Source organism: Rhinopithecus roxellana, chromosome 4 (genome assembly GCF_007565055.1).
Source record: "Rhinopithecus roxellana isolate Shanxi Qingling chromosome 4, ASM756505v1, whole genome shotgun sequence".
NCBI classification, from domain to species: domain Eukaryota; kingdom Metazoa; phylum Chordata; class Mammalia; order Primates; family Cercopithecidae; genus Rhinopithecus; species Rhinopithecus roxellana.
This window is the reverse complement of record NC_044552.1, coordinates 71,891,387-72,035,565: the sequence shown is the minus strand read 5'-3', so window position 1 is coordinate 72,035,565 and position 144,179 is coordinate 71,891,387. Positions and strand designations below refer to the sequence as shown.

Sequence of the window (144,179 nt, the reverse complement as noted above, 5' to 3'; positions counted from 1 at the left end):
GATGCTTACTGTGCCTAATAAGCTCCTGTTTTGAGTCTGAAAGATGTTTCAAACTTTAAGCTTATTTTCACAGGGTACAAGCTCTAGATCATGTCTTCCTTCCTTCCAAGGGAATGGTTTTCCAGTATGCGTGCCACATTCTAATACTAAAATTACTGGTTGGCTGCGGGGGCTCACGCCTGTAATCCCAGCACTTTGGGAGGCTGAGGAAGGTGGATCACTTGAGGTCAGGAGTTCAAGACCAGCCTGGCCAATATGGTGAAACCCTGTCTCTAATAAAAACACAAAAATTAGCTGGGCATAGTGGCAGGTGCCTGTAGTCCCAGCTACTTGGGAGGCTGAGGCAAAAGAATTGCTTGAACCCAGGAGGCAGAGGTTGCAGGAGCCGAGATGGTGCCACTGCACTCCAGCCTGAGTGACAGAATGAGACTGTCTCATTCTGTCAAAAAAATAAAAATAAATAAAAATTATTTCACAGATTTTATATACACGTGTTTTTGTAAACACACAGAATATCTTGGAAAGGATATAAAAGAAACTAGTACAAATGGTTGGGGGACAGGGGTAGAAGGCTCACTTTCTGGCCGAGTGAGGTGGCTCATGCCTGTAATCCCAGCACTTTGGGAGGCCGAGGCAGGTGGATCACTTGAGGTCAGGAGTTCGAGGCCAGCCTGGCCAACATGGTGAAACCCTGTCTCTACTAAAAATACAAAAATTAGCCGGGTGTGGCATCGCACACCTGTAATCCCAGCTACTAGGATGGCTCAGGCACAAGAATTGCTTGAACCCAGGGGACAGAAGTTGCAGTGAGCCAGGATCCTGCCACTGTACTCCAGCCTAGGTGACAGAGCCAGACTCCATCTCAAAAAAACAAAAACCAAAACAAAAAGGCTCACTTTCAACTGTGTATTCTTTTGTAAATCATTAAAAGTAAAAAAAAATAATTACTTCATAAATACCAAACAATAATAACCTTTGCTAGAAGTAAGAGGCTTGTTTATTTTAAAGGGACATCTTGAATTATAACACACTAACCTTCCAAAACGCACATATTTTCATTCCTCAAGCCTTTGCTTCTGCTGTTCCCTCAGCTTGGATTGTACACTCCTCCTTATCCTCCCCACATCTCCCTTCAAATCTGACAATTTATGTAAATTTTCAATTTACTAAGCATTTTTAGATATACGATTGAATTTTTGCTTTCCAAGAAAAAAAGACACAGTAAGTATAATTATAATAATAATAATAATTATTATTTTTTGAGACAGAGTCTTGCTCTGTCGCCCAGGCTGGAGTGCAGTGGTGCGATCTTGGCTCACTGTAAGCTCCACCTCCCAGGTTCACGCCATTCTCCTGCCTCAGCCTCCCGAGTAGCTGGGATTACAGGCGCCCACCACCACGCCCAGCTAATTCGTTTGTATTTTTAGTAAAGACGGGTTTTCACCGTGTTAGCTAGGATGGTCTCGATCTCCTTACCTCGTGATCCATCCGCCTCAGCCTCCCAAAGTGCTGAGATTACAGGCTTGAGCCACCGCGCCTGGTGTAAGCACAATTATTTTCATCCTCATATAATAAATACGAAAACTGATGGCCCGGCGCGGTGGCTCACTCCTGCAATCCCAGCACTTTGGGAGGCGGAGACGGGCGGATCACGAGGTCAGGAGATCGAGACCATCCTGGCTAACACGGTGAACCCCCGTCTCTACTAAAAATACAAAAAAACTAGCCGGGCACAGTGGCGGGCGCCTGCAGTCCCAGCTACTCGGGAGGCTGAGGCAGGAGAATGGCTTGAACCCGGGAGGCGGAGCTTGCAGTGAGCCGAGATCGCACCACCGCACTCCAGTCTGGGCGACTGAGCAAGACTCCATCTCAAAAAAAGAAAGAAGAAAGAAAACTGAGGTTGGAAAAGTTCACAATTATTAAGCTTCAGAGCTAGAATTCAAATGTACTTCTAACAGGTTCAGTGTTCCTTCTACTTTTTTAAGCTATGAAATCCTATACATTTAATTAGGCAACTGGACAAAAATATACACACAAGAGTGTTTACTACAATGTTATTTACAATATCCACAAATTGTAAATAACCTATGTGTTAAAAAATAGAGGATCAAGTTATGGCACACTCATACAACCATTTTGTAAAGACAGGCGCTGTGGCGTGCACCTGTAGTCCCAGTTAGGAAGCAGAGGTAGGAGGCTCCCTTTGAGCCCGGGAGTTTGAGGGTACACGGAGCTACGATGGCGCCACTGCACTCCAGGCTGGGCGACAGAGCCAGACCCTGTCACAAAAAAGAAAGGAAAGAAAGAGAGAAAGAGAAAGAAACAAAGAATAAAAGAAAGAAAAAGAGAGCAGCATACTAAAAAATTTATATATTACTACTAATAATAGATTAAATGCACTTTAAATGCTTACTATGTGCTGAATACTGGGCTAAATTTATTTTATATGTATTGTCTCATTTAATCCTCACAATAACCAATCTGCCCAAAGCCTTGCTGTTAATGCAGTAGAACGTGACAGGTATTAAAATCCAAAGCTCAGGTTGGGTGCGGTGGCTCATGCCTGTAATCCCAGCATTTTGGGAGGTCGGGAGTTCGAGACCAGCCTGACCAACATGGAGAAACCCCGTCTCTAATAAAAATAACAGAATTAGCCGGGCGTGGTGGCTCATGCCTATAATCGCAGCTACTCAGGAGGCTGAGGCAGGAGAATCGCTTGAACCTGGGAAGTGGAGGTTGCAGTGAGTCGAGATCACACTATTGCACTCCAGCCTGGGCAACAAGAGCAAAAGTCCATCTCTAAATAAATAAATAAACATCCAAAGCTCATGATCTTAACCGCTAGATCATGCTATTGCAAGTTCAAAGACCATTTCTTTTTCTTTTTCTTTTTTTTTTTTTTTTGAGACGGAGTCTCGCTCTGTCGCCCAGGCTGGAGTGCAGTGGCCGGATCTCAGCTCACTGCAAGCTCCACCTCCGGGGTTTACGCCATTCTCCTGCCTCAGCCTCCCGAGTAGCTGGGACTACAGGCGCCCGCCACCTTGCCCGGCAAGTTTTTTTTTGTATTTTTTTTTTAGTAGAGACGGGGTTTCACCGTGTTAGCCAGGATGGTCTCGACCTCCTGACCTCGTGATCCTCCCCTCTCGGCCTCCCAAAGTGCTGGGATTACAGGTTTGAGCCACCGCGCCCGGCCTCAAAGACCATTTCTTTCGAAGACCATTTCTTTCATAATCAGAAACATCTATGGGATACTTTAAGAAAATTCTGTTCAAACTTCTCTTGCCCAGGTCTCTGTATTCCTATAACAATGTGTATCTCTACAGCACTTGCTTGGGTCCATTTATATACCTCTCACAGATCCTATACTCCTGCAGGCCTGAAACTTAAGCCCACTTTCTATTTTTCATAGCTCCTGGTGCAGTGCTTTTTACCGTGTAGGCGCTCATTAGTGTTAAACTGAATGTGCCTTTAACTTGGCTTGGGGGACGCTGAATTGAGGATGAGCGCTCACACAATATTAATAATTTCTTTCCAAGAAATGTGCTCGGGTCAACACAAGGCCTTTCTGTCCATAATCCGCCTGAAACCATGGTTTTCTTGCTTTCACCTTTATCCCCTGTGCCTTGCCAGTCCTCCCCGCCAGCGGGGCCGGGAGCCCGGCGACTCCCTAGATCGCAGGGCCTGTCTTGCGTGACCGAGAAGGCTCCGCTGCCTACGGCCGCCTAGCCCCCGCCCCTGCTTTCAGTCACTGAGCAAAGAGTGGGCCGTGGCGAGTCTCCACGCGAGCACCAGCGCTCTCGACGCCCGTAGCCACCCGCCCACCGGAAGCCGACATCTTGAGTTCTGGCAGGAGCGGTTTGCGCGGCGATGAGCGGAGTGGCAGGAACCCAGTGAGCTGCTCCGCGTAGGAGCTGCTGCCCGCACTCAAGATGGCGGCTCCGGGCGGGCGTGGCCACTGACTAGGAGGCGAGGCGCCAAGGGACCATGGCGGCGGTCGACGAGCGGGGTCTGGAGGACGGAGAAGAGGAGGAAGAGGAGGTAGTAAGCGCTACGCCGAAAGCCTGCACCGCAGTGGCGGTGATACCTGTGCTGGCCGTGTGTGGGGAAGGGAGTCGGGGAGCTGCGGGCGGGAGGGAGGCCCCGACGCTCCTCACCGGCTTCTTGCTGCTGGGCACGCGGAGCCGGGCAGCTTGGGACCTCAGCCCTAATCGTCACCCCGGACTTAGGATGGGAAGTACCGGGAAGTTACCTTAGGTAGCGTCGTTTCCTCTTGCTGAAAACGGGGTCCGGTTTTCACAAATGGATTTTTGGCTTCTTTTGCTAATTGCTCCCTCTTGCCCGCTCGCGTGCTAGCATGTTAACCCCTCTTTCTTTCACCAGGAGCAGTTGGTTCTGGTGGAATTATCAGGAATTATTGATTCAGACTTTCTCTCAAAATGTGAAAATAAATGCAAGGTTTTGGTGAGTTTTCTAGACTTGGGGGATTGTTCTAGAGTTTCTTAAATGTAAAACAAGAATGGTGAAATACCTGTCCACAAGTATTGATATATTTATTTCGCCTTACAAAGCAGTGAACTCTAAGGATAAGAAGTACACTAAGTATAATTAATTAGTGTATAATTAAGTATAATGTAGAAGTACAGGGGAACTATGGGAGCAGATAGGAGAAAATGGCTAACTTTGCTTGTTTGTTTGAATGTGTGGCTGAAGAGAAAGTTACAGATTTGGAGGAAGTAATATTGTGATACGGAACAGTACATATATTCCTATAATCTCAGCAGAGGTGGGAGGATCACTTGAGCCCAGGAATTGGAGACCATCCTGGGCAACATAGTGAGACCCCCTCTCTACAATAATAATAATAATAATAAATGGCTGGGTGCAGTGGCTCACGCCTGTAATCCCAACAGTTTGGGAGGCCGAGGTGGGTTGATCACGAGGTCAGGAGTTGGAGACCAGCCTGGCCAACATGGTGAAACTCCATCTCTACTAAAATACAAAAATTAGCCGGGGATGGTGGTGGACGCCTGTAATTCCAGCTACTCGGGAGGTTGAGAGAGGAGAATCGCGTGATCCCCGGAGGCGGAGGTTGCAGTGACCGAAATCGTGCCACTGCACTCCAGCCTGGGCAACAAAGGGCAAAACTCCATCTCAAAAAATAAAAATAAAAAAAATAATAAATTAGCTGGGCATGGTGGCATGCTCCTGTGGTCCCTGCTGCTCAGGAGGCTAGGGTGGGAGGATTGCCTGAACCCTCGTGGTCAAGGCTGCAGTGAGCCATGATCATGCCACTGCATTCCAGCCTGAGTGACAGAGCTAGACACTGTCTCAAAAAATAGATAGATGACAGATAGATAGATAGACTCTTTGCACTCCTGTTGACAAAACTTCCTCTGTTCTTAGCTTACTCTTGAAGAAGATGCTGATTGAAATAGACCTTGTTACTTGAGTATGAATTAAGTAGTCTTCAAGTTGTAGCTGCTGTGATCAGAGCAGTTGTAGTTTATCCTGTACTTGGTAGGACAAGATGCTCTAGAGTTTCCCCAGTTTTGGAGATTAGTTTCCTTGGTAGCAAGGTTACAATGTTGAAGCCTTTTTCTAATCATGTTTTTTTTTATGATCCTTTATTCTGTTGTAGGGCATTGACACTGAGAGGCCCATTCTGCAAGTGGACAGCTGTGTCTTTGCTGGGGAGTATGAAGGTAGGAGGATGTCAGATAGATGGAACTCTTTCTGATATGGACCTTTCAGAGATGGTAGCTCTTCTCAACAATTTGTATTTTTCTGCAGACACTCTTGGGACTTGTGTTATATTTGAAGAAAATGTTGAACATGGTAAGTGATTGCTGGCCCAGCCCTTTTTAATATGAACTATTTCAATCATACTTAAGCATAATAAACATTAAATATCTCATGTATCCATTGTCTAGCTGTATCATATCCTACCATTTTCCCAAATGTGACTCAGATTATAGTTTTAAAAAAACATGCCAGGCTGGGCCAGCTGTCTTAATCCTGTAATCCCAGCACTTTGGGAGGCCAAGGGAGGCAGATCACTTGAGGCCAGGAGTTCAAGACCAGCCTGGCCAACATGGCAAAACCCCATTTCTACTAAAAATACAAAAATTAGCTGTGTATGGTGGCATGTGCCTTCCAGCTACTTGGGAGACTGAGGCATGAGAATTGCGTGAACTGGGGAGATGGAGGTTGCAGTGAACTGATATCGTACCACTGCACTCCAGCCTGGGCAACAGAGCTAGACTGTGTCTCAAAAACAAACAAACCCATTCCAGATACATTTAAAGTCCTTCTATCCCCGTTTCCAAACTTATTTCTTTCCCTCTGTCTTCAGAGATCATCACTCTCCTGAATTTTTTTTTTTTTTTTTTTTTTGGAGACATAGTCTCACTGTCACCCAGGCTAGAGTGCAGTGGCATGATCTCGGCTCACTGCAACCTCCACCTCCCAGGTTCAAGCAATTCTCCTGCCTCAGCCTCCTGAGTAGCTGGGATTACAGGCACCTGTCACCACGCCCAGGTAATTTTTGTATTTTTGGTAGAGATGGGGTTTCACCATGTTGGCCAGGCTGGTCTCAAACTCCTGACCTCAAGTGACCTGCCTGCCTCGGCCTCTCAAAGGGATCCTCTCAAAAGGATTACAGGTGTGAGCCACCGCTCCTGGCCAAGGAATAAAAGAAGGGCTACTTCACAGGCAGAGCAGCCTACTTTCTAAAGTGTGGTATCAATTTACACTCACAGTAGCAATGTATGGAAGTGTCTGTGCTTCGTATCCTTGGCTGAAGGGCCTCATCTTCCCTTCTGCCTAGGCACAGAGTTTTCTGAAAGTTTCAACTCCAGGCAGCAGGTTGGCAGCAGTTTTTTTTCTCGGCCTGTCATGATTGAGAATGTCCCTACTCCAAACTTTGGCTTCAGGTAGTAAGTCTGACTTTGGTCCTTCATTTGAGTGGTAGAATTTTGGATCCCAATACGCTATAGGGTAAAATTCCTGGCCCCAGTTTCTACTTCCAGGATGAAGCCTGTTAGACCTATGGGTTTAATCTCACTCATAACTTTGTGTTTCTGACCTCTGAAGATGTTTGTTACTTTTGAATCCAGTTGTACTTTCAATTGTTAATGTAATTTTTTTTTTTTGAGACAGTTTTGCTCTTGTTGCCTAGGCTGGAGTGCAGTGGTGCAATCTCTGCTCACTGCAACCTCCACCTCCCGGGTTCAAGCAATTCTCCTGTTTCAGCCGCCCAAGTACCTGGGATTACAGGCATGTGCCACCATGCCCAGCTAATTTTTTGAACTTTTAGTAGAAACGGGGTTTCATCATGTTGGCCAGGCTGGTCTCGGAACTTCTGACCTCAGGTGAACCACCTGCCTTGGCCTCCCAAAGTGCAGGGATTACAGGCATGAGCCACTGTGCCTGGCCTGTTAATGTATTTTATCTGTTATTTTTCTATGCTTGGAGCAGGAGGGATGAGTTATACCTTGAATTTATTACACTGTCTTGACAGGAAGTAGTTTAATCTGACTCCCTATACTGGAATGATTAAGGCTTTATCTTTGTTTTATTTGATAGCACAAGCAGTATAATAATGGAGTTCATTTCTGTTCTAGCTGATACAGAAGGCAGTAATAAAACAGTGCTAAAATATAAATGTCATACAATGAAGAAGCTCAGCATGACAAGAACTCTTCTGACAGAGAAGAAGGAAGGAGAAGAAAACATAGGTTAGTTCCCTTATTCTCTGAAAACAGGTGATCCAGTACTGGCTTTGACAGTGGCCACTTTGATGCCAGGACACTCCTTGTACTTTTTAGTAATAACTATACGTGATTTTTTGTTTGTTTTTTTCAGACAGAGTCTTGCTCTGTCACTCAGGCTGGAGTGCACTGGCACAATCTCAGCTCACTGCAACCTCTGCCTCCCGGGCTCAAGCAATTCTCTTGCCCCAGCCTCCTGAGCAACAGGGATGACAGGCACCCACTACCACGCCTGGCTAATTTTTTTAGTAGAGACCAGATTTTACCATGTTGGCCAGGCTGGTCTCAAACTCCTGACCTCAAGTGATCCACCTACCCTGGCCTACAAAGTGCTTGAATTACAGGTGTGAGCCACTGTGCCTGGCCTCATAATATGTTTAATATATTAAAATGGAGGGTGCTCCATGTACAGTACCAAGCATAGAGTTAAAATGCAGTTGAACGCTCGTATAGTTGAGGGCACTGGGGACGTAGACATCTTTTATCTGCTTGGCATTGGAAATGACTGAGGAGTTTTTAAAGAAACTTGATATCTAAGCCCTAGAGAATTCAGTAGTGCTTCTCTCTCTCTCTTCTCCTTCCCCCTCTCCCCTCTTTAATTAAAAACTTCCTTGTACCTTTTTGTAGTTCATAAGCATGATGATTATGTTTTTACATTCATGTATAAGATGTGCCTCCCTCAAACCTTGTTATGATGTCAGCATATTACCTGTCTGATGTGTGGGGGGAAAAAACTTCCTTGTAAGCAAAGTGGATACGATCACAATAGTTCTCAATTCCCAAGGTGAAATCCCTTGGAAACTTTTGGCAGTTGCAGCAGCTTTCAACAGGCTCACAGCTGGAAAAAGCTGGCTTTTTTTTTTTTTTTTAAAGACAGTCTCTTTCTGTCACTCAGGCTAGAGTACAGTGGAGCCATCTTGGCTCACTGCAACCTCCGCCTCCTGGATGCAAGCGATTCTCCTGCCTCAGCCTCCCGAGTAGCTGGGATTACAGGTAGCTAGGATTACAGGCATGCACCATTACACCTGTATGATTTTTGTATTTTTATTAGAGACAGGGTTTCACCATGTTGGCCAGGCTGGTCTTGAACTCCTGACTTCAGATGATCAACCTGCCTCGGCCTCCCAAAGTGCTGGGGATTACAGGCATGAGCCACCGCCCCTGGCCAAAAGCTGGCTTTAAAAGTGGGGGAGACTCTAGGACCACAATTGTTAGTCATCAGTCTAGTTTTTATTATTATTATTATTTAATTACTTTATTTTATTTTATTTGAGACAGGGTCTCACTCTGTCACCTAGGCTGGAGTGCGGTGGTGCGATGTCGGCTGACTGTGACCTCTGCCCCCATCCCCCTACCTCAGCCTCCCCAGTAGTTGGGGCCACAGGCATTTCCACCATGCCTGGCTGTTTTGTTTTTGTTTTTCTTTTTTCTTTTTTTTGAGATGGAGTTTCACTCCATCGCCCAGGCTGGAGTGCAATGGCGTGATCTCTGCTCACTGCAGCCTCTACCTTCCAGGTTCAAGCAATTCTCCTGCCTCAGCCTTGTGAGTAGCTGAGACTACAGGCACATGCCACCATGCCCAGCTAATTTTTGTATTTTTAGTAGAGACAGGGTTTCACCATGTTGGTCAGGCTGGTCTAGAACTGACTTTGTTATTTGCCTGCCTCAGCCTCCCAAAGTGCTGGGATTATAGGAGTGAGCTACCGCACCCGGCCTTCTTTGTATTTTTAGTAGCGATGGAGTCTCGCCATGTTGCCCAGGCTGGTCTCGAACTCCTGAAGAGACCACTGTGCCCAGCCTTTCTTTTTCTTTTGGCGTTTTTCTTTTTTTCTTTTCTGGAGACAGAGTCTTACTCTATCCCCCAGGCTGGAGTGCAGTGGTGTGATCTCAGCTCACTGCAACCTCTGCCTCCCAGGTTCAAGTGATTCTCCTGCCTCAGCCTCCTGAGTAGCTGGGATTACAGGTACCCACCACCACGCCTGGCTAATTTTCAGTAGAGACAGGGTTTCTTTATCTTATTTTATTTTTTGGAGACGAGTTTCGCTGTTGTTGCCCAGGCTGGAGTGGGGTGGTGCGATCTCAGCTCACTGCAACTTCCACCTCCTAGGTTCAAGTGATTCTCCTGCCTCAGCCTCCTGAGTAGCTGGGATTACAGGCATGCACCACCACGCCCAGCTAATTTTGCATTTTTAGTAGAGAGATGGAGTTTCTCCATATTGGTCAGGCTGGTCTCCAACTTCTGACCTCAGGTGATCTGCCCACCTCAGCTTCCCAAAGTGCTGGGATTACAGGTGTGAGCCACTGCGCCCAACCTTTTTTTTTTTTTTTTTTAAATAGAGACAGGGTCTTACTATGTTATCCAGCTGGTCTCAACCTCCTGGACTCAAGTGATCCTCCTGCCTCAGCCTCCCAAAGTGTTGGGATTACAGGCATGAGTTCTTAATTTGCATCCACTTATTCTTCTTCACTTGCTGGTCACCACATACTAGAGACTTTTAGACTAGTGGTTCTTTCACCTGAAGTAGATATATGTTTGTGGAGTTGAAAAAACAATAATTTGATGGTTTAAAAGTTCACTGCTCAATAACATATATGAAACTCTAATAAGATTCTCATGATGAGTATTTATAGCTTAACAAGGGATAAACATTTGAAGGTACGTTGATCTTATAAAATTAATTACATCACCTCTATACAACTATATAATAAACCCTTGTTCTTATATCCCTTATGTATATCCCTGAACTATCCCCCTTTTTAGGCACCTTGTAATAATTATAGGAAGAAAGAGGTACTAGGTTCTAGAATAAACTTAAAAGGCTAACATGTATCATAAGCTTAGCTATCATTGGGATATTCTTATTAAAGGAAGTTACGAGTTTCCTCTTCGTAGTCTTTAATAATCTGACAGATCTTTGGGAATATTTGGGTGTTTTGTTTAGTCAAATAAATGAGCAACCAACAATTCGAGTCTGCATTAGTTATCTACTGCTGCATAACAAATTACCCCTAAACTTAACAGCTTAAAACAACAACAGAAAACCAGTATCTTACAGTTTCTGTGAATCAGGAATTTGGGAGCAGTTTAGGTAGGTGGTTCTGGCTCCAGGTCTCTGATAACGTTGCAGGCAAAATGTTATCTGGGCTGCGGTCATCTGAAGGCTTGACTAATGCTGGAAATCTGATTGTAAAATGGCTTATTCATATGGCTTGTAAATTTATTTTGGTTGTTGGCAGGAGGCCTTAGTTCCTTGCCATGTTGTTCTCACAGGACTGTTTGAATGTCCTCCTGATACGGCAGCTGGCTTCTCTCAGATAAAGTATTCCATGAAAACAAGGTAGAAGCCACAGTATCTTTTATGAACTAGACTTAGAAGTCACAGTCTTGGCTGGGCACAGTGGCTCACGCCTGTAATCCCAGCACTTTGGGAGGCCAAGGCAGGCAGATCACTTGAGGTCAGGAGTTCAAGACCTGCCTGGCCAACATGGTGAGACCCCCATCTCTACTAAAAATACAAAAAATTAGCCAGGTGTGGTGGCACGCGCCTGTAATCCCAGCTACTCGGGAGGCTGAGGTGGGAGAATTGCTTGAACGCAGTAGGCAGAGGTTGCAGTGAGCCGAGATCATGCTATTGCACTCCAGCCTGGGCGACAAAGCGAGACTCTGTCTAAAAAAAAAAAGAAGTGACAGTCTTGTCATTTCCACATTCCACTATTCAGTGTGGGACAGGACTACACAGGGGCATGAATACCCGGAAGGTGAAGATCATTGGGGACCATCTTGTAGGCTGGCTACCAAACACGGCTACATGCTGGAGGCAAAACAGAACAGAGAGGAAGTGTGACTCTTACCTTCTAGGAACTTGCATTCTAAAGTAAATTACATTGAAACAGACACGAATGAATATGAGTGAACATCAAATTCATTCTATTTTAAGTATTATGCTAAATAACAGAATAAAGGATAGCTTTAAGATTTTGAGCCTGGCCGACTAGGAGAATGATGTTATTGCAGGAAAAAAATATGAACATCTGTAGTTGAAACTGAATTGGAAGAAAAAGGACTAATAACCAGGTGCAGTGGGTCATGCCTGTGATCCCAGCACTTTGGGAGGTGAGGCGGGTGGATGGCTTGAGGTTAGGAGTTCAAGACCAGCCTAGCCAACATGGTGAAATTCCGTCTCTATTGAAAAAAAATTAGCCGGGCATGGTGGCACACACCTGTAATCCCAGCTACTTGGGGGGCTGAGGCACGAGAATTGCTTGAACTGGGGAGGCAGAGGTTGCAGTGAGCCAAGATTGTGGCTGCACTCCAGCTTGGGTGACAGAGCGAGACTTTGTCTTTTTTTTTTTTTTTTTTTGAGAAGGAGTCTTGCTCTGTCGCCCAGGCTGGAGTGCAGTGGCGTGATCTCGGCTCACTGCAAGCTCCGCCTCCCAGGTTCACACCATTCTCCTGGCTCAGCCTCCGGAGTAGCTGGGACTACAGGCGCCCGCCACCTCGCCCGGCTAATTTTTTGTATTTTTTTAGTAGAGACGGGGTTTCACCGTGTTAGCCAGGATGGTCTCGATCTCCTGACCTCGTGATCCGCCCGTCTCGGCCTCCCAAAGTGCTGGGATTATAGGCTTGAGCCACCAAGCCCGGCCGAGACTTTGTCTTAAAAAAAAAAAAAAAAAAAAATTGTAGGGTAGTGGTAAGTTTTCTTGAAGGCATAAGATGGCAGAGAGTGCTCAAATTATATTTCACAATGATCTGAGAACTGAACTCTGGAAAAAGGCATGGAATAGTAATTGAGGTTGATAACTTGTAGTGATTTTGATGGTACCTACCTAATAGGCATTCCAAGGTCTCTAGAGAAGATGGAAAGTATATTTTATCAGTAGTTACAGACAGCATATTCCTTGATTTATGTTGGGCTTTCAGTTTGACATGTATTCATATGATAGAGATTTAAAATAAATAAACATATACTTCCCTAAAATTCATTTTTTGTTTCTTTTTGGTTTATTCCTCATCCCTTCCAAATTAGGTGGGGTGGAATGGCTGCAAATAAAGGATAATGATTTCTCCTATCGACCCAACATGATTTGTAGCTTTCTACATGAAAATGAAGACGAAGAAGTGGTAGCTTCAGCCCCAGATAAATCTTTGGAATTGGAAGAGGAAGAGATTCAAATGAACGACAGTTCAAACCTGAGTTGTGAACAGGAGAAACCAATGCACTTGGATATAGAAGATTCTGGTCCTCTTATTGATATACCTTCTGAGACAGAAGGTTCTGTTTTTATGGAAACTCAAATGCTGCCTTAGAAATCACTCCTAGATGAAAAGTTTCTCATAATAACTTGTCAAGAACTTTTTAGAGTTCTTACATAAAAATAATTGCTGTGTAGCTTTCAGTCTTTTAACATTTTTTGGTATTTTATCAGCTATACACACATATCCAGTCATAACACAACTTATTTTACCAGAATCATTTGGGACCAGACATGAATTGGATTTTTAAAATACAGTTTAGGCTGGGTGCAGTGGTTCATACCTGTAATCTCAGCACTTTGGGAAGCCGAGGTGGGAGGATCACTTGAGTAGCCTAGGAGTTTGAGACAATCTGGGTAACACAGGGAGGTCCCATCTCTATAAAAATTTTTTTAGAATTAGCTGGACATAGTGTCGTGCGCCTATGGTACCAGCTACTGGGCAGCTGACCTGGGAGGATGGCCTGGGATTGGGAAGTCGAGGCTGCAGTGAGCTGTGTTTGCGCCTCTGTACTCTCGCCTGAGTGACACCCTGTCTTAAAAAATAAGTGAAATGAAATATTTTTAAATGACTTTAGGGACCCTACTGAGTCCTTTAAATTCAAAGTTGTATTAAGTATATGAAGTTTTCCTTGGAGGCTGTTAAAAATTACTACAAAGTCAGTGACTTAACACAAATGTACTATCTTACAGTTTTGTAGGTGAGAAGTGTGGCACAGGTCTTACCTGGGCTAAATTCAAGGTGCTGGCAGGAACGCATTCCTTTATGGAGGTTTTGGGCTGGGGGCAAATCCATTTCCTTGTTTATTTAGTTGTTGGCAGAGTTCAGTGCTTTTCAGTTAAAGGATCAAAGTCTCCTTTCCTTGTTGTCCGTTAGCTGAGGGTCATTTCTAGCTTCTGAAGGCTGCCTTTGTTCCTTGGCTCATGATCCCCTTTTCTTCAGAGCCTGCAATAGTGGGTGAAGTCCCTCTCCCATTTTGAATCATTCCTGTTACTTCTTCCATCATCCCTCTCTCTGACCTACCTTTCTGTCTTCCATTTCCACTGTTAAATGTCTACTTGATTACTTTGGGCCCACTTAGATAATCTCCCTATTTTAAGGTCAATAACTTTTTTTTTTTCTTTGAGACAGGGTCTCGCTCCGTCACCCAGGCTGGAGTGCAGTGGCGTGACCACAGCTTACTGCAGCCTGGGACTCACAGGCTCAAGCCATCCTCCACCTCAGCCTCCTGAGTAGGTGAGACTACAGGCACACACCACCATGCCAGGCTATTGTTTTTTTTTAAAATTTTTTTTTAAGAGATGGGATCTCATTATGTTGCCCAGGCTGGTCTTGAACTCCTGGGCTTTAGTGATCCTCCTGTCTTGGCCTCTCGATGTGCTGGGATTACAGGCATGAACCACTGCATCCAGCCAAAGGTGTATAGTATTAATTCTGGCCAGGTGCAGTGGCTTACACCTGTAATCTCAGCACATTGGGAGGCCGAGGCGGGTGGATCACAAGGTCAGGAGTTTGAGACCAGCCTGGCCAACATGGTGAAACCCCGTCTCTACTAAAAATACAAAAATTAGCCAGGTGTGGTGGTGCACACCTGTAATCCCAGCTATTCAGGAGGCCGAGGCAGGAGAATTGCTTGAACACGAGAGGCAGAGGTTGCAGTGAGCTGAGATCGCGCCATTGCACTCCAGCCTGGGTGACAGAGTGAGACTCCATCTCAAAAAAAAAAAAAAAAAACACCAAAAAACAAAAAAACATTAATTCCATCTGCAAAGTCTCTTTTGCTAGGTCATTTAACATACACAGGCATTAATACTAGAGATTAGGGCATGGAAATCTTTGGGGCTATTTTTAATCTACTACAATAAGTATTTTATCAAGAAAAAGAATTTTGAAGTGCTTAAGGATAAAGGAACAATTCCAAATATTCCAGATGCAATTTTGCTCCTTTCCCACTTGAGAAAGATTATTGGAATTCAGCTGTATTCGTTATTATGGCAGTAAACTAAATCTGTGCTAGTTTATATTTTTTAAGTCAATTATTCACATCCTTTGATACTTTGTTACAGGTTGAGCTGTGTAAAACTGCCAATATTTGATTGTTTCCAACTACAAAAAACAGCAATTTCCTGTAGTTTAACCTAGTCCCAGTAAGTTACATACCTCATGTTAATTACATCTCACAATTGGTGGAGATATAACTATTTTAACAGATTAGAGAGCTAATGTTCTAGGATGAATAATTTTTTTTTTTTTTTAAATTAAGTTCTGGCTCTATCACCCAGGCTTTAGTGTAATGGCACAATCTGGGCTCACTGCAACCTCTGCCTCCTGGGCTTAAGCCATCCTCCCACCTCAGCCTCCCTAGTAGCTGGGACTACAGGGGTGTGCGACCACACCCAGCTTATTTTTGTATTTTTTGTAGAGATGGGGTTTTGCCATGTTGCCCAGGCTGGTCTCAAACTCGTGAATTCAAGTGATCCTCCTGCCTTGACAAAGTACTATAATTACAGGTGTGAGCCATCATGCCTGGCCCAAAGAATGTTTTTCTTCAAAAAGTTTTATATTTAATTGGAAAATGACTTACCTTGATAAAAAGCATTTTCAAATCATAAGCAGATGATTATAAGCATAATCTTCCCAATGTCTATATGACTTTTTAATTTTTTTACTTTTTTTGAGATAATCTGTCACTCTTGTTGCCCAGGCTGGAGTGCAGTGGCACGATCTTGGCTCACCACAACCTCCATCTCCCAGGTTCAAGCGATTCTCACGCCTCAGCCTCCCAAGTAGCTGGGATTACAGGCATGTGCCACCATGCCCAGCTAAGAATTTATGACTTTTTTTAGTCTCAGTTTTTATTGACAGCTTATTGTTCCCCCTATATGTATGTATAGGAGAGAATGCTCATTGCCTGACCCAATTATCTGTTCTCCTTTTTTTGCTTTGTATCAGAATCCCAGAATTTATTCAGGTTAGCAGTGTGCCTAGCTTTCCTTGCAGATACATGTGGTCATATGACTAAGTTCTGGCATTGACATGGAATAAGAAGTGCTGAGTGATGGAGAAAAGAAGACGACGAAGAAAAAACAGGTGCTGAGTGGTGCTTCTGGGACATTTCCTTAAAGGCTTAAGAGGAAGCAGGTGGGCTTATCTTCTGTTCCTGCTGGAACATGGATGTGGTAGCTAGAGCTCCATCCAGCAGGATTCTTGGACTTCAAAGTAACTTTGGAAATAGAAGCCATGAATGGCAGAGCAGCAATATAGAAGACTGGGTCTTGATACTGTGAGATTACCCTGGACTGCTATAAGTAAAGGGTTAATAAAACCCTTTCTTTCTGCCTGGTGAAATGACCTTGAATTTGGCTTTCAGCACTGTTTCTCTGGAAACCTACTAGGCTGGAGTATCAGCTGTAATATTAGGCAATATTGTTTATGATTAAAAATGAGCCCTTAGCTGGGCACGGTGGTTCACAGTTGTAATCCCAGCACTTTGGGAGGCCAAGATGGATGGATCACTTGAATCCAGGAGTTTGAGACCAGCCTGAGTGGTATGGCAAAATCCTGTCTCTATAAAAAACAAAAAAAGTAGCTGGGCATGGTGGTGTGTGCCTGTAGTCCCAGTTACTTAGGAGGCTGAGGCAAGAGGATTGCTTGAGCCTAGGAGGTGGAGGTTGCAGTGACCCGAGATCACACCATGCCACTGTACTACAGCTGTGGCAGAACCTTGTCTCAAAAAAAAAAAAAAGACACCTTATTGGTAAACTGTTTGGACCAGGAAGACTAACACGTACTACAAATGCCCACTGGAAAACATGGGCTTTGGAATTCCTTAAGTGTGGTGTTCCTTATTGCAAATATTTCTGGAAGCAACACTCATGTACTGTTTCAACAGGGATTGGTTTTTCTGGAGCATAAAGCTTCTAAGCCTCGTGGCTTCTGCACCCATCCAAAATGATCTAGTTTCTTTACCCCTCAGCTGACACTTGGGAGGCTGGAATAAAGACTCCTGCAGAAATAAGTCTCATGCTGCTGTGTTGCTGTGCTGTTCCTTGTTCTGTATCCTGGAATACTAAGTGAGCTGGGTGCCAGGTTGGGTTCCACAAGGCTTACTGGGGTCCTGTGATTGTGAATGTCATTCCAAACCTGTAGCTATTGCTGATGTTTAGGCAGAGAAGGCATTGAGGCATTGCCATTTTCTACCTCTGGACTTCTACATAAAGAGGGAAATTAGCTGCTCTCTTTGTTAGGTCACTCTGTAATAGCCAAACATAATACTAATTGATACACATGTATTTTATTTTTTTATTTTTTGAGTCTTCACTCTGTCGCCCAGGCTGGAGTGCAGTGGCACGATCTCAGCTCAGTGCAACCTCTGCCTCCTGGGTTCAAGCAATTCTCCTGCCTCAGCCTCCCGTGTAGCTGGAATTACAGGCGTGAACCACCACGCCTTGCTAATTTTTTATATTTTTAGTAAAGACAGGGTTTTGCCATGTTGGCCAGGCTGGTCTCCAACTCCTGACCTCAAGTGATCCACCTGCCTTGGCCTCCCAAAGTGCTGGGATTACAGGCATAAGCCACCGCACCCGGCCTGATACATATGTATTTTAAAAAACATGACAAATACTAAAAAGTAGGCCAGGTGCGGTGGCTCATGCCTGTAATCCCAGCACTTCGGGAGGCCAAAGCAGGACGATTGCTTAAACTAGGAGTTCAAGACCAGCCTGGGCAAGAGAGCAAGACCTCATCTCTATTAAAAAAAAGTATAGGGCCGGGCGCGGTGGCTCAAGCCTGTAATCCCAGCACTTTGGGAGGCCGAGACGGGTGGATCATGAGGTCAGGAGATCGAGACCATCCTGGCTAACATGGTGAAACCCCGTTTCTACTAAAAAATACAAAAAAACTAGCCAGGTGAGGTGGCGGGCGCCTGTAGTCCCAGTTACTCGGGAGGCTGAGGTAGGAGAATGGCATGAACCCGGGAGGCGGAGCTTGCAATGAACTGAGATCCGGCCACTGCACTCCAGCCTGGGTGACAGAGCGAGACTCCGTCTCAAAAAAAAAAAAAAAAAAAAAAAAAAAAAGTATAAAGAAACGAAATATTCCTGAGATTTGTAATCTTGCAAAAGAAACTGATCTACACTATAGTGTAGTTCTACCTTAAGTTGAAGAGGAAAATAAAATCTTAAATTCTGATGAAAACATACATGTTAAGCTCCTTACCTATTTATAAGTGTTTCAAATTTAGTAAAGTAGTCTTATTTTTTAACTATATAATATTTTGTGAGACTAGAATTTCATTTATGAATTTCTTTGCCATTAATTGCCTTAGTAACTCACTAGGATTACCTAAAAGCTAATGTTAGAACCAGAGTCCTTGTATAGTTATCACACTAAGTACTACTTTTTAAAAAAATTAATAATATTATTTTTAAAAAATAGAGAAGGGGTTTTGCCAGTTGCCTGGGCTGGTCTTGAGCTCCCGCGCTCAAGCCATCTGCCTGCCTCGGCCTCCCACTAAGTACTACTTTTGACATTGAATGCAGTGGATTGCTTTTGTTGACAAATAATACTTTTCAATTTAGAAGGATCATATCGTTGCCTGGGCGCGGTGGCTCACGCCTGTAATCCCAGCACTTTGGGAGGCCGAGGTCGAGGTAAGCAGATTCCTTGAGGCCAGGAGTTCAAGACCAGCCTGGACAACATGGCAAAACCCCATCTCTACAAAAAATATAAAAATTAGCTGGGCGTGGTGTTGCACACCTGTAGCTGCAGCTACTCAGGAGGCTGAGGTAGGAGGACCACCTGAGCCCAGGGAAGTCAAGGCTACAATGAGCTGTGACCATACCACTACATTCCAGCCTGGGCAATAGAGCAAAACCCTGTCTCAGAAAAGAAAAGAAAAAAAAAGACTGTATTGTTAAGGTGCATCATGGAGAATTATTCCTTAAGCCCATTACAAAATATGTTTGCGGCTGGGCACGGTGGCTCACAACTGTAATCCCAGCACTTTGGGAGGTCAAGGCAGGCGATCATGAGGTCAGGAGATAGAGACCATCCTGGCTAACAAGGTGAAACCCTGTCTATACTACAAATACAAAAACATTAGCCAGGTGTGGTGGCACACGCCTGTAGTCCCAGCTACTTGGGAGGCTGAGGCAGGAGAATCGCTTGAACCCAGGAGGCGGAGGTTGCAGTGAGCCAGGATCGTGCCACTGCACTCTAACCTGGGCAACAGAGCGAGACTCTGTCTCAAAATGTTTGCAAGTTCACCTATTTATTCATTATGTACTGCATGGCTGATCATAAATTTATGGACAGCCAGCTCAGTGAAACTATTGACGATATATACTTTTCTATTCGTATAGCAGCAGTTTTTAATTTTTTAGAATCTGTTTTTATTTCCTCTTGTTCCAATAGCTTAAGTGAAAATATTCAACTTTCCTAATATGTCTAAGGTTTACATGGAATTATCTTCCAGAAATGTTTGTATTGATTTTGGAGATGAATTTGCTATATTTTATGACTTTGACCATTATTTCCTTGTGGAATGAGAAAATGCTGTTTATAAAACTGTCTACAAGTACATTTTACTTTATGAATACAGTACAAAGTAAATATACACCTTTGTTAATGTCAATTTGTAGCTGGTAGTTACTGCTAGTACATGGGTTCAAGGCAGCCATACACATGCTTTTTTTTTTTTTTTTTTTTGAGACAGAGTCTCACACTGTCACCAAGGTTGGAGTGCAATGGCACGATCTCTGCTTACTGCAACCTCCGCCTCCCAGGCTAAAGTGATCCTCCTACCATAGCCTCCCAAGTAGCTGGAACCACAGGCACATGCCACGACACCCAGCTAATGTTTTATATTTTTTGGTAGAGACAGGGTTGCACTGTGTTGCTCAGGCTGGTTTTGAATTCCTGAGCTTAGGAGATCCACCTGCCTCGGCCTTCCAGTGCTGGGATTACAGGGGTGATCCACGGAGCCCGGCCATACTTGTGTATCATTAATAAGAAGGTCAAAATAGTAGAGGTTCTACTTTTCTCAGATCCAAAATAAGATCTCTTTTACTATCATGTCTTGAAAATTTCATTTTGTACTCATATTTCATGCTCCCATTTGGGCACTGTATTATTTTCCACTATTGCTGTTAACAAATCACCACAAACTTAGTGGCTTAAACCAACATCAGTTTATTATCTTACAGTTCTGGAGGTCAAATTCTTAGTTCAAGGCTGGGCGTGGTGGCTAACGCCTGTAATCCCAGCACTTTGGGAGGCCAAGGCAGGCAGATCACTTGAGGTCAGGAGTTTGAGACCAGCCTGGCCAACATGGTGAAACCCTGTCTCTACTAAAAATACAAAAAAATTTAGCCGGGCATAGTTGTCCATGCCTGTAATCCTAGCTGCTCGGGAGGCTGAGGTGAGAGGATTGCTTGAACCCAGGAGGCAGAGGTTGCAGTGAGCTGAGATCATGCCATTGCACACTCCAGCCTAGGCAACAGAGCAAGACTCCATCTCAAAAAAAAAAAGTTCGAGTCTTATGGGGCTAAAATCAAGATGTTAGTAGGACTCCAGGCAGCTCCAGGAGAGAATCTTTCCTTGCTTTTTCCAGGTTCTAGAGGCTGCCTGAATTCCTTAGTTTGTAGCTCCTTTCTCCATATTCAAAGCCAGCTGCATTACCTCTTACCTCTCTCACTCCGACCTCTGCTTCCATTATCACATTTCCTTCTCTGACTCTTAAACTTCTACCTCCCTCTTATAAAGTCCATTGTCATTAGATTGGTGCTCATCTGGAAAATCCAGGATAATCTCCCTATTTTAAAGATTCTTAGCCGGTCCTGCTGCAGCCTTCTGGGTGGCTGGGGTTACAGGCTTCTGCTAGCATGCTCGGCTAATTTTTGTGTTTTTGGTGGAGGCGGGGTTTCACCATGTTGACCAGGCTGGTCTTGGACTCCTGATCTCAGGAGATCTGCCTGCCTCGGCCTCCCAAAGTGCTAGGGACCATGTACTTTCTTATAGGGGGTGCTGCTCTAGTATTTGTTTGCATTAGCTTCTTTCCACAGAATTTGTCAAGAATAACTTGACCTATATTTAGATTTATAAAATATAATATTTTCTATACTTTTACTCAGCTGTATCATACATTTTTTAAAATGGTGATTAGTAATTGTGTACTGTTAAATACTAATTTTTTCATGAGAGGCCAGTCCAAATTACATGTATATATCAAAACAACTACAATTTAAGGATAAATGAAATACAATTGTATTAACTTATCTTACAACATGTTACTGAAAAGTTATTAAGGGTAGAACGATAGGGACCATGCCATTTACAAATTATTTTCACGAAAACAATTACTTGAATTAATCAATTTAAGTGTGTCACATTTCTGAATATTTTGTTCATGTCATTCATTTGCTATGCAAATTCTTCACTGTGCAGTGTACTCCTATTTGTATTCTGATAATAATGAGTGGGTTAATAAAGTTTTACTGAAAAAAAAAGATTCTTACCCAGGTGCAGTGCAGGCTCATGCCTGTAATGCCGGCTACAGGCTCATGCCTGTAATCCCAGCACTTTGGGGGGCCGAGGCAGGTGGATCACAAGGTCAGGAATTTGAGACCAGCCTGACCAATATGATGAAACCCGTCTCTACTAAAAATACAAAAATTAGCCAGGCATTGTGGTGGGCACCTGCAGTCTCAGCTATTAGGGAGGCTGAGGCAGGAGAATCACTTGAATCTGGGAGGCAGAGGTTGCAGTGAGCTGAGATCGCACCACTGCACTCCAGCCTGGGCGACAGAGTGAGACTCCATCTCAAAAAAAAAAAAAAAAAAATCCTCAATAACATCTAGAAAATCTCACTAACATCACTACCATTCTTGCCACTTAATAGCAGACATCACAAACTTTTCCAAAAAACTGAAGAGGAGGGAACACATCCCATATCAATCTATTAGGCCAGTACTAATCCAATACCGAAGCCAAACGAAGATTCCCACTAGAAAACTACAGGCCAATATGATGAATATAGACACAAAAATCCTCAGCAAAATATCAACAGACTGAACGCAGCAACATATAAAAAGGATCATATACCATGACCAAATAGGATTGATTCCAGGAATGTAAGGTTGGTTGGACATATGAAAATCAGTGTAAAATAAAATGTTAATAGAATAAAGGACAAAACCACATGATCATCTCAATAGATGCAGAAAAAGCACACACAAAATCCAACACACTTGCATGATAAAAAGCATAAAAAGCATTCAACAAACTAGGCAAATAAGTCAGGCCGGGTGCTGTGGCTTACGTATATAATCCCAACACTTTGGGAGGCTGAGGCAAGGGGATTGCTTGAGCCCAGCAGTTTGAGATTAGCCTGGGCAACATGAGACCCCATGGTGGTGCATGCCTGTGGTCTCAGCTACTCAGAAGGCTGAGGTGAGAGGACTGCTTGAGCCCAGGTCAAGGCTGCAGTGAGCTGTGTTCACACCACTGCACTCCAGTCTGGGTGACAAAGGGAAACCCTATCTCAAAAAAAAAAAAAAGAAAAAAGAAAAAAAAGAAAAGAAAAGAAAAATCCAAGCTGCCTTTGTTGCAGAAATTGAGAAATTGACCCTAAAATTCATATGGAAATTCAATCTTGCAAAAGAGCAAAATCATAGAAGTCACACTTCTTAGTTTCAAAACTTACTACGATGCTATATGGTAATCAAAGTTGTGGAACTAGCATAATGAAAACCAGACAGATCAATTAAATAGAATTGTGGGTCCAGAAATAAACCCTTACAATTATGGTCGATTGATATTGCAAAAGGATGCTAAGACAATTCAATGGAGAAAGAATAATCTTTTCAACAAATGATGCTGGGACAACTGGATATCCACATACAAAAGAATAAAGTTGAACCCCTATCTCACACCATATATCAAAATTAAAATGGACAAAAGGCTTAAATGTAAGAGCTACAATTAAAAATGTTTGAAAGAAGACATGGGGCAAATCTTTGTGATGTTGGAATAGGGAATGGCTTCTTAGATACAATACCATAAGCACAGGCAACAAAAGGAAAAAATGGATAAGCTGCACAAGCAACAAAAGGAAAAAAATAGGTAAACTGGGCTTGAACAAAGTTCAAAAGATCTGTGTTCAAAAGGACATTAACAAGAGAACGAAAAAACTTACTGAACGGGAGAAAATATTTGTAAATTATATATCAGGTAAGGGACTTATATCTAGAATACATGAGAAAATATTAGAACTCAACAATAAAAGGACAACCCAATTTAAAAACTGGGCAAAGGATTTGGATAGGCATTTTCCCAAAGAAGATATAAAAATGGGTAATCAATCAGCACATGAAAACATGCTCACCATTATTTGCCATCAGGGAAATGAAAATCACAATGAGATAGCACTCATATCCGTTAGGATGGCTTAATAAAACAGATGGACAATGCTAAGTTTTGGTGAGGAGTGGGGAAATTGGAACTTTTGGTAGATAGAATAATGCTTCCTTCAACTCCCAGCCCAAAGATGTTGAGAACCCCAAGTATTTGTGAATATGTTACTTTACATGCCCAGAAGGAATTTGCTATATGATTAAGGATCTTCAGATTATCATGGATTATCCAGGTGATGCCCAGGTAATCACAAGCGTTTTATTAAGAGGGAGTGTCAGAGCATCACAGAAAAAGATGTGACAATGGAAGCAGAAGTTCAACTGATGACCTTTGAAGATGGAGAAATGCCAAAGTATGCAGACAGTCTCTAGAAGCTGGAAAAAGCCAAGAAACCTATTCTCCCCGAAGCCACCAGGTGGAATGTAGTCCTACTGACTTCTTCGATTTATTTATTTATGTATTTATTTATTTACTTACTTACTTATTTAAGAGACAGAGTCTCACTCTGTTGTCCAGGCTGGAGTACAGTGGTGCGATCTCGGTTTACCACAATCTCCACCTCCCGGGTTCAAGTGATTCTCCTGCCCAGCCTCCTGAGTAGCTGGGACTACAGGTGTGCCACCACACCCGGCTAATTTTTTGTATTTTTAGTAGAGATGGAGTTTCACCATGTTAGCCAGGATGGTCTTGATCTCCTGACCTCGTGATCTGCCCACCTCAGCTTCCGAAAGTGCTGGGATTATAGGCATGAGTCACGGCTTCCGGCCTTCGTTTTAGACCTGCAAAACTGATTTCAGACTTCTGACTTCCTGAAGTATAAAATAATAAATGTGTGGTAATTTGTTACAACAGAAATAGGAAACTAGTACCAAATCCTCTTACATTGGTCATGGGAAATGTAAGTGGTGCAGATGCTTTGGAAAACAGTTTACCAGTGCCTCAAAATGTTACACTTAAGAGTTAGCATATGACCCAGCAATTTTACTCTTAGAGAACTGAAAACATATGTCCACACAAAATTTGGATACTAATATTCAAAGCAGCTGGGCGGGGTGGCACACGCTTGTGGTCCCAGCTACTCGGGAGGCTGAGGCACTAGAATAGCTTGAACCCGGGAGACCAAGGTTGCAGTAAGCTGAGATTGCACCACCACACTCCAGCTTGTGTGACAGAGCGAGACTCTGCCTCAGAAACAAAACAAAAAAACACAAAGCAGCATAATCCATAGTAGCCAAAAAATGGGAACCACTCAAATGTACATAAGCTGGCCGGGCACAGTAGCTCACGCCTGTATTCCTAGCACTTTGAGAGGCTGAGGCGGGTGGATTACCTGAGCTCAGGAGTTCAGGTAAGACCAGCCTGGCCAACATGGTGAAACCTTGTCTCTACGAAAAAATACAAAAATTAGCAAGGTGTGGTGGTGCGTGCATGTAATCCCAGCTACTTGGGAGACTGAGGCAGGAGAACTGCTTGAACCTGGGAGGTGGTGGGTGCAGTCAGCCAAGATCGCACCACTGCACTTCAGCCTGGGCGACAGAGCAAGACTACGTCTAAAAAAAAAAAAAAGTACCTAGGTTAATGAACAGATAAACAAAATGTGGTATATCCATACAAAGGAATATTATTCCGTGCTAACAAAATGGAAGTACTGATCCATGCTACAACATGTATGAACCTCAAAAACAGATAGTGAAAGAAGTCAGACACATAAGTTGCACGAATTCATTTATGTATGTTCAGAATACGCATATCCACTGAACATAAAGTAGATTATTGGTTGCCAAGGGCTGGCAGGAGGGGGAAGTGGGGCTTGGACCGTTACTGGGTTTGTGTGTCGAGGGGGTTCTTTTTGAGGTGATTAAATATTCTGGAATTAGTGGTGATGTTTGCACACTTTTGTGAATACACCAAAAACCAATGAATTGTACACTTTAAAGGGGTAAATTTTATGGTATGTGAATTATGTGGTAACTTAAAAACTGGGGAAAAATCACAATCAGCAGTACCTTTTCTGCGCATCTTTTATGTACTGGGCAACTGTGATAGTCATCAACTCTGTCACGCTGATCGCACAGTTGGCAATAGTGCCCATTTCACATTAATGTTTTTAGTGATTATGTGAGTACCTGCCGTGCAATCAACCTTTCTAGCATCCTGGGATTCCCTGAAGAATAAAATCTGGTTTCTGAATACCTGACTCCAAGTATACACACTAGCGTGTACATCAAACTGCGAGAGTCTATGTTACTTTTTTTTTTTTTGAGAAGGAGTCTCGCTCTGTCGCCCAGGCTGGATTTTGCAGTGGCGCGATCTCGGCTCACTGCAACCTCCCCCTCTCGGGTTCAAGCAATTCTCCCCGCCTCAGCCTCCCGAGTAGCTGGGGTTACAGGCGCCCGCCACGACGACCGGCTAATTTTTGTATTTTTAGCAGAGACGGGGTTTCGCCATGTTGGCCAGGCTGGTCTCGAACCCCTGGTATCAGGTGATCCGCCCGTCTCGGCCTCCCAAAATCCTGGGATTACAGGCGTGAGCCACCACGCCCGGCCAATGTTACTTAAAAGTATTACCTCGCACCTGTAATTCCGGGAAAGAGCCTGGGCAAAAATCCGTAACCAAGGGAACAGGGCGCCATTCCAATCAAAATGGCCGCCAGCGCCTCTAGGCACCCTCGGCGAGGCCGTCCCCGGAAGTGGCGTTGCGCTCAGCTTCCGGTTCTGCCTGTTCCGGCGCACGTAATCGCCGGGTGCACGTGCATCCACTTAGTTAAGAGTTGCAGGGAGCAGTAGCGATGGACGCTCTGGATCGAGTTGTGTAAGTTTGCTGGTTCTCCGCCCCGGGGAACGTTGGGGTGAAAGGGTTCCGTGAGTAGGGTGGTATTGTCTCGGCCTCTCACTCCTCCTGGTTACCCCTCTTCTTGCCTGGGTGGGAGCCGATCGATCACCAGCCGGGGTCTTCCTCAGCGCGAGCTACTTGCCAGGAGACAGTGGGGAAGCTCTCAAGTGGGAGTCGCGGGATGGGATGTGGCATTGAAGCGTTGGTCGCTTTTATCCTAGTCAGTTGAAAAACGTCTGACTTCCGAAGTATGAGACAGATTAGTTAGAGTGGGGTTAAGAGCACAGCCCTCGGAATCCGACAGATCTGGGTGACAGTCTGGCGCGTTCACTTAAAGCTTTGTGACTTTGGGTCATTAAATGTCTCTAAATCTCAGTTTACTCTGTAAAATAGCACTCATAGTCATACTTCGTAGAGCTGTGAGGGTTAGTTTTGCGAACGTATGTAGAGCCTTTGCTGCAGCAGGTAGAAATGTGCATTAGTTTTGTTTTGTTTTTTCTTTCCAACTTTGTACACTCCTCTGAGTTATCCTTGAATGATACCTGTTTTAAATTTGTTCAAGAATATTTATTGTGCTAAACAGCCCTGCTGTTATTTGCTGTGGTTTTCTTGCTATTTACGTAGGTTAGTATGTATCCAAAACGACAGTTGTAGTCATTCAGAGATTTTGCACACCTGCTATGCCTCTAGCTGTTTGGACTACAAAGAAGAGTCGTTTACTAGGTATTGGGACTAGTTTACACCTTAATTGGGAGCCAGGCAGCTAATAAAACATGTTAATCGCTATTTGCATTTGTTGCTGTTTAATGAGTTACAAAAGATAGAATAATTTGTATCTTTATCAACCAGTAAATGATTAGAAGCTTTATATGTGACATTCTCTGGAGGAGGATTTTAAAAATCTACATGGGAAACTAAAGTGCATGTATAGTCTCTTTCTTCCCAAAGTGTCCATGGGACTGAACGAGGGAGGGTCATAATTATTTGGGAGGAGAATTCTTTCAGTAGATGGCAGAGAACTGTCTGAAAAATCAGGGCGCTCATTGTAGAGGAAGCAGAGGTGAAGCCCCTTTTTTGAACAGAAATGTATAAAAATATGCCACTCCTACTGTCACATCATAAAGTCAGAATAATGAATTTATTTTCCCTTAATAGTTTACAGGGCAATTGGTCTAGATTAATTTTTAAATCTAGCTTAAAAAAAATTTTTTTTTGAGACAGGGTATCGTTCTGACACCCAGGCTGGAGTGCAGTAGCCTGATCACAGCTCATTGCAGCCTCGACCTCCCCAGAATCAAGCAGCTCTCCTACCTCAGCCTGCCCTGTAGCTGGGACTACAGGCACGCACCACCACAGCTAATTTTTGTATTTTTTTTTTTTTGTAGTGACAGGGTTTTCCGATGTTGCCCAGGCTGGTCTTGAACTTCTGGGCTCAGTGATCCATCCACCTTGGCCTCCTAGAGTGTTTTTATTACAGGCTGTGGCCGCCCAGCCCTAGCTCATTTTAAAAATTGGCCTGTTTACTTGCTGTGTGATCTTGGGCACATTACCTGTCTGTTCAGTTGCCTCATCTGTAAAGTGAAGATAAGAATTGTAACTTGCCGGGTGTGGAGGCTCACACCTGTAATCCCAGCACTTTTGGAGGCCGAGGCGGGCGGATCACGAGGTCAAGAGATCCAGACCATCCTGGGCTAACACGGTGAAATCCTGCCTCTACTAAAAATGCAAAAAATTAGCCGGGCCTGGTGGCGGGCGCCTGCAGTAGAATAGCGTGAACCGGGGAGGCGGAGCTTGCAGTGAGCCAGGGTCGGGCCAGTGCACTCCAACCGGGGAGACAGAGAGACTCCGTCTCAAAAAATAAATAAATAAATAAAAAAGAATTGTAACTCTCAGGATTGTGGTGAAGATTAAGCCTTAATAGAGTGACTCCAGATAAACATCAACCTTTTTATTCCCCATTGTTGGCAATAATGTTGACATTCTCAGCAATGATGTTGGAGTGCAACAGTGTATACTTCCTGGCAGGCATTGTGGTCTTAAACCTAAAAGAAAGGTAAGCAGTCGTTAGTCTCATGTTTAGTAAATGCCCACAGGTTGATCAGCAGCTGATGCTCAATTCTTTATATTAGGGTACAGGATACAGTTTGACTACTTAAGGCTTGAAGAAAAAAGAAGAGTAAAAATAGCGACAGTATTTACTTGAGGCTTTTATTTTTTACTTAAAAGATTTGAAAAAGCAGTAATAAAAGAATGGTGAGAATATAAAAATGAAAGCTTTTTTTAAAAAAGCTAACAAAACACTTATTTAACAATCATAAGGAAATATCTTTTACTGATATCTCCCAAAAAGTGAGATTTTGGCCAGGCTTTGTGACTCACACCTGTAATCCTAGCACTTTGGGAGGCCGAGGCAGGCGGATCACCTGAGGTCAGTAGTTCGAGAATAGCCTGACCAACATGGTGAAACCCTGTCTCTGCTAAAAATACAAAAATCACCCGGGTGTGGTGATATGTGCCTGTAATCCTAGCTACTTAGGAGGCTGAGGCAGGAGAATTGCTTGAACCCAGGAGGTGGAGGTTGCAGTGAGCCAAGATTGTGTCCAGCCTGGGCGACAGAGTGAGATTCCATCTCAAAAAAAAAAAAAGAGTGAGATTTTGTTTAAGGATGGACTCCTAAATGACAAATGTGTTTTTAAGAATTTGCATATTAGTTAAGTCATGGCTTTGCAATGTGAGGAAAATGTTTAAATAGTTATGAATTGTGCTTTTCTGAACAGAAAGCCCAGAACGAAAAGAGCCAAGAGATTCCTTGAGAAGAGAGAACCGAAACTCAATGAAAATATTAAAAATGCCATGCTGATTAAAGGGGGAAATGCAAATGCAACAGTGACACAAATACTTAAAGATGTGGTGAGTATATATACTTAATCTTTAAAAGGTATTGAAGTCATTTTGGAATTTTCAGCATGCTAGGTTGGGCTGCCGGAGAAATACATAGATAAGCTTGCCTTACCATAAGAACTACTGGTCTTAGAGAAGAGCTAAAGTTGGGGGGTTCTTTACCCTGCGAGGCACCAACTACTAATTTTTCTTAAAGCAACTAGTTCTGTTAGTAAATTTTATTATTGTCTTTTAGGAGCACAGATGGGTCTGGTAGGGTGAAGGTCTCCCTTAGTAAATTTAAGCTGTTTTCAATTACTAGAATTTGGCTTACTCACATTTTAGGAAAAAATCTAATTTGTAAAGACAAATAACTGCATATTGCTGTATATTTAGTCATTCAACAACACCAGTTACTGTGCCTCTGCTGGGAATTAATAGGTGAGACACAGTTCTTTCAGTGAGCTTAGAGAGATAGACATGTAAAAAGTTCTCACATTGTGCTGTGTTGGAGGCATGGACAGGGTAGGATGGGAAACAGTTAAAATCACATAAGGGAGGCCGGGCACAGTGGTTCACGCCTGTAATCCTAGCACTTTGGGAGGCCGAGGCAGGAGGATCACAAAGTCAGAAGTTCGAGACCAGCCTGGCCAACATGGTGAAACATGGTGAAAACTAAAAATAAAAAGATTAGCTGGGTGTGGTGGCACATGTCTGTAGTCCCAGCTACTCAGAGGCTGTGGTAGGAGAATGGTCTGAACCGGGGAGGTGGAGGTCGCAGTCAGCCGAGATCGCACCATTGCACTCCAACCTGGGTGACAGAGACTCCATCTCAAAAAAAAAAAAAAAAAAAAAAGAAAATCACATAGGGGGACCCCCACACAGGGTAGGTTCCCCCAGAGATCACAGTTCAGCTTCATTTTGAGGGAGAAGTTGGTGCAAGAAGTGGGAGAGAAAGAGAAGACCCTCTGAGACTGAGAAAGAAGTTTGTGCAAAAGGGAGTATGAAGGAGCGTTGATGCATTTGGAGAACTGTAAATAATTGGGCATGGCCAAAGGAGAGTGGGCTAGATGAGGCTAGAAGAAGAGGCATGGGTCATATAGTAAAATGGAGTTTGAATTTTAATCTGAAAGCTCCATTAGTCATTGAAAGATAATAAGCAAGAGAATTAAAAGGACCGCCAGTCCTTTTAATTGGCTTGACTAGAGAGGGTTGAGAGCAAATGTAGGAAACTAAACCATTGCTGCCAGCTAGGTGAAGAGCATCTGGAGTCCAGTGGTGGCAATGAAAATGAGAAATGACCAGGAAGAAGAGATGTTGGGGGTAGAAGAGTTAGGAACTAGTGAAAAGTATGACTTCCCAGGTTTTTGGCTTGAGTGCCTGATGGGCAATAATGCCAATTAGAAAATGTGTCAAGTGGAGCAGGTTTGGAGGGAAAGGTAGAAAGATTCAGTTTGGGACATGTGATTTAAGTAATGAAAATAAAAACTTTATTTTTTCTACCTCTGTAGCCTAGTGTCCAGCCCAGTGTCTGTATATAGTAGGTACTCAATATATAGGTAATCAATGAAAGAAAGGCATAGTATAGGCCAGGCGCAGTGGCTCACACCTGTAATTCCAGCACTTTGGGAGGCCGAGGCGGGCAGATCACGGGGTCAGGAGTTCGAGACAGCCTGGCTAGCATGGTGAAATTCCATCTCTACTAAAAATACAAAAATTAGCCGGGCTTAGTGGTGGATGCCTGTAATCCCAGCTACTGGGGAGACTGAGGCAGGAGAATCTGCTTGGACCTGGGAGGCGGAGATTGCAGTGAGCTGAGACCACGCCATTGCACTTACTCCAGCCTGGGCAATAGAGCAAGACTCCATCTCAAAAAAAAGGCATAGTATGTGGAGATATCTAGTAGGTTATTTGACTAATTAGGCCTTCAATACAGCCAATAGGTCTTTGAATTAAATCAATTAAGTAATTGAATACATTTTTGTTGTTATTGAGATGGAGTCTCACTTTGTCGCCCAGGCTGAAGTGCAGTGGTGTCATCTTGGCTCACTGTAACCTCTGCCTCCCAGATTCAGGCGATTCTCCTGCCTCTGCCTCCTGAAAAGCTGGAACTACAGGCTCATGTTACCACACCCGGCTAATTTCTGTGTTCTTTTAGTACAGACAGGGTTTCACCATGTTGGCCAGGCTGGTCACAAACTCCTGACCTGAAGTGATCTGTCTGCCTCAGCCTCCCAAAGTGCTGAGATTACAGAAGTGAGCCACCACACCTGGCGTTGAATACATTTTTAAACTTGTCAAACTCTATGCCTGATAAGCGTAGTCAATTCAGATGTCTGAATGCCTTATATAGGCCCATCCTTTTTTTGAAATGTTTGTCTGAGTGTCATTGTGCTGACGGGACACTGCCCCTCTCCTAGTATATCCATCAGCATAGTGATCCTACATATTTAAGTAAGCTTTAAAAGCAGCACAATATTACAGATTACTACAATAATTAAAATTCATCATGATTACCAAAATTCATCTGAGTTATCAAGAAGAGGTGGCAATGTTTATTACATGGAAACAGGGAAATAGTTGGCCAAGAATCATCAAAAGTTTTATACTTAAAAAGGCAGATTTTACTGTTGCATTTTCTTTGTTCACCAACTCTGATAGTTGATGAATGATTATTATACCTTATTTTTCATTGTTTCCCTCATTTACCCATTTCTCTAATGCAAGGTAGTACCTGATGACATCTTTGTTATTCTCTATGGTAGAGCAGTACTGGCCATACAAGTAATAAATGACTATAGGCCAGGTGTGGTGGCTGACACCTGTAATCCCAGCACTTTGGGAGGCTGAACTGGGAGGATCGCTTAAGTCCAGTACAACAGCCTGGACAACAAAGTGAGACCCCATCTCTGTAAATTAAAGTTTTAAAAATAGTAAAATACGGCCTGGACAACATGATGAAACCCCATCTCCACTCAAAATACAAAAATTAGCTGGGCGTGGTGCATGTGTCTGTACTTGGGAGGCTGAGATGGGAGGATCACCTGAGCCCAGGAGTTTGAGGCTGCAGTCAGCTTTAATCGCACCATTACACTCCAGCCTGGGCAACAGAGTGAGACCCTGTCTCAAAATAGATAAATAAAATAAAATGAATGATTATTAGTGGATGGGTAGAAGTAGGGGAAAAAAATGAAGAACATTGAATAATAGGCATTTTTTAAAGAGCTGTGTTTAACCCCTAGCTCGTATTCTAGTTGTCATCATTGTGACTGTTTCTGAGTTTTCTTATCTCCACACAACATCAGGCTTTCCTGATAGAATTTATTTTTTCTGTTTTTGTCTACTACTTTTTTTTTTTTTTCCGAGACAGGGTCTCACACTGTCACCAGAGCTGGAGTGCAGTGGTGCAATCAAGGCTTACCACAACCTCAAATTCCTGGGCTCAGGTGATCCTCCCACGTCAGCCTCCCAAGTAGCTGAGACTGCGGACATGCACCACCATGTCTGGCTAATTTTTGCAGTTTTTTGTAGAGACAGGGTTTTGCCATGTTGCCCAGGCTGGTCTCGAACTCCTGGGCTCGAGTGATCTGCCTTGTTCTCCCAAAGTGTTGGGATTACAGGCGTGAGCCAGTGTACCTGGCATTGTTTCCCCAGCGAGAGACTGGACTAAGTCGAGTTTAAAGAAATGAAGGAAATTGTTTAAGTTTGATAAACTATTGAAAGGGCATAGAAACTTTTAAATAGGAAAGTCTAGTCCAAGAATATTAAGTTTATGTTTCAAGTTACTCTAAGTGATGAAAAGGGAGCCAGGAAGAAGGCTTCAGGACAAGATTGAGGCCCCAGAGCAGTCTTGGAGAGTGACTGTTATGATGTTTTATTTTTATTTCTGCTTTTCAGGATGTGTTTTGTTTTGAAAGCTATAAATTTTGTTTTACAGTATGCACTGAAAAAACCATATGGTGTACTGTATAAAAAGTAAGTCATGATTTCTTTTACTGTATTTTAAATGATTTTGTTTCGTTATAAAAGTAACCACTTTATGGAAGATTTGGAAAACAAAAAAATTTTTTAAAGATCCTAAAATTCCTTACAGTTATTAATATTATAATTTCTTTCTTTTGTTCTGTTTTTTCATTTGTATTGAATGTCCTTGCATAGTTGTGACCTTAGCATATATATTTTATTTTGAAATACTTATAGATTTACAGAAAAGTGCAAAAATAATGCGGAATTTCCATATACCCTTCACCTGGCTTCCCCTAATGTTACATCTTGCATAACCATAATGCAGTGATCAAAACTAATAAATTAACACTGATTTACTAATGTTAATCAAATGACAGACACATTTGATTAGCATCAGTTTTTCTTTTTTCCTTTTTTTGAGACGGAGTCCTGTTGTCGCCCAGCTGGAGTGCAGTGGCGTGATCTCTGCTCACTACAACCTCCACCTCTGGGTTCAATCAATTCTTCTGCCTTGGCCTCCCATGTAGCTGGCATTATAGGCACATGCCACCATGCCTGGCTCATTTTTTTGTGTTTTTTTGTTTTGTTTTGTTTGAGATGGAGTCTAGCTCTGTTGCCAGGCTGGAGTACAGTAGCACGGTCTCAGCTCACTGCAACCTCCGATTCCCTGGTTCTAGTGATTCTCCTCCCTCAGCCTCCCGAATTGGGATTACAGGCACATGCCTCCACGCCCAGCTCAGTTTTGTATTTTTGGTTGAGATGGGGTTTCGCCATGTTGGTCAGGCTGGTCTCAAACTTCTGACCTTAGGTGATCTCTGCACCTCGGCCTCCCGAAGTGCTGGGATTACAGGCGTGAGCCACCATGCCTGACCCAGTTTTTTTTTCTTTCTTTTCTTTTCTTTTTTTTTTTTTTTGAGACAGAGTTTCGCTCTTCTTGACCAGGCTGGAGTGCAGTGGCGCGATCTCGTCTCACCGCAACTTCCGCCTCCTGGGTTCAAGCAATTCTCTTGCCTCAGCCTCCCAAGTAGCTGGGATTATGGGCATGCACCACCATGCCCGGCTAATTTTGTATTTTTAGTAGAGACGGAATTCTCCATGTTGGTCAGGCTGGTCTCGAACTCCTGACCTCAGGTAATCCGCCCACCTCAGCCTCCCAAAGTGCTGGGATTACAGGCGTGAGCCACTGTGCCCAGCTCTAGTTTTCCTTTTAATACTCTTTCTCTTCTAGCATCCCATGTTGCATTTAGTTTTCATGCCTCCTTAGTCTTCTCCAATTTGTGACAGTTCCTTAGTCTTTCCTTGTCTTTGATGACCTTGACATTTTTGACAAGTACTTGTCAGTTATTTTGTAAATTATCCCTCAATTTGGGTTTAGATTTTCTCATGAATTGATTGAAGTTATGCATGTTTGTCAAGAACACTACAAAAATGTTGCACTTTCCTCATACATTTTTCTGGATTCTAATCCAGTGTTCTTAATATTGTTGCTTAAATTGTTCTGTTTGGCAGTTGGGAACCCCCCGTTTGTTTGTTTGTTTTAATTTGAGACAGAGTCTCTGTCACCCAGGATGGAGTGCAGTGGTGTGATCTCAGCTCACTACAACCTCCGGCTCCTGGGTTCAAGCGATTATCCTGCCTCAGCTTCCTGAGTAACTGGGATTACAGGTGCCCACCATCACTCCCAGCTAATTTTTGTATTTTTAGTAGAGGCAGGGTTTCACCATGTTGGCCAGTCTGGTCTTGAACTTCTGACCTCAGGTGATCCACCAGCCTCAGCCTCCCAAAGTGCTGGGATTACAGACGTGAGCCACAACTCCCAGCTGGGAACTCTTGGGACGGAGTCTCACTCTGTCACCCAGCCTGGAGTGCAGTGGCGCAATCTTGGCTCACTGCAAGCTCCGCCTCCCGGGTTCACACCATTCTGCTGCCTCAGCCTCCCGGGTACCCGAGTAGCTAGGACTACACAGGTGCCCACCACGCCCGGCTGATTTTTTTTTTTTTTTTTTAAGTAGAGATGGGGTTTCACTGTGTTAGCCAGGATGGTCTCAATCTCCTGACCACGTGATCTGCCCGCCTTGGCCTCCCAAAGTTGGGAACTCTTTTAGTTTGGATCCTATGACCTTTCAACATGCCTCCTGTTTTTGAGCACTTCCTTACTTTCTAACATCACAAAATTCTCTGGATTCATCTTGTCTTTTTCCTTACCACAGCCCTGGAATAAGCTACAGTCATCTCTCAGTATCTGTGGGCAATGGTTCCAGAAACCTCCCCTTTGATACTAAAATCTGGGTATGCTCGTCTCTTACATAAAATGGCCTAGTATTTGCATATAACCCACGCACATCCTCCTGTATACTTTTTTAAAAAAATGCTTCCCATAAAAGTAAGTCACATATACTTTAAATCGTCTCTCGATTACTTATAATATCTAATATAATGTAAATACTATGTAAATCGTTATAATGCTGTATTTTCTGGTTTATCCTGCTTTTTATTGTTCTTTTTTCTTTTTATTTCTTGATTAACTTTTTTTTTTTTTTTTTTTTTGAGGCAGAGTCTCACTCTGTCGCCGGGGCTAGAGTGCAGTGGCCGGATCTCAGCTCACTGCAAGCTCCACCTCCCGGGTTTACGCCATTCTCCTGCCTCAGCCTCCCGAGTAGCTGGGACTACAGGCGCCCGCCACTTCGCCCGGCTAGTTTTTGTATTTTTAGTAGAGACGGGGTTTCACCGTGTTAGCCAGGATGGTCTTGATTTCCTGACCTCGTGATCCGCCCGTCTCGGCCTCCCAAAGTGCTGGGATTACAGGCTTGAGCCACCGCGCCCGGCTTGATTAACTTTTTTTTTTAGGGACGGGGTCTCACTGTCACCCGGGCTGGAGTGCAGTGGCATGATCATACCTCACTGTTGTGAGCCACTGTGCCCGCCCCCCCCCCCCTTTTTTTTAAAAACACACTTTCTTTTTCTATTGAATACTAGCAGTCTATGGTTGGTCAAATCAATCCATGGATGCAGAATCCCTATGTACGGAAGACTATTTATTTTCCACAAGCCTGTAAACTCCATGAAAGCAAGCATCTTGTTTGATGTAGTAGTATAGTATCACTAGCTCCTAGAATGGTGGCCTGGCATGTAATAGGCACTGAATAAATATTTGAATGAATGAATATCCTTTCAATTTTTTTATCATCTGAATATAAAATTACCTTAATATATTAATTGTATATACTTATTGAGGTTATTAAAATTGCAGTCACTTTTTTGATATTCTTAGGAAAAATATTACAAGACCTTTTGAGGATCAGACATCACTGGTAAGTACAATAATCTTTATGATTTAAGAGAACATATAAGTAGTAATTATTCAGATTAATTCATTTGTACTCCAAATTTGTGATTTTTTTTAAAATTAGAGGTCATCCTATGTGAGGGAATTTTGATGTAAAATGGAGAGGAAATACTTTAAAAAGTATCTATAGATCTTTCTTTTCACTGTGGCTGGGAAATGTGTTATTCATTGCCTGCAAATATATTGATAAAATTTTTAAAACTTGGCCAGGTGTGGTGGCTCACGCCTGTAATCCCAGAACTTTGGGAGGCCAAGGCAGGTGGATCACCTGAGATTAGGAGTTCAAGACGAGCCTGACCAATGGAGAAGCCCCATCTCTACTAAAAATACAAAAAAAAATTAGCCGAGTGTGGTAGCAGATGGCTGTAATCCCAGCTACTCAGGAGGCTGAGGCAGGATAATCACTTGAAGCCGGGAGGCAGAGGTTTAAGTGAGCCAAGGTTGCGCCATTGCACTCCAGCCTGGGCAACAAGAGTGAAACTCCAGCGCAAAAAAAAAAAAAAAAAAAAAATTTAAAACTTGAGTTGCATTTAAAGGACATAATGAATTTTCAAAAGGAAGTTTATTATAGATCTATTTTTATACAGCAAGTTTGAGTTCTAAAAATATGATTCTTCCTTCAGATGCTTTTACTTTTTTTTTTTTTAAGACTGGATCTTGCTATGTTGCCCAGGCTGGTCTCAAATTCCTGAGCTCAAGCAGTCCTCCTGCTTCAGTCTCCCAAGTAGATGGGACTACAGGTATGCACCACCACAACCAGCTTGGATACTTTTAAAACAAGAAACACTACCTGAATTATTGGTAACAGATGTCAGTTGTTTTCCTAGAGTTAATCAGATTCTTGTTTGGGTATATAGTCAACCAAAACTAAATGAAAAAACTAGTAAGTGAAATCAAAGATTGTTTATAGTAAATGGGGAATGATGAATGGACTTTCAGTATGTGATGATACTAGTTTCTTCCTTAAGAAAATTAGTTTCTTCCTTAAGAGTTGGGCCAGACACAGTAGCTCACGCCTGTAATCCCAGCACTTTGGGAGGCCAAGGCAGGAGGATTGCTTGAGCTCAGGAGTTTGAGACCAGCCTGGAAAACATAGTGAGACCCCGTCTCTATTTAAAAAATTAAAAGAACTTAATATGATTATGTTTTCTTGATAGGAACCCATTGTTTATTTTGAAATAGGGTCTGGCTCTGTTGCCTAGGCTGGAGTGCGTTGGAATGATCTCTGCTTGCTGCAGTCTCCACCTCCCAGACTCAAGCCATTCTCCCACCTCAGAAGCGGGCACTACAGGTGCACGACACGATGCCTGGCTAATTTTTGTAGAGATAGGGCTTTGTCATATTGCCCAATCTGGTCTTAAACTCCTGAGCTCAAATGATCTGCCCGCCTTGGCCTCCTAAAGTGCTGGGATTATGGGTGTGAGCTATTGCACCCAACCAGGAACCCATTATTTGTTGTTGTTTTTTCCTTAAGCTCACTTGACTTTTGTAATATTTTTTTCTTTTAGTTAGTGAATTTTAAAAGAAAGAAATTAATGATTAGTTAGATTAAAATCAAATAATCTTATTGTAACTAACTGCAGTGAAAATTAAGATAATATCGATAAAATGCATTTGACTCAGTTTTTTTCAAATTACTTTTATTTGTCTCATGTTTTTTACAGTCATTTGTTGAAGAGATCCTGGAAGTAAAAATATAAGATTTATCTCAGAATTCTCTCTTTCGTATACCACTTAATCAAGGCCTGCTTTTGTTTTGTGATACCATAATGCTTTTAGTTGCATGACCACTTTGTGGCAGTGTTCCATAGTGAAAGCTGTAGCACTTGAGCTTTTTTAGTCTAGTGTTGATATAACAGCTTTTCTTACTCTTAAGTTTGTGACATTCCCTCTCTTTGATCTCCTATCTCCAGATACAGGATATATTTATTAGCTGTATGAATCCCAGACCTACAGAGCTCAAAATGGCTGTGGAAGGAGTGGTTGTGTGGTCAATTTTCTCCTCCTGACCCTCTCCACACATTTTTTCACTATGATCTTGGAGAAATGAGTTTTGCTGCTTTAGAACAGGGGTTGGCAAAAATACACTGCTTGCAGACCAAATCCCTCTTTGTGTGAGGCTTATGAGCTAAGAATGGTTTTTACATTTTTAAAGAGTTGGTTAGGCTGGGCATGGTGGCTCACGCCTGTAATCCCAGCGCTTTGGGAGGCCAAGGCGTGTGGATCACCTAAGGTGAGGAGTTCGAGACTAGCCTGACCAACATGGATAAACCCCCTCTCTATTAAAAATACAAAATTAGCCAGGCGTGGTGGTGCATGCCTGTAATCCCAGCTACTCGGGAGGTGAGGCAGGAGAAGCGCTTGAACCCAGGAGGCGGACGTTACAGTGAGCCAAGATCGTGCCGTTGCACTCTAGCCTGGGCAACAAGAGTGAAACTCCATCTCAATTTAAAAAAAAAAAAAAGAGTTGGTTAGGCTGGGCACCGTGGTTCATACCTCTAATTCCATTGTTTTGGTAGGATGAAGTGGGAGGATTGCGTGAGACCAGGATTTCTAGACCAGCCTAAGCAGCATATTGAGATCCCATCTCTTAAAAAATTGGCAGGAAATGGTGGTGGGAGCCCAAGTACTAACTGTCTGGGAGACTGAGGCAGGAGGATCAGCTGAGTGTAGGGGTTTGAGGTTATAGTGAGCCATGACTGCACCACAGCACTTTTAGCCTGGGCAGCAGATTGAGACCCTGTCTCACACAAAAAAGAAGAGTTGGTTCAAGACAAAAGGATGAGCCTAAAATACTTATTATATGGCTTTTTGCAGGTAATTTGACTACCCCTGTTCTAGAATTTTAAGAAATAAAAAGCAGACTTTGTGGAGAATGGGATGAGATTTTATATATATATATATGTACATATATACACACACATTCACACACACGTGTGTGGGTATGTATATAAAACACTCAAGTATATATGAACGGTGTTTTGTGGAAAGCTTTGGGATGTTAGTCATACCATGAGAATGTTTTTAAAATTTTAAGAAAGTAATTCCATTGATTTAGACATACAAAATAAATATATATATTTTACTTGAGACAGGGTCTCGCTCTGTCACCCAGGCTTGAGAGCTATGGCACCATCTCGGCTCACTGCACCCTCTGCCTCCTGGGTTAAAGTGATCCTCCCACCTCAGTCTCCTAAGTAGCTGGGACCACAGGTGCATACCACCACACCCAGATGTTTTTTTCTATTTTTACTAGAGATGGGATTTTACCATGTTGCCTGGGCTGGTCTCCAACTTCTAAGCTTATGCGATACGCCTACCTCAGTCTCCCAAAGTGCTGGGGTGACTGGCAAGAGCCACCACACCTGGCCATTAAAATATTTTCTGGACACCTACTTTGTTCAGGACATTGTACAACATTGTACAAGGTGTGTTCACGTGACTTCGCATGTGGCCTTTGCAAATTTTTGCAGGAGGTGGTATTATCCCTACTGATAAAGTTAATTCTCAGAAAAGATTATTTGTCCAGATACTTAGTGGCAGAGCCTGAATTCTTGGACTTTCTGACTCTGCATCCCCCATACTGGTTGTGGACAGGCCAGGTGGGTAGTTGTTTGCCCTTTATGCTTCTGTTTAGAGACTAGAATGAATGATAACCAAACTAGGGGCCCATACCTCAGAGTCTTATAAGGAGTAAAGAAAAATTGAGGGTTATGACTCTGTCATCTGGTTTTTTTTTTTTTTTGAGACAGAGTTTTTGCTCTTGTTGCCCAGGTTGGAGTGCAATGGTATGATCTCGGCTCACCGCAACCTCCGCCTCCTGGGTTCAAGTGATTCTCCTGCCTCAGCCTCCCAAGTAGCTGGAATTATAGGCATGCAACACCATGCTTGGCTAATTTTGTATTTTTAGTGGAGACAGGGTTTCACCATGTTGGCCAGGCTTGTCTCAAACTCTGACCTTAGGTGATCCGCCCACCTCGGCCTCCCAAAGTGCTGGGACTACAGGTGTGAGCCACTGCGCCCGGCCTTTTTTTTTTTTCTTTCTTAATAAGAGGCTTTCCAATTGATTTTTGGACTAAAACATGTTGATTCTAATTTTTCTGCTAAGAGTGGTGATCTCAGTAAACTGAATCAAAGCATGTAGGATGTGGAGACTATAGGTATAGTGTAAAAATTGCTGTCTAGGATTAGAACCCCACACTTAGATTTTTTACTACTCTGAAATCTGTAATGGAAGTCTATACTTCTGAGAACCAAATGGATAAGATCTCTCTCTTTCTGTTTTCCAAGATGTTGTCACTGTGTCACCCAGGCTGGAGTGCAGTAGTGTCATCACAGCTCACTGCATGTAGCCTTGATCTCCGGGACTCGAGTGATCCTTCCTCCCACCTCAGCCTCCCAAATAGGTGGGACTGTAGGTGCTCACCACCATACCCAGCTAATTTTTTGTATTTTTCATAGAGACAGGGTTTCACTATGTTACTCAGACTGGTTTCAAACTCCGGATCTCAAGCCATCCACCTACCTCAGCCTTCCAAAGTGTTGGGATTACAGGCATGAGCCACTGCACCCAGCCAGATAATTTTTTTTTTTTTTTTTTTTTAAAGACAGTCTCGCTCTTGTCACCCAAACTGGAGTGCAGTGCTCTTGTCGCTGAGGCTGGTATGCAATGCTCTTGTCGCCCAGGCTGGAGTGCAATGGCGTGATCTCGGCTCACTGCAACCTCTGCCTCCCAAGTTCACTGAATTCTCCTGCCTAAGCCTCTTGAGTAGCTGGGATTACAGGCATGCATCACCACGCCTGGCTAATTTTTTTTATTTTTAGTAGAGACACGGTTTCACCATGTTGGCCAGGCTGGTTTCAAACTCCTGACATCAGATGGCCTCAGGTGATCCATCTGCCTCAGCGTCCCAAAGTGCTGGGATTACAGGCATGAGCCACCTTACTGGGCCTCATGTGTTTTAAATGTATGCAATGATAGTAGTGATATCCTGTGAGTTAAAGGGATTTGTTCCAGCAAATGAAACACTTGGTGTGCTATTCCAAAATGACAGCATAACAAAATAAATGGTTTCATTTTATTTATTAACTGAATAGTTTTCATGTATTCTTAGTCTTGAAATGTGTATCTTTTCCCTAAGTACCCCAAATCAGAAAACTTGAAGTAAAAAGCTAGAAATACTTTTCCCCTGTATTTTCCTTTCTGGTTCATTAAGTCTTCATTAACTTCCACTGGAAAAAAAAAAAACAACTGGTATAGTTTTTTGTTTTGTTTTATTTTTTTGAGACAGTCTTACTCTGTCCCCCAGGTTGGAGTGCAGTGTCGCATTCTCAGCTCACTGCAACCTCTGCCTTCTGGGTTCAAGCGATTCTCGTGCGTCAGCCACTAAGGTAGCTGGGATTACAGGCGTGTGCCGTCACACCTGGCTGTCTTTTGTATTTTTAGTAGAGACAGGGTCTTATCTTGTTGGCCAGGCTGGTCTCAAACTCCTGATCTCAAGCAATCCACTCGCCTCGGCCTCCTAAGTGCTGGGATTACAGGTGTGAGCCACTGTGCCTGGCCTGAGTTTAAAGGTAAGATTCTTAAAGTTCTTAAATGTATGCGTTGACTAAATGGGATTTATCTGATTTTATAGGAATTCTTTTCAAAGAAGTCAGATTGTTCTTTATTCATGTTTGGCTCCCATAATAAGAAGCGGCCAAATAATCTAGTAATAGGTAAGTATAATTTACTTTTTAATGTTTTCACTGTTAGAGTCAACTTGTTAGCAGCAGTGAATTCATACGGGTCTGGAGCAACTTGGTTCTTGCCTCTTCAGAGGAAATAATTCATCCAAGGGGCATAGGCAGAGTAAGAGACTGAGGGAATTATTTGAACAGGAGTGAAAGTTTATTAAAAAGTTTTAGAGCAGGGGCCTGGCATGGTGGTTCATGCCTGTAATCCCAGCACTTTGGGAGGCTGAGGTGGGTAGATCATTTGAGGCCAGGAGTTCGAGACCAGCCTGGCCAACGTGGCGAAACCCTGTCTCTACTAAAAATACAAAAATTAGCCAGGCGTGGTAGCACATGCCTGTAGTCCCAACTACTGGGGAGGCTGAGGCATGAGAATTGCTTGAACGCAGGAGGTGGAGGTAGCAGTGAACCAAGATGGCGCCACTGTACTCCAGCCTGGGCGACGGAGTGAGACCCTGTCTCAAGGGGAAAAAGAAAAAGTTATAGAGCAGAAACAAAAGGAAGTAAAGTACCCGTGGAGCGCCAAGCAGGCAACTTGAAAGATTCAAGTGTGCTGTTAGACCTTTGACTTGGGGGCTTTATACATCGGTATGCTTCAGGGCTCTGTGTCTCTTCTCCCTTGGTTTTTCTTTTCTTTTCTTTTTGTTTTCTGAGACGGAGTCTTGGTCTGCTCCATTGCCCAGACTGGAGTGCAATGGCTCAATCTCAGCTCACTGCAACCTCCACCTCCCGAGTTCAAGCAATTCTCCTGCCTCAGCCTCCTGAGTAGGTGGGACCACAGGTGCCCACCACCATGCCCAGCTAATTTTTGTATTTTTAGTAGAGACCGGGGGGGGGAGGGTCTCACCATGTTGACCAGGCTGGTCTTGAACCCCTGACCTCAAGTGATCTGCCCACCTTGGCTTCCTGAAGTGCTGGGATTACAGGTGTGAACCAGCATGCCTAGCCTCCTACCTTGATTTTTTCCTTGGGATGAGCTGTCTGCCTGTGCAGTGGCCTGCCAGCACTTGGGAGGGGCCACATGCACAGTGTGTTTATTGGAGTTATACATATGCTTATTTGAAGCATAGAGCAAGGTCATATACCAGTTAAAGTCTGCCATTTTGCCTCCTAGTGTGTGTGCTTGAGCCCACCCACCCAACTCCTGAGATCTTATTGGGAAGCTGCTGATGACTAGCCTCAGGTGTTATCTATTTCTTGGGAGCCGGCCTCTCCTTGGCACTGGCTGCAACCAATTATTATTTTAGAGAGACAGTTAAACAGCCGCCTGACCATCACCTGATGGTTGCCTGACATTCCTGGTTGGGGTGGGGTGAGTGGGCAGCCTCTCCTGTCCTGTGCATGTCTGCCTATCTACTGTAACAAGCTCTGTGACTCAGATTAACTGATGGTATTGAGGGATCAGGAGTAATCAATAAGCTGTAAACTAGTTTGGTGGGGTTTTTTGGTTTTGTTTTCACCTTGTGACATTGAATAAAAAATTTTTAGATCATGTCGGGCACGATGGCTCACGCCTGTAAATCCAGCCCTTTGGGAGGCCAAAGTGGGTGGATCACTTGAGGTCAGGAATTTGAGACCAGCCTGGCTAACATGGTGAAAACCTGTCTCCACTAAAAATGCAAAAAAATAGCCAGGCATGGTAGCACACACCTGTAATCCTAGTTACACGGGAGGCTGAGGGAGAATTGTTTGAACCAGGGAGGCGGAGGTGGCAGTGAGCTGAGATCATGCTATTGCATTCTAGCCTGGGTGACACAGCAAGACTTCGTCTCAAAAAAAAAAAAAATTTATGTCAGTCTGCAAGTAAAGAATGGGGCATATAAATAAATATGACTCTACCAATACAGTGAAGTGCCACAAGTAAGAAAGAATATGAAAAGATTCCCTGGTAATTCATGTTTCTTAGAATGCCATTGCCTTCTGTCTCTGTTGGAATCAAATTCTGGTTTAAACAGGAACCGTGGTCTCTTCGGGCTCTCAGCATCCCTGCCTACTTGGTTGTAGATGCAACACTATTACTTTATACTTGCATTGAGTGTCTCTGAGCTCCCACATAGCATGGATCCATTGGAATTGGGGGGAAAAATTATCCTAAGATGTAGATTTTTTTTTTTAGTATGAAATATATATATATATAATGTACTAAATCAATATTAGAGTTAATGTATCGACCCATGTAAATTAACCTTTCTTTAATATCTATTGAATACGTAGATTTGAAAAAGAACCTTTGCCTCGGTGTATTGAGATTGAGCCTGGCATGCTCACTGGCTTAGGCAAGCCCTTTACCTTCTGTGGGCCATCATTTATTCTTGCATAAAATAAAGGAGTTGGGCTAAGTAATGTCTAAGATCCTTTCAATGACTAATATCATAACAATAAGTAGAGTTGAAAATGTAAGAAAGTGGGATATGTTTGCGGGATTATAGGGAGAAAGAAAAGAGGCAGATATTAGGACATTTTGAATATACAGTTAATATACAGTTCATGTAGGTATATGTAAGGTGGCTCTTTGGGAAAAATACATGCTTAAAAATGCATTTTCCTTCCAGGTCGTTTGTATGACCACCATGTGCTGGATATGATTGAATTAGGTATTGAGAATTTCATCTCTCTAAAAGACATTAAGGTAAGATACTCATCATAGAAATGAAAAGTATTTTGTAATGCTTCTCTTGGCCAGTAGTGACATCTTGTGGTGAAGAGTAGATCAAGAACTTTGTGTTTTTATTTTGACATGCTCTAGGATAAAAATGCAATTTTATTTTACCTTTCTTTTAAAAAGAAGAATATATTTGTAGTGCATAGCAACATATGTGGACCTTGTGGCTGGTAGACTTCAGACTGTGGTTACTAATTCTTGTCTAGGCCATAATTTATTTATTTATTTATTTATTTTTTGCTTTTTTCTTGCTTTTTTCATAGTTTGAATTTATTTTTTATTTTTTTGTTTTATTTTATTTTTTTGAAACAGGGTCTCACTCTGTCACCCAGGCTGGAGACCAGTGGCATGAACATGGCTTACTCAGTCTCGACTTACCGGGCTCAAGCAATTCTCCTACCTCAGCCCCCACAGGTGCATGCCAGCACACCCAGCTAATTGTTTTGTATTTTTTTTGTAGAGACAGGGTTTTGTCATGTTGCCCAAGCTGGTCTCAAATTCCTGAGCTCAAGGGCTCCCCCTGCCATGGTGTGAGCCAAAGCACCCGTAGGCCTATAGTTTAAATGCTGTCCTCTTCCTCTCAATTATCACAGCACCTATTTTATGGAAACTTAGAAAAACCTGTAGAATTTTCAAATTGAGCCCTCTTGTAAACCCAGGAAGCTCTGGCTGATTCTATAGTATTTTGGTTACTAACCACCAAATGGCAGCTCGGTTCACCCTTGGGGAGTTGCATCTTTTGTGTCATCTTCGTTTTAATGATACTATGAAATAGAGTGTTCTAACTCAGCTCTTAGGTACAAATTGGACTACTGTTCCCTCAGAACTCTGCTTCAGGCTTAATCTATCTTAGCAAATACATTATTTCACCTAGACCTCATAGCAATCTGGGTAGGGCCTAAGTAATTTTCTTTTTTGTATAGATTTGGAGATTGTGGCCCATAGGGGTTTCATTGGTGAACTAGAATCACACATATGGTCAGTATAACCAAGATTAGGACTCCAGGGCTTTGGGAGAAGTGATATTATTGTTGGTAATAGAAAGTTATGTAACTGCTCTCAGTTTATGGGTTTTTGAGGCTCATGGTCTAGTCGGAAGAATTGTAGCGAAAATGTATAATTACTCCTTTCCCTGCCTGACTTTAAGAGAGGACATGCTTTCCAGGTTTGGGTAGAATTCCTTTACTAAGCAACTTTATCCCATGAGTTTGGAAAAAAAGGTTCTTACCAGATCCCCATTTAGTCAGTCACCCCAGTTTCCTCAGGTACAGGTGGAACAGTGATCTGAAATTGGATTTAGAGGCAGAACACTTGGATTTGAGGCCTGTCTTGGCTATTTAGATGACATTTGTGACCTGACAAGTTAATGGCTTCCTTAACCTTCAATTGCAATCACATATAAAATAAGTATAACAACATCAAAGGAGATAATATATGTGAAAGTGCTTGTCAGTAAAGATAATGTTTTGGAAAGTATTTTGTAAAGTACATAAACTGTGATGCTTGAATATGGTGAAAGCCCTCATATTATTTTCTTTCTGTTTTTTTTTCTTTGGAGACAGGGTCTTGCTCTGTCACCTAGGCTGGGGTGCAATAGTGCAATCTCATTTCACTGCAGCCTTGACCTCCTGGGCTTAAGCAGTCCTCCTACCTCAGCCTCCCAGGTAGCTGGGACCATAGGTGTGTGCCACTTCACCTGGCTAATTTTTTTTTTTTTTTGTAAAGACAAGCTCTCACAATGTTGACCAGACTAGTCACAAACTCCTGGACTCAGAAGATCCTCCTGCGTCAGCCTCCCGAAGTGCTGGGGTGCCCAGCTGTCATATTATTTTAGTGTCTCTTTGGGGGCATGCACAAATCTCTGGAGATGACCAGCGTAACCCCGTTTCGCCTTTACCACTGCTACTAGCTTATCACCAGCTTAGTGAGAGGGAGCACTGGCTGATGAGCACGTGCCAGCCCCTTTACTCTTTCCATTTCAGTTCCAAAGCAATGAAATACTTCATTCACTGTGCAGCTTCTAAACTGGGCCACAGTCCAGGCTCTCATGCCTGTAAGCCCATCACTTTGGGAGGCCCTGGCAGGAGGATTATTTGAGGCCAGGAATTTGAGACAAGCCTGGGCAACATAGTGAGACCTTGTCTTGTATATGTGTAAAGTAAATCGGCTAGGCGCAGTGGCTCACACCTGTAATCCCAGTAGTTTGGGAGGCCAAGGCAGGCAGATCACCTGAGCTCAGGAGTTCGAGACCAGCCTGGCCAACATGGCAAAGCCCCATCTCTACTAAAAATAAAAAAAGTAGCCAGGCATGGTGGTGCATGCCTATAATCCCAGCTACTTGGGAGGCTGAAGCATGAGAATCTCTTGAACCCAGGAGGTGGAGGTTGCAGTGAGCCGAGATCATGCCACTGCACTCCAGCCTGGGCGACAGAGCAAGACTTTGTCTAAAAAAAAGAAAATAAAAAAGTAAACTGGACCACAAAACCATTATTGTCAGGTTTCATTTCTTTTTTTTTGTTTTTTAGAGGCAAGGTCTCATTCTGTTGCCCAGGTTGGAGTACAGTGGTGGGATCACCGCTCACTGCAGCCTTGGATTCCTGGGCTCAGGCTATCCTGCCTCAGTCTCCTGAGTAGCTAGGACTGTAGGTGTGTGCCACCAGGCCCTGCCAAAAATTTTTTTTTTTTTTTTAAAGAAATGGGGTCTCACCATGTTGCCCTGGCTGGTCTCAAACTCCTGAGTTCAAGCGATCCTTCCGCCTTGGCCTCCCCAACCACTGGGATTACAGGCATGAACCACTGCACCCAGCCCGGGTCTCATTCTAAACAAGAACCGTTTAAATTGAACACTACGTTTTCACTCATGGAGTATATATAAACTATAAATTTTATTAATTGAGAATGTGCTTACATTGGCAATTCTTACGTGTACTCAGACTTATTAGGCAGTCCTTTTTTTTTTTGAGATGGAGTTTTGCTCTTGTCGCCTAGGCTGGAGTGCAGAGTGGCATGATCTTGGCTCACTACAACCTCTGCCTCCCTGGTTCAAGCAGTTCTCCTGCCTCAGCCTCCCAAGTTGCTGAGATTACAGGCGCCCACCACCATGCCTGGCTAATTTTTGTATTTTTAGTAGAGACGGAGTTTCACCATGTGGGCCAGGCTAGTCTTGAACTCCTGATCTCAGGTGATCCACCTGCCTTAGCCTCCCAGAGTGCTGGGATTACAGGCGTGAGCCACCGTACCCGGCCCAAGTCTTTCACTTTTTACCCCATGTTTTTTTTTTTTAATGTTCTAACACCAGTGTCACCAATACCCCATTATTTGGTTACAGGTTTATATTTTTAATTTGTTTTGGTACACTTTCCCCTATTTTCCCTTTACTTCTCCTTTGTTTTTAAGATGTTTTGCTACGTATTTCTTACCTCACCTACCTACTTTTGTTGCCAACCCTCTTTCCTCCGTTAACTTGTCCGTCCCCTCCACCATCCCCACCAGACAGAGTCTTGCTATGTCACCCAGGCTAGAGTGCAGTGGCACGATCTCGTCTCACTGCAACATCTGCCTCCCTGGTTCAAGCAATTCTCCTGCCTCAGCCTCCCAAGTAGTTGGGATTACAGGTGCCTGCCACCATGCCCGGCTAATGTTTTGGATTTTTAGTAGATACAATGAGAATATTTAACTCTTTAAACAAGCTCAATGAGAATATTTAATATTAGACTCTACCAGGAAATTGAGTATTCTAGGAGTCTGTTTTCTCAAGATGGCCATACATCGGAAGATGATTATATTGAATGAAATAAGACTAGCCTGGACAACATAGTGAGACAAATTAGCCTTGCATGGTGGCATGTGCCTATAGTCCCATCTACTTGAGAGGCTAAGGTGAGAGGATTGCTTGAGCCCAGGAGTTTAAGGTTGCTGTGAGCTATGATCGCTCCACTGCACTCTAGCCTGAGTAACAGAGTGAGGCATCATGTCTCCCTCACCGACAGAGTTTCACTCTTGTTGGCCAGGCTGGAGTGCAGCGGCGCGATTTCGGCTCACTGCAACCTCCGCCTTCCAGGTTAAGGAGATTCTCCTGCCTCAGCCTCCTGAGTAGCAGGATTACAGGTGTGTGCCACCACCCCCAGCTGATTTTTGAATTTTTAGTAGAGACGGAGTTTCACCATGTTAGTCAGGCTAGTCTTGAACTCCTGACCTCAGGTGATCCACCCACTTTTGGCCTCCCAAAGTGCTGGGATTATAGATGTGAGCCACCGCGCCCAGCCAGCTCATCTGTTGTAGACTCCTACCTAGTTCAGGGTCTTCATGATGTGCATGTGACTAGCACTTTTTTTTTTTTTTTTTTTTTTTTGAGATGGAGTCTCACACTGTCACCCAGGCTGGAGTGCAATGGCGTGATCTTGGCTCACTGCAACCTCCACCTCCTGGATTCAAGTGATTCTCCTGCCTCAGCCTCCCAAGTAGCTGGGATTACAGGCGTACACTACCATACCCGGCTAATTTTTTGTATTTTTAGTAGAGACAGAGTTTCACTATGTTGGCCAGACTGGTCTCGAACTCCTGACCTCATGATCCACCTGCCTTGGCCTCTCAGAGTGCTAGGATTAGAGGCATGAGCCACCGTGCCCGGCCGTGACTAGTGTTTTAAAAAAATGGAATAGAGTAAAAAATATCAGTGCTGTATGTATTAAGTGTTGGGTTTTTTTTTTTTTTTTTTTTTTGGAGACACGGTCTTGCTTTGTCACCCAGACTTGGAGTGTAGTGGTGCTATCTCAGCTCACTGCAACCTCCACCCCAAGGTTCAAGTGATTCTCTTGCCTCAGCCTCCCAAGTAGCTGGGATTACAGGCATGCGCCACCATGCCCGGCTAATTTTTGTAGCTTTAATAGATACGGGGTTTCGCCATGTTGGCCAGGTTGGTCTCAAACTTCTCACCTCAAGTGATCTACACACCTCAGCCTCCCAAAGTGCTGGGATTATAGGTGTGAGCCACCGTGCCCAGCCAATTACTGTTTCACATAACTTTGATTTGTATTTGTATGATGTGTATACTGGGTGACAACTTCAAATTTTTTTTTTTTTTTTTTTTTTTTATTACTGTGCATTGTGGTCAGGATGGTTTGGAAGCCGAAAGTTGTTGTGGATGATGCTGTGCTTTTTGTTCCCTTCTGTATACCTAAATAGACTCTATAGACCTAGGGTCAGACTGGCATGGCTGGAGCATGGAAGACCTGTTAGATCTGGAATGTCCTTTCAGCTTCTCTATCAGACAGACAGATGTTAGGCACATCTCCATCTCCGAAGTATAGACCGTTAAGGTTCCGGGTTTGGAAGTAGAGAATGTCAACAAGAGTGGTCATGGTGAGCAGCAAAGCAACAGGTGACCTCTGGTCCTAGGGCAGAGGGTGTTTGGTTTTTGTACTGTTTTTGTTTTGTTTTGTTGCTGGATTTTAGATAGCCCTTGATTTTTGGTCAGAACAGAGAATTGATAGGCAGCCCAGACCAAGTCATTCACCTTCCTCCATAAATTACTCATTCAGTTAAAGAATTTTTACTACTTCATTTTTTTCCCTCTTTGGTGGCTTCTAAATCCTCTTTTTAATCACATCACATTCTATTTGGTATAAAAAATCTACAACTGGTGAAAATACTTTTTATAGTGAGAGTTTCAACACTGCTGATGAGAATTGGTCTATACTTTCTATAGCTTATATAAAATTATTGCTTCTCATGTGAATGTCTAGTTGGTAGTTTAACTTAGCCTTCATTTTATTTTTATTTATTTATTTTTTTGAGGGTCTCACTCTGTCCCAGGCTGGAGTGTAGTGGCGTGAGCACTGGCTCACGGCAGCCTGGACTTACCTGGGCTCAGGTGATCCTTCCACCGCCAGCCTCCCAAGTAGCTGGGACCATAGATGTGCACCACCACCCCTGGCTAATTGTTTTGTGTTTTGTTTGTTGTTTTTTTTCTTTGAGACGGAGTCTCTGTCACCCAGGCTGTAGTGCTGTGGCGCTATCTCAGCTCACTGCAACCTCCACCTCCCATGTTCAAGTGATTTTCCCGTCTCAGCCTCTCAAGTAGCTGGGACTATAAGCACACGCTGCTGCACCTGGCTAATTTTTGTATTTTTTAGTAGAGGCAGGGTTTCACCATGTTTGCCAGGCTGGTCTCAAACTCCTAACCTCAAGTGATGTGCCTGTCCTCGGCCTCCTAAAGTGCTGGGATTACAAGGGTCAGTCACCGTGCCCAGCCTGTTTTGTATTTTTTTGTAGAGACCGCATTTCCCAGGCTGGTCTCAAACTCCTGGGCTCAAGCGATCTGCCCATCTTGGCCTCCTAAAGTGCTGGGATTACAAGTGTAAGCCACCACACCTAGCCTATAATCTTCATTTTTTTTTTTTTTTTTAATTGAGACGGCGTCTTGCTCTATCACCCAAGCTAGAGTGTAGTGGCATGATCTTGGCTCACTACAACCTCTGTTTCCTGGGTTCAAGCGATTCTCCTGCCTCAGCTTCTAGAGTAGCTGGGACTACAGGCGTGTGCCACCACGCCCAGCCAACTTTTGCTATTTTTAGTAGAGAAAGGATTTCACCATGTTCGCCAGGCTGGTCTTGAACTCCTGACCTCAAGTGGTCAGCCCGTCTCTGCCTCTGGAAGTGCTGGGATTACAGGCGTGAACCACTGTGCCCAGTCCATAGCCTGCATTTTAAAATACTTTTTATACGATATAGTAGGAAAGGTACAGTGATACGAATAAATTATAATTAAATTTATTTACTCGTTGAGACAAGGCCTCGCTCAGTCACCCAGGCTGGAGTACAGTGGCACAATCATGGCTTACTGCAGCTTCCACCTTCTGGGCTCAAGCGATCCTCCAACCTCACGTTCCGAGTGTCTGAGACCATGGGCACTCACCAACATGCCCAGCTAATTTTTAAAAGTTGTGTTTGGCCGGGTGCAGTGGCTCACGCCTGTAATCCCAGCACTTTGGGAGGCCGAGATGGGCGGATCACCTGAGGTCAGGAGTTCGAGACCAGCCTGACCAACATGGAGAAACCCCATCTCTACTAAGAATACAAAATTAGCCAGGCGTGGTGGCGCATGCCTGTAGTCCCAGCTACTTGGGAGGCAGAGGTTGCAGTGAGCCAAGATAGCGCCATTGCACTCCAGCCTGGGTAACAAGAATGAAACTCCATTTCAAAACAAAGGTTTTTGTAGAGATGAAGTCTCACCTGTTGCCCAGGCTGCTCTTGAACTCACTCCTGGCCTCAGGCTGTCTTCCTGCTTTGGCCTCCCAAAGTGCTGGGATTATAGGCATGAGCCATCACACCTGGCCTTAAAAATTTATTTTGATTCAGGGATGCTGGCCATCAGAAGGCTATTTTGGTTAGTTGGTTGTATTGTGTTGTGTTGTGTTTTGCTTTTGCAAGTGTAACTTTTATTATTTGCATAGACTAATGTTTAAAAAGCCCTTTACATCATTCTTTTGCCATCTTTTATTTGCTAATGTAAATGAATGGGACAAAGAATGGGTTTTTTAGTATAGAAGTCTAGAAGCTTAAAAACGTCATTTTAGCCAGGCCTGCACCTTTAGCCTAGCTACTTGGAGGATGTCTTGAGCCCAAGAGTTTGAGTCCAGCCTAGGCAACACAGCGAGAGCCTGTCTCTTTAAAAAAAAAAATCCCACCTCTGTTTTTACCTCTAATATCAGTATTCACAGACATAGTTTTAGAACAGTTAAAATGTGAAAACAAATTAGTGTAAAGTGCCAACTACTTTAAAATCAGTATAGGCCAGTCACCGTGGCTCTCACCCATAATCCCAGCACTTTGGGAGGCCGAGGCGGGTGGATCATTTGAGGTCAGGAGTTTGAGACCAGCCTAACCAGCATGATGAAATGCAGTCTGTACAAAAAATACAAAAAAATTAGCCGGGCATGGTCACATGCACCTGTAGTCCCAGCTACTTGGGAGGCTGAGGCAGGAGAATCGCTTGAACCTGGGAGGTGGAGGTTGCAGTGAGCTGAGATTGTGCCACTGCACTCCAGCCTGGATGACAGAGTGAGACTCCATGTCAAAAATAATAGTAATAATAAATAAAATAAGTATATAAATAGTTTAGACTTTGGTAATTATATAATTGCACTTTTTTTTTTAGAACAGTAAATGTCCTGAGGGAACAAAACCCATGCTAATATTTGCTGGTGATGATTTTGATGTAACAGAAGATTATAGAAGACTAAAAAGTCTTCTTATTGGTAAGTATTTTAGCATTTATTATCTTCAGAGTAGCTCAGGAAGGCAGTCTCAGACTGTCACTGGTGGCAGTTTGCCACTTTAGGTTTGTAACTTCTTTTTTCTCTTATTTTAAAAATAATATTTATATACTTAAAATAATGGAGTGCTTCACAAATTTGCAGGCCATCCTTGCACAGGGGCCGTACTAATCTCTGTGTGCTCCCAGTTTTGGTATATGTGCTGCTGAAGTGAGCACGACTTCTTTTTCCTCCTTTTTTTGGACCTTTCTTTTTTTTTTCCCCCTTACCAGCAGCAAGAAAGTACCTAAGTGTCTCGGGAGAGTTAAAGCAGCTGTTGTACTGTGCAGATGATTATTTCCCAATGTGTTAGTAACTTAGGTATTACATAGGAATTTTTATAAAATTCCTGCACCCATCTCCTGTCATTCCTAGCATCATTTAAAATTAAATTTAGAAAGTTGAGGGATTAAAATTTCAAGATTGTATGTATCACTGACTTCCAACTCAAAAACCTTAATTAGTTTTTCTGAGTTGAATATACAAGGCCTTTCACAATATAACCAATGTAACTTGGTCTTCTTGATCTCCTATTTCTTTTTTCCATTAGAAAGGGTTTATTGCCAATGTATTATTTACATTTCTGTTGTCTATTCTGGTATTACTCTTACTTATCCAGTTTCTACTAATTCATTTAAGTGTCAGATTGTCAAGTTTGTTTTCTTCTCCAGGAAGCCCTCAGTGACCTTCCCAGCTCCTTTTTTTTTTTTTTTAAGATGGAGTCTTGCTTTGTTGCCCAGGCTGGAGTGCAATGATGTGATCTCAGCTCACTGCAACCTCCACCTCCCGGGTTCAAGCAATTCTCCTGCCTCAGCCTCCCAGGTAGCTGGGATTACAGGCTCCCGCCACCATGCCTGGCTAATTTTTTTTTTTTTTTTTAATTTTTAGTAGAGATGGTGTTTTGCCATGTTGGCCAGGCTGGTCTTGAATTGCCAACTCCAGGTGATCCACCCTCCTTGGCCTCCCAAAGTGCCGGGATTACAGATATGAGCCACTGCGACAGGCCCCGCCTGGCTCATTTTTACTTTATTACCATCATCATCCTAAGTGCCAGGCATATAGTAGACACTTCATATACACTGCTTCATTCTAACAAGAGCCTCGTGAGGTTGTTCTACAGATAACCCACACCTAGTGAACTATGCTAGTTCTTAATGATTTGTGTAATGAATGTATGGACTACATCCTTTTCTGTTTTTTTCTCCTTTATGAGACAAGTCGTGCTCTGATGCCCAGGCTGGAGTGCAGTAGCTTAATTATGGCTCACTGCAGCCTCAACCTCTCAGGCTCAAGTGATCCTCCTACCTCAGCCTCCTAAGTAGCTGGGAGCATAGACACATGCCACCACACCTGGCTAATTTTTAAAATTTTTTGTTAAGACGGGGTCTCACTGTGTTGCCCAGGCTGGTCTTTTTTTTTTTTTTTTCTTTGAGACGGAGTCTCGCTCTGCCGCCCAGGCTGGAGTGCTGTGGCCGGATCTCAGCTCACTGCAAGCTCCGCCTCCCGGGTTCATGCCATTCTCCTGCCTCAGCCTCCCGAGTAGCTGGGACTACAGGCGCCCACCACCTCGCCCGGCTAATTTTTTTTGTATTTTTTAGTAGAGACGGGGTTTCACCATGTTAGCCAGGATGGTCTCGATCTCCTGACCTCGTGATCCGCCCGTCTCGGCCTCCCAAAGTGCTGGGATTACAGGCTTGAGCCACCGCGCCCGGCCCCAGGCTGGTCTTGAACTTCATGACTTAAGCAATCCTCCCACCTCAGCCCCTCAGAGTGCTGGGATTACAGTTGTGAGCCACTACACCCAGTCTCCATGATTTTTAGAAGGTTACTAATACTTAGCATTCCGCAATTCTATTTGCCAGCTGTTTTATAACTCTAGAAAGTAATTTAATTTTCCAAGAGATTGGTACTAATTTAAAGGGTCTGGGAGTCTGTCTCTCTGTGTCTCAATTTTTTTTTTGGAGACAGCATCTTGCCCTGTCATTCAGGCTGGAGTGTACTGGTGTGATCAGGTCTTACTGTAGCCTCAACCTTTTGAGCTCAAGCAGTCCTCTACCTCCTGAGCAGCTGGGACTACGGGTTCATACCACCATGCCCAGCTAGTTTTTATTTTAATTTTTTGTAGAGATGGGGGTCTCCCTATATTGCCCAAGCCGGTCTTGAACTCCTGAGCTCAAGCGATCCACCTGCCTCAGCTTTCCAAAGTGCTGAGATTACAGGCATGAGCCACTGCACCTAGCTCTCTCCAATTTAAGAAAATCTTACTGAATTTTTTGCTTCTTCTTCCTCATGGGGTTTGAGAGATTCAGCTTTTCCTGCACAGTGCACTGTTACTCTCAAAGCAGCAGTCCTTTATGTTCCTATTTCACCTCATTGTTGATAGCCACGAGGCCTCCATCTGATGCTCAGTGGCATTTTCTACTTTATTCCATTTGAGCTTTTCTTGCACCATGCTTACAAGCTTATGCTACACTTTTTGTTACCCTTCTTTTAGATTTTTATATACTTTGCCCTAGATCATTTTTGAAAAATTGATGGCATATAAAGTTAAGTTGTATGCACGTGCTTTACAAATCTGAGCCCACCAAAAAAACTTTGTGACAAACATATTGCTTTCATTTTTTCTTTTTGGGATTATTTTTGGTCTTTATTATCAGGATTATAATTTTTAGGGGAAGAAACCCAGTCACTCATTCTTGGCATTGTAATCTTTAGAACTTATTTCCCTTATTAAAGAACCACTATTATCTGTTTAATCTTTACAAAAGTTCTTGAGTTCGATGACATTCCCATTTTACAGATGGGAAAACAAACAGGGTCTCTGAGAACTTAAATGAGAGCTATTAAGTAGGTAAAGCCAAGTTGAGACCTAAAGCTTCCAAAGCCTGAGCTTTTCTTCCCCTACTGTCCATCTTGCCTGTGGTGAACATATTCCCATGATCCCTTCTAGAATCTTTATAGGTTCTTACCCCCACATTTTCCATGAATTTGTACATGAAAGACAATGACTAATATTTCCTTCTCTCAATATTATATATCCCAAATTATCAAGGCTATTTTTTTTTTTTTTTTTTGAGACAGAGTCTCACTCTGTCACCCTGGTGTGATCTCAGCTCACTGCAACCTCCACCTCCCAGGTTCAAGCAATTCTCCTGCCTTAGCCTCCTTAGTGCCTGGGACCACAGGGTACATACCACCACACCCAGCTAATTTTTTATATTTTTAGTAAAGACTGGGTTTCACCATGTTGGCCAGGCTGGTCTTGAACTCCTGACCTCAAGTGATCTGCCTGCCTTGGCCTCCCAAAATGCTGAGATTATAGACGTGAGCCACCATGCCTGGCCAAGGATATTTTTCCAACCAAACTGTCAGCCAGATTTTCAGCTAAGATTTCCATTACTTGTACTCCATTGACCCTGATTTTCTGCCTTTTTCTCTTTCCCCTAGGTCTCCCATATAATTGTTTATTGTCAGTGAGGCAGATACTTACAATTTGTTATAACAGAGAGAGCTTTTGTTTGCATTTGTTTAAATGTTTGTTGTATTTTCATAAGCCCCACCTTCTCATTATTTTGTGCTTCCACTAGATGGCAGGAATAATCACATAATGCAGTGATGAGTGGAAGGGAGTAAAAACCAAAAAGGAATCTGTACAGAAGCAGAAAGGTAGAAGAGGAACAGATTCAAACTGTAGGGCACTGAGGGAAGTTGGGTTTTCAGTATAAATATGAAGTAAAACAACTGCTTCTTGGTTTGTGTGTTCAAATGAAGTATCAGTAGGGAGCAAGAAATATATGAAGGGCTTTCATTTAGGAAGCTCCTTTTTTTTTTCTTGACCAAAAAGAAAAGTTGACTTTTTTTTTTTTAATGCAAGATACCCATTTTGTTTATTCTGAATTTGTTTGCATCTTTTTTTTTTTTTTTTTTTTAAGACAGGGTCTCACTCTGTTGCCCAGGCTGGAGTGCAGTGGCACAATCATGGCTCGTTGTAGCCTCAACCTCCTGGTCTCAAGTGATCCTCCTACCTCATTCCCCTCGGTAGTTGGGATCCCGGGTAGATGTCATCATGCCCAGCTAATTTTTTTTATTTCTTGTAGACAGGAGGTCTTGCTACATTGTTTGGGCTAGTCTCAGAGTCCTAGACTCAAGCAGCCCTCCAGCCTCAGCCTCCCAAAGTTGGAGGTGTGAGCCAGTGTGCCTGGCCTATTCTTCCCTTCTTAAATGGTAGCATATTATTTATGTGGTTTTTTAAAAATTTGGAGTAGAGGAATTTTTAATTCTGATTTTCATTATATAATTGAGAAAACTGAGACCTGAACAGGTGAGTAGCTTTTCTAAGGTCATGCATTTACCAAGTGGCATATTAAACTTTTGAATTTAGGTCTTTTTATAGTACATGCTTTTATTTCTTATTTGTTTATTTTTTGAGATGGAGTCTCACTCTGTCGCCCAGGCTCGAGTGCAATGGTGCAATCTCGGCTCACTGCAACCTCCGCATCAGCTGTTCAAGTGATTCTTCTGCCCCAGCCTCCTGAGTAGCTGGGATTACAGGCATTCACCACCATGCTTGGATAATTTTTGTATTTTTTGTAGAGATGGGTTTTTGCCACTTTGGCCAGGCTGGTCTCGAACTCTTGGCCTCAGGTGATCCACCCATCTTGGCCTCCCAAAGTGCTGGGATTATAGGCATGAACCACCATGCCCAGCCATGCTTTTATTTATACAGTATTATTATATTTTAGGTTCTCAGGTTCATAAAGTTATTTATCATACTTCTTGGTCAAAATCCTTGCAGTGTATATACCACTTGCATGAGATCGTTCCCAACTAGAAATGATCTTTCTCTCCTCAGAACTTCCAGAATGGTTTATACTGTTCTCCTTTAATGTGCTATTTTAAATTGCAGTTGTTTGTATGTATTCATATCTACCTAGAATGCGGGGCCCCTGGTAGAAAGATGCTATATGTCATTTATCATTATGCATAATAGGTGCTCTGGTACAATTTGTTAAGTGAATGGATTCTTGCCAATGGTATTCATGTATAAACAATACTCCGTTGTGTTCTAGTCAGAAAATATCATGCTGTTAGCTGTATTTGCTTTCGGTTACTAAGTACTACCATTTATGCCCTCCCATTTTCATTCATTACTTGTTTGTGTTACCTTGATGATTTGCAAACTTTAGTGAAATTTCAGTTTGGCAGTTAAGAGAAAATATTGTAATAAAAGGATGACTACTTCGAACTATTGGATACAGACTGAAAATCCTTTTATATTCATAGTCTTAGAAATTTTGACCTACTAAAGAGTACTTTTCCATGTGCTTATTGTGTTCCTAAAGTTTTCTCCCAAAGCTTATGGAAGAAGCACAGATGCCCTGAAAATTTTGCATTATGAAAGTTGTTTCGGAGCAGACTGAAATGTACATATTTTGTTCCCCAGAACTACTCCGACTTCTGTAATGAGTGGGCTTGGCCCACTCATTGGTGTGGCATTACTGAAGCATAACTTAGCCACTGAAGGAGAGCCAGGCTTTGGCAAAATCATGGGAAAACTCTGTATTATGATATTGAGATTAAAATATCTTGAAAAGTACAAGCTTGTTTTATAAAAATGTCCCAGGCCAGGCGCATGGTGGCTCATGCCTGTAATCCCAGCACTTTGAGAGACCAAGGCAGGAGGAGTGCTTGAGTCCAGGAGTTCGAAACCAGCCTGGGCAACATAGTGAGACCCCATCTCTATATAATATATGTATAAATATATGTAATATATGTACTTTTTTTTAAATTAAAAATGTTCATTAGGGTTTTTTGTTTTTTTTTCTTGTTTGGGGGAGAAGGGTAGTGTATAAATGTGCCTATATACTTCTGTTTGTTTTATACACATTAATGCTGGGTTTTTTTTTGTTTGTTTGTTTTTTGTTTTTTTTTTGAGACTGAGTCTTGCACTGTCGCCTAGGCTGGAGAGTATAGTGACACGATCTCGGCTCACTATAATCTCTGCCTCCCAGGTTCAAGTGATTTTCCTACCTCAGCCTCCCAAGTAGCTGGGACTACAGGCACGTGCCACCACACCCAGCTGATTTTTTTGTAGTTTTAGTAGAGACGGGACTTCACTGTGTTAGCCAGGATGGTCTCAATATCCTGACCTCGTGATCCGCCCGCCTCGGCCTCCCAAGATGACAGGCATGAGCCACCGCATCCAGCCTATGATTTTCTTTTGGTTAACCACAAGAAGGGAAAAGCAGACAACAAAAGATGTGTACATCTGTGCACATGGAGATCATCTGCATCTTATGGGCTAATGGGAAGAGGGAAGGAAAATGCTAGGTGGCTACAGAATGGGACTAGAATAGAATTTCCTACTTACTACATCACCTGCCTTGGGCAGCTCTTCCTAAGCAAACTTGGATACATTTTTATATAGAACTTTATCTTAGTCAAATGTTATTCATGAGTTTCCATTTAGCCTTCTTGAGGTTCGATTTCCTCAGCTGTAAAATTAAGGTATCACACTTGTTTTCCAAACTTCTTTCATAGCCAAGCCCGTGTAGTATCTGTAGCATGCAGTTCACTGGAGATTTTCTTTTAATTACTCCTCTCTTTATGTTACTGCTTGAGATAGGTTTTGCTCTGTCGCCCTCACTGGAGTCCAGTGGTGGGATCAACAATCCTCCCACCTTAGCCTCTCCAGTAGCCGGGACTACAACCTGGCTAAATTTTTATACTTTTAGTGGAGATGAGGTTTCACCATGTTGCCCAGGCTGGCCTCAAACTCCTGAGCTTAAGCGGTTTGCCCACCTCAGTCTTCCAAAGTGCTGGGATTACAGACATGAGCCACTGTGCCTTGCCGACTACTCTTTTTAAAAGGAAACTTTATGTCACTGTCAAAAATGGAGAATGGTACAGGATAAAATAAATATGTAGTAAATTATATCTGGCTTTGTATCATTAAAATGCTCGCATGTGCCACCAGTGGTATGATTACCACTTTGTGAGAAAAAAGCCTATCCCTGATATCCAAGGTTCTTTTCTGGCATTAGCAGTTTATAAAGTTTCTTATCCTTTGCTCATATAATCAAGATTTATTAGAATTTTTTTTCTTGTTGACCTCCCTCATAGAAAAAAAAATTGAAGCTAATTTGATTTTAATAGTCAGTTTGAACAACCATTTTTATAGAAATTTGCTACCTTCATCTACCTATAGGTTAGAATTTTATGCTTTGATTTACATTTTTTTAAAGTTAATATTCTTAATGGATATGATTTTTTGTTGCTGAGCTGACTCAGAGGAAGAACTTCAGAACTGAAACGTTAAATGTCTCAGTGAACTGAACACAGAAATAAAGTCATGAGATTAAATGCTTAAGGGGTGAGACCTTCAAACATTTTTCAGGAATCGTTTTTTGTGCTTTTTTAGGTAAGTATTGGAACAAAACTGTTTAGAATGCAGTTCTTTGTAACTGAATTTTGCAAGTATTTGTTTTGTTTTGTTAACAATTTAATATGTGCTTTTAGATTTCTTCAGAGGCCCCACAGTATCAAATATCCGCCTGGCTGGGTTAGAGTATGTTCTGCACTTCACTGCACTGAATGGGAAGATTTACTTTCGAAGCTATAAGTAAGACCATTTCTTCACATATTTTCTTAATCCTCAGGGTTAGCGTTTAAAACTGTGTGACTGTTTTATAGAGCCCAAACTTAGAATTGGTATCTGGCCAGAAAATTTTTTGGAGAGTTGATGGGATAGCAGTGGTAGCAGCTCTGTACTGCTCCTCAGTCCTTTGCCTGTGAAACCCTACTTTTCCAGTGCCCCAGAGCATCTGATACCGCACTGTCACTGAGCCAGGTGCACCAACTCTTTCTAGCTTTATGCAGCATCTCTTTATTGTTCTTGGTTGGATTTACAGCACTAAGCCACAAATCCTTGACCAGCCGAAGCAAATCTCAAAACCCTAAGTCTAAACAATTGAGTCTAAAAGGAGTAAGAAGATTCAGTGGCTAGATTCATTTCACCCTCTCTCTCTAGCCTAGGCCTTCTACCCCTACCACAGTATAAATATAACTTAAGCAGGCTGAGCACGGTGGCTCACACCTGTAATCCCAGCACTTTGGGAGGCCGAGGCAGGCAGATCACTTGAGCCCAGGAGTTCAAGAGCGGCCTGGCCGACATGACGAAACCCTATCTCTACTAAAAAAATATAAAAATTAGCCCAGTGTGGTGGCACATGCCTGTAGTTCCAGCTGCTCAGGAGGCTGAGGCACAAAAACCACTTGAACCCGGGAGGTGCAAGTTGCAGTGAGCCATGATTGTGCCACTGCACTCCAGCCTGGGCAACAAAGTGAGAGCCCTGTCTCAAAAAAAAAAAAAAAAAAAAAAAAAAAAAAAAAAACTCTTAAGCAGATTCTATGTTTATTAAAGAATTAATGACATGCTGTAATTGTGGTTCTTGAGGTAAGTGTGTGACTTCTCTTTTTTAAGGCGTTGGTACTGGCTGACAGAGCACACAGTTTCCTAAAGAATACACTGACTCTTGGCCGGGCGCGGTGGCTCAAGCCTGTAATCCCAGCACTTTGGGAGGCCAAGATGGGTGGATCACTAGGTCAGGAGATCGAGACCATCCTGGCTAACCCGGTGAAACCCCGTTTCTACTAAAAAATACGCAAAAACTAGCCAGGCGAGGTGGTGGGTGCCTGTAGTCCCAGCTACTGGGGAGGCTGAGGCAGGAGAATGGCGTAAACTTGGGAGGTGGAGCTTGCAGTGAGCCAAGATCTGGCCACTGCATTCCAGCCTGGGCGACAGAGTGAGACTCTGTCTCAAAAAAAAAAAAAGAATACACTGACTCCCACAAATTGCCTTTCTGTCTACATTGAGTTTAGACTTTGCTGTACATTTTAAGCTATGGTGTGGCTGGCGTCGCAGCCTGAGAGCTGAGAGCTTGGTGTTGACAGTGTCTTCTGTACAGTAGTGCTGTTTGTGCAACCATTTGTATCTAGCATTTCGTACATGGTTTTTGTTTTCCTTCACAATGAAATACATGTCCAATGAAATGTCCAAATGAAACTTACATATTCATCTCTTGTCAGCTAGTAATTTCCATCTTGGGCTCAACCGTATTAAATCAGAGACACTTAGTTTTCTCCATATGATTAATACAACCACTTCTGTTTTTCTATTTTCCTCTCACTAAAAATAAAATAATAAGACAAAATGCAATAAAATACCCAATGATCATAAGATGTAGTTAGTGACTTTATAATTTTTAGCTAGTTAAGATCGAAAGCCCTAAGTCTCCTGTTTGAGTTTCCATATGTGATCTGGGGGCTTCTAAGTATGTATTATACTATACAGTAGATGACTGTTATTTAGAGAACAAGAAATAAAAGATGAAAAATCACTAATATAAAAAGGTACTCAGGCCAGACGTGGTGGCTCACACCTGTAATCCCAGAACTTTGAGAGGCCGAGGTGGGTGGATTGCTTGAGGCCAGGAGTTCAAGACCAGCCTGGCTAACATAGCAAAACCCATCTCTACTAAAAATACAAAAATTAGCTGGACATGGTGGCACATGCCTGTCCTCCCAGCTACTTAGGAGGCTGGGGCAGGACAATTGAGCCCAGGACGCAGAGGTTGCAGAGAGTGGGCAGATCACTTGAGATAAGGAGTTCAAGACCAGCCTGGCCAACGTTAGGAAACCCCATCTCTATTAAAAAATACAAAAATTAGATGGATATGGTGTCGCACGCCTGTAACCCCAGCTACTCGGGAGGCTGTGGCATGAGAATTGCTTGAGCCTGGGCCACACGCCTATAATCCCAGCTACTTGGGCGGCTGTGGCACGAGAATTGCTTCAACTTGGGAGGCAGAGGTTGCAATGAGCTGAGATCATGCCACTGCACTCCAGCCTAGGCAACACAGTAAAACTGTCTGGGAAAAAAAAAAAAAACAACCTTATGTTGGCTGGACACCTATAATCCCAGCACTTGGGAGGCCTAGGCGGGTAGATCACCTGTCAAGAGTTCCAGACCAGCCTGGCCAACATGGCGAAATACCGTCTCTACTAAAGATACAAAAATTAGTCGGGCATGGTGGTGGACTCCTGTAATCCCAGCTACTCAGGAGGCTGAGGCTGGAGAATTGCTTGAACCCGGGAGACAGAGGTTGCAGTGAGCTGGATCACGCCATTGCACTCCAGCCTGGACAACAAGAGTGAAACTCCGTCTCAGATAAAAAATAATAAAATAAAAATTGTATAAAATTACCTTCAAGCTATGTGTATAAACTGTATATGAAACATAAATGAATTTTGTGTTTGGACTTGGGTCTCATCCCCAAGATATCTCATTATACATATGCAAGTATTTCAAAATCTGAAAAAAACAGAAATCTGGAACACTTTTCTTTTCTTTCTTTCTTTTTTTTTTTGAGACTGAGTCTCACTCTGTTGCCCGGGCTGGAATGCAGTGACACAATCTCAGCTCACTGCAGCCTCTGCCTCCCGGGTTCATGCCATTCTCCTGCCTCAGCCTCCCAAGTAGCTGGGACTACTGGTGCCCTGCCACCATGCCTGGCTAATTTTTTGTATTTTCAGTAGAGACGGGGTTTCACCATGTTAGGATGGTCTCGATCTCCTGACCTCATGATCCACCCTGCCTTGGCCTTGCAAAGTGCTGAGATTACAGGCATGAGCCACTGCGCCCGGCCTGGAACACTTCTTTTTTTGAGACAGGATCTTGCTGTTGCCCAGGCTGGAGTGCAGTGGCATAATCTCAGCTCACTGCAACCTCTGTCTCCCGCATTCAAGCGATTCTCCTGCCTTAGGTGGATATGTATGCCCTCTGTGTTAAACATAGAGGAAATACAAGGGAGATAAAAATGTAACTAAAAAATTGTTGAGAATAAGAAATGGTTTCACAGAAAGTATTCACTTATATTTAGTGAAAAGGATTTATTTGTAAAGAAGGATGCAGAGAAAAACAAAATAGAGAATTATCAAGTCAGACTTTAGAACAAGAATAAACTGGCCCAGCATAGTGGCTCATGCCTGTAATTCCAGCACTTTGGGAGGCCGAGGTGGGTGGATCACCTGAGGTCAGGAGTTTGAGACCAGCCTGGCCAACATGGTGAAACCCCGTCTCTACTAAAAACACAAAAATTAGCTGGGCAACATGGTGTCACCTGTAATCCCAGCTACTCAGGAGGCTGATGCAGGAGAACTCGGGAGGCAGAGGTTGCAGTGAGCCAAGATCGCACCACTGCACTCCAGCCTGGGTGACAGCTAGACTCCATCTCAAAAAAAAAAAAAGAATAAACTAGCAGTAAGGCCGGGCACGGTGGCTCATGCCTGTGATCCCAGCAGCACTTTGGGAGACTAAGGTGGGCAGATTACAAGGTTGGGAGATTGAGACCATCCTGGCCAACACGGTGAAACATCATCTATACTAAAAATACAAAAAATTAACTGGTGGCGCATGCCTATCATTCCAGCTGTTTGGGAGGCCAAGGCAGGAGAATTGCTTGAACCAGGGATTCGGACATTGCAGCCAGCCTAGATTGTGCCACAGCACTCCAACCTGGCGACAAAGCAAGACTCCATTTCAAAAAATAAAAACAAAAACAAAAACAAAAAACTAGCAGTGTAACTATAATGCATAGATCCACCAAAAATCCAACTGCTAGAATCACCTTTACACTAGCATGACATCTTTCATAATGAAAAAAAAAAGTTTGAATTTTTAAAATCAGAGACCCCAGTATGTAATTTTGATCACTAGATGTTCCATGTGTGCCTTGTAATACTTGTTAGCTATTAATTTGAAATAATAAATGGACAGTGTGATTGAGAGTGAGCTGCTACTTGAAAGAATCACTAAACATGTGGATCAGCTTAGCTTCCAGAGGCTGTGCCACACTTGAGGAGCATTGAGGATGGGAGGAAGGGGTGGTCCAGGGATTCCACATCACCTCTGAGCCTACTGACCTGACTCTGAGCTGGGCTCAGCCACCTGACATGGGCAGGTCACCACTTCTCAGGGTCTTTGTTTCTTCCTCTGCAAACTATAGCAATACCGTTTAGGTAATTCTGAGGTCCCCGTAAGATTGACAGTACTGCTTTATAAGAGTAAACAGGTACTCATAGATGGGCATATACCAGAAAGTATGTCTGACTTAACTCGGCTCCCCAGGCATTCTTTGGGCTATACTGTGGAACCCTTTCCTTCTCTCTTACTGCAAATTAGCCCTTAAGCAATTTGAAAATGGTAATATTTAATATTCACATACTTTATTTGTGAAGATTAATGAGGCTTATAAAATGGTTTTGAGCTTTTGGATGAAAGGAACTCTAAAATGAAATTATATTAATGTAACCTTTAACGTGATCTTTTGGGTGAATAAATCATAGTGTTATTGACCACTGTTCCTATACATCCTGTAGTAATTATTCCTTATATGTGAGTGACTGTTGATATCCCTTGGGAAATTTTACTCACTGTAGAGTCAGGGCCATTAATATGAAACAAAATTGTTAGTAATGCCACATGTGCCTTTGCACAATGGTTAGGCCTTATGGGGGGGACATATGCAAAACAAAGTGTTAGCATACTTTAAAAAGCAAACACAACATTCTAATAGAGGAGTTTACTTAATGAAAACAGACTTTCAGCCAGAAAAGTGTATGAGACAGGAGAAAAATGAGGAAATTACAATTTGAACAGTAGTAGTAATGTCACTCTTCCTCAAGAAATAGGCAAATAATATTTAAAAATATGTAGCAATTACCAGTTAGCATATCTACCCGCTTGAATCCATCTGAGAGAGAAAGAACTGGGTTCTGTTTGCAGATAACTAAAAGCCAGAGAATAGTTCCTTAAATCAGTTTGCTCTTCCAGTAAACATACTGAAATGATTAAGATCAGATCATCTACACAGGCAAGTATGGCATTGTACTTAATTCTTTTTTTTTTTTTTTTTTTTTTGAGACGGAGTCTCGCTCTGTCGCCCGGGCTGGAGTGCAGTGGCCGGATCTTGGCTCACTGCAAGCTCCGCCTCCTGGGTTAACGCCATTCTCCTGCCTCAGCCTCCCCAGTAGCTGGGACTGCAGGCGCCCGCCACCTCGCCCGGCTAGTTTTTTTGTATTTTTTAGTAGAGACGGGGTTTCACCGGGTTAGCCAGGATGGTCTTGATCTCCTGACCTCGTGATCTGCCCGTCTCGGCCTCCCAAAGTGCTGGGATTACAGGCTTGAGCCACCGCGCCCGGCCAACTTAATTCTTTAATGAAACAACAACATAGGTAGTTATACATAGTTATTTGGAAATCTTAATTTTATGTACCACTCAAAAAATTAATTCATTAGGACATTTGTGTGAATAAAAAGGCACAATATTATTATGTGTACCCTGAAGCTATGTACATCTGTTATGCATCAATTTTTAAAATTATTTTTAGTTAATTGAAAGGTGCTTCAGTAGTTCAGAAGTGCTTTTGGCAGTGTATAGTAGTACTTGGGTGATTTGAATCTATCAGACATGCCATGAGCTGTTTTCAATTCACAAGTTTTCTAACTAGCTGAAAATTAGCACTTTAAGTGGAAGAAAAAATTTTAGTTGAAAATAAAAAAATACATGTCCTTGATTCCTTTTTTGTTTGTTTTTGAGACGGAGTCTCGCCCTGTCACCCAGACTGGAGTGCAGTGGCACTATCTCAGCTCACTACAACCTCTGCCTTCCGGGTTTAAGCGATTCTCCTGCCTCAGCCTCCCGAGTAGCTGGGACTAGAGGTGCCCGCCACCACGCCCGGCTAATTTTTTGTGTCTTTAGTAGAGATGAGGTTTCACCATGTTGGCCAGCTGGTCTGGAACTCCTGACCTCAGGTGATCTGCCTGCCTTAGCCTCCTGAAGTGCCGGGATTACAGGTGTGAGCCACTGCGCCAGGCTGCTCCACCATCCCTTTATCCTGCCTGTACTCCCCAGTTCCCCTCCACCAGTGTTTCCAGATCCAGAGTTGTTTAGACATAGGCTATTCAGAAAGTTGTGGTTTTGTTATTTTAAGATTTTAAAGTTCACTTCAATGTAAGGAAGTTAGTAAATGTCTGTGCTATGAGGAAAAGTTGATTCCAGATGGGTTGGTTTAACTCCTACAGTCTTAGATAAGAACTTGTTAATCATACAAACATACTGTTTCAAAGTAAAAGCCAATTAAAATTATTTTTATACATATATAAATCTATGAGTAAGATGAAGTCAAATCAAAGGATTTTATTTCATTTCTGAGAATTTTGTATCTCACTTGCTGTTTTTTAACAATATTATATACTTTTATTTCTGATTTTTAAAAATAAGCAAACTGTCCTTTACCTCAGGGAAAAAAATTTTTTTTTAATTTGATATTTGTGCGACCCTTTAGCTCAAAAAGGGATAAAAGACTTGCTCATGCCTGTAATCCCAGTACTTTGGGAGGCCAAGGCGGGCAGATCACGAGGTCAGGAGATCAAGACCATCCTGGCTAACACGGTGAAACCCCGTCTCTACTAAAAATACAAAAAATTAGCCGGGCGTGGTGGTGGGCACCTGTAGTCCCAGCTACTCAGGAGGCTGAGGCAGGAGAATGGTGTGAACGTGGGAGGCAGAGCTTGCAGTGAGCCCCGAGATCGCACCACGGCACTGCAGCCTGACAAGCAAGACTCCATCTCAAAAAAAAAAATTTATAAAAGAAAAAGTGAACCAAAGGATATGCTTGGCTTGAATGTATGAAGTATTTAAGTAAGTTTTTCTAAACATTTTATGTCATTTAATGGACTTGTAAATCCCCTGAACAAAAAATATTTTGGTGGAGAGGACTTTTATGAAAGTCATAGCAACATTTCTTTTTACCTATTTCCTAAAGGTTGCTGTTGAAGAAATCTGGTTGCAGAACACCACGGATTGAATTGGAAGAGATGGGACCCTCATTGGATCTGGTTCTGAGGAGGACACACCTGGCATCAGATGACCTTTATAAATTATCTATGAAAATGCCAAAAGCTCTCAAGGTATATGACTTAGAGCTTGGTGCCATATTTATTTGTATATTCTACTTTAATCCTTTTTGTTTCCAAAAAGGATTTGTGGCATACTGTATTAAAAGACAAGGATAGGCCCAGCATGGTGGCTCACGCCTGTAATCCCAGCACTTTGGGAGGCCAAGGCAGGCAGATCACGAGGTCGGAGATCAAGACCATCCTGGCTAACACAGTGAAACTCCATCTTTACGAAAAATACAAAAAATTAGCTGGGAGTGGTGGTGGGTGCCTGTAGTCCCAGCTACCTGGGAGGCTGAGGCAGGAGAATGGCATGAACCCGGGAGGCGGAGCTTGCAGTGAACCAAGATTGCGCCACTACACTCCAGGCGACAGAGCAAGACTGGGCGACAGAGCAAGACTCCATCTCAAAAAAACAAAAAAAGACAAGGACATACATAAAGAGATCAATACAATAGATTAAACTAGGACTCACAGAGCCAGAAAAAGGAGAGAGAACCAAATAAGCCAACAATAAGGGATAATAAAAAAAAGAGTTGCACAACCCAGACATGAGGTTTGGCTAAGTGCCTTCTGATAGTCAAGACTGCTGTTTTCAACAAAAGAAAGAGAGTTGTTTGGGACGCTGTAAAGACTGAGGATTTAGAGCACAGGGTATGTAAACCATATGTGCATAAAATGTGTTTTGACTTTTTAAGTAGTTTTAAAAGACAAGCAGAAATGTAATCCCTAAAATGCCAATAGAAATTGAAATGATAGTCACAACTCCTTAAGCTAAACACAGGATATTTTCTTGATGTTTGACAGTGGTTAGTGTAGTTTATAGTTTTGTTTTTCAAAGTGTGGCCTGACAGTTTACCTGGGAATTGTGCAGAATATCAGGTGCTACCCTAGACATACTGAATTAGGATCTGTGCTTTAGCAAGATCCCAAGTGATTTGTATGCACGCTTAAGTTTGAGAAGAAAAGTATATAGGGCTATATACTCTGTCATTGAAGAGGTAGGCACTAATGGAAATTGCTACTAAGATAGTTGTTACAGACTAGGTTTTTACTGGCTCGTTATAGTAGAAGGCCATTAAATATATACGTATTCTTTTGTCGTAGCCAAAGAAGAAGAAAAATATCTCCCATGATACTTTTGGTACAACTTATGGAAGGATTCATATGCAGAAGCAAGACCTAAGCAAACTACAAACCAGGAAAATGAAGGGGTTGAAGAAGCGACCTGCAGAAAGGATAACAGAAGACCAGGAGAAAAAGTCAAAAAGAGTTAAAAAAAATTGATGGAACTTAGCCAGCCACTACTGTTTCATTGTGTTCTACTTAAGAGAATTATCAAGCATCAATCCATTCAGTTTCTTATGAGATCTTATTATATATTTTTATAACATGATAATTTTACAATATTATGAACAGTAATATACTAGTATTAAGGGTAAAGTAAGCCTTTTATTTGAGACATTACAGTCTGGTGTGCCATTTTCTCTTGTGATATCCCCTGCCCTCCACAAATTCTTCTTTCTCATTGGGTGAATGGGTGGATGAGGAGGGGTCTCCATAACCAATGAAATTTTTTTGAATTTCTGGCCTTAGCTAAAGGAAGACATAGAAAGCAGAAATGACCCGCAGGAGCTATGTAGACACGTTCAGTATGAACTACCTGGAAAGTTAACCTCCTTTCCCAACATAGATCTACAACCTGATTTTTATTTTCTACTTTTCTGTTATTTTGCCGGAAATCCTACTAGTTGACAGTTGAGATTTTAAGCTTTGTGGCTGAAAATATAGATCTCTGAAAGGGATGTGTCTGATTATTGATACATTACGCTACTGTTGATTAAGAGACTCTGCTACTAAGTAGAGCCCCACCCCCCTTCTCTGAGAGGAAGCCTGTGTTTTTTGGTTTGTTTGTTTTTAAGAGATGGGGTCTTGTTCTGTCACCTAGGATGGAGTGCAGTGGCACAATCACAGCTAACTACAGTTTCAAACTCCTGGGCTCAAGTAATCCTCCCACCTCAGCCTTCTGTGTAGCTGGGATTATAGGCATGAGTCACTGAGCCCTGCTTTTTTTTTTTATTTTTATTTATTTATTAATTTTTTTAAAGCAGTGAGGTCTTGCTGTGTTGCCCAGGCTGGACTCAAACTCCTGGGTTCAAGTGATCCTCCCACCTTACCCTCCTGAGCAGCTGGAGCTACAGGTGTTAGTCCACTGCACCTAGCAGAAAGGCAGTGATAGGGGCAGAATGAAAAAGAAAACAGGTGAGTTTTAAGGTGCAGGGCACTTTAGAGTACTGGGTAGCCCTAGGTAGCTAAAGGTTGCATGAAGGCCTTGGGCATTTGCAGATGGTGTAGAAGCCAGCCAAAGCAACTTGTTTTGAAAGTTTCTTGAAGACAGGCCCTGTGCCTTGGAAAACAGAAAGAGGCTTTCTACTTCCTCCTACTAGTATTGCATACTTGTTTTTCCAGAATAGGGTGTTAAGTTCCTTGATTCAGTCCTTGACAAAGAATTTCCTTTATACAAGTGCCAGTTATGTTGTAAAAGTACAGACATAACGCAAATCATAATTTGTTACAGGAAGTACCAATGCTTTTGTTTTTGTTGTTTTTTGAGACAGAGTCTCACTCTGTAGCTTAGGCTGGAGTGCAGTGGCACGATTTCAGTTCACTGCAACCTCTACCTCCCGGGTTCAGGCGATTCTTCTGCCTCAACCTCTCGAGTAGCTGGGATTACTGGCACCCACCACCACACCTGGCTTATTTTTTTTAGAGACAGAGTTTCACTTCAGCTCCATGTTAGAGAGCTCCGTGCCTGTGTGTACATGCATTTATGTAAGCTTGCTCAGGTACAGATCAACAATGCTGGCACTAAGCAAAAGTTCAAGCCTCACTCAGCTTTACCTTTTACCTTTCCATTCTCTTGTGAATCCATTCCTTAGCTTTCCCTAGTCCTCTCCAGATAGCTGTTACTCTCCTCTTGCCAGAAAAATCAGGGAGCTGGTATCATTTATACTTTTTGTTTGATTATACATTTAGCCAAAGACCATACAGTCTTGTAGCCGAATCAGACATTCGTACTTTATATCTAAATGAGAAGAAAGGGCTAAAATAAGTCGTTTGCTGCCATCTGGAGGTAGATGGACAATAACTGAGGAGAAGGGGAGCCATGAAAAGAACATCAGGAGTGATGGATGCATAGTCCTTCCCCAAATCCTTGCTCCTCACTGGTAGGAGGCAAAGCAGTGGGTCCTCCTCACCAGCCGCTTATGGGACCCTGCCACTTCTGGACCCCTCTATCAGGAAGACCTACCCGAGCACTACTGGAAAATCAGCCAATCTTAACCCAAAGACGGCCATGTTTTCTGTGAGATGTCTTAAGGGTGTTTTTGTTTGTTTAATCAGTAGCCCTCTTGTTTGAGATTTGGCAATACATTTCTATTTTCTAGGTAATTTCTGTGTCTGATGGTAGAGGATCTAATAAGTATTGGAATGCTTCCTATTTGCTGTTAGAAGTACCAAATAGTATTGCTGAAGTCTAACAAAGACTTTTTGTTGAGAACACCTTGTAGTGTTATACCATCTGGAACTCTTGAGCTGCCGTTTATATCACTTTCTGTGGAAAGCACATCTTAATTTTCAGTTGTCCTTACTTTAGAGCACAACATATATAAATTGGAGGCTATGTATTCATTTCAATGGAGGTGGTAAATTGCCTGTTTTAAGTGTTACTTAATGTTGGATTTTGGTAGATGAGGAAAGCAGTTTGGTTATTTGTTTTGTTTTAAATACCAAACTTCTTATATTTTTTTTCTGGAATATTAATACTATTACCAAGTTATTTTTTCATGGAATTTGGGTTTCTTTCTTTTTTCTTTTTTTCTTTTTTTTTTTTTGAGATGGAGTCTCGCTCTGTCGCCCGGGCTGGAGTGCAGTGGCCGGCTCTCAGCTCACTGCAAGGCTTCGCCTCCCGGGTTTACGCCATTCTCCTGCCTCAGCCTCCCGGGTAGCTGGGACTACAGGCGCCCGCCACCTTGCCCGGCTAGTTTTTTTGTATTTTTTAGTAGAGACGAGGTTTCACCGTGTTAGCCAGGATGGTCTTGATCTCCTGACCTCGTGATCCACCCGTCTTGGCCTCCCAAAGTGCTGGGATTACAGGCTTGAGCCACCGCGCCCGGCCTCTTTTTTTTTTTTAAGTGCTGTTTGTTTTCTTGGTTATTGAACATAATCCAAAGTAAAGATGTTATTATCCAATTCAAGAAAAGAAAGGGAGAATAAAGCCTAACTTCAAGTCAGTTTTCATTTATCTGATTAGCTACTTAGATGATCTCTCCTTCCTTTCCTTTATATGTTTAGCTACTTCAGGCTAAAAATGGAAAGCTTTAAAATGGAAGAAGTTAAAACTACTAAACCCACTGCTAAGATCTGAACAACAAAGGAAGGTTTGCTTTTATTGAATTTCAGAAATTGGTGCTTTGTCCACCATAAAATTAAGAGACAGTGCAAAAAAATACGGGCTTCATTATGTTCTTTTTTTTTTTTTTTTTTTTTTTCTGAGACAGTCTCGCTCTGTCGCCCAAACTGGAGTGCAGTGGCGGGATCTCAGCTCACTGCAAGCTCCGCCTTTCGGGTTCATGCCATTCTCCTGCCTCAGCCTCCCGAGTAGCTGGGACTATAGGCGCCCGCCACCTCGCCCGGCTAGTTTTTTTCTATTTTTTTAGTAGAGACGGGGTTTCACCGGGTTAGCCAGGATGGTCTCGATCTCCTGACCTTGTGATCCGCCCGTCTCGGCCTCCCAAAGTGCTGGGATTACAGGCTTGAGCCACCATGCCCGGCCTTCATTATGTTCTTAATGCACTTTTACTTAGAAATAGTCAAAACATAACTGCATTTAAGACAAATGCATCCTAGCATATATACATTATGAAATTGTAGAGAATTCATTGAAAGAAGCTATTCGAAAAAGAAGCTGAAATGGGCTTGCTGACTTGAGGTATATGCTAGCTGTGAGAAGAAAGTCAGCTTGCATTTAGATGTTAATGATTTGCCTCATACTAACAACTCGAGTTGCTCAAGTTTAAAAACAGCAAGGATGTCATTGTGTTTCCCGTATCATCCAGACTGACAGTTAGATCATGTTAGGAATTTTAACTTTGCCATCATTGAATTGAAGCTATTGTGCACTCTTTCCATTTCAGAGCTCTTTGAGAAAAAGTTTTTATTTTATTTTTTTGGAGACAGTCTTGCTCTGTCACCCAGGCTGGAGTGCAGTGGTGCGAACTCAGCTCACTGCAACCACCGCCTCCTGAGTTCAAGCGATTCTCGTGCCTCAGCCTCCCGCGTAGGTGGGATTACAGGCATGCGCACTGTGCCTAGCTAATTTTTGTATTTTTAGTAGAGACGGTCTCGCCACGTTGGCCAGGCTGGAATTGGAGTCCTGACCTCAAGTGATCCGCCCACCTTGGCCTCCCAAAATGCTGGGATTACAGGTGTGTGCCACCGCGCCCAGCTGAGGCAGTTTTTAAATATACCATAAATACATTCTGTTTATTAGAAATCAGGTGTCACTGTTGCACAGGCTGGGGTGCAGTGGTGCAGTCATAGCTCACTGTAGCATCAGGCTCTGGGTTCAAGCCATCCTCTCACTTTAGCCTCCCAAGTACTTTTGTCCACAGGCAGATGCCACCACAGCTGGGCTAGTTTTTTGTTTGTTTTTTTGTAGAGACGATGTTTCACTATGTTGCCCAGGCTGATCTTGAACTCCTGTCCTCATGGAATCCTCCCGCTGCAGCTTTCCAGAGAATTGAGATCACAGGCGTGAGCCACAGTGCCCAGCCCATAAATGCATTTTATTTTTGTTCTTGTTTTTCCATTAAACTTCTGTCCTTCCTTCCCCAACCCATCTCATCCCCACCCCCATTCCTCTCACCCATGCTCAAGGAATCAGAAAGTGGATTCCAAACATGGAGAAAACTCTGGCTCTGGGAGATAAGGGAGAAATGGCAAAGTATGTAGAACTCAGCAGTTAGGGCATTTGCCAAGCAAAGATCAAAGCCCCTGAGCTGTAAGTGCTTTAGTGGATTGAGATTGATTCCTCAAACTGAAAACCAGGCTTCTGAGGGCTCAGACAGATGCAGAGTGGCCGATGTTGGCTCTGTGGGGCATGCCCTCCGACCCAGCTGGAACTCAGGACTGCACAGGCACCATCTGTGGACACTAGATCATCGAGTAGGAGGAGGAACCTGCAACCAGAGTTAGAGCCAAGCTAAAGTTGAGCTTGTGTTCTGGTAACTCCCTCTGTCCCTCTCACACACTGGATGAGTTCTGAAGGAGGTTCCTGAAAGGCAAAGCACAGCCCATTTCATTTCTGCATTTGAAATCGATTTTGAAGATTCACATTTATCAGCTTGAGTAAACAGTTTATTTACCCACTCTCCGACCTGATTTCCCCAGAGTCACTTATCTGACAAAGTAAATAGCATAGTGACTTGACTGATTAGAGACATCAGTTTAGATGACACCACCTGCATCAGCACCTCCAGCTCAGCCTTTCAGAGGCCGCTCTGGGTTTATGGCACTGGGAGCGCATGAGAATTCTTTACTGTCCCCATGAGGCCCCATTTCATCCATCTGGCTCCCCACTCAAAGCTAGTCAATACCACAAATATGTTTTGAATTTTACCCCCAGCACCTTCCATGAAGGGACACCTTGGGGAAGGATTAGACAGAATCTTGAAAAATCAATCAAAGCTCAAGTGGCATGAGAGCTCCTCAAAAGCAGCATCACCATACGGGCAGGAGAGTATGTGGGAGTGGCAGACAGGGCAGTGTTGTGGGAAACAGTGTGGCGTTAAATGAAACCAACCCAACCCTTGCCTGCTACTCTGAGAGCTCAGCTGAGATTTAAACGGACAATGAAAAGATAGTGCATAAAACCATGGGCAGCATCAATTAGTAATACGGTTTTCTCAGAAAATTGAAAATGTTTGCAGACTAAAGAAACCCAAAGGGCAATCAATGTGGCTTTGTTTTGTGGTAGTAGTAGTAGCAGTATGACAAAGAATTTTAAAAGGGGACTTAAGGCAACTGGCATAATACCGCCTAATGAAATTCCCATGTTATCTCCATTCTTAGAAAATGAGAGGAGTGGCCATCATGATTGAGAAGTGGGGCTCCAGAAAGTAATTCTATCCTAACCTCAAGGTGGGTAAAATATGGGATGGAAAGCACCGGGCTGCTTGAAATAACTTTGAGTCTCCGTTCCAAACATGCACATTCAGTTAATCTTGAAGGAACTATGGGAACACAGAATGAGGCAGAGAACTGGTGACAGATATCTTCTGGTTTTGACTCTGGCAAAATTATAAGAAAAATCATTAGGTATGTGCCTCATGAGCTCTTACTTAGAATTGGAAATAGTCATTGTAGGAGCCAGCCTGGGTTCCCTGAGAGCTAAGAGTGTTAACCTATTTCCTTTTTTAAAACAGGTACTTTGCTGGTAGATAGAGCATTGAAGTCAAAATTGTAGAGAAAAATCTCTAAATTTGTTTTACTTGGGAGAAAGAATTGTAACCATAATAAATTTGTTGCCTGAGGCACACAGCAAGTCAATATGCTGGGACACCAGGTTGCAGCAGAGAAAGAAGAATCGTAGAAATTTGAACCAGGAAGTCGGGCATGATGGCTCACACCTGTAATCACAGCACTTTGGGAGGCCAAGGCGGACAGATCGCTTAAGCTCAGGAGTTCAAGAACAGCCTGGCCAACATGTCGAAATCCCATCTCTACTAAAAATACGAAAACCGGGTATGGTAGTACAAGCTTTTTATTGCAGCTGCTCAGGAGGCTGAGGCAGGAGAATCGCTCGAACTCAGGAGGCGGAGGTTGCAGTGAGCTGAAATCACGCCACTGCACTCCAGCCTGGGCGACAGAGTGAGACCCTGTCTCAAGAAAAAAAGAAAAAGAAAAGCAAAATTTGAACAAAGAGATGGGAAGAAACCTCAGATACAACTCTGAGGAATTTGAGGTTAGGATTTTTTTAGGGTTTTAGAGATTGTTAGTTGATCAAAGAGTGCAGAGTGAAGTCGTAGGACAGGGAGATGAAGAAACTATTCTCATGCTGATCCGCTTCCTCTGGTGGGATCTTCAAACTCATTGGCATCAGTTGTTTTGTTGGAATTCAGAGTCTGAAAAACATCTGTTTGTCTTTGTTTTTTGAGATAGGGACTTGCTCTGTCATCCAGTGTGATTATAGCTCCCTGCAACCTTGAACTCTTTGGGTTCAAGCAGTCCTCCAAACTCAGCCTCCCAAATAGCTGGAACTACAGGTGCGCACCACCAGGGCCAGCTAATTTTTAAATATTTTTGTAGGTAGATACGGGGTCTCGCTATGTTCCTCAAGCAGGTTGAACTCTGCCTCAAGCAGTCCTCCCATCTCGGCCTCCCAAAGTGCTGGGATTTCAGGCTTTTGCCACCACACCTGGCCCTGAAAAACATTTTAAGTGATCCTTAAACAAAAGTGTTATGATCTAAGTTCAGAGACCCTGTAGGAACAATAGGAATGCAAGTCAGTTCTTAGTCTTACGATCCTGATCTGTCCATCATACAGTGGGGATGCAGATGGTCAGTATCTAGTGCTATGTGACTTAGCAACAAGGATGTGGGCCAAAGGGCAGCCTGATTCATGCTAAATTATAACTACATTTCTGGCCAGAACCTGACATGCAATTCTTGTCAATCCTGTGGGGGTGGTTTCAGAATTTTAAGTTCGGGCATACATGCAGACTGGGTTGGGTGGTCTTTGGAATGTCTGAAGAACAAAGAAAAGGCCAGAGGTTTTATTAAAAAGCAGAAATGTTATGTATTGCTCTTTGAGAAAGTTCGTTTGCACTAGTATGGGTTTGGGGAGCTGGGAGCTCTGATTGGTGAGCAACAGCAGAGGGCAAAATTAGTCCTAGAATTGTAGCAAGTTATCTCAGAAGCTATAGATAAAACTGGTTTCAGCTTACAACAAGCAGTTTCAGCAGCCAGGCTTGCAAAGAAACTCTGTTCTTGGAGCAATGCTTTGTACCCTGAGTGCTTTTTCCTCCTAGCTTCTCGACTCTGTTTTAGTTGGATCTGAAGAGAACGACCCAATTCTTATGGATCAACTTTCACAGGGCAATAACCATTCACTCCACATTTATCAAGCATTATTATGTTTCAGGCATTGGGAATAACACCCGACACTGTATATGTTTACAATTTCTTTTCTTTTATTTTCTTTCTTTCTTCTCTTTCTCTCTTTCTCTCTCTCTCTCTCTCTTTTTTTTTTTTTGATGGAGTCCCGCTCTGTCACCCCAGGCTGGAGTGCAGTCGCGGTTTCGGCTCACTGCAAGCTCCGCCTCCTGGGTTCACGCCATTCTCCCGCCTCAGCCTCCTGAGTAGCTGGGACTACAGGCGCCCGCCACCACACCCGGCTAATTTTTCTATTTTTAGTAGAGACAAGGTTTCGCCATATTGGCCAGGCTGGTCTGGAACTCCTGACCTCAGGTGATCCACCTGCCTCCGTCTCACAAAATGCTGGGATTACAGGGGTGAGCCACCACGCCAGGCCAAGCATTTTCTTTCAAATACAAGGAATACTTTTTCTAATTTAAAAAAAAAAAAAAAATTTTTTTTTCTGATAATCAAAGGGAAAGTTGCAAAGATGAAGATAAAAGTCACCTGTAATCTCACCAGCCAGAGATACCATCATTAACATTTTGCTGTATTTCTTACCACTTAAAAAAATACATAGTTTTAAGCTGGGTGTGGTGGTGCGCATGTGGTCCCAGTGTAACTGCCCAACGGGTTTACTTTGCCGGCTGCCTACACAGAGCCAACTTATCAAGAGAGGGGAATAGCAAGGGAGAAAGAGTAATTCATGCAGAGCCGGCTGTGTGGGAGACAGAGTTTTATTATTACCCAAATCAGCCTCCCTGATAATATGGCGGGTAGGGGCTTGGGAAGTGGGGAGTGCTGATTGGTCAGGTTGGAGATGGACTCATAGGAGACAGAAGTAAATTTTTCTTGCTCTCTTCTAGAAGTTCCTGGGTGGGATGGCAGAACTAGTTGACCCAGATTACTGTCTGGGTGGTGTCAGCTGATCCATGGAGTTCAGGATCTGCAAAATAGCTCTGATCTTAAGTTTTACAATGGTGATGTTATCCCCAGGAGCAATTTGGGAAGGTTCAGACTCTTGGAGCCAAAGGCTGCATCACCCCTAAACTGTAATTTCTAATCTTCTAGCTAATTTGTTAGTCCTACAAAGGCAGACTGGTCCCCAGGCAAGAAGGGGGTCTTTTCGGGAAAGAGCTATTATCAATTTTGTTTTAGAGTCAAACTGTAAACTGAATTCCTTCCCAAAGTTAGTTCAGCCTATGCCCAGGGGTGAACAAGGACAGCTTAAAGGTTAAAAGCAAGATGGAGTCGTTTAGGTCTGATTTCTTTCACTGTCATAATTTCCTCAGTTATAATTTTTGCCAAGGGGGTTTCGCCAGCTACTCAGGAGACTGAAGCAGGAGAGTCCCTTAAGTCCAGGTGGCCTTAGTATGCTATAATCATGCCTGTGAATAGCCACTGTATTCCAGCCTGAGTAACATAGCAAGACCCTGTCTCTAAAAAAATAAAAATAGGACCAGGCATGGCGGCTAACACATGTAATTTGAGGAGTATTGCTTGCGGCCAGAAGTTCAAGACTAGCCTGGCCAACATATCAAGATCCTGTCTCTACAAAAAATTTAAAAACTTAGCCAGGCATAGTGGTGCATGCCTATAGTCCTAGCTACTCTGGGGACTGAGGCAGGAGGATCATTTGAGCCCAGGAGTCTGAGGCTGCAGTGAGCTATGGTTTTGCCACTGCACTCCAGCCTAGGTGATAGAGCGAGACACTGTCTCTAAAAAATATTTAAAATATATATCTTTTATTTTTTTATTTTATTTTATTTTTTTTTTTTTGAGACGGAGTCTCGCTCTGCCGCCCAGGCTGGAGTGCAGTGGCCGGATCTCAGCTCACTGCAAGCTCCGCCTCCCGGGTTTACGCCATTCTCCTGCCTCAGCCTCCCGAGTAGCTGGGACTACAGGCGCCTGCCACCTCGCCCGGCTAGTTTTTTGTATTTTTTAGTAGAGACGGGGTTTCACCGTGTTAGCCAGGATGGCCTCGATCTCCTGACCTCGTGATCCGCCCGTCTCGGCCTCCCAAAGTGCTGGGATTACAGGCTTGAGCCACCGCGCCCGGCAAAATATATATCTTTTAAAAACCCCAAATTTAAAAATAAAACTATGGTATCGGGCATGGTGGCTCACTCCTGTAATCCCAGTGCGTTGGGAGGCTGAGGCGAGCAAATCACTTGAGGTCAGGAGTTTGAGACCAGCCGGGCCAACATGGCAAAACCCCATCTCTACTAAAAATACAAAAATTAGCCAGGAATGGTGACACGCGCCTGTAGTCCCAGCTACTCAGGAGGCTGAGCCAAGAGAATAGCTTGAACCCTGGAGGCAAAAGTTGCAGTGAGTCTAGATCATGCCACTGTACTCCAGCCTGGGCAATAGAGAGTGAGACTCTGTCACAAAAAAATAAATAAATACATAAATAAAATACATAAAATAAAACTGGTCGTCTTCTGATTTCTGCTTTTTTATTTTTAAATACATATATAGCTAAAACCTACATGTATGGAAGTGTTCATATGAGCAAAACATGACAAATTTTTACCAAGTGAACACACTTGCATAATCATTATCCAGATCAAGAAATAGAAATATCCTAAGTGAATTAATGTAAAGGAACAGAAAACCAAATACCACACATTCTCACTTGTAAGTGGGAGCTAAACAATGGGTACTCATGGACATAAAGATGGCAACAGTAGATAGTGGGGACCGACTACTAGTGGGGAGGGAGCAAGGAGGCCAAGGGTTCAGAAACTGTTGGGTCCTGTGCTCAATACCTAGGTGATGGGATCAGTCATACCCCAAACCTCAGCATCATGCAGTATACCCAGGTAACAAACCTGCACACGTACACCCTTTATCTAAGTTGGAAAAGAAAAAGAAATAGAAATATTGTAAAGACCCACAGAAGTCCCCTTGTACCTGCTCCCATCGTTAGCCCTTGTCCAAGAGTTCACAACTAGGTGCCCTGCCCTTTATTTTTTTTTAAGACAGATTCTCACTCTCGCCCAGGCTGGAGTACAGTGGCAAGATCACTGCATACTACAGCCTCAACGTCCCAGGCTTAGGTGATCCTCCCACCTCAGCATTCCTAGTAGCTGAGACTACAGGCACATGCCACCGCCCGGCTAATTTTTTACAACAGAAGTCTTGCCATGTTGCCCAGGCTGATCTTGAACTCCTGGGCTCAAGCAATCCTCCCGCCTCAGCCTCCCAAAGTGCTGGAATTACAGGTGTGAGCCATTGTGCCTGGCCTGCGCTGCTCTTTAAAATAAATGTTATATGTAAGCAGTTACTTGTGTCACTAGTTATTTTTTAAACACTATTTTTGATGGCTCTGTAATATTTGATTATGTGGATATGTTATTTATTTTAGTCATTCTAGTGTTGGACATTAATGGCATTTCCTATTGACATTGTTATAAATAATATAATAAGCACAATTTTTTTTCTTTTTCTTTTTTTTTTTTTTGAGATGGAGTCTTACTGTGTCACCTAGGCTAGAGTGCAGTGGCACGATCTCGGCTCACTGCAACCTCTGTCTCCCAGGTTCAAGCAATTCTCCTGCCTCAGCCTCCCAAGTAGCTGGGATTACAGGTGCCTACCACCATGCCCAGGTAATTTTTGTATTTTTAGTAGAGGCAGGGTTTTACATGTTGGCCAGGCTGGTCTCGAACTCTTCACCTCATGATCCGCTCACCTTGGCCTCCCAAAGTGCTGGGATTATAGGTGTGAGCCACCGCACCTGGCTAATAAGCACAATCTTTTTTTGAAAGTATTTTCACATGATATTTTCAGTTGATATTTAAAATATTCCATAAACTGAATAGTGCAGGTGGTATTTGTATAAAATTTCCAGTCGAGAAAGCAGAGGCTTGGATTAAGTAATCTTGTCCAATGTTACACAACTTAAAGAAGTAAATCTGGACCTAGAACTCAAGCCTTCTAATTCCTAATCCAGTGGATTCTCAGCAAGATGTGTTAAGTGTCACACAGTATTCTTGTGAATCACATGGAGAAATGAGGTAACTAGTCAGCACCCAGGCCAGTTCATAGCAATTTAAACAACTACACCCAAAGAGTATTGATGAACTATGAATACATCTATGGCATCCAGAAAGCAGATCTTTATTGACAAGCCTCAGGGCTGCTATTGACCTTTGTCGCTTTAAACGGTGTTATCTTCCACTTTCATGAAGACAAAAAAAGACACAAAGAAAAGTTCAAAACCTGGGGGAAAAATATACAGGTAGTTAGGATAAAGGAGACTGTTCTACAGTTGGGAAACGCCCCTGGAGGCAAACCCAATGTCAGACATCTGTGTAGGCCTGCTTCTGAAACGTCCCCCTAAATTTAAGCTGCACTGACAGAAGTAGAACCTTCAGGCTGATTAAAATCATTTATATGAGATTTTTTGAAGTCTAAATACAAGAAATCCTGATTCAAATGTACAGTAATAAAAAAGTGGATGTAACAGGAACCCAACATACTCTAACCTGTTCATATCTATAATATTGGTTCCATTTCTGGGCACCACGCTTGAAGAAATTGAGCTACCTGGTAATGGTGAATGTAACAAAAAATCTCCAAACCCTGTCAGATTAGGCAGGGATGATTTGCCTGAAGAAAAAAAGTATTTACTGAACAAAATTTGATTCCATCAACTTAATTGGAGTATAATTTACATAAAATTAATAAAATTATTTATTTTTAAAATAGAGACAAGGTCTTACTATGTTGCCCATGCTGGTTTCGAACTGCTGGGCTCAAGTAATCCTCCTACCTCAGCCTCCCAAAGTGCTGAGATTACAAGTGTGAGCCACTGTGCCTGGCCTAATTTATGTACAATTAAATGCACCCGTTTAAAGTGTACGATTTGGTGAGTTTTGACATTTGTGAATACCTATGAAAACACTGCCACAATCAAGAGGCAAAATATTTTCATCCCATCCGAAAAATTCATACCTGTTTATTTCCCTCCACCCTATGTGCTGGGCAACCACTGATCTGCTTTTTTTCTCTAGAAATTAATTTATGTTTAATGGAATTTTGTATAAATGGAACGAAAGGAAGAACTCTTGTGATTCACTTCTTTCACTCAGCATGAATCTTGTGAAGTTCATACATGTTGCTACATGTATCTGTAGTTGGTTGCTGTAGGTAGTACATAATATGGATTTCTTACAGATTTTTAATATATTCATCTGTTTATGGACACTTGGGTTGCTTTACTTTTTGGCTGTTACAAAAAAAGATGCTATGAATATTCGTGCTACAAGTCTTTGTATGGTCAAGTGATTTCATTGCTTTGGGGTAGTACCTAGGAATAGAATGCCTGGATCGCATAAGGAACTGAATGAACAAGAGACATGTTCCCAGTCCCCAGAAGGCTCACTTTCTAGTGGAAGGAAAGAGGTGGTAAAACATATAAACAAATAGAATACATTCAGAAAGTGGTAAGTGACATAAGAACAATATAAGAGGCCAGGCACAGTGGCTCATGCCTGTAATCCCAGCACGTTGGGAGGTCGAGGTGGGCGGATCACCTGAGGTCAGGAGTTCGAGACCAGCCTGGCCAACATGGAGAAATCCCGTCTCTACTAAAAGTACAAAAATTAGCCGGGCATGGTGGCAGGCGTCTGTAATCCCAGCTTCTCAGGAGGCTGAGGCAGGAAGATCACTTGAACCCGGGAGACAGAGGTTGCAGTGAGCTGAGGCCATGCCACTGCACTCCAACCTGGGTGACAAGAGCAACACCCCATCTCAAAAATAAAATAAAATAAAAATAGACAGAGAGCGACTCAAGAGGGCCTACTTTAACAAGAATGGCAAGGGAAGAGCTCTTAGTAAAGACAACATATGGACTGAACTGAGTCCTGAATGTCAAGTTATTATTAGTATGTGAAAATTTGGGAGAGCACATTTCAGAACTGTCAATGTCAAGTCCTTGAGGAAGCAAAGTATTTGACTTAAGGATGTAATAGTGTTCACCACACATTTGATGGAAAACCAAGTGGAAAAGGATTTACACTTATTTTAAGAACTTTAGAGGCATATTTATGACTCATGAGTGAAAGTGAGATGGAGAAAGTTTTCAGTTCAGTCTAACCTTTTTGTGGGTAGAGCTACTCATGACTGAAATGAGTTGTCTGGGGAGGCAGTGAGGCTTCCGTGATTGGACATAGATAAGAGAGATACTAGAGACAGGATGATGGCTGAAGGCAGGAGACAGGCCAGATGCACTCCCCAGCTGAGATTCTGTGATTTGGGGACATCTGGGGATAGGAAAATGACCTGGTTTTAAGTTATTTTTTGTTGTTGAGGTTTCATTTTCTTTTTTCCTTTTGTTTTTAAAAAAGATGTTTTCTACTAATATAAATAAGAACTACAACTAGATGGACCTGGAACCAAACCTATGATTTTGAGCTCTCAAAAGGAATTATTGAGCAAATATAAATCTAGCCTAGAAGCCAACTGTTGTAATTTTGAATGAATTTATAAGGCAACTGATTAAAAAACAAAATACATTTTTTCTACTATCTATTTTTAACAATAAGCACTTGGAACACATTCAAGTTTTTTGGCCAGGCACGGTGGCTCACGCCTGTAATCCCAGCAATTTGGGAGGCTGAGGTGGGCTGATCATCTAGGTCGGGAGTTCAAGACAGCCTGACCAACATGGTGAAACCCTGTCTCTACTAAAAATGCAAATATTAACTGGGTATGGTGGGACACACCTGTAATCCCAGCTACTCGGAAGGCTGCGGCAAGAGAACCGCTTGAACTCAGGAGGCAGAGATTGCAGTGAGCTGAGATCGCACCACTGCACTCCAGCCTGGGCGACAGAGTGAGAGTCCATCTCGAGGGGGAGAGAAAGAAAAAAAAAAAACAAAACATTCAAGTGTTTCTTAAAAGGTTGAGAAAAGAAGAATGTGAGGCCAGACGCAGTGGCTCACGCCTGTAATCTCAGCACTTTGGGAGGCTGAGGCGGGCGGATCACAAGGTTAGGAGTTCAAGAGCAGTCTGGCCAACATGGTGTGAAACCCCGTCTCTACTAAAAACACAAAATATTAGCTAGTCGTGGTGGCACATGCCTGTAATCCCAGCTACTCAGGAGGCTGAGGTAGGAGAATCGCTTGAACCTGGGAGGCAGGGGTTGCAGTGAACCGCAGCCTGGGCGATAGAGCGAGACTCCATCTTAAAGAAAAGAAGAAAAAGAAAAGAAGAATGTACTATCTCTTTCAGTCAAATAACACTGTCTATAGTTAGTGTATAAGAAAGTGTGAGAAAATGTTTTTTTTGTTTGTTATTTTGAGATGGGGGTTTTACTCTGTTGTCCAGGCTGGAGTGCAGTGGCCTGATTACCACAGACTTGACCTCCTGGGCTCAGTCAATCCTCCCATCTCAGTCTGTCACATACCTGGGACTACAGGCACGTGCCACCACACCCAGCTATGTTGCTCAGGCTGGTCTCAAATTTGTGGGTTCGAGTGCTCTGCCCACCTCGACATTGTAAAGTGCTAGGATTACAGGCATGGGGCACCATGACTGGCTGAGGAAATGTTAATAATAAAAATGGGGGAAGCTGAGCACAGTGGTGCGAGCCTGGTAGTCTTATCTACTTGAGAAACTGAGACAGGAGGATCACTTGAACCTAGGAGTTTGAGTCCAGCCTGGGCAACAGAGCAAGACCCCCATCTCTAAAAAGTAGAAGGGGTGACAATCCTTCATCATTTACATAAATCTGCCCATTTACTAATAACACCAGCCTGGGCAACACAGTGAGACCCTATTTCTACCAATAAATAACTAAATAAATAAGAAAGAGAGAAAATGAAAAAAGAAGAAGGAAGGAAGGGAATGAAGGGAAGGAAGGGAGGAAAGAAGGAAGAAAGGAAGAAAGGCAGGCAGACAAGCTGGGCATGGTGGCTCACGCCTATAATCCCGGCTACTTGAGAGGTGGGAGAATTGCATGAGCCCAGCAGTTGAAGACTAGCCTGGGCGACCTAGCGAGACCCCTTCTCTAATAAATAAATAAAGTAATTAAAATAATAATTAAATTTTCTTAATAAAATTAAATGATATGTACCAAGGTATTAATCTAGATAAAAGATGTGACAACACCATTGGAATATGTATTAGAAGACTAAATTATACCTGATTTTATAAATGCTTACTTATCCTAATTATTGTGCAAACTTAAGAACAATAATGGAAGAAAAGAAAGGGGAAAGGGCCGGGCATGGTGGCTCATGACTGTAATCCCAGCACTCTGGGAGGCCGAGGCAGGTGGATCACCTGAGGTCAGGAGTTCGAGACTGGCCTGGCCAACATGGTGAAACCCCGTCTCTACTAAAAATACAAAAATTAGTCAGGCATGGTGGCAGGCGCCTGAAAGGCGAATCGTGGGAGGCTGAGGAAAGAGAATCGTTTGAACCTGGGAGGCAGAGGTTGCAATGAGCCGAGATCGTGCCATGGCACTGCAGCCTGGGGTACAAGAGTGAGACTTATCTCAAAAAAAAAAAAAAAAAAAAAGGAAGGGGAAGAAGAGGAAGAGAAGAAAGAAAAGAAGAGTTGCAAAAGACAAAATTACAACAAATAACAAATTTAGCTTAAAAACGTAATTGGCTTTTATTTGTAATTCTAGAACTGAGCAACACGTCATACTATAAAGTACAATGAGGCCAGGTATGGTGGCTCATGCCTGTAATCCCAGCACTTTGGGAGGCCAAGGCGGGCGGATCACCCGAGGTCAGAAGTTCGAGACCAGCCTGGCCAATATGGCGAAACCCCATCTCTACTAAAAATACAAAAATTAGCTGGGGTTGGTGGCATGTGGTTGTAATCCCAGCTACTCGGGAGGCTGAGGCACAAGAATCACTTGAGCCCAGGGGGCGGAGGTTGCAGTGAGCCAAGATCGCACCACTGCACTACAGCCTGGGTGATAGAGCACGGCTCGATCTCAAAAAAAAAAAAAAAAAAGTACAATGAGTGTTCTAATCAGAGGAGGTTGGCTTTATAGACAGAAAAAGGTTGAGAAACGCCAAAACAGAAAACAAAAACTTGATTGTTTCAAAGTTACTTTCCTTGTAAAGGCTAGAGAGGGGACTTCTTTATCAAACTGGCTGAAATTGCTTGTTTAGGGATTTAGCTATTGTCTCTCGCCTGAGTTCTCAGAAAGTCAGATAAACAACTTAGTTTCAGTTTTGTGATGTGGAACTTTAGCGTGACTGACTCCATTTTGGTTTGATCTGTTGGACCTAGAGCAGGAGTTCAGTCCAAACCAGTGGCCTCCTATAATTTTTATTTTTATTTTTTAACAATTTCACCCTTTGGGTCAGGCTGTCACGTAGGTGAGAGTGCAACCAAAACTTAGGCCATTCATACTGCTCTCAGTTACCATCATTCTGTGTTTCTGGTCTTGATGTGCCATTCTTAGGTTGTAGTGTCCTCATGATCACATATTTCTTTGAGTTTTTGTTATTCTAGCTGAAGAGAGGCCATCCAATGTTCGATGGATGGCTACGTGTAGGTATTTAAAACCTTTGAGAGAATACAGCACACCAGGAAGACCACTATTATGACTATCAGGAGGATAATACCAGCAGTTTGGTGTAAGCTCCTTAGCCAGGATCTCATGAACCAAACCAACTAAAACTGAATAAATCAAAGAATGAGTCAGCTGAGGAGTCCACTTGTTTTACCCAAGCGACTGTTCATTTTTTGTAACCAAGTCTCTGCAATACCCAATGCTTCTACCCATGTACAACAAGTGTTATCAACTGCACAGACTCCTCCTATACAGCTATAGGAAATCTGGCATCCTATGACTGGGTTATATTAAAGCAGGGAGTGAGAACAAGTGGATCTAGAAGTGTAACTTTATAAAAGGGACCGCTAGTACAATTTGAACAACAGTTACGTACATTAGGGATGTTGCTAAACTTACCCACTAGATGAACTAAAGAAGCTCTTAGGTTCTGTAAAGATTTGGGTTTCACATGACAGTTCATCTGATTGCCTGCAGGAGCTGCTGACTGTGCCAAGCGAAAAAGATGGGCAAAAAAGAAAAAAAAACAAGTTCAGAGGGGCAAGAGTCTTATGATAGACAGTCTTGTGCTGACACCTTGGGAAAAGCTGTTTACAGCATGAAGTTGTCAACTTCTTTCCCTTGTTTGCAGTTTGAATGTCTCTGGTTATGGTATCAGGCGTTTTGGTGAACTCTGTGTGGCCCACACATCAGGAATGACACGTGTCCCTTGAAATTTACATCGAGTTGTCTGGTTTCAGCTTAGAGGGCTTTGGGAACAGAGCAGTTCTTCTTAGTTGGAGAGTTGTAGCCAGATATAGGAGGAAAAGAGAAGAATTCTAGAATCTAGTCCAGTGTACGGGAAGATAAGAAAAACTTGCAAACGATGAGCAGAGCCACAACTTAATAGCAGGTGTACTATAGCTTTTCTTCAGAAACAGTTTTTCTCTCTATAGTTACTCCTCCTATTTCTACCAAAAATAATCAGAATAAGACAAATGGGTTTACAAAATAAGGTTAGTCTCATCAAAGTTGTCCTGGTTATTTACATAAGAGCAGCAAGAATAGTGATTGACCACACAGACTGTTTTTAAGTTTGCTTTGCTGGAACTGTTTTGTTTGTTTGTTTGTTTTGAGACGGAGTTTCACTTTTGTTCCCCAGGCTGGAGTGCAATGGCGCAATCTCAGCTCACTGCAACCTCCGCCTCCCAGGTTCAAGCGATTCTCCTGCCTCAGTCTCCCGAGTAGCTAGGATTACAGGCATGCGCCACCACACCCGGCTAATTTTGTATTTTCAGTAGAGACAGGGTTTGTCCATGTTGGTCAGGCTGGTATTGAACTCTCGACCTCAGGTGATCCTCCTGCCTCGGTCTCCCAAAGTGCTGGGATTACAGGAGTGAGCCACTGTACCCAGACTGCGGGAACTTTTTTCTCTTTCTCTATAGCATTAACTGCTGCAAAGCTTTGCTGGAACTTTTGATAAGAACTCTAAGAATGGACATTTAAAACTTCTTTAGGTTAGGAAGCCAAATCAAGGCATACTTTAGACTTAGCCTCCAGTACCTATAGATTCATTCTATATATCTTCTCATATATGACATCCCAATCACAGCTTCAGTGATACAACCAGAATCTGCCCAAAGATGGATCCTCCAAAATAACTCAATTGTCATCAATCCTCTCACTAGGGAGTTGCAACCAGGGGAATTTTATTTAACAAGAGGGAGAAGGAAAAATGGAAGGAGAAAATCATATTCACTGCCATGAGAAACCTACTGCCTTCATCGTTCCATGATCTCCCTCCGTTCTGGGAGATCATGGCATATTTTTAGTACTATATAACTTTGTGGCATACTAACTCAACAAAGCACTTCTTTAATTACCAAATTCTTTTATTTATTTTATTTTATTTTTTGAGATGGAGTCTTGCTCTGTTGCCCAGGCTGGAGTACAGTGGCATGATCTTAGCTCACTGCAACCTCCGCCTTCTGGGTTCTAGCGATTCTCAGGCCTCGGCCTCCCAAACTGCTGGGATTATAGGCATGAGCCACCATGCCTGGCCGAGGGTTGCAGTTTCTCCACATCATCACCAATGCTTGCTATTTTCCATTTTTTCTCCATATAACACAAGTCCACTTATGTATATTTTCCATTTTTATTATAGTTATCCTAATGGATGTAAAGTGGTATCTCATATGGTTTTGGTTTGCATTTATCAGATGATTAATGGTGTTGAGCATTGGAATCTTTTCACTTTCTTGATGATGTACTTTGAAGGACTAAAGTTTTAGTTTTAATAAAGTCTAATTTACACATTTTTTCTTTTGTTTTACTTGTGCTTTTGGTGTCATAGCTAAGAAACTATTGCCTAGTCCAAGGTCATAAAGACTCACTCCTGACTTTTCTTTAGGAGTCATGGAATGACTCCTAAAGAAACTTCCTGCCAACACTTGTTCACGTATCACCAACACTGTGAATGATCAATTCTTTTAATTTAGTATGTAGTGAAATCTCATTATAGACTTTTTTTTTTTTTTTTTTTTTGAGATAGGGGTCTCACTCTGTCTCCTAGGCCAGAATGCAGTGCCACAATCTCTGCTCACTGCAGCCTTCACCTCCTAGGCTCAAACAATCCTCCTATCTCAGCCTCCTGAGTAGCTGGGACTACAGCGTGTGCCACCATGCCCAGCTAATTTTTGTATTTTTTTGTAGAGATGAGGTTTTGCCATTTGCCCAGGGTCTCCTGGGCATTATCCATATCCTGGGCATTATCCTGGGATCCATTATCCTGGGCATATCCATTTAATTAGGATACCTAATTAAAACTAGCATCAAAGATGTTGAGCATCTTTTCACATGCTAATTTGTTGTCTGTGTGTCTTCTTTGGTAAGGCACCTGTTCAAAACTTTGCCCAGGTGTTTTTATTGGGTTGTTCGTTTTCTTTCTTTTTTTTTTTTTTGAGATGGAGTCTCGCTCTGTTGCCCAGCCTGGAGTGCTGTGGTGCAATCTAGGCTCACAGCAAGCTCCGCCTCCCGGGTTCACACCATTCTCCTGCCTCAGCCTCCCGAGTAGCTGGGACTACAGGCGCCCGCCACCACGCCGGCTAGTTTTTTTGTATTTTTAGTAGAGACGGGGTTTCACCGTGTTAGCCAGGATGGTCTCGATCTCCTGACCTCGTGATCCGCCCGCCTCAGCCTCCCAAAGTGCTAGGATGACAGGCGTGAGCCACCACGCCTGGCCTTGTTTTCTTATTATTGAGCGTTGAGAGTCCTTTATATTTTCTAGCTGTAAATACTTGATCACATATGTGATTTTCTTTGTTTTTTCTTTTTTTTTTTGAGACAGAGTCTCACTCTGTTGCCCAGGTTGGAGTGCAGTGGCGCAATCTTGGCCTACTGCAACCTCCACCTCCCAGGTTCAAGCGATTCTCCTGCCTTATCCTCTGGAGTAGCTGGGATTACAGGCACCTGCCTCTGCACCTGGCTAATTTTTGTAGTTTTAGTAGAGATGGGATTTCACCATCTTGGCCAGGCTGGTCTTGAACTCCTGACCTCGTGATCCGCCAGCTTTGGCTTCCCAAAGTGCTGGGATTAAGGGCGTGAGCCACTGTGCCTGGCCATATATGTGATTTTCAATTTTTTTTTCAGTTTGTGGCTTCTCTAGCTTTTTGATTGAAGATTTCTACCTCATTGTTTTGGTTTTTTTTGTTTCCTAAAATATGCTTCCTGGTTTAATGGCATCCAATAAATGTTGATATCTTATGTTTTTGTTGTTAGTACTAAATATTTGTAACTTTCATGTGAGCTTTTCCTTAAACCATAAATTACTTTAGAAATCTGCCTTTTAATTTCTAAAGGTATTTTTATTCTTTCAATTAAAAAACTACTGTTGTTTGTAATGTTATTACAATTGCAGAACCTGGTTTATGTGATATAATTTTTTTTGAACTGTGTTGAGAATTGCTTTCATAAAAGACTGTATATTGTATTTATTGGGATGTATATCAAGCTATTGATTGTATTGCTTGAATCATTTGTGCTCTTATCATGCTTAATGGAACAGTTTCTGATGGAGATGTGTTTAAAAAAAACCACTATGATTGTGTATTTGTCAATTTGTACTTTTACATTCTAGTAATTTTTGGCATATGTATTTCAAGGATATTTTGTTAGGTGAAGCAAATTTATGATTTCTATATCTTATTAGTTATGTTTTCCTTTTATTATTAGCTCCCTTTTTATCTTTATTAGTATTGTTGGCCTTAATTATATTTGACTAAGTTAATACTATTAAATTGGCCTTATTTTCAAATTTTTATGCCCACTTTTTGAATAAAAAGCCTAGATATTCTATAAAAATCCTCTGGGAGTTTCTGTCTTTTAACTAGTGAGTCAAAATATATTTACATTTACTATAATTACTATGCATTTGGACTTCTATCATTTATTTTGTGTTGACTATGTTTTTCTTTGGTTCTTTTTCTTTTTTTCTTGCGGTTGCATTTTGCTCTGTCACCCATGCTGAAAGGCAGTGCTGCGAACACAGCTCACTGCAGCCTCAACCTTCTGGGCTCAAGTGATCCTCCCGCCTTAGCTTCCTGAGTAGCTGGGACCATAGGCAAGCACCACCACGCCCAGCTAATTTTTTTAAATCTTTTGTATAGACAGAGTTTCGCCACATTGCCCAGGCTGGTCTTGAACTCCTGGGCTCAAGCAGTCTTCCTGCCTTAGTCTCTCAAAGTACTGAGATTCATGAGCCACCATGCTGGCCAAGGTCTTATTTTTTCTTTACTGCATTCTATTGAACTAAAAGAGCTTTTTCTTTTTTTTTTTCTCTTTCTTTTTTCTTTCTTTTTATAAAAAGCTTCTCTTGTTCTTCTGTAGATTTGGAAATTATTAATATAAGTTCTATTTCTATTCATGTATATAATTTTAATTTTTCTAATGAAGTCTAAGGTTAATAAATATCTTTATTGTATTATTAATATAAGTTCTATTTCTATTCACATATACATACTTTTAATTTTTCTAACAAAGTCTAAGGTTAATAAATATCCTTATCCTACTCATGAACAGCGACCTTAGAATGCTGTAACTTCCCTTTGAATCCACTTATCATCTTCCATGTTACTGTTGTCTATTATTTTAGTTCCAAATTTGTTTGTAATCTCAAAAGGAGTTGTTATTTTTATTTTTGAGATAGGTGTTATTTAGAGTTTCCAAGCTTTCTGTTGTTTTGTTTTAAGCTCATTGCTTCATGCACTCTTCTCCCTTCTGGGCTAAATTTTCTTCTTGCTGAAGTGGTAACAATAATTCCCCACCCTGAGCCGGGCCCACTGCAGGAGCTGGCACTCCCTGGCTCTTTCATCCTCAGTCTCTGCCTGGGGGCGGCTTGCCCCAGGGTGTTTTTCCATGTGCCTCTGTTTCCTCCCTTACAGACCAGCTGGAGGTTTCCTCCAACCTGCCCACTATGCAAGGTTCTTTCTTCTGTCTTTCTTCTAGCACTTTCTCCTTCTTGCTTTTGAGTTTGGGTATATACTAGTGAATAACTGATTTTACCCAGATTTCTATGTGTTTGAAGAAGAAAAAATATGGATGAGGGATCTCCACTGGAAGTCCAAACATTATCCTCAGAGAGTTGGTGCTAAGCTATCAGGCATCGTGTGGCATTGTAATATTTGGTGAAACTTCAATGAAAGGGCTCAATTTTCTGTGACTTTTTTTTTTTTTTTTTTGAGACAGAGTTGGCTGGAGTGCAGTGGTGCAATCTCGGCTCACTGCAACCTCCACCTCCTGCGTCAGGCGATTCTTCTGCCTCAGCCTCCTGAGTAGCTGGGATTACGGGTGCGTGCCACCACGCCTGGCTAATTTTCATATTTTTAGCAGAGATAAGGTTTTACCACATTGGTCAGGCTGGTCTTGAACTCCTGACCTCAGGTGATCTGCCCACCTCGGCCTCCCAAAGTGCTGGGATTACAGGCATGAGCCACCGCGCCCAGCTGTTCTTTCTTCTTTATTTGAATATGTGAGCTCAGTTATAGTGGAAATGAATTGAGAGTATTACGGCATATAAAACTGGAACCAATGAGTCTCGAGTCACTTCATATCGCTTTCCTGGGATGGTTTTTAGGAGTAAGCACAATATTTAATCAGATGATATCAGTTCTGGTCTTTATCACTTGTAAATGAAGTGTGATTGTTCAGTTTAATAACAAGTGCTTATGAACACCATTACTAAAAAGATGAGATGTGACTCCTAAAATACAATAGTACCCCAGTGCCACCTAGAGGAAATAATTTGCATCAAGAGGCCGGGCATGTCTGTTTCTGTACATCCTGGACACTGAGGTACCGCTTTTGCCTTTTGTATTTCTTTTTAAAATGAGGCCAATTACAAGACTAGTGTGTCATAAAAATAATTACATAAAATTTCTTATAACTGAAGTCACTAACTAGTAATAATTTTAAGGAAGCCGTGCTAATACTTTTAATTAAAAGACTGTAATTTAGGCTAAAGGAAAACCTACTGACTAAAAGTGAACATTACTTTTAATTTACAACATAGAAAGCTGTTGAAAAATAAAAATAACTGGCCATCTTAGTGCTCAAGCCAACTCTGACACCAGAATTTTTCCTATTCTCTTCTTGAGACATTGGCTCAAAGCTATCTGATATGTCTTCTTAATCTTGGAGCTCCCCTTCCTGGTAAGTGTGTTGTCTGTCTTATTATACTTACTATGAGATGTGAACATTTGCACCATTTAGAGAGACTGACAATAAGAATAATATCATTTACTGAGCAGTGGCTTTGAACCAGGAGAATGCACACAAAGTGATAACAACTCTCAGCACGGCACCTGGGATTGAAATCCTGAGTCTTGCCTCCTAGTCCATTTTTTCTTTTTTTGTGAGATGGAGTCTTGCTGTGTTGCCAGGCTGGCGTGCAGGGGCACAATCTTGGCTCACTGAAACCTCCACCTCCTGGGTTCAAGCGATTCTCCTGCCTCAGCCTCCCAAGTAGCTGGGATTACAGGCACTTGTCACCATGCCTGGCTAATTTTTGTGTTTTTAGTAGAGACAGGGTTTGACCATGTTGGCCAGGCTGGTCTTGAACTCCTGACCTCGTGATCTGCCTGCCTTGGCCTCTCAAAGTGCTGAGATTACAGGCATGAGCCACCACACCTGGCCCCAGTCCATTATTTTTTATACCAACCTTTATTAATTTATAAAAAACAGAAAGTTAAGAGGCTACTTAGGTCAAGCATGCAGGCAGGAGGTAGGGATACAAAGATGACTGCTAAAATATGTTTCCCTTTACGAGGTTTTTCTCTAGCATCCCCAATCCTGATGTGATTTGATGTGATCAGAGGGAGGATGGGACTGTGTGCTGAGTGCTGTGGACATGTAAGAGAGGAAGGGATTAATTTTAGGGTGGAGAAGGATGGAAAGAAAGTTGGTGACAGCTTCACAGAGGAGCAGACATTTGCACTTGTCCTTGAGGGATGACTGCCTTCATGATATGGAAAAAGTGACTTCTGGATAAACTTAGTGGATATACCTCTCCTTTCTCTGCAATTTCCATTCAAACAACCCCATAGTGATTTTGAAAAGCTTTAAATTGCAAATGATAAAACAGGGATAGAGAGGAAGCTGAGATATTCTGGAAGCCAGAAAACCTCTGCGTAACTGAGAAGTGACCTAGTACAGCAGTCACAAGTACAGCAGCGGGGAAGGAAGCCCAGGCTAAAGCTGACCATGTGGCAGGGCCTGGAGAGGCTCAGGACCCAGAGACGCAGGATCCTCTGAAGACGCAGGTGGGGCTTCAGCTGGGGGACTGGTTGAAAGTCTGTGGAAGTAAGTGGGTACCCTCATCCAGTTACCGCTTCCTTCTCCTGGTAGAAGACTGTGTGTTTCTTTGTGAAGAGACTGGGCCACAAGAACTCTGGACTCAGGGACGCCAGACACAGTTAAGGCAAGAGATCTGCTGATGGTGTGATCCCCTAAAGCCTTCCCCACTCGTTGTTCAGGACAATGTTAGCCAGGCTCCTAGGTCACCGGCCGGATACTGGAGGAGTTCTCTCTGGGGAAACTGAGCAGCCAAGGGAAAGGCCTACAGATACTGACAACAGTATATGTCCAGTAAAAAGTTACACTCTCCCTGCAGTGAAAACCTCTGTCCACATGTCCTGTCCAAGCACGGAGAAATTCCAGCCATTTTGTCTGAGATTTACTCTTAAACGTGAATGAGGAGGCAAAGATCACAAGACTTTGGGGAAAGTTTTGAACATTAGAGACAAATCAGTAAGAAACAAATGGCAAAGACATGAACAAACAGAAAAAAAGAATTTGGAGAAAATAGAGACACTATACAAAGGAGCAGAAAACTCCTCCTCCTGGGCCTCGCACCCCACCCCCGCCCCCGCCTCACAAGCCCCAACAACTCGTAATCTTGAAAAGACTAAAGAAGGCATAGGCAGAAGTTTTTGCAGTGGGTATTCCTTTTCAAACTAAAAACAGAGCTTTTCTGGGAAAGATGCCTTTGTCCTTCCCCATTCTGTTTTTCCTGGAATGTGGACACAATGCCTGGAGATACAGCAGCCACCTGGTGACCATGCGAATGAACGTCACAAGCCAAGGATGGCATCATAGAAAGGTGAAAGGAGCTTGGCTTCTGAAGGCCCTGTTGAGATTTGTGCCTGGGTTTCTTTTTGTGTGTGACAAATACACTCTTTACTTATTTAAGTCACTGTAGAAGGGTTTCTGTTACTTGCAAATGAACGTAATCCTAATTCATTTAACAAACATATTGTTTAGAAATATGGAGAAGACACAATTAAGAGTTGAAAGTAGCTAAGACTTGGGGGTGCCGGGCGCGGTGGCTCAAGCCTGTAATCCCAGCACTTTGGGAGGCCGAGACGGGCGGATCACGAGGTCAGGAGATCGAGACCATCCTGGCTAACACGGTGAAACCCCGTCTCTACTAAAAACTACAAAAAACTAGCCGGGCGAGGTGGCGGCGCCTGTAGTCCCAGCTACCCGGCAGGCTGAGGCAGGAGAATGGGGGGAACCCGGGAGGCGGAGCTTGCAGTGAGCTGAGATCCGGCCACAGCACTCCAGCCTGGGCGACAGAGCGAGACTCCGTCTCAAAAAAAAAAAAAAAAAAAAAAAAAAAAAAAAAAAAAAAAAAGACTTGGGGGTGAGAAAATGGGGCAAGGGACTGCTATTTTTCTTTTTCTGTTTTTTTTTTTATTTTTATTTTTTTTGATGAGTCTTGCTTTGTTGCCCAGGCTGGAGTGCACTGGTGCGATCTCAGCTCACAGCCACCTCTGCCTCCTGGGTTCAAGCAGTTCTCATGTCTCAGCCTCCTGAGTAGCTGGGATTACAGGCACCTACCACCATGCCTGGCTAATTTTTGTAATTTTTTTAGTAGAGACGGGGTTTCACCATGTTGGCCAGGCTGGTCTTGAACTCCTGACCTCAAGCAATCTGCCGGGCTCGGCCTCCTGAAGTGCTGGGATTATAGGCGTGAGCCACCGCACTCGGCCTGTTTCCCTCCCTCCCTCCCTCCCTTCCTTCCTTCCTTTCTTTCGACCAAGTCTCGCTCTGTCGCTCACGCTGGAGTGCAGTGGAGTGATCTCGGCTCACTGCAACCTCTGCCTCCCGGGTTTAAGTGATTCACCTGCCTCAGCTTCCCAAGTAGCTGGGATTACAGGTGTGCACCACCATGCTTGGCTAATTTTTGTATTTTTTTAGTGGAGATGGGGTTCACCATGTTGGCCAGGCTGGTCTCAAACTCCTGACCTCAGGTGATCTGCCTGTCTCAGTCTCTCAAAGTGCTGGGATTACAGCACTATTCACCATACCAAAGACAAGGAATCAACTTAGGTGTCCATCAAGAGTGGATTGGATAAAGAAAATCTGGTACATAGAATATTGTGCAGCCATAAAAAGAATGAAATCATGTTCTTTGCAGCAACATGGATACAGCTGGAGGCCATTATCCTAAGTGAATTAATGCAGGAACAGAAAACCAAATATAGCATGTTCTAATTTATAAGTAGGACCTAAACCTTGGGTACTCATGGACATAAAGATGGCAACAATAGACACTGGGGGCCACTAGAGTGGGGAGATGGAGTGGAGGGCAAGAGCTGAAAAACTGTTTAGTACTATGCTCATGACTTGGGTAACAGGATCAATTGTACCCCAAACCTCAGCATCACGCAATATACCCAGGTAACAAACGTGCACATGTATCCCCTGAATCTAAAATAAAAGCTGAAATTAATTTTTTTTTTAAAAAAAAAGGAGAGAAGGAAGCTGGAGGCAGGTCATGAAAAGTTCACTTTGCCAAGCTGTAGAATTTGGACAGAAAAAATATCCTAAATGTTAATGAGTTAGCCCAGTGGCCTGGAAAAGCTAATCACAGTCATTTCCCTGCAAGGGAGCTACCCATCCATTCTCCTGGAAGAGCAGAGCTACAACCAACCCAATTTAACCAGCCAATCAGAAAAAGATGTCTGGTTCCGTTTTGACTGTTAATGATTATTTTGAATTGACCTATTTCTCCTGTTTCAGAAAAGAGATAAATAGGAATTTGATAGATTAACACGGACAAAAACATTATGCAATTTTACTAAGTTGGAGTGCCAAGGACCAAACACAATAGACCTGTATGGGATTTATACTGGGCAACGTACTTGACTTCTCTGTGCTTCAGATTCTTCATCTGTAAATTGTTATAACACCACCTATTTCACAAGGCTGTTCGGGGATCTGATGAGCTAATAAATGCAAAGTGCTTGAAACAGTGCCTGGAAGACAGTAAATACTATTAAAGAGTTTACTATTATTACTGGGCATTGCCTGGATGTCTAGCAGCAGTAAATATATCTGGGAAAAAAATCTATTGAGGATCCAAATAATATGGCAAGTGACAATATTTTACTGTGTAGATGAGGATTGGAAAACATATTACCTATCTGGACAAATAGGAGACAACATCTGAAAGCAATTAAAGGAGAATTAATAAAGAAAAATTGGGTAAATTATCTGTGAACAATAGCCTCATAAATGTGCCATTATGAAAACCTGGCTTTGAGCAGAAGGTTCACAAAGAGAAAGGGGGAAAGAGTGAGTGAGAAAGTGGGGAGTAGAATAGGCTATTATGGATAAATCTTTTGGAGCAAATATTATGGATAAGTCTTATGGATAAATCTTATGGTCTTCTGGAGCATGAGTGAATGATATGATCTGCATCCTATAAAAAGCAAAAGCCTCATTTGGACACAGTCACAGACCCATGCTCAATAGCAGGACATGCTTCATTATTGCATTTCCTTTGGTTCTTGCTAGTCCCCAGTTGAAAAGTCTATTCAGTCTTTCTTCTTGTTACGTTTCCAAAATTCACGTTGGAAAATGTTGAGAGGAGTGTAGCAATCTTGACCTGGTGTGTGGAAGAAAAGAGGAACATGGAAAGTTTACGATAAGCACAAAAGCTAGCTTGATGCTGACTTGACCCCATGTGGCTAATGTTTGGAAGAGAGAGACACGATTATTCTAATTAGCCATGAACAGTGGGATAAGAAACTGCAATGTAATATTCCTGCAGGAGGAATCGTATTGACCACCAGGAATATCTTACCACAACAACGTATCTGTCAGTGGGACCTGCGGCCAACGGAGGCTAGGAACAGTGCTAGGAGTCTTATGGGGTCAGAGACACACTGGCTTCAGTGTAAACATGAACTCAAAATTGAGAGAATACTGTGATCACTTAAGTCCAGCTCAGGACAGTCTGTCCTCCCTCTTTCTCTGAGTATAAATTTCCTTTACTGATCTCGAAGCCAAGGACTCCTAGAAGATCATGATAATTTTGTAGATGATTAAAAGCAAACTCAGGTCCATCTCGTTCCAGGCACCCCTACGGCTGCTCAATGCTGATTGATGGTGATAATTCTATTCCCCTTGGTTTTCCTAAGCCTGCAACAGAAAGCTTGTTTGTTTTTGTCTGTATTCACTCCATTTTATGAGGAAACCATTGAGGGATCACTTCTACTACCATTACTACATGAGATCTAAGCAAACAGGGAGGAAACAGGAAAAAGTGGTGTAGGATTGGAAACAAAACTAATGTAGGCCTGTGGAAGGGGTTTGTCAGACTGGTCAGTGCTGTCCTGCAGTCAGGCCAAATGTCACATTCTCAAATGTCACCTTCTCAGAAATGTCTTTCCTGACCTTTCTTTTTAAAAGTAGGCTCTTCCAGCCAGGTGTGGTGGCTCATGCCTGTAATCCCAGCACTTTGGGAGGCTGAGGCAGGTGGATCACCTGAGGTCAGAAGTTCGAGACTGGTCTGGCCAGCATGGCAAACCTATCTCTACTAAAAATACAAAAATTTGCCAGGTGTGGTGGCGGGCGTCTGTAACCCCAGCTACTCGGGAGGCTGAGGTAGGAGAATGGCTTGAACCCGGGAGGTGGAAGTTGCAGTGAGCCGAGATCATGCCATTGCAACCTGGGAAACAGAGTGACTCCATCTCAAAAAAAATTAAATAAAAATAAATAGGCCGGGTGCGGTGGCTCATGCCTGTAATCTCGCATTTTGGGAGGCCGAGGCAGGTGGATCACGAGGTCAGGAGATCGAGACCATCCTGGCTAATATGGTGAAACCCCATCTGTACTAAAAATACAAAAAATTAGCCAGGCGTGGTGGCGGGTGCCTGTAGTCCCAGCTACTTGGGAGGCTCAGGCAGGAGAATGGCGTGAACCCAGGAGGCGGAGCTTGCAGTGAGCCAAGATGGCACCACTGCACTCCAGCCTGGGAGACAGAGTAAGACTCTGTCTCAAAAATAAAATTAAATTAAAAAATAAATAGAATCTTTCCAGAGGTAATACCTTGATCAGTCACCTCTTCAGTGATTTATTTGCCACCTAGTCATCATCTGCCTCCCTGAGTGCGAGCTCCAAGAGCCAAGTGACATGTTACTCAACATCTAGGATGGTGCCTTGCATTTAAGAACTGTTTTTTTGTTTTTGGCTGGGCATAGTGGCTTATGCCTGTAATCTCAGCACTTTGGGAGGCTGAGGCAGGTGGACTGCTTGAGTCCAGGAGTTTGAGACCAGCCTGGGTAACATGGCGAAACCCTGTCTCTACAACTAGCTGGGCATGGTGGCGTGAGCCTGTAGTCTCAGCTACTTGGAGGTGCTGCGGCAGGAGGATGGCTTGAGCCCAGGACGTCAAAGCTGTAGTGAGCCGAGATTGTGTCACTCCACTCCAAACTGGGTGACAGAGCAAGATCTTATCTCAAAAAATAAGAATAAAAAAATTTTTTAAATAAAAATAATGTATGTATATAGGACTGTTATTTAGGGATTTTCTAGTTAGGCAGGTTAAGATGTCTAGGAAAGCCTGCTTTTTTCTTTTCTTTTCTTTTCTTCTTTTATGAGATAGAGTATCATTTTGTCACCCAGGCTGGAGTGCAGTGGCATGGTCTTGGCTCACTGCAACCTCTGCCTCCCGGGTTCAAATGATTCTCCTGCCTCAGCCTTCTGAGTGGCTGGGATTACAGGCACATGCCACCACACCCAGCTAATTTTTGTATTTTTAGTAGAGACAGGGTTTCGCCATGTTGGCCAGGATGGTCTCAATCTCCTGACCTCATGATCCACCTGCCTCGGCCTCCCAAAGTGCTGGGATTATAGGCGTGAGCCACTGCGCCCGGCCAGCCTGCATATTTTCTTTGACTAAAGATGTGCACACAAGAGCAAGAGCTGAGACAGGATTAAAAAAAAAAAAACAAAAACTGATGAGAACAAAAGGCTGAAGTTAGAGATTAAAGCTTTCTCTCTGCAGCCTGTAGATTCATGGGGTGATGATGTACACCTTGGGACATCTAATTGTCCATGGGAGGACAATTAGAGAGAGGGGCTGTATTCATAACTGCACCTTCCTTTAAAGCTAAGGAGTTTTTCTTTGACCAAGCTCTGAACACTGACTTCCTTCTCCTTGAGGACAAGTCTTTCCCCAGGAGGCTTTGAGTCCCTGAAGAGTGTTGAAGCCACACTGAAATATGTCAGAATCCTTGGTTCAATAGACAGCCCCATAAAGTCTGATAACACAGGCAACCAGCCAATGTATCTGATCCCCTTAAAGTGGCCAATTAATGCCAGTTTTTAAAAATTTTTGGACAGAATCTTGTTCTGTCATTCAGGCTGGAGTGCAATGGCACCATATCGACTCACTGCAACCTCTGCCTCCTGGGTTCAAGCAATTCTTGTGCCTCAGCTTCCCTAGTAGCTGAGTTTACAGTAATGCGCCACCACACCTGGTTGATTTTGAATTTTTTTTTTCAGTAGAGATGAGGTTTCCCCATGTTGGCCAGACTGTTCTCAAACTCTTGGCTTCAAGTGATCCTAATGCCTGTTTTTAAACGAGTGGAGAAAGTCATTTGAAGTGATTTTAATAGAAATGTACATCACCCGTTATACCAGAGTGGTGAGATGATTAATTTCCCAAACTGGTGAATGATGTGGCCAACTGGAGAGGGTGCCATGCTTGCTAGATCTGAAGGCCCTTGATTACTTCTGGAATGTGCTAAAAGCACAAGTTTTTAAAAATTTAGTTAATTTAATTTTACTTTGATTTTTTTGTTTTGAGGCAGGGTCTCACTTTATTGTCTGGGCAGGAGTGCAGTGGCACAATCGTGGCTCACTGCATCCTTAACCTCCTGGGCTCACGTGATCCTCTCACCTTAGCCTCCTGAATAGCTCAGACTATAGGCACGTGCCACCATGCCTGGCTAATTAAAAATACGTATATTTTGTAGACACAGAATTTCACCATGTTTCTCAGGCTGATCTCAAACTCCTGGGCTCAAGTGATTCTCCTGCCTTGGCCTCCGAAAGTGCTGGGATTATAGACGTGAGCCACTGTGCCCAGGACAGGTTTCATCATAAAAATCAGACAGAAATCATCTGAGGCAGTGCATCACTGATGCAGGGACAGGTGGAAATGCAGCCTTAGCACTGTGTCCACTGTGATCGATTGCATATCATTGTGACAGGAAACAAAGTGAACATAACATGTGAGGTTATTTCACACCTCATGTATGATAATGTAATATCAATGCATCATTTCTTATGTTAATTTGTCTATGTTTCCAGACTATGGCCATCACACGTCCCAAGTGTGAGGTGCTCTGATTTACCCACTTCCCATAGTCTTTATCACTGTGTTAGTCTATTTTGCTTTGCTATAAAGGAACACCCGTGACTGGGTAATTTATAAAGAAAAGAGGTTTATTTGGCTCATGGTTCTGCAGGATGCACAAGAAGCACAGCTCTGGCGTCTGCTTCTGGTGAGGGCTCAAGAAACTCACAATCATGGTGGAAGGCAAAGGGGGAAGCTGGGCATATCCATGGTGAGAGAAGGAGCAAGAGAGAGGGGAGGAGGTGCTAGGCTCTTTTAAACTACCAGCTCTCGTGTGAACTAATAGAGTGAGAACCCATCACCAAGGGGATGACGCCATGCCATTCATGAGGAATCTGCCCCCGTGACCCACACACCTCCCACCAGGCCCCACCTCTAACATTGGGGATTATGTTTCAACATGATATTTGGAGGAGGCAAATATCCAAACTGCATCAATCACCGTCATTTTAAATGTCTTCCTAATACTCAACTGGGGTGGTGAACTGTAATTTAACGATTCTTCAATTTTTGTGTATTTAAGCTCTTTCATTTTTTTTTTGTATTTTAAATATTGTAAAAAGCTGGAATATTTCTTTCATATTTTAAATCAGTTAAGAAAAATACCACAAAGAGGAAGAAGATTTGGGAGCATCTGAAGAGCCAGAGGAGGTAGAGGCTCTGCAGCACAGTGACTTGATGTCCAAGGTGTTTCTTTGTGCATCCCCCTGGATGGCTTAAATCTAAGCTCTCTCTTTGCTCATATGATCACAGTCTCCTGTCATAGGTTTATAAGATTCTCCAAATTCAGAATGTGCAGTTGCAAATTCCTCATGGTAGGCTGGTGAAGGACTTGACAATCTGATGATAAATTACTTTGTGAACATTGAATGAAAAATATTGCATCACATATTGGTGAGGAGAAAGTGGAGTAAAGAAAAATCTCCATCTATACACAATACAACTTGTTAAATGCAGCAGACTTTCAAATATTTGCATTTCTACATTATACGTTTTGTTTCAACTTATGCATTTATTGTTTTCTTTCCTTTTTCTTCCTCACATGTTAATGGCCCATGTAAGAGAAGCATTCCCCTGGGTAAATAGATAGAAGAGATTTGTGCAAACGTAAGAGAAATTTCAGTGTATCTGCTATGATTTGAACGTATCCCCCAAAGTTCAGGTGTTGCAAATTTGATTCCCAATGCGGTGGTGTTGGGAAGTGAGGCCTAATGGAAGGTGTTTGGGTCATGCGGGCACCGCCTTCATAAATGAATTAATGCCATTATTGTGGGAATGGGTTCCTTATAAAAAGATGAGTTCAGTCCCCTCTTGCTCTCCTCTCACCCTTTCTTTGCCCTTTTACCATAGGCTGACACAGCAAGAAGGCTCTTGCCAGATGCTGGTACCTTGATATTGGATTTCCCAGGTTCCAGAACTAAAAAAATGAATTCCTTTTCTTTTGAAATTACTCAGTCTGTGGTATTCTGTTATAGTAGCACAAAACATGTTAAGACAATACGTCTTTCAGATGTCTTAGCTTATTTCATTGGATAACTGTAAGAAGAGTTTACTGCTTTTCTTTTTTTAAAATTAAGAATTTAGCTGGACACTGTGGCTCACACTTGTCATCCCAGCACGTTGGGAGGCAGAGGCAAGTAGATCACCTGAGGTCAGGAGTTTGAGACCAGCCTGGCCAACGTGGTGAAACCCCGCCTCTACTAAAAATAGGAGACTTTTGTTGGAAGGTTTATTTTCAAAACAGCTATTTTCTTTTAGAAAAAAAGAATTTTCCTTTTTGATGCTTGAGATAAATGTGATGGAGTTTAGGAACAGTTGATTAGACAGTTGCTTGATATTTTCTTCTGGATGATTTGCTTACAGATACTTGTGCATGTACATTGCTTAAAGCTCTCCTTTATGGTAGACTTTTCACTTTTCTATGGGATATGTGACATTTTAGGATGATGGCCAGATGCAGTGGCTCATGCCTGTAATCCCAGCACTTTGGGAGGCCAAGGCAGGAGGATCATTTGAGGTCAGGAGTTTGAGACTAGCCTGGGCAATGTAGCAAGACCTCTTTTTTTTTTTTTTTTTTTTTAACCAAAAAACAAACAAACAAAAGCCTGGCATGGTGGCATATGCCTGTAGTCCCAGCTACTTAGGGGGCTGAGGTGGGACACTGTCTCAAAAAAAAGTTTAAAAAATTATTTAAAAAAGAGATTTTGTAACTTCTGATTGCTGAGATTTTCTGCTTTTGTAGGAAGTGTTGGAAAATGCTGTGAACGGTCTTGAAGGATTTTGAAATAGAGTAGCCAGACAGGAGAAGTGAGGTTAGAGCTAGCGTTTATTGGGTACCTATTATGTGTGGGACACAGAGGCATTTGCTGCACAGCTGATAACCCATTTCATCCTCACAACAACATTAAGAGGTAGTACTATTATTTTTCCACTTTATTCAGCTTCAGCAGAAGGATTATGAACAAAGAAACTTGCTTCTCTAGTGAAATGCTTGATACACTGTGTTGTACTGGAGCCGGTGAGGTTATGATCAGCTTTCAGGAGCTGACTGCTTTGTTGAGAACTTCTCTATGAGCAGAAGCTGCCTGTGTTTTAACAAAAGAACAAAATCATTGTCAAGTAGAATGGCAATTAATCCTGGGTTTCGCAATTTATAAAGTCCAGTAAAAAGTAAACCCCAAAGCAGTAATGTGTTTCAAATATGAATATGTAACAGCTGTGTTCTAATTTCTTTGCTGAGTATAATTCTATTATTCTAAACATTTTCTGTGTGTTTAGAACAAACCCTACTTTTATTTTAATGTTTTGGCCATGCCACCCAGCTGCCTATTCTGAATTTAGATCCAATTCTCTCTCTCTCTCTCCCTCTCCCCCAGAAGCCTTGTATAGACAGGACTAAAGTTTCAAAATAGTAAATTGCTAAATTCTTAATCCTCTTCCAACATGTGTTTATGCTTTTAGAATATATGCATATTTTAATGATTTTTAAAAGAAGTCTCCCCACTCCTATCTAAAAAAATACCTCACAAACCAATACTCTCATTCTCTCTGTCTTCCTTCTCTTTATCTTCCTTTCTTTCTTCTCTCTCTCTCCTTTTTTCCCTCCCTCTCTCTCTCTCCCTCCATCCATCCCTTCTTTTCTTTTTTGTTTTTTAGGATGTTTCAAGAGAAAATAATCCCTTAATGTCTGTGCTAGAAGTCTGAGAGGTGGGTGGATATATTTATGTTCCCTTCTGATCCTTGAGTCCTGAGTCACTGGGTTTTTTTTTGTTTTTGTTTGTTTGTTTTGTAAAACTAGCACCCATGAGCATGGTTGTTCTGTCAAAACTAAACTAGCCTCCATGATTTAAAATACCAGCTAACTAACCAACCGACCAACCAACCAACTCATCCCCCCAAAATGAAAAATGATCCAAAAAACTTGAATCTAATGAAAAACCTGTCCAAGTAACCCAGGTCCTCACTTTGGATCAAATCCAGATGACCTATTGCCTAATTCCTCCTGCTGTAAATAAAGGGTACGTCTCTGAAAAAAATGTCAAATGAAAATTTACATATGAGTAATTCTTGAGAAATTCTTATCCTTTAAATATTCATTATCTTTTCCAGCTCTTTATTATTACAAAATTCTTTTTCTTCCAAGGTTCGCCTTAGAAATAGTATTAGAAAGGGAGCAAGAGTTTGGGAGGTGGTTGCTTTCCTGCCTACCTGCTCTTTCAGAAAGTATCTGTAGGTGCTCGGGGTCCTGGGCTGGAATCTTTGAAAGCTGGAGATGTGTTCCTACAAATTTATCACCAAACAGGATGGGGGCCCCATAGAAGCCTTTATGGTGGGTGTCGGGATGGGGATCCTGGGAGGCAGAGATGCCAGAATTTTATGTAGGAGGGGCCTAAGGATGGCCACCAAGCTAGAAGGGCGTAGCTGGAGGGGTGTCTGACAGTTGCGTGTGTGTAAGGCTTCCTACAAGATTCAGATGATACTTCTTTTACTGATGAAAGAATGCAGAAGAGGGCAGTTGCTGACGGCTGTGGGTGGGGTTGGGGGAGAGAAGTCAATCATTTCAGTCTTTCATGGAGTCCCCCACCAAAGAGGTGCCTCCTGAGATAGAATCTGAACCTTGACCCCACTGGAGCCTGGGTATGTTGGCAAACTGACGACGGGAGATGCGAGGCCAGCATGTTTGCCTGAGTCTGGGAGAACGCTCATCTTCTGCAGGAGGGGAAGCAAGATTGCTCATCTCCATCACTGAAGGGGAGAGCTGCTTCCGCGCATCAACCAATGTGCAGGGGAGGGGTGGGCGTTTCATGGCACATGTGAGAGACCCCGAGGGGACCCCAGGAAATATGAAGCCTGGGAGTGAGGGGGAAATCTGTGTGGGTGGGCAGGGCTGGGGGCCGGTTGAGGGGGTTGGTGGGACTTGGAGATGGGCAGTGGGGGCGAGTCTTGTGTTAGGAAGTGTAGGCCAGCCCTGGCGCGACTTGGAGTTCTTACCATCAGTGTGGTCTTGTTTGCACCCATAGACTGGCGAAGCTTTGAGGAGCCTCAAGTTTTACCCACACCCTAGACAAGCCTGCCCACTGCACACCGTGTCAGTGCATCTAGATGCGCTTCTCAGTCCTAACAGGTGAGTGGCCCTGCCTTTTGTGCTGCTGCAGGCACAAACGCACAGCTTCTCATTCGACGGGCTTTCCATCACCTTCCACAATGCCCCCCAAGTCTGATTTCCTTCCTAGCTTTATAAAGATTCCTGCACGCCCTCCCCACATCCCAACTCATATACTCAGCCCAGGCAATTGCCCTGGCCATTTTGGGCTGTGAGGTGGCATTCCACTCAACATTGCACACGTGCTATTTCAGTCACATGCCACACGTAGTTCTCCTTTATCAAAGGAAGCCAGCCCCTAACAACATTGTCAAGCGTAGATCCTCGTGCACAAAACTTTGCAGATGACATATTTATTAAAGGTTAGCTCTGCTTATCCTTTTTTTTTTGAGATAGAGTCTCGCTCTGTCACCCAGGCTGGAGTGCAGTGGCGCGACCTTAGCTCACTGTAGCCTCTGCCTCCCGGATTCAAGCAATTCTCCTGCCTCAGCCTCCCGAGTAGCTGGGAATACAGGCGCCCGCCACCACGCCCGGCTAATTTTTGTATTTTTAGTACAGACGAGGTTCCACCATGTTGGCCAGGGTAGTCTTGAACTCCTGACCTCGTGATCCACCCGCCTTGGCCTCCCAAAGTGCTGGGATTACCGGCGTGAGACACAACGCAAAGCCAACTCTGCTTATCTTTAAAAATAATTGGGTAAATCAAAGTCGGTTTGCCAAAATGTTTTAAGTTTTCAATTTCAGTCAATGCAGTAAATGTTTTGGTGAGTCTGCTGTGTATAAGGCACTGGTTCAAGCACTATCGTCTTACCAATGCCCTTTGGGCACTAGTAATTCTTGCAAAAGGTATAGAGTTCTTTTTAAGTATTTACCATTACTGATACTTTAATAATATAATGTCTTTTTTCATTACATCTTAATTTTTTTTGCTGATATATGGGAAAATAGTTTAAATGTTTTTCTTACCACTTCATTGAAAAATTTTGTTAATTCTGACTTTAAAATCTCAATTTCTGCCCCTTGTGGCATAGGACTGTATCATTTGTGAATTTTTCTCTTTATTTGCAATATTTATATCTCTGAATAAAATTTCTAAGCATTTTGTAATTCCGTGGAGACATTTAATTCAAATTATAAAAAGTGCCAAAAATTTACTTTATTTCCATTAGAACTAATATGATACATTTGGGTATGTGGATGCATAATATGTAATGATGAAGTATGTTCTTTGTAGATGGCTGCAGTGGTTTAACATAATTCAATTTTGTTTCTTGCCAGAGAAGCATATATCCCAGCATGTAAGTTACTTTTGGAAATTATATTTATAGAGTAACTGTACCAGAAAGGGGTATAATAAATATTTCACTGAAAGTTTGATTAAGTGTCATGTATTAACTTTTGTAGTCTTTGCCTTTTAATCCTCAAGTTGCATATTTGTTAAATATGTTGGGTTTTTGGGCATCTAGTCCATGTAACAGGCTGGTCCCTGGGAGAAGAGTGGGACAAGGACTGGTCCTGGAAAAGAAAATAGGAGTCTGTGGTGTAGGTCTTTCTGAGATGAGATGGTGGTTCACAGAGATGATGTCCATCGGAGCTGGGGCCCTGGCCTCAGACATAGACAATAGGATGAAAAGTCTATGATGAATGCTTTGAACATGAGGATTTGTTTGCAACACAAGACATTTTTAGATCTCTTTATAAGTGTGCCAGTTACCTATTTATGGCCTCTCAGCTCTAACCCTACCCTTCATTACCTGCTCTATGATAATAGAGCTGGTCCTTGTGAGTATCTCCCCTTTGCAGTTGGCATGATGTTAATCTTTGTCAGCAGAGGGCACTAGATGGACAGTAAAGAAGAATGGGCATCACTTCCAGGTTCCAGTGTTCTGGTTTTGTCTGTTTGTTTCTTTTAAATCCTACTGTGGCAGCCTGTGGCATGAATGGAGGACATCCAGTGGTGCCCACCTTCACTGAGTTTCAGGGGCATCCCTACAGGCAGATTCTTAGTGAGTCTAGCAGGCACCTTAGTGGTCAGCTGCTCAGCCTTGAGCCTCCTTCACCCTAGCAGGGTGTTTCCTGATTGCCAGTCCCAGCTGCAGCTTCTTGCCCATAGCTTGGACCACCAGCAGCCAGTGGGAGACTTCTAGCCTGCCAATCCCAGCTCATGTTACCCTGTCTGCCACCCTCTGCCTAGCCCTGGTGGACTGGTTCTGGCTCAGGAAAACCCAGTGAGTTTCTCCACCATCCTGTGGGCTGCAATACATCACTTCCAGTGAGATCTGAATCCCAGCCTTCGAGAGGTGGGTCCTCTCCTTTTTACCTTTGTTTTTTCATTGAGGACTCTCCTTCATCTCTTGGGGATTCTTTAAAGTTCTCCTTACCTCTATGAATGACAAAAACTCATATATGACACTCAATCAAATTTGCAGTGAAATATTTATTAAACCCCTTCTTTGTCCCTATGTTCTATTTATCTCTAGGATGTAGTTAATCCTCTGTTATAATTAACATTTCTTTATATTAAACTTTCCCTGTTAAAACTCTTGTGTGGTTCCTTTGTCTCCTAATTAGGTCCCAACTGATACAAGATGATAGTACGTAATTGATAGACATGTTGAGTTTGTTCCCATATATAATTTATTTCCTTCTTATTTGAAGCCTAGAGGAGGGAGAGTTCAGGAGACTGGCAGGAGCTCAGAGCTCTGTGGTGCTGGCCCTAACAGGTACATGCCCTTAGAAGCTGCCAGCTGCATCCAGTGGGGCTGGACCCCAGCCATCTGCTACCCAGACTCACTGAAGAGTTCTGCATCTGATGAAACCTCTGGGGAGCATGAATGAGAACTGATGAGGGAACACTGGCACTGCATCTGAGTGAAGGGAACTTGGGAAAAAAACAATTTGAATTTCCCGCCTGTCCGGAGGGATGGGAGCTCAGAACTGGAATTAAGCTGAGTTAAAGAAAGTAAATATGACATTTCCAGTGCATCTGCTTTGTAGTAGTTATACTTTTTATGTTGAATCACTCAGAAAAAAATGTAAAAATAAAAACAGATTAATTTTAGTAATGCCTTACATAACCTTATATTTTATGATTTACAAAGTTTTTACATATATTTGAAAACAGTGGCACATATAGCACTTTATTTACTTGTTTTTTCTATAGGCATGTGGATTTTCTGCGGGAAGGTAGTAACTCCGCAGCCCTACTGGGATCAGAGGTTCACAGCTCTGATAGCTTGAAAAGATTGCTGTAATTATAAGAATGGAAATAGTACTGATAGTCAAGAGCTTGTTAGTACATAGCATGGTGATGATATCATCCTTTGAAAACTTAAGAGGCTGCAATCTGGCTTTCATTTGCAAATTTCTGTTCCCACCCTTAGTTTTTCTTTGTTCATATTTTGAGAGGATAAACAAACACTTTTTTTTTTTTTTGCATTGAAATATGAACTATTCCCAAGAGAAGATGATCCTCTAGGGGAAATGCACTGGCCCTGCCTGGGCTGATAGAGAATGACATTGAATGAGAAGTTGGCTGCTGCCATCAGCTGAGATGATGCCAGGAGAACAAAACGACCTGGAGCTTGCTTCTTTCCACCCTGCTACCCACCCTCCCTCTTCCTTCTTCCTATTTCCTCAATTTTTTTCCTCTCTGGAAATAGGGGAAGCCTCTGATGTGCCCTCAGTCATATTTTTCTATTTCTCTACTCCTCTTATTTTAAAATTAGTATGCTGATATTTATAAAGATGTCATGAATACTTAAAATTAATATCGAATTATTAATCAATAAACATGATATAATTAATTATAATGTTAATTTATAAACAATAGCATAAATATGCTAATATTTATAAAGACATAATGAATGTATGTTTTTTATTTGTATAAATTTAAGGGGTATAAGTGTAGCTTTGTTTCATGGATATATGGTGTAGTGGTGAAGTCTGGGCTTTTAGTAAAACCATCACCTGTATTATGTACATCGTATGCATTAAGAAATTTCTCATCCTTCACCTCTTCCTACCCTTCTGAGTCTCCAGTGTCAATTATTGCACACTCTACGCTCGTGTATTCACATTATTTAGCTCCCACTTATAAGTGAGAACATGCAACATTTGACTTTCTGTTTGAGTTGTTTCACTTAACATAATGGCCTCAGTTCCATCTATGTTGCTGCAAAAGACACAATTTTATTCCTTTTTGTGGCTGACTAGTATTTCACGGTGTGTATATACCACATTTTCCTCATCCAATCATCTGTTGATGGATGCTTAGGTTGATGCTACATCTTTGCTACTGTGAATAGTGCTGTGATAAACATATTAGTGCAGGTATGTTTTTGATATATTGATTTATTTTCCTTTCGATAGTGACATGGTTTGGCTGTGTCCCCACCCAAATCTCATCTTGAAATGTAGCTCCCATTATTCCCACCTGTTGTGGAAGGGACCTGATGGGAGGTAATTGAATCATGGGGGTGAGTCTTTGCTGTGCTGTTCTCGTGATAGTGAATAAGTCTGACAAGATCAGATGGTTTTATAAAGGGGGGATTCCCTGCACAAGTTCTCTTTTGTCTGCCACCATGTAAGACATGCCTTTCACCTTCCATCCATAGTTCCATGTGACTGGGATTGTAAGGCCTCCCCAGTCACATGGAACTATGGGTCCATTAAACCTCTTTTTCTTTATAAATTATCCAGTCTTGGGTATGTCTTTATCAGCAGTGTGAGAACGGATTAGTACAGATAGATACCAAGTAGTGGGGTTGCTGGATCCAATAGTAGTTTTATTTTTAGTTCTATATTTAATTATATTTATAAATTATGATAGATATTTATAAAGATATGTGAAGAAATATTTAACATTTTCTGACATTCAACATACATGCTTATTTGCTTTCATAGCTCTATTCTAGCACTAATCCACAGAATGGAAATATCAATAGGAAAAAAGCAATTAACAACATTAGCTATGAAAGCACTTCATTTAGCAAAATCAAGAAATAAAATACATTTTCCTAACTCTGATGTGATAAAATGGTAATCCTTTTATTTCTTTAATTTTATCTCCTGTGCTCTATTTTCCCTTCGACCACCCACAACACTTTGTGAAACAGTGTCTGCGTGCTGCGGGCCCGGGGCGCCTGAGGAATGCCTGTCTTGCTACTTTTCCATTTCCATTTCCTTTTCACCTTATGAGCCAACTACTAGGCTGAGCAGTTGGAGAAGGAACTTCATTATGGTATTGGAAAGATTTTTCTTGACAAAATTCACTTTCAGACCCAGGAAAAAGGGATCTAGGGCTTCCTTTCTGTGACTTATAAGGCAATGAGGCCTCTTGACAGCTCTTCTGGGTCCAGTGGAACAAGTGAGTGCGTGGATGTCTGGAAATTCTACATCAGCTCCCATCCTCATTCTAGAGTCTCTGGCTTCCCCACTGGGGCATGATGATTAAATATATGATCACTGAGTGAAAGACGAAAGGAAGGAAAACAAATGATTTCATAAAATGGGAGAATAAAAACAAAATGGAATATTTACACTTTGATAATTTTTCCCCTTGAACTTTCACCAAGACCAGTTTCCTTGGTGCCTATGTGTTGATAATTTTATGTAATGACTTAAGAAATCACATGACTAGCCTCTAGCTAAATGCAGACATCTGCACTATGCTCCCTGAAGTAGGAGCTGGGATATTTGTGCCTACTCCTGCATGGATAAACTATACTCACAGAGCGTGGATTTAGCAGGACTCAAGGATGTCATCTTTCTACACTCATCCTTTATGATAAGAAGAACATGAACAATCTTAAACTCGAGTAGAAACTGGTGATTGGCTGTGGTTTGGGAAAGGGGCCTCCAGGGGTCTTCCCTTTGCCCATAGCCTCTGCCTTCCGGCCGCTGTTACCCAGGCAGTGAGGGCCCTTGGAGCCTCCATCCTTTGGTTTGTCCCGTGCTCTTCTGTATCAGTGCCTCTCTCAGCCCACCTTGTGTGCATGTTATTGTTGCTTTGTGTGTGGTGAGTGTCTGCTAAAGTCAAACAGAAATGTTTACAGAATTAAGTGGGGTTGGGTCATATAGAAAATATTGAAAAGAAACCTACACCTTGGCAAGAAGGAAAATAAAGTGAGAAATATTGATTCTGTTTGAAAGAAATCATATAGGATCTTCTGCATTGTGGCATAGTTTTAGAAATCTGGCTCCTAAGCCCAAGTCCTGATGGTGTTTCTAAGCAGCTCAGGGCATTTTCCCAACTTAGTGGATACGGTTTGGCTCCATGTCCCCACCCAAATCTCATGTTGAGTTGTGACCCTCAGTGTTGGAGGTGGGGCCTAGTGGGAGGTGATTGGATCATGGGGATGGTTTCTAAGGGTTTAGCACCATCCTCCTAGACCTGCTTGTTTAGAAGTGTATAGCACCTACCCCCCACCTGCTGGCCGTGTGAAGGCCATGCCTGCTTTCTCGTCACCTTCAGCCATAATTGTAAGTTTCCTGAAGCCTCCCCATCCATGCTTCCTGTATAGCCTGTGAAACTGTGAGTCAATTAAACCTCTTTTCTTTATAAACTACCCAGTCTCAGGTAGTTCTTTATAACAATGCGAGAAGGGACTAATACATTATCCAATACATGTCCCCAGTTCTGCTACCTGTGGGAAGAAGCAGTGGTGAAGCTCAGGGCTCAGGGTGAGTGAGTGGTGAGGCATGCGATGTATATGTCTGCCCTGCTGCTGGGGCCCTCTGGCCCATCTTTTTTTGTCTTCTGGCTTTCCATATTACCCACTGGGACACTGGGCTTTTGGTGGGAGTATAATCAAAACTTTGCAAACAGTCCAGATTTTAAATATTCAGCATAAATATTCTCTAAAGCACATGAAAATGTGTTAGACCAAGGGTTCTAGTTTTGGACTTGAGAAACAGTTATAGAACATGTAGGGCTGGGCACGGTGGCTCATGCCTATAATCCCAGCACTTTGGGAGGCTGAGGTGGGCAGATCACAAGGTCAGGAGATCGAGACCATCCTGGCTAACATGGTGAAACCCCATCTCTACTAAAAATACAAAAATTAGCCGGGCGTGGTGGTGCGTGCCTGTAGTCCCAGCTACTCGGGAGGCTGAGGCAGGAGAATTGCTTGAACCTGGGAGGCAGAGGTTGCAGTGAGCCAAGATTGTGACACTGCACTCCAGCCTGGGCGACAGAGCAAGACTCCATCTCAAAACAAAACAAAACAAACAAATAAACCACATAGTGGCATCCCATTGGCCCAAAATGACACATTCCCTTGGGATTCTGAGCTCAGCTTTCTGCTTCACCTTATTAAGGAGCTAGAGCTGAGAAATGGCTTGTTGGGGCAACTTACAGGAGGATTCACATTTTTAACAGATTAGTCAGGTTCTCAACTCAGAGGTAACCAAGTGTTTTCATGTTTTCAATGGTGGGCCAGGTGATCAGAAATCCAAATGTGTGTGCATTTTGTTGCCATTTCCTTTGTTAGAATGATGAATTGAGGGACTTTGAGTATTAGATGTGACTTAAACATGAGTCAGATATGTAGAATCTTTGTTCATGTTATTTTCTGTATGTCAGTAATCTTTCCTGAATTTCATGTTTGTAGCTTGGTGTTAAACATGACAAGCTCAAAAATATGTAATTCATTGAAGCTTTAGTGGAAATATGACACTGTCAGCCTGGTAGCCGTTGCTCAATAGAAGCCACCTTACACATCGATCTGGACTTCCTTGACTGGATTCAGGGAAGAAATAGCTCTAAGAGTGAGGGATAATTATATTAGGTCATGCGTGGTGTTTAAAAACAACAAGGGCCAAGCATGGTGGCTCACGCCTGTAATCCCAGCACTTTGGGAGGCCGAGGCAGGTGGATCACAAGGTCAGGAGATCAAGACCATCCTGGTCTACATGGTGAAACCCCGTCTCTACTAAAAAATACAAAAAATTAGGCAGGAGTGGTGGCACATGGCTGTAATCCCAGTTACTCAGGAGGCTGAGGCAAGAGAATTGCTTGAACCCAGGAGGTGGAAGTTGCAGTGAGCCGAGATTGTGCCAGTGAACTCCGGACTGGGTGACAGAGTGAGACTTTGTCTCAAAAACAGCAACAACAACAGCAACAACAACAACACTTTTTGTGGGAGTGTATTTAGGTGCCAAAATATTATCTATACCTAAGCAGTGGTTTTCGAATGTTTCATTCATTGATTTTTTTCTTTTTCTTTTTCTTTTTTTTTGAGACAGAATCTTACTCTGTTGCCCAGGCTGGAGTGCAATGGCACAATCTGGGCTCACTTCAAGCTCCGCCTCCTGGGTTCACGCCATTCTCCTGCCTCAGCCTCCCGAGTAGCTAGGACTACAGGCACCGGCCACCATGCCCAGCTAACTTTTCGTATCATTTTTAGTAGAGACGGGGTTTCACCGTGTTAGCCAGGATGGTCTCAATCTCCTGACCTTGTGATCTGCCCATCTCGGCCTCCCAAAGTGCTGGGATTGCAGGCGTGAGCCACCCCGCCTGGCCTGATTTTTTCTTTAAATGAAACATTACTCTAAAGGCTAATATTAAAACAGATGAAGACAGAGCTGCTCTAGTTGAGGCCTGGGTTGGGGGCTGAGCCTTTATTCTTGGCTTTTCCTCCTTGAGGCAGCCCAGCGAACACTTCTGCAGAACTGCCAGGGCTCTTGAGGAGTAGCTGGAATACCATCCGTTTGTGGGAGACCGGAACATGCAGCCCAGAACATGAAGGTTTGTTGAGCTGAAGACAAGAGAAAGCAGATGCAGGAGAGCTCTCTGCCCACCTCTATTTGCCTAAAGCGGGACATAGGTTTGCAAAGACAAAAGGCGTCCTGCTGCACTTCTACCAGAGAGTGAAGGTTAACCACTGAACACAACTTTAGACCTTTGTTGTTTGGAGATGGTACCAGAAGAGTCTATAGGAGCAAACTTTGCTAACCAGCCTTCATCTGCCAGTTATTTGCCTTTTACTAGTTGCTGCCCCTGGAGACTTTTCCTTTGTTTTGTCCTTCTTTTGTGTGTGTTGTCACTTCCCTAAAAAGTAACTGTTCTTTGTTGAAGACTCTATATAAGCTGAATTCAAGGCTACCTCTTGGAGAATTACTCATTCTCTGGGTGTTTTATATGCCGAGTATATATAAGACATACATGTTCATAAGCTTCTGTTTGTTTTTCTCTTGTTAATCTGTCTTTTGTTATAAGGAGTCCATTCCAACTAAGAACCTATGGGGGTTGAAGAAAAAATATTCTTCCCCTACACATTTAAAGGAGTGACTCTTTGAGATCTCCTGGCACACACTAAATTGATAGCTACTGGACCATTCGAGTGTCCCTTGAATGTAGTGTTGGTTCATGGAATCTCTCTGCTATAATTCATCCAAAGAAACTTTGTACTTGGCCATAAATAATGCTGTGCCATTTTTGAGTTGAATGAGAAGACTCTCATTCAGCCTAGGTGGGTGTTCAAAGTAAACCATCTCTCAAAGCCAACACATGTAGAAAAATAAAGTTTTACCCTAATAGGCTTTTCTGTTTCCAATGGAGAATGAAACCTGGAAGATGGTGGGAAGGCAGCTGGCACCTCTGAGAGTCAATGTGCAGGACAAATGGAGCATCTGAATCTCACATCCTGGTTTATTCACTGGGGCATGAGCTTGAGGGTAGATAATACATATTTTCCTCTCTTTGTAAAAGGCCTGGACTGGGCCAGATGACACTTGGAAGCTGACCTCGGAAGGCTCTCTTTGGAAGGCTGGTGTGTGTCATATGATGAAAGCTGTGGGGATGGTGACCAGGCCAGTGGTTCCCAGTGCCAAGCTTGGTCTCCACAGCTTCAACTTCATTCCAAAATAATTGAAAACATGTGGTAAAATATGCATTTTCTTAAGGTTCAGAATTTCCTTGGGAGGTACTTTCCATACTATTTTAGTTTAAAATGCTGTGGCCAAAAAAAGTTTGTATGTCAGTATTTAAGTGTTTTAAAACAAATCTTTTAAACATAAAAATTCTGAAGGATGAACACAGGGCTGAATCATAGTTCTGAGAATTGAGGCAGGTGAGCAGCCTAAAGGAAATGGCTTAAAGTAATATTTCTCAAAGCAAAATGATGAGTTTTGTCATTGCACTTTATAATTTAGTCCAAGTGTCTTATATGCCTGCTCCCTTAAGAATAATTCTTACATCTGGACATTATGTTTGTGACATCCAACAAAGAGGAAAAAAAGCATCTGCCCATATTTATCCTGCACAAGTTTCCATCTGCAGCAGAAGTAACAGTGCCAAATGTTCATGGGGACCAAGCAGATAAAGTATGTGAGGGAAGCCAGCTGGTGGTGACTATGACCACCAGGAGAGCAAGTGCCCATTTAAAGAGAGCTGCCATTTAGAAAGACCAATCCTGTGTTGCCAGAGGTTCTGATTTTTCAAGATATACTGGAAATTAACATTTTAATGTAAAATCTCCTGACTTTCAAAGTTTTGGAAATTGATGAGAGAAGTACAATGTGTCATACAATATATACCCTCGAAAGACAGACTTGGCCTGAGGCTATGAGTTTACAATCTCTGGTCTGCAAGGTGTGCTGCTGGTCCGAAAAGTTAGGTGGCAGCAGAACCCCACTGGCCTTGCAAAAGGATGGGACAAGTACTCATCAAGATACATTGGGGTTTCAGGGTTGGGGAGTAAGGTTTGTACTATCTCTGTTTGCAGCAGTTTAAGTGGAAAGAATGAGAGACAACTTTAAGATGAAGTCAGAGAATGCAGCAATGCACGTGTGGGTAGAAGTAGGTGAGGCGAAAAGTGAGTTCCAACGAGAAGAGAAGATCTGGAGCCATGGCTACCAGAGAGCTTGCATCACATTGATGAATGGCCAAAGAGGAGCTTAGAAGAAGAGTTGGCTAATGCCAACATCTGACAAATATCTACTCCTGGGTAGTGCTTTTAGCTCTCTCAAGACAGAAAGATAAATGTCTGTAGTTGTTAACTAATTGTCTTCAGGGCACCTTGTTACCTTTCTCTTCCTTACCAGCCTCACTACCTCATTAAACTCCACTTTCTTTTTTATGTTGTATCTCAACCAGCTGATCATTTAGAGTTGATTGCATTTGCAGCTGAATCTCTCGCATGATTGTAAGCCCACTTCAAATAAGGGGGCCCCCACCCTGTTCCCTGTACTACCTTTGGGTACTGTCTAATTAGGTACACCATGATTACACTTAGAAAAGTGAGACCAATCAGGAAAATGAGAGAGTTTTCTTAGGCTGAATATGAAGATTCAGAAGCAAATAGGATAAAAGGTGGAATGGGGTTCATAGGTCAAGTGTTCTAACTCCAGTAGGGAACTAACTGTATGGAAACTTATGGAGCTATCCTAGCCTCACCAGGCCCACTGATATGAAGTGTCACAGGCTAGGAAGAACCTGAAAAGTCCTTCCGCTTCCACTGTATCCCATGTAGCTGAGACCAAGGAAAGGCAATGCCAATTGTCTTTTAGAATCAGAGCCTGAAAAAGAGAAAAAAAATGTCCAGAAGACTGAATTCTCACCAAATTGGAGTAAAACTATTGTAAAAAGGATGCTAACACTATGCTAATGGGGACATTAATCAAAAGAAAACTGGGATGGCTATAATCATATCTGACAAAGTAGATTTCAGAACAAAGTAATTAACAGAAATAAAGAAAATCATTTCATAAAGATAATGGGGTCAATTCAAGAGGTTATAACAATTATAAACACTTACGTGCCTAATAACAGAGCTTCAAAATACATAATGCAAAAACTGATAGAACTACAAGGAGAAATAGCCAGACCACAAGCATGTTAGAGATTTCAATGCTTCTTTATTAATAATGAAAAGAACAAGTTGACAGAAAAATTGTCAAAGATATAGAGGAGGACCCGAACAACACTGCTAATGAACTTGACCTAATTGACATTTATAGAACACTCCACTTAACAATAGCAGTAGACACATTTTTTTCAAGTGCACACAGAGCATTGACTAAGATAGATCATATAATTAACCGTAAAATAAGTCTCAATACATTGAAAATAAGTATACTTATACAGTAAATTTCTTTGATCCAATGAGATTAAATTCAATATCAATAACAGAAAAACGTCTAGAAAATCCAGATCTTTGAAAGTCAAACAACACAATTCTAAAAAACCTCATAGATCAAAGAAGAATTCAAAGGAGAAATTAAAAAGTGTTTTCAATGGAATCAAATGAAAATGCAGCATATAACAATGTATGACATGCCGCTAAAGTAGCATTTGGGAAAGTTAGGGCACTAAATTACATCAGAAAAGAAGAAAAGTCTTAAATCAGTGACTTCATTTTCCAACTCAGGAAACAATTTCTTAAAAAGCAAATTAATTTCAAAGTAAGTAGAAGAGAGGAAATAATAAAGAAAATAATAAAATACATACTTGAAAAACAATAGAGAATATTTATCTTTGAGAAAAATTAATAAAATTGATAAATCTTACCCATACTGACCAGGAAAAAAAGACAGAAGACACAAATTGCCAATATAAAAAATGAGAGATGTGATATCATTACGGATTCCACAGATATTAAAAGATAATAAAAGACTATTGTGAACAATTTTATGCCAATAAATTTGACAACTTAGATGTAATGGACACATTGCTTGAGAGACATAAATTACCAAAGCTCACTCAAAAAGAGATAGATGACTTAAATAGTCCTGTACGTATTAAAGACATTGAATTCATAGTTATAAACTTTCCCACATAGAAAACTTCAAGCACAGATGGTTTCACTGGTGAGTCATACCAATTGTTCACAAAAAAAAAAAAAAAAAAAAAAAAAAATCAGTTCTACCCAAACTCTTCCAGACAATTAGAGAGTACTTTGTATGTCACACTATGAGGCTAACATTACCTTATAATAAATGAAAAGGATAATAAAACCAGACAAAGACATTTTAAGAAAACTATAGACTAATATCATCATGAGCATAGTTACAGAAATTCTTAACAAATTTTTAGCAAATTGTATCCAACAATATATAACAACAATGACATGTTATAGCCAACTGGAGTTTATCCCAGGAATGCAAAATTAGCTTAAAATGTAAAAATAAAACTGTAAAATTCACCACATTTTTTTTTTTTTTTTTTTTTTTTTTTTTTTGTTGAGACGGAGTCTTGCTCTGTCGCCCAGGCTGGAGTGCAGTGGCTGGATCTCAGCTCACTGCAAGCTCCGCCTCCCAGGTTTACGCCATTCTCCTGCCTCAGCCTCCGGAGTAGCTGGGACTACAGGCTCCTGCCACCTCGCCCGGCTAGTTTTTTGTATTTTTTTAGTAGAGACGGGGTTTCACCGTGTTAGCCAGGGTGGTCTCGATCTCCTGACCTCGTGATCCGCCCGTCTCGGCCTCCCAAAGTGCTGGGATTACAGGCTTGAGCCACAGCGCCCGGCCAAATTCACCACATTAACAAACTAAAACAAAAACAACAAAATACAATAGCAAAAACAAAAAAACAAACCCAAAGTCAAATCATATTTTTATTGCAATAGACCAAGAGAAAGCACTGTAAGATTCAGTATTCATTTATGATAGCATCTCTTAGTTAACTGGAAATAGAAGGAAACTCCAACCTGGATAAAGGCGTCTGTACATAAAATCTTTTCTATTCTCATTTGCCTTGTAAACAAGTACCACATAGAGCAGTGGATATAGTGGAATTAGTTTAAGCTTCTAGGTCAGAAATAAACTTGAGTTCAAATTATGGCTTTTTAAATGCTGTGATCATAAACAAATTACATAGCCTTTTTGTCTGGTCACGGAGGCTCATGTTTATAATCCCAACACTTAGGAGGTCAAGGCAGGAGGATCACTTGAATCCAGGAGTTCAGGACCAGCCTGGGCAACATAGTGAGATCCCATCTCTAAAAATAATAATAATAATAATAAAATAAATAAAAAGTAAATTAATAGCCTTTCTGAGCTTGAGTTTTCTTATTTGTAAAACAGATAATAAAGCCTATGTTTTGAAATTGTTTGTGGTACAAACAAGTTATCTTATGTCACTGCCTAGCACTGCTTACACACATTAAAGAAGTACCCTTCCCCCTTTTTTGTTCACCTGGTTCTGATGAGGGTGAGTTGGCAGTTTTTAGCATCTTTATTAGCCACAAATGCTCACTGCAGATATGCTTTGGGTGAGGCCGCTGTGGGCTTCCTCTAATGGATTATAAAAGGATTCATCTCCTCCTAGTTTAGAATGATCTGGTGGAGTGGAATGGGGAAGAGTTTAGGAGGCAATTAGAAGAAGAAGATAGGACATCCCTAGTCTTTAGATGGGCTCTTTCTGGAAAACTCAGCTAAGGTTTTGGCAATAGCTCTTGTCCTGGACTTGCAGAACAATGGTTGTTCAAGTTTAGATTTCTATCTAAGGTTACATTTCAGGGCAGAACATGTAGGATGCTAATCCATTGAGACAAGTATCTTTACAACTCAACAGTGAGGACAACTTTTAAGTTGCAAAATGCTCTGATAGAAAGCACTTTGGGAGGCTGAGGCAGGCAGATCACCTGAGGTCAGGAATTCTAGACCAGCCTGATCAACATGGTGAAACCCCATCTCTACTAAAAATACAAATTTAGTCAAGCGTGGTGGTGCATGCCTGTAATCCCAGATACTCAGGAGGCTGAGACAGGAGAATCACTTGAGCCCAGGAGGCGAAGGTTGCAGTGAGCCAAGATCGTGCCATTGCACTCTAACCTGGGTGAGAGAGCTGGTTATTTACATGCAGTTAGTTCCATCCCTTGCCTGTGGGGCTACTATACTGTACTTAGTAATGGGGACATATTTGGATTTAGTGTTGCCATAGGCTGGTATTTACTTTTTGCTTACTAGCTGCATGCTCCTCCGTGATTCTGAGGGCAATGTAGGGCTTCCAAAAGCAGTGTATTAATCATGTTAAAGAGGAAGAGATAACTCGATGACTGGGACTAGCAGGGCCCCTGCCCGCCAATAAGCACCTGTGTCAAGTACTACATTCCATGATGCACACTGGCATATTAAAAACTCTGAGAAACCTGGCAGTGGAGACAGAAGCTGACTTCCAAGACAGAGCTTTGTGTCAACAAGACATTGGCATGGCGGCTATGAGAATCAGAGGAACATCCCCTACACACACATCCACCCACCCACAAACACACACACACCACACCATGTACACACCACCCCTACAATCCACTCACACACCACACACACACATTCACACCACACACACCACACTCACCATCCATTTGCACACATACGACAGACACCACACACACATTCACACCTCATACACCACACCCACCATCCACTCACACTCACACCACACACTACACTCACTATCCATTCACAATATATACCACACACACCACACACACTCACACTACACACACCACACACACTCACACCACACACACCACAGCCACCCATGCACTCACATACTACTACACACACAGACACATATACCACACACTCCACACCCACCATCCACTCACACACATACACATTCACACCACACACATCACACATCACACACATACACACTATACACACCACACATACATTCACACCACACACATCACACACACATTCACACCACTCATACACCACACACATTCACACCACACACCACATACACATACATACTATACACACCACACACCCACACACCACACATGCACCACATATACATTCACATCCACACACATATTCACACCACACACCACATACACATACATACCATACACACCACACATGACACATGCACCACATATACATTCACACCACACACATATTCACACCACACACCACATACACATACATACTATATACACCACACATGACACATGCACCACATACATATTCATGCCACACACACATTCATACCACACACCACATACACATACATACTATACACACCACACATGACACATGCACCACATATACATTCACACCACACACATATTCACACCACACACCACATACACATACATACTATACACACCACACATGACACATGCATCACATATACATTCACACCACACACACATTCACACCATACATCACATACACATACATACTATACACACCACACGACACATGCACCACATATACATTCACACCACACACACATTCACACCACACACCACATACACATACATACTATACACACCACACGACACATGCACCACATATACATTCACACCACACACACATTCACACCACACACCACATACACATACATACTATACACACCACACATGACACATGCATCACATATACATTCACACCACACACACATTCACACCACACACCACATACACATACATACTATACACACCACACGACACATGCACCACATATACATTCACACCACACACACATTCACACCACACACCACATACACATACATACTATACACACCACACATGACACATGCACCACATACATATTCACATCACACACACATTCACACTACACACACACTACACACATTTACACCCCACACACAGCCATGACATCAGGCCTGAGATACCAGTAGGGAGAAGGCAAGGAGGGTGAAGAATGGTCTGGAAAGAAATGAGGGTAACGTGAAACAGATGAAGTTTTAAACCAGGAAGGTTTAAACCTTCTCCTCTGAAGTGGCCTGCTAACCATGGGCTCTCCTGAAGCCAGAGGGCCATCACTCACTCTTCTGGGCCCTCAAAGTGGAGTAATCTTTCCACGTTTCATTATTTCATAGGACTGTGTAAATAGCATGAGGGAAATACTGACCAAGGGGTATATTTTTCAGTTTGTAGTGAAAGTGTTATTTCTCTGTCAGAATGCATGATGTCCTTCAGCCTCCTAGCCTGTCATCCCTTCTATGGGACGAAGAACTTCATAGACAAGAGGGGGTAAAGAGATTTAAACATTTTTGTAAAGACTTTTAAGTGTGCAGAGAAGAAGGGGGAAGCAAATTCCATAACATGATTCCTATGCTGAGGGAGAAGATAGAGCTGGTGTTTGAAATGATCACACATTTCAAAGATCCAAATATTAAACACACAAAATAAAAGATTATGAAAAAACTCATAATGTCAAGGAGGCAAAGCAGAACTCTATCCTATTTCTATTTTTATTTGTTTAATGATTATTTTAGGTTTGGAGGTGCATGTGAAGGTTTGTTCCATAGGTACACATGTGTCCCGGGGGTTTGCTATACACATTATTTCATCACCCAGGTACTAAGTCCAGTACCCAATAGTTATCTTTTCTTCTCCTCTCCTCCCTCACCCTCCCCATGCAAGTAGATCCTGGTGTCTGTTGCTTTCTTCTTTGTGTTCATAAGATCTTCTCATTTAGCTCCTGGGAGCTCCATTTTATTTCCTGGTATAACACATTGCAGTTTAGACATAAGAGTTAGTGGTAACTCTTGCAGGGTCTTCAAGTCTAGTAGATAGACTTTATCTCAGTTAATACTCAACATGAGGACAGCCATTGCCATGGTTTGAACGTGTCCCCAAAGTTCATGTGTTGGAAGCTCAATCCGCAACACCATTGTGTTGAGAGGCAGGACTTTTAAGAGAGGTGATTAGGAGATGAGGGCTCTGGTCTAGTGAGTGGATGAATGCTGTTTCCTGAGGGAGTGAGTCCATTATCAACGATGGGATCCTGACATGAGGATAAATTCGCCTACTTCTTCTCTTGCTTTCTTGACTTTCTACCTTCCACCATGGGATAACACCACAAGAAGGCCCTCACCAGATGCAGACCCTTGATCTTGGACTTCCCAGTCTCCAGAATTGTAAGAAATAAATCTCTGTTCCTTTATAAATTACTCAGTCTCAGGTATTCTGTCAGAGCAGCACAAATCGGACTAAGACAGCCACCTCTCCCTGTTTCTTGTATCTTTCACTGAGAAGTTTCCAGGACTGGCAGTGAAGGACAGGGGCTCCTGGAATCACACAGCAGCTGGAGATGCAAGCAGTCAGAATAGCAGCTGGAGACCTGGTACATCGACCTGGGGGTGAGGCCTGTTGTTATCCTCTTTCTGCCACAGACAGACCAGGGAACCACTCCCAGTGCGCTGCCAGCCAGGCCTGGAGGTGCCTGCCCATGCGGCATTGCTGTGCTCTGGCTGGTCCTCACCTGGGAAGCCTCACAGAAACTTAGCACTAAGCACCGACAGCCAGGCGCAGGCTCCAGCAGCCAAGACCACAGACTTCCTGGACTTCGTGCCCCTTGTTCTTGTTTTTTTTCACGTGGAGCTGGTGGTGAGGAGGGGTTGGCCTAAGGGTGGGGCAGCCGAGGTGGGAGGGGAACATTTGCCAAAGTGTTTCCCGAGAGCAGTTTCCTAGCTAGAAACAGATGTTCTGGTGGCTTGCTGGCCAAAAGCATAATGTAAAAACATTAACATATATATCCTTCAAAGCATTCTGACTTCACTTTTCAGTTCTCAGTAGCTTCTCTCATGCTTTAAAAACGGAGCGGAAACCAGCCTTTTCCTGGTCCGCATTTTGTGGGCTTCAGTCGGCTGCAGGTCCAGCGACTTCTGGGCTGTCGGGGGCCTGCACCGCCTTCCTGCTCTTGTTTAGTCTCCTTTTTCATTTGCAGGGCAGCGATTCCTAACTGCGGGAAGGAGCTTAGATGTTTTTGGCAGTTCCCGTGGAGAAACCCTGTATAAGTTATCTCCAGGAGCTGAAGGGATTGAGTTATTTCCCAGCGGCCTCGTGGCTGGAGGTGGGGTCAAAAGAGGAGTGTGGTGGAGAGTGGAGACTGGCACCCAGCGCTCCAGCCCCAGGGAAGGCAGTGGATTCCCAGGGCCCCCGGGACTCAGTGGGGGATCTTACTTTACTCCTGGGGTCTGAGGGTTGGCATCTTGTTCAGATGGACTCACAGATTAAAGGAAAAAAAATAATAAAGATCTGCTAGAAGGGACCTGAATCTGGCCATATTCCCTCCCTGCCTCCTTTCGGATTGTTAAGCCTGATGCTTTTGATTTAGGGACCATGAATTGCAGAAAGGTAGTGATTTCAGACTTTAGAGATCATCCAATTTAACCTCATTATTTTAAAGAAAAGAAATCAAGGAAGAGAGTCGTTCATTGAGTTTCCTGACTGTTAGGGTGCAGTCCCAGCTCACTTGTCCTCTTTCTATAGCACTCAAAGTTCCCCGTGTGTTCCTTCCTGCTTCCTTCTGAACCAGACCAAAGGGTGTGTTTTCTTGTGTCTTTTGCGACCTCCATGAGTTTTGTCCACGTTGACCTTACGTCTGCCACTTGCAGCAGACCCAGACCCCTCCTTCCTGGCTGTGCATTCCTGTAATTGAGTGCACATTTCCTGTAAACAAGTACGAAACAGGTGCATTGTCAAGATGTAATGTGCTATAGAGGTTACTGATTCTCCGAGGGCTTCCCCTGAAAACTCTGAGTGGTTTAGAGGAAAGAATATTCACTTCACAGACGCATATGCTTTCCAGGTAATTCGATCCTTTGTCTTATTCCGACCAGCTAGAGGGTGTCATTTTGGCCCTCTCACTCTGGCCAAGAATTCATAATCCTTTCTCCATCGCTTTTCCTCCCCTACTCATCCTCTGGCACCCATACCACGAGGTGAATTTCTACAATTTACAAACACTGCCCTTGCAAATTAGATTTTGATTTGTATTGGAAAAGAATTCCCCAAGGAAGGCCGGCCAGCCCCCAGTCCTCTTTCCACCCATGCTTTGCGTGGCTGCTCCATGGAGAATGGCTCCCTCCGATGGCTTTCCTAGCAGTGGCTAGTTGGGAGGGTCTTCCTGCCTCATGGAAAAGCCAGGCTAGGGAGGTGGGGGGGGTCTTACTGAGTGACCCCAGGCTCAAGAGATTCCTTTTCCATGGATCCAGCTGTTTCATCAGGCCCCCAAGCTGCTTTATGTCTTTTCTATTGTAGTGCTAAGCGTGTCTTTTCTTTCCTAGACAATGCTTCATCCCTGATTTCTGGGAGGTTAGCTTTGAAGAAGCAGGATAGGCTTCCACCCAAAATTTGGATACTGAGACTGACAATGCCACACACATACCAAGATACTGTAAAAAGGTTTATTACACACACAATCAAGCTTTTGGGGAGAGCAAGGCAAGCTTCCCAGGTTAGTCTGAAAATGTCCTGTGAGAGCAGGGAAAGGAGACCGGCTTGAAGTTTTTATTATGGCTCTTGGTGGGGCTGGGGTGAGGGTTCCAGTGCATGGGAAAGGGCTCGCACGGCTTGTGTGTCCTGCTGGTGCCAAAGAGGGAACACCCAGGCTTCCTATCAGCCTGCTCAGATGTGTGAGCGGGAGAGGGGTGGGTGAGGCCTAAAAGCCCCACCAATCCATGGAGCCAGACTCTTTATTACAGGCTTATTTTAGATTTATAAATATTTGTTCAAAATATGAAAAAATTGGTGCCAGACAAGATACACCTATCCTTAACAGATAACCAAATCCAGGGGTTCAGAAGTTCTTGAGTAACAAAGCCAGCAACACAGGGTTCACTCACTTTTTCAAATACACAACATAAACCAAGGCATCTACTCACCTTAAAAAATATTCTGACCTCATGATATTCTCTTTTCGCTTGGAAGTTTAAAGTAATGACCTTGCTGGGAAACATATGAGATGATGAAAATAATTGTTATCATTTGTTTTAATATTATTTCCTTATTCAAAATCTCTACAGTCTCACGATGGAATTCAAATCAAAATGAAGATCTGCATGTTGCTAATTTCCAAATTTACATTTTCAGTCCAGCCCTCACCTGAGGTGGTCTAGACCTTACTCCCAAGCATGTTCTTCATAGTGCTGTTTGGGTGTTTAGAAGGGATCTCAAATTTAACCTGTCCCAAATAGAGCTGTTGATTTGCCCTCCAAGCTTGACCTACCCCCTACTCTCCCATCTCAGTAAGTGGCATCACCATCTTCCCAGCTGCATTATCCAAAATTCTAGAGGTCACTCTCAATTGTCCTCTTTCCTTCACGGTACATAAGTCTTGTGGGTAGAGTTAGAAAACATAGTCAAGATGGCTGGGCGTGGTGGCTCACGCCTGGCATCCCAGCACTTTGGGAGGTCGAGGTGGGCGGATCACAAGGTCAGGAGATTGAGACCATCCTGGCTAACACGGTGAAACCCCGTCTCTACTAAAAATACAAAAAAAATTAGCCGGATGTGGTGGTGGATGCCTGTAGTTCCAGCTACTTGGGAGGCTGAGGCAGGAGAATGGCATGAACCCGGGAGGCGGAACTTGCAGTGAGCCGAGATCACGCCCCTGCACTCCAGCCTGGGAGACAGAGCTAGACTCTGTCTCAAACAACAACAACAACAACAGCAACAACAAAAACCACAACAACAGCAACAACAACAAAAACATAGTCAAGATGTAATGTGTTTAGAATCTCGCCTCTTCCTCCCCTCCTAAAGCCTCTGCCTCTGCTCCTCTGGCCCTGTTATTGGTTGAAAGATGTCCCCCCAAAGGCTATCTTCAAGTCCGAACCCTCAGGTGGTTTTTGAATGTAATCTTATTTGTAGAAATAGGAGCTTGGCAGGTATAATCAAGGTGAAACAAAGTTATGAGGGTGGGGCCAAATCCGATCGGACTGGTGTCTTTACAACAAGAGGAGAAGAGACACAGACACACAGGAAAGACCGCCATGTGACAATGGGGCAGATCGGAGTGATGCTGTCACGGGCCAGGGACTGCCTGGGGCTACTAGAAGCTAGGAAGAGGCAAGAAAGGATCTTCCCCTAGAGGCTTCAGAGGGAGCATGCTCTTGCTAACACCTTGGTTTTGAAGTTCAAGTCTCCAGAACAGTGAGAAAATAAGTATCTGTTGTTTGAAGCCACTCAAGTAGTGGTACTTCGGTACAGCAGCTCTAGCAAAACACACGGGCCCTACAACCACTTTTTCACACAGTAGCCGGAGGGACTTTTTCAAACCTAATGCAGAGGGTGTTCCTCCTCCCGCATCAAAACCTCTGTCATTTTTTCTCTGAACTTACGATAAAAACCAGACTCTTCACCAGTACCAACAAGGCCTCATGTACCTGTCCTGGCTAGCTCTGATCTCATCCCATACTTTTCTCTTGTTCCTTATCCTCAGCATCAGCGGCCCACTGTATAAGGATGATGTGACTGGCTGCCTTGGGGTCTTTGTACTCACTGTTCCTGTGGCCCCAAAGGAATCGGCTGGAGTCACCGCCCGTCCTCCTAATACTACCCTGTTTCCTCCAGAGCACTTACCTTGATCTGATAATCCTATCAGATAAATAAACTAATAAATTCTAGTTTATTATTTGCCCCCCTCCTGCTCTGTGATAAAGTTCGTGAGAGCTGAGCCTTGTTTGTGTTCAAACCTGGACCCATTCTTAGGAAGCTATTGGGCCTTTGGTTCTCCTCTCTGGACAACTGAAACAGACTGAGATTCTAGAATTCTCTCAGGTGTGGGGAATAACAGCCAACACTAGTTCTCTGGGAAGATATGAAATATGGAGGGATATAATAGGATGTACCCCCAAAAGATCCATACTCATTTTTCTTAACAATTTCTTATTCCAGATAGGGTATTTGACCTTTGATCCTGGTAGGCTAAAAAAAGGAGAGGTGCAAAAATGGGAAAATTCTTGAAGTTGCATACACTCTGACTTTGTGTAATTTTATTATTATTTTGGGTTTTGCAAATTGAGTCAGTTGGTGATGTATGAAAAGGATTTGATTCTGTCTTTCATTTCTTATGTAAACAGTTTTCCCTGACAGAGTGACAAGATGTGATGTGCCAGGCTATGGGAATCACTGTGCCTGCTGCCTCTGGAATGATGAGGAATAAATAACCAGAACCCGTCTGCGTGGCTGCCGACAATGCGTCATGGAAATACACCTGGCCCCTCCCACCCTTGCTTGGCTATGCTGGAGTTTGCTCCCTTTGTCTATGAGGCAGAGAGAAATTGCACTAGGGCAGTGAGTGATGAGTCTCTTGTGTCATACAGAGACTTGAACAGCATCTATGTTCCTGGGATAGGAGGACTCTTCTGCTATTCTTGGGATGCAATACAAAGGCTTATTTTCATTTTATTTTATTTTATTTTGAGATGGAGTCTTGCTTTGTTGCCCAGGCTGGAGTGCAGTGGTGTGATCTCGGCTTACTGCAACCTGTGCCTCCGGGGTCCAAGCAATTCTCCTGCCTCAACCTCCCAAGAAGCTGGGATTACAGGTGTCCACCACCATGCCTGGCTAATTTTTGTGTTTTTAGTAGAGATGGAGTTTCACCATGTTGGTCAGGCTGGTCTCAAACTCCTGACCTCAAGTGATCCGCTGGCCTCAGCCTCCCAAAATGCTGGGATTACAGGCATGAGCCACTGAGCCCAGCCTAAAGGCTTGTTTTTAAAAAGATCCTTTTTACCAACATGCAACAACGTCTCAAGTTCTTGCAAATGGTCACCTCTTTGTGTTAGGAAGCTTTTGTCTGTAGAAGGCCCTTATTAAATGGTAAATGGGTTAGCTAAAAGACATTCCAGAAACTTTGGATACATGAACCAAAGAAGTGAGAATAAGTTAATTGTTTTCACCACAAATGGTATTTTTCTGACTCTGGTAAAGACAAGTGAACTGTTGAAACTCCAACTCCTTTCAGGGTCCTCTGACTATTTCTCGGTGTCTCCAAGGCTGACTGTGGTTTGTGCAAGAATAAACTGCCCAAGCCTTCACTGACAGCTGAGGCCTTAACTCGAGATGCTGCTGTGAGCCCTAGGTCCTTCTCTCTGGGCTCTGCATCACTGCAGGTCCACGAGTTCACTGGGAAAGGGCACCTTCCCAGCAGGTTCTTCATTCTTTCCTGGGAAGGTGCAGGGCCACCTTCGCTCCCAGATCTGGATCCACCAGGGACTAACTCCCGTGGTGAGCACAGCATACGCACCCCCGGGTGTGCTGGTAAACCATCAGCAGGGCAGCTTTTCAGACTTGTTTAGAAAGTGATCATAATATAAATTTTGGTGGGGAGTAGATGGAGTTCCTGGGGCGGGGAGGGCAGCCCACGTGGAACACCAGCAGTCCCTCATGATAGAGACCCATGCAGTCACTCAGGGCTGCAGGCTCAGAAAGGGCTTTATGCTTGGGGCTTAAGGCTCTGTGTTTGTCATCCTGAGATTCTTAATCTTGTTGAAGTTTGTGTTTTATTTATTTATATTTTTGAGACGGAGTCTCCCTCTGTCACCTGGGCTAGAGTGAAGTGGTGTGATCTCGGTTCACTGCAACCTCTGCCTCCCGGGTTCACGCCATTTTCCTGTCTCAGCCTCCCGAGTAGCTGGGATTACAGGCATGCACCACTACACCCGGTTAATTTTGTATTTTTAGTAGAGGCGGGGTTTCACCATATTGGCCAAACCGGTCTCAAACTCCTGACCTCAAATGACCTGCCTGTCTCAGCCTCTGAAATTGCTGGGATTACAGGCATGAGCCACTGTGACTGGCAGAATTTACATTTTGTAAGTGAAGTCTGATGGGAGGGGTGCACCAGGTATTCCCACTGCCTCTCTGGGACTTGCTGTCAGTCTCATGTACCAAGCCTCCTGGGGTACCTGGCCCTGCCCAGCCTCCCTTTGCACTTTCCTCCAGCGCCCTGTTGCCCTCTGCTTAGGTGTGTTGGTGGGGAGGTCCCTGGTCCGGATGCAGCATGGGCCCTAAGTGCCTTGGCCTGCCCTGGGATGGTGAGCGACTCTGGGGCCTCTTGTCTGCTCCTAGTCTAGGTACTGGGCACATCCAAGAGCTGAGGCTGCAATCCCTTGGGGCCACCCAATCCCCAGGGTTGAGGCTGTGGGCCCGTGGGAAGCAGAAATTTCCTTTGTGTCCCCAACTGAGGCTCTGCATTTTCATTAAAGAGGTACGGAGCAGATCAGCTCTTCTACTTACTACTTTCTCTGCTGGTTGGTCCTGGTCTCAGGCGATAAAGTTTCTCTTTAAGAAACTTTACCAACACTGTTCAGATTTCTTGCCTTTATTCATACACACACACACATACACACACACACAATATATATATATATATTCTGCCCTGGAATGTCTTCTCTTGGCCTCTCATGTTTTTTCAACTTCTACTTATATTTTAAGGTTTATGTCAAGACTCATCTATCTCTCCCCTAAGACTTCCGGCCCACTATGGACCACAGAGCTGGTTCTCTGCATGGAACTTGGTGTTTCATCTTCTCTAGTGTTATCTGCAAATTAAACATAGATTTTCTGTAGTACCTTCAGCGTTCATTGTTTGGGATTGTTATTTAACTTGTTGTGTGTTTATGTTTTGTTTATATTACTCTGTTCTTGGTAGTCTCCAGGTAGACACAGGCAAAAATATGTATTGATTACACACTGGGTGTGTCATGGGCACATTTTGGAAAATAAGCAAAGGATTAAAGCCACACTTCCTGTAGAAGCTACTGATTGGCTGAAATCAACTGTCTGATTTAAGGGATTTGGGGAAGAAGTAATGATAATTAGAAACGGACAGTTAAAAAAGAAATCTTAAGTGGGGTGTGGCGGCTCACGCCTGTAATCCCAGCACTCTGGGAGGCTGAGGCAGGTAGGTCACCTGAGGTCAGGAGTTCAAGACCCGGTTGGTTAACATGGAGGAACCCTGTCTCTGCTAAAAATATAAAAATTAGCCAAGTGTGGCAGCACACACCTGTAGTCCCAGATACTCAAGAGACTGAGGCAGGAGAATCGCTTGAACCTGGGAGGCGGAGGTTGCAGTTTGCCGAGATCGCGCCACTGCACTCCAGCCTGGATGACAGAGAGAGCCTCCTCTCAAAAAAAGAGAGAAAGAAATCTTTTCAGCCAGAAGACAGTGATTTCTACAGCAGGGGGCTCATTTGATATGAAGGCTGTTTTTAGAAATCCCTGGGTTATTGTATCTCTAAAGGATTAAACTTAACTCTCACCATGACATGAGCGTATCTGTCCTTCCAGATCCACAAATGATGTTTTGTACCCCCACACACGAGGGTGAGTAAAATCTGGGCGCTCAGGCAGCAATGCCACAGTCATTGCTCAGCTTTTGAAAGTCCGCCCAGCCTGGTGAGGATGTATTTGGTACTTTGCCCTCCTCTCTGCCCAGTTTTCCCCTTGACTGGTGATTTCCTGCTGTCTCTTGAATTCCTGTAGCTCCTACTGCAGCTTCTGCCACAGGGGGCTCCCCAAATACTGTGAAGCACCCAGAACTCATAGGGTTTCATTTCACTAAAGAATGTTCCTTTTCTGTTTCTTCCAGTGCCTGTGGATGAACACTACAGCCATTTGCTCCATTTTCTGAGAATTTCTCCGTGGATGCTTTAAAAACCAAGGATGAATTCAACATCTCTGTTTCATGTGGAAGTTGTTCTCAGCGTCATTTGTTTTCTTACTTGGGTGGAAAAGATAGCTGGGTAGGTGTTTTCCTCCCAGGGCCTTCCAAGGAGTTTAAAAACAGAGACTTGAAAGGTCCCTATTCTTTCCTAAAATACTCACAGAATCCCATGACTAATATATAAATAAAGATTGTTTTATTAGTCACCCAACAATGAAAGAAGAAATCCTCCCACTTCTCAAATGCTTCCTTTCAGAGTAAACTGAATGACCTGACTGATTCATGGAACTAATTTGTAACAATAATAAAGACGAAGCAGGACCCCAGACAAGCTTTCAAAGACTCTCGCTGCCTCATCCCGCTCTTCCATTCCTCGGCCTGTGACTGATGCCCTTGAGGAAGCCCCTGTTTGTACTGAGAGTGGCCCAGAAGCCTCTTCTCCTTGCTCAGACAATTGCTTGTGTGGCCGCTGCCAACTTGGGGCTTCCTGGACTCCACAAGCTCAGGAGGTCTGAGCTCAGTCACACCCTGCATCACCCCTGCTCCCCAGGCTCCTGCCCTGAACCACAGCTCCCTGCTTATTTAAGAAGGGCTAGTTACCTCAAGGTTCACTTCCAGGCAGAGGCCACATCTGTTAGGCAAGAAAATAGATGAAAAGCATAGTTAGCAAATGTCTGCTCTTGGCCAGGCACTGAGCTAGGAGGTGTCTTATTCATCTGTCATCTTATTTCATCATGTAAATGACCCCGTGAGGCAGAGATGGTTGTTTTAATTATACAGAAGGAGAAACACAGAGTCAGAAAGTTTAAGAAACTTAATCTGAAGATTGTATTGTGTTCCAGTGGTCTCCAAACTGGGGTAGGTCCACTCTAGTGAAGGTCCCTGGTTAATTCTTGCTGCTTAAGCACTAACCACATGAGACTCATCCAGCTGGCCAGTTTCCAGATGAAGCTGTGGTAGGTAAATTCTTTGGAAAAGAAAATGGAGTCCATTTCCACATGACCACAGTAAGTCTCTGTTAATTAATGACTGAAAATAGCTCTGTATGTTCACATAGGATCCAAATTTGCTTCAAGAATTATTCAAATATGGAACTAAGAGTTTCAGCTACGGAATACAACCTCTCAGCATTTGGAATATAGACATCTTTTCTGGCCTTCCACAAAACTCCAGTGGAAACACAAACATAAAAATCACTCAAGTTTCCACACCTGTAGTCCCAGCCATTCAGGAGGCTGAGGTGGGAGGATCATTTGAGCCCGGGAATTAAAGACTGCAGAGAACTATGGTCATGCCACTGCACTTCAGTCTGGGTGACAGAGCGAGACTCAGAGCAAGACCCTATCTCAAACAAACAAACAAACAAACAAACAAAACTCAAGTTCCCACTTCAGTTCCTGGCATATTTTCTGGTGGTAAAGAGCTTCCAAAATATGTATATTGGGCAAATCTTTCATTTGTTAGCCTAGTTTCTCTTCTGTTGGGAAATAACTGTAACAGTAGCTAATATTTATTTATTTTTTATGTTTTGAGACAGAGTCTTGCTCTGTCGCCCAGGCTGAAGTGCAGTGGCATGATCTCGGCTCACTGCAACCTCTGCCTTCTGGGTTTGAACAGTTTTCCTGCCTCAGCCTCCCAAGCAGCTGGGGTTACAGATGTGCACTCCCATGCCCAGCTAACTTTTATATTTTTAGTAGAGATGGGGTTTCACTATGTTGACCAGGCTGGTCTTGAACTCCTGACCTCAAGTGATCCATCTACCTTGACCTCCCAAAGTGTTGGGATTACAGGCATGAGCCACTGTGCCTGGCCAATAGCTAATATTTATACAGCCCTTATGAAGCACCAGGCACTGCCCTAAGCATTTTACATATATTCATTTATTTAATCATCACAGCAATTCTATTGGGTGAGTAACACTATCATTCTCATTTTATATGCAAGGAAATTGAGGCCCAGAGAGGTTAAGAGACTTGCCCAAGGACACATGGCTGGTAAGAGGCAGAGCCAAGACTTCCCAGGCAGTCGAGACCTAGAGCATGCTCAGCCCCTGGCTTAGACAGATGGTGAGATGGTTAGGTTGTAACTGGTGATATTTACGTTTAGACAGATGGTCAGAATGGTTGAGCATTACAGCATGCTAAAGTCAAATGCAAGTCTTCCATTATGTAGAAATCATGGTTTATTGAGAACTATTTTCCAGGCTTTATGGTAACCTTTATAGATGTATTTAATATTCACAGCAATTCCAGTCTTTCTGACTACAAAGCCCATAGTGTTAACCAGTACCCTACACTATGCAGTGGTGGCTCAGAGTTGCTTCACTAGTTTCTTAGTTATTGCTAAAGCTAATTATTATTTCCACATGGGTTGGTTTAATATTCATGTTAGGTGAAGTTTGTAGTCAATAACAGTGAGCAATATGAAGAAGTTTAAACAAGTGAGATGAATTAATTTCATGTGCTTCAAGCTCTTATAAAACCTATAGGCAGAGGGATTTTAGAGATCTTCTACCAAAAAAAAAAAAAAGCCTCTCTTGTTGAATGAGTTTGCATTCCTTCCTCAGGTATTTCAAATTACAGAACCCACAATTTTTCCTTTTTTGCCAAAGTGACCAGAAAGCTCACAGTGTATTTGAATGCTCACTTAAAGTAACTGTAGTAACAGATTTTTTTGGTATATTTATTTCTCTTTTCACATATATTCTGCTTCAGTCTTTTTTTTTTTTTTTTTTGTAGCTGGGACAACAGGTGTGCGCTATCACGCCTGGCTAATTTTTGCAGTTTTTGTAGAGACAGGGCTTTACCATGCTGCTCAGGCTGGTTTTGAACTTCTGGGCTCAGGCAATCCATTGGCTTCGACCTCCCAAAGCACTGGGATTACAGGCATGAGCCACTGTGCTCAACCCTGTTTCAGTCTTAATGGTATTATTATATCTATATCTCAATACACGCATTCCTGGGTTGAATACATTTTATTTATTATTTTAAAAAATCTATTTATTTATTTTTATAAAAATCTACTTATTTATGGCCGGGCGCGGTGGCTCAAGCCTGTAATCCCAGCACTTTGGGAGGCCGAGACGGGCGGATCACGAGGTCAGGAGATCGAGACCATCCTGGCTAACACGGTGAAACCCCGTCTCTACTAAAAAATACAAAAAAAAAAAAAAAATCTACTTATTTATTTATATATTTATTTATTTTAGACAGGGTCTGGCTCTGTCACCCTCTGTCACCCACACTGGAGTGTAGTGGCATGATCCCGGCTCACTGCAACCTCCACCTCCTGGACTCAGATGATCTTCCCACCTCAGCCTCCTGAGTAGCTGAGACTACACAGGAGCACACCACCACACCCAGCTAATTTTTTTTTTTTTTTTTTTTTTAAAGAGACAGTCTCACTATGTTGCCCAGGCTGGTCTCAAATTCCTGAGCTCAAATGATCCACCCACCTCGGCCACCCAAAGTGCTAGGATTACAGGTGTTAGCCACAGTGCCTGGCCTTAAGTTGAATGCATTTTAAAACAGAGAAGCTCCACTTGACTGCTTTGGTAGTCCAGGTGAGGAAGAAACCTCCTTGCGCGTAAGGGGAAGTGAGTTGCCCCGATGGTGGTGGGCAGTTCCTGGCCTGGTGCTCCAAGGCCCTCTTGCCCAGTCTTTCTCATTCCAAAACACACGATGCTTCTGGTTTTGATAAGCAGCTGAGACTTGATTCAATCCCTACTGGAAACAATTAGGAGAAAATAATTTGCCATTGTAAGATCAAGCAAGGGAAACAGTCCCTGCTGGAACCATGTGTTTCTTTTATCTGGGATGCCCGTAACCTACAGAGCCCACATTCCTTGAGTTGGAGGGAAGAGGGATTATCTACTCCCATGGCTCCAGCTCCACGCAGACCTGGCAGCTCACTGCTGTGGACAGTCCAGCGTGTTGTACTCACAGGTATGGACCTTGGAGTCATAGAAATCCAGATTGAAACCAGCTCTACCTCACAGCTGCCTTGGGAAAGTTGATTAACCTTTATAAGCCACATATGCTTATCTGTAAACTGGGAACACTACTCTCTAAAGATATTGTAAAAATTAACTAAGGTTATGTTTGTAAAGCAATTAACACAGCAAATGAGAAAAACGGCCCAAAAATGTACATCAGCGGAAATATTACTATTTTATTGCAGTGTTATTAAAATGGAAGCAAAGACTTTATAAATCTATGTTTCTCCTCAGAAATAGCAGGTCGCTTTAAATCCAGGCAGCCCCTAACCCAAGATGGACCACCACATGTAACTTTCAGTCTTTCAAAATACTTGATGATGTACTTGATGATAAACGAAATCTCAACAAAATCAAAGGATTTAATATTGTTAATAACACAAGTCTGACTGCAATAGCACAGAATTTAAGAGCAACAACTAAAAAGATAGCCAAAAAAGATCATGTCTTTTATCAGTGTTTCAAAAGTTAAATAAATAATTCTAAATAATTTATAAATCAAAGAAAATATCATAATAGTGAATTTAAATATTTTGAACTAAATAACTAAATACACTATCAAAAATTGTGGGATGTAGTTAAAGGAATATATGGAGGGAGATTTTTGACTTTAAATGTTTAATAAAACAGTGAGCTGAGTTTCAATTTAAGAAGTAAGGAAAGGCGGGCGGATCATGAAGTCAGGAGATTGAGACCATCCTGGTTAACACAGTGAAACCCCGTCTCTACTAAAAATACAAAAAATTAGCCGGGCGTGGTGGCGGGCGCTTGTAGTCCCAGCTACTCAGGAGGCTGAGGCAGAAGAATGGCGTGAACCTGGGAGGTGGAGCTTGCAGTGAGCCGAGATTGCGCCGCTGCACTCCAGCCTGGGCGACAGAGTGAGACTCTGTCTCAAAAAAAAAAAAAAAAAAAAAAAAAAAAGAAGTAAGGTAAAAAGCAACAGTGCAGACCCAAAAAGGCAAGGACAGAAGTAATAATGATAAGAGTGGGAATAACAAAACAGAATTTTAAAAACCCACAGGGTACTAAAACTAAACTAAATCTGAGTACTCCCAGCTTTCTCATCTGTAGAAAGGAGGGGACAGTATTGACCTCAAAGTAAAGGTGTGAGGGACACATGCCATAATCTGTGCAAAATGACTTTACCGAGAACTATTCGCATGCACTTCCATTTTCATTTTGTTTATTCAACACATATTTACTAATTACCTATTCTGTGCCAGGTGACTTGTCTGGCTGTGGATGTACAATGCCTCCTTGGACTTTATCTCTATAGGGATTGTGAATGTTAAGCGGGTCACTGTATGCTGTGCGGGAGATGTGCACTGGGTAAGGAGAGCGCAGGGTGGAGATATAGCCTACTCAAGGATGTTAGGAAAGTTTGGTTGGAAAATGAGGTTCAAGCAGAGATCAGGAGGTGGAGTGGAGGGAGAAGTACTGTGAGCAAAGGGAAGACCGGGTATGTGTGTAAGGAACAGGAGGTTGGGCCCAAAGTGTGTGGTATGGAAGGAGATGGGGTTGCAGGTGCTGGAAGGAGCTGTACAGGCTCTCATAGGCCATGTTTGGATTCTAGAATTTTAAGAGCAATGAGAAACTGTTCTGTTGTTTTAACCAGGGGACAGAATGGATTGGAAGGAGACAGAATGGATGTAGGGGATTATTTAGAAGGTCATGCATGGTCCAGGTGAGAGATGAGATGATGGTGGCTTGAATTAAGATGACAGAGGTAGAGATGGAGAGAGGTGGATGAACTCGAGAGCTATTTCAAGGATAAAATCTAAACGCATACCCTAGAGTTCAGGGATGTGGATTAAGACACCTTACTGGCTCCCATGGATAAGGATGATTCAAGGACTTCCTCCCTGGGGGTGTGTGGTTCTTGTTTGTGGACCTACTGGTTCATTTGCCAGAACATGGCACTTCTATGCTATCGTTTTTGCATCTTGGGTCAAAAGACAACAAGGTTGCTGACCAGGTGGCCTCTGGTCTGGCATCCTCTGGCCAGGTGGGTCCTGCTGCACTTGACTGAGAAAGCTGGCTGCTCTGACTGCTGCTACATTTGGTTGAAATTTCTTTTGCTTTCTAAAATAGTAATGCAATATACCTGGAGGTCCATTTATATTATTAAACTTTTAATACATTTCATAAGTAATATCCTACTTATTGAAAACATTTACTGTTTAGGATTTCCATTAGATCACTTGGATAAATGCAGAATTCCCTTGAAGTTGACAATAATGAGGAAACTTACAAAACACATGATTTGTCAAAAGCTCAAATCTGAATAATTGCGTTAGTTGTGGAGGTCTAGGTAATTAATATGGTTTGGAAATAGAGGATCTTAGTGGGGTATAAGCACAATATATCTTCATGAATCGGGCTTTCTGGGAAGATGTGCCACATACTCAACAGACCTAATTTCCTTTCTTCCTGTGACTGCATTTCCCGGCCTCCCCTGCAGCTAGGTAAGATCGTGTAATGGAATTCTGGCCAATAGAATATGAATGGAATTAATGTGGGCAACCTCCATGATGGGCACAGAAACACCTCCCAGGAAAAAGTCTTGATTTTTCCCCATGTCTGCTGACTAAATATTGACTCTTGAATAAACTTGAGTATCAGCTGTTGAAGGAGGCAGAGGCTCTGTCAGCCTGGGCCCCTGAGTGACTTTGTGGAGTATACCATCTCTCCAACTAGATTTTTTTATTTTTTATTTTTTAACTTTACTTTAAGTTCTAGGGTACATGTGCACAACGTGCAGGTTTGTTACATAAACTAGATTTTATGTAAGTGGGAAATAACCTTCTACAAGGTGAAGCCACTGAGATTTGGGGGTTTGCTTGCTACAGGTATTTAGCTGCAACACATATTAATCTGCATGATGGTCTAAGTGCAGTTGAACCAGCTAGTCCTGCTCTAAGAACTCCTTTTAAAGACCATCCTGTTTCTAAGCATCCGTTTTCAGTCTACCTGGTCATTCTCACTTCCCTATCCTTTCAGCTTTCAGTGGTTCAGTTTCTCTCAACTGCTTCCACCAAAATACCATCAACAGTAAGGAGGAACAATGTGGACGACCAGAAGGCTTGGGTGTTTCCTGAAGCTGCCCCTGCTTGGACTTTGGGTGGAAGTCATGATTGTTTGAGGGTTCATGCTGTGCTCCCCCAGTGAACCCAGCTCACCTACCCTCTGCTCTGGCTCTAGTCTCTCTTCCCTTCTTCTAAGGGAGGCTACTGCCGAGCTCAGTAGGGAACTGGATTCAAGGAGAGCTGGGGCTTTATGGAGTCCTGGGGAGAAGTCTGACATGAGTCCTGAGCAAGTGGACCTGCTCTAGCTGGACCTGAAGAGGTCAAGAGGCAACTGGATGTGTGGGCTGAGTCTTTCCTGGACCTGAAGCTGGAAATGGAGGCTTTGTTCAGGATCCTCAGCGGAGGACTGAAAACCTGTGCTTTCATAACTCAAGCCACATTGGCAAGTGTGCACTATCTCTTCCCACCTTTGAGACAGCTGCCTTCAGGAGCGCATCTACCAGGAGCCAACAAAGAAAAGCGACAGCCTTTTGGAGGGGCCTTGCTCCGGGTAGAGAATGGTGAGGCAGCTCAGGCAGAGCTGGTGTAGGAGACACAAGACATGTGTGAATTTCAAAAGCAGAGCCTTGAAGGAGATTCAAATATGGCACAAAAAGACTTTCTGGAGTTAAAAATCATAATTTCCTAACTAAATACCGTTCAGTAGATTAACTGAAAAAGAGGAAGATCACCATGGAGGTCTGCTCAGCCCTCCTGGAGGGTCAAAGGGCAGACAGACCCCTTGATGAAAAGGGTGGTATAGAGCAAATGTAGAAAGAGATGGGAAGGAAGTAGAAATGGATAAGGAACGTGGCTTGGATCCTAAAACCTTGACTGGTGAATAGAGAAACCTTGACTTGAAGAAAGAGGAAAAAATAGAATCAGCGGAGGAGCGGTGACCATTATACCAACAATAAAAGAACACTTCCCTGAACTGAAGCAAACCTGAGCCTCTGTTCTTTTTTTCAAATTTAATACACTATTTTTTAGAGAAGTTTTAGATTCACAACAAAATCAAGCAGAAAATGAAGAATTCCCATGTACCCATTCTCCTTCCCACCCCCCATAGCTTCCCGAACTATCAACATTTCTCACCAGCATGATACATTTGTTATAATCCATGAGCCTACATTAATCATTATCAAAGTTTCTTTACCCAGGGTTCCCTCTTGTTGTTGTACATTCTGTATGGGTTTTAAGGAATGTATCCACCATTATAGTATCATATAGAGTAGTTTCACTGCCCTAAAACTCCCCTGTGCTCCATCTACTCAGCCCTTCTTCCCCAGGTCCCTGGAAACCACTGATCTTTTCACTGTCTCTATAGCTTTGCCTTTTCCAGAGTGTCGTATAGTTGGGATCATTCAGCATGTAGCCTTGTCAGATTGACTTCTTTCACTTAGTAATGTGCATTTAAGGTTCCTCCACGTCTTTTTGGTGCCTTGATGGCTCATTTCTATTTTAGCACTGAACACTATTCCGTTGTCTGGACGTAGCACAGTTCATTTGTCCTTCCACCCACTGAAGGACATCTTGGTTGCTTCCAGGTTTTGGCTATTATGAGTAAAGCTGCTATAAACATCCACGTGCAGGTTTTTGTGTAGATATAGTTTTTCAATTCATTTGTGAAAATGTTAAGGACTGTAGTTGCTGGAGTATATTTTAAGAGCATGTTAAGTTTTATAAGAAAATGCCAAACTGTTTTCTGAAGTAGCTGTGCCATTTTGCATATTCCCACCAGCAGCGAATGAGAGCTCCGGTTGTTCCACATCCCCCCAGCATTCGGTATCATCAGCATCGTCGATCGTCACCATTCTAATAGATGGGTAGTGGTATTTCATTGTTTTGGTTTGCAATTCTGTACTGATGTGTGACATGGACCCATCTTTTCGTATACTTGTTTATCATCTATTTATCTTCTTTGCTGAGGTGTCTGTTTCGATCTTTGGCCCATTTTTAAATTGGATTATTCATTTTCTCATTGTTGAGCTTTAAGAGTTCTTTGTATATTTTGGGTTACAGTCCTTTCTCGGATGTGTCATTTGCAAATATTTTTTCCCAGTTTGTGACTTGTCTTCTCATTCTCTTGAAAGCCTGCCTTTTAGAAAAAAATTAACTATGTTAAGGGAAAAATCTTATTTATTTATTCATTTCTTAAATTGACAAATAAAATTATATATGTTTATTTTGTACAACATGTGTTTTGAAATATGTATACATTATAAATTGAGCTTATTAACATATGTATTTCTTCACATATTTATCATTTTTTTGTGGTGGAAAGAGAAAAATCTTAAGTGTTTCTGAGCAGAAAGACTGGTAAGAGCCTCCCAGGCCCTGGATTTCATATTTGACACAGGCGATCGTCATCCTCCTGGAAAATTCTTTCCTTTGTTCCTGCCTGCCAGTCTCTTGGTATCTCTCCTTCAACATATACTTTTTTTAAAAAACCCAGATCTTTACATATTAAGAATATAAATATCTGTTGACCTGGAAATTGTACTCCTTGGAATCTAATCCATAGGGAAAAGAAAACAAACAAACAAAAAAAAAACACCAGAGGTAATGACACTAGAGTCAGGATGCCTCTGGTGGCTCACCTGCAAAAAACCTGTAGACAAAGGGCAGATTTATTATTAGGAAAAAGGCTAAACAATTGATGGGATATATTAAAGTATTATACAAGCATCAAAAAGGATAAATAGAACTAAACCAGTTGATTTGATGGTGTTGAGTAAGAAAAGCAAGATTCAGAAAATGATGTTTAATATGTTTACAGTTAGATATCACTCTTTCTATGTGTAGTCTATGTTTACTTGCATAAATTCCTGTAACACTAGAAAGTAAGCTCAAGCAACAACAGACTTTGTTTATTGTTCACCACAGGATCCTCAATGTCTAGAAGAGAAGTGAGAAGTGTAAAGTTGGAGAAAAAAATCAGAAAGGCAGCAACTAAATTGATGAATTACTATTATATGGACAAATGGGTAAAAAAAGTCCAAGAAAAAAAAAATTTCCCCCTCAACCCAAACAGCATATGTATTACCACACTTATTTATTTATGTTAAATTCTATGTATGTATGTTTGAAGACATTTTTAGAAAGTAAAACAAACCAAAAAAATTTATGCACAGTTTACATTTTACTATATTATATATTTATGCTTGTGCATAATGTTTACATTCATTTTAACTTAAAAATATGTTAAAGTAAAACATATTCAATTACTTAGAGGGAACCCTCTCAAAAGATTCCTTCTCAATTCAAACAGTGACTGTGATATTAAAAAATGAGTAATTTTTAGATGTGGGGGCAGTGTTGTGGTTATGTCAAACCACAAACCCTCAGCAAACTCCTGATCTTTTTGAAACACATACTGAGGTATTTGGATGAAATCATAGGGTACCCGGGTTTGCTCCAGTGTGGCTGGAATGAGGTAAAGTGGGGATGGCGTGTGGAAGAAGATTGTCATGTGTTGACAGTTCTTGACACTGGGGGATGGGTTCATTATATTATTGTAATTATATGATTGAAATTATGTACCATTATACCATTGAAATGATATACTATTACATTATTTGAATTATATACTCTTCTGCTGTTGAAATTACATATTATTATACTATTGAAATTCTCCATATAAAATGTTTAAAACTAAAACCTTACAATTTCCATGATTAACTCTCTTTATGTAGCTTTCAAACTTACATTTTACAGCAATAATCTCTTTTGGAAAGTACCTCAAATCTTCACTGCTAGCTTTGTACTTATTAATTCAGATTATTATTTGGAGTACTATTGTTACTTCAGAATAATAATATCTGTTCCATAAGTTAACTTTGAGAGTCACTATTATTAAGGCAAAAACATAGATCAATTTACCTAATTTCGCCTTTTTTTTTTTTTTTGAGATGGAGTCTTGCTCTGTCGCCCAGGCTAGAATGCATCGGCATGATCTCAGCTCACTGCAACTCCTGCCTCCCGGGTTCAAGTGATTCTCCTGCTTTAGCCTCCATAGTAGCTGTATTAT

The 144,179-nt window shown here is 42.7% G+C and overlaps 2 protein-coding genes, 1 long non-coding RNA gene and 2 other non-coding genes across 7 annotated transcripts; 4 read left to right on the top strand and 1 right to left on the bottom strand.

Annotated features, from left to right (window-relative positions):
• Positions 1–3,761: 3,761 nt before the first annotated feature.
• Positions 3,762–13,160, top strand: GTF3C6 (general transcription factor IIIC subunit 6). Its single transcript, XM_010366028.2, has 6 exons — positions 3,762–4,038; positions 4,381–4,461; positions 5,639–5,702; positions 5,791–5,835; positions 7,623–7,736; positions 12,797–13,160. Exons 1-6 carry the CDS (start codon positions 3,985–3,987, stop codon positions 13,075–13,077), a joined length of 639 nt encoding a protein of 212 aa, XP_010364330.1. The 5' UTR covers positions 3,762–3,984; the 3' UTR covers positions 13,078–13,160.
• On the top strand, positions 8,385–8,488 carry LOC115897207. The gene has a single exon (XR_004057135.1). It is a non-coding gene; the product is annotated as a small nucleolar RNA U13 (small nucleolar RNA).
• A 12,975-nt stretch (positions 13,161–26,135) lies between the features above and the next one.
• RPF2 (ribosome production factor 2 homolog) lies at positions 26,136–69,620 on the top strand. Of its 3 annotated transcripts, none has more exons than XM_010366029.2 (10): positions 26,136–26,247; positions 29,046–29,178; positions 33,086–33,123; positions 36,386–36,425; positions 42,097–42,178; positions 44,746–44,822; positions 53,013–53,112; positions 60,688–60,790; positions 68,056–68,200; positions 69,296–69,620. In XM_010366029.2, the coding sequence occupies exons 1-10, from the start codon at positions 26,225–26,227 to the stop codon at positions 69,473–69,475; spliced, it is 921 nt and encodes a 306-aa protein (XP_010364331.2). In that variant the 5' UTR covers positions 26,136–26,224; the 3' UTR covers positions 69,476–69,620. The 3 variants fall into 3 exon arrangements, with proteins under 3 accessions (XP_010364331.2, XP_030785491.1, XP_030785492.1); XM_030929631.1 differs by having other exon boundaries at positions 26,168–26,247; positions 29,050–29,178; XM_030929632.1 differs by lacking the exon at positions 26,136–26,247 and having other exon boundaries at positions 29,159–29,178; positions 33,046–33,123.
• Positions 53,245–53,348, bottom strand: LOC115897122. Its single transcript, XR_004057062.1, has one exon. It is a non-coding gene; the product is annotated as a U6 spliceosomal RNA (small nuclear RNA).
• Positions 69,621–75,318: 5,698 nt separating the features above from the next.
• Positions 75,319–106,726, top strand: LOC115896971. Its single transcript, XR_004056924.1, has 3 exons — positions 75,319–75,388; positions 105,268–105,318; positions 106,632–106,726. It is a non-coding gene; the product is annotated as an uncharacterized LOC115896971 (long non-coding RNA).
• Positions 106,727–144,179: the final 37,453 nt, after the last annotated feature.

Bases quoted from the DNA above. Each gene is read 5' to 3' on its own strand.
- GTF3C6 (XM_010366028.2), top strand. From the start codon at position 3,985: ATGGCGGCGGTCGACGAGCGGGGTCTGGAGGACGGAGAAGAGGAGGAA. The intron at 4,462-5,638 runs GTGAGTTTTCTA...ATTCTGTTGTAG, and splicing joins AAAATAAATGCAAGGTTTTG to GGCATTGACACTGAGAGGCC. The intron at 5,703-5,790 runs GTAGGAGGATGT...ATTTTTCTGCAG, and splicing joins CTTTGCTGGGGAGTATGAAG to ACACTCTTGGGACTTGTGTT.
- RPF2 (XM_010366029.2), top strand. From the start codon at position 26,225: ATGGACGCTCTGGATCGAGTTGT. The intron at 29,179-33,085 runs GTGAGTATATAT...TTTGTTTTACAG, and splicing joins CACAAATACTTAAAGATGTG to TATGCACTGAAAAAACCATA. The intron at 42,179-44,745 runs GTAAGTATAATT...TTTTCCTTCCAG, and splicing joins GCCAAATAATCTAGTAATAG to GTCGTTTGTATGACCACCAT.